The 144,179-nt window shown below is 42.8% G+C and overlaps 2 protein-coding genes across 3 annotated transcripts; one reads left to right on the top strand and one right to left on the bottom strand.

The window, feature by feature from the left end:
- Window positions 1-23,994: 23,994 nt before the first annotated feature.
- On the bottom strand, window positions 23,995-98,109 carry matn4 (matrilin 4). 2 transcript variants are annotated; one of them, XM_072556215.1, is made up of 13 exons: window positions 97,727-98,109; window positions 60,249-60,404; window positions 54,605-55,174; window positions 53,246-53,368; window positions 50,127-50,249; window positions 48,591-48,713; window positions 46,718-46,840; window positions 45,270-45,392; window positions 40,507-40,629; window positions 34,483-34,896; window positions 31,005-31,157; window positions 28,962-29,064; window positions 23,995-24,096 (listed from the first exon to the last, which is right to left on the bottom strand). In XM_072556215.1, the coding sequence occupies exons 2-13, from the start codon at window positions 60,355-60,357 to the stop codon at window positions 24,033-24,035; spliced, it is 2,151 nt and encodes a 716-aa protein (XP_072412316.1). In that variant the 5' UTR covers window positions 60,358-60,404; window positions 97,727-98,109; the 3' UTR covers window positions 23,995-24,032. The 2 variants fall into 2 exon arrangements, with proteins under 2 accessions (XP_072412316.1, XP_072412317.1); XM_072556216.1 differs by lacking the exon at window positions 45,270-45,392.
- rbpjl (recombination signal binding protein for immunoglobulin kappa J region-like) lies at window positions 66,979-141,483 on the top strand. The gene is made up of 13 exons (XM_072556037.1): window positions 66,979-67,066; window positions 72,759-72,929; window positions 97,677-97,830; window positions 111,562-111,687; window positions 112,787-112,857; window positions 120,873-120,988; window positions 125,725-125,899; window positions 127,474-127,611; window positions 130,859-130,968; window positions 132,783-132,923; window positions 133,334-133,489; window positions 137,991-138,094; window positions 140,887-141,483. The coding sequence occupies exons 1-13, from the start codon at window positions 66,979-66,981 to the stop codon at window positions 141,158-141,160; spliced, it is 1,824 nt and encodes a 607-aa protein (XP_072412138.1). The 3' UTR covers window positions 141,161-141,483.
- Window positions 141,484-144,179: the final 2,696 nt, after the last annotated feature.

Below are 144,179 nucleotides of genomic sequence, written 5' to 3'. Positions count from 1 at the left end.
GTCCTTCAAACCACAGGGCAATGCTGTGTGAGCAAAACAGTGAAGGGGAGGGTAGGGACTAAATCAAAATAGAGTTGGAGGGAGAAATGATGCACTCCACTCCCTGCGGCGCCCACCTCTCCCTGAACGACTCCAGGGTGTCGGTGGACACCGCGTGCTCCTTCTCCAAGGACACCCGGGTCTCCTGGTTATATTTTCTTTTTTTTTCTTTTTTCTTTCTTTTTTTTGGGAGGGTAGGGACACATATACTCCTGTGTATTTTTTTTTCCTTTAACCCCCACACTACCACCTAACTGTGGTAGTGCTTATTTGGTTCCTGTGTTTATATTGGTCAGTTGGGGTTTCCTGATTGGCCCAGGTTAACAACCCCAATCAAGGATCTCATAGTCAATGAGATCCACCTGTTTCCAATCACTACAGAAAGATTCCAAGGTGCTAATGTCCGGTTCATTGGGAATGACAAAGAATTCTACACCCAGCATGATCTGCACTTGTGATTTGGGTCCAACTGAAAAATATTTTTGATTGTGTCGGTCAGTATTTCACTGTCAGTCATTCCTGCAGCTCTAAGAGCCCTCATTTGAAAGTATTCCACTTTGATTTGACTGTGAGATCTACCACAGAGATATTTCATGGAGCAATTCACAACTTTATTACAAATTACAAAATGTGTGTTATCAGTAGAGGGCACTGCCACTCCTCCAACCAAGTTAGCAAGGGGAAGTTGCCACTAAAATGTGAGCATTTCCAAAGTGCCACAATTCTCCTTTTCAGGACGTATGTATGTACATGGACAACAACTCGCATGTACATAGTGCTTTTCCCCATTGTAAATGATCCTGTCCAGATACTTCACAGGAGACCTGTCAAACAAAATTTGATATTGAGCCACATGAGAAGAAAATATAGGAGGAGACGCAGAGCTTGGTCAAAAGGGTAAGTTTTAAAGAGAGTCTTGAAGGAGGAGAGAGAGGATGGAGAAGGAGGGAAACTCCTAGACAAGTGGAAAATGGAAGCGTACAGAAGGTCCAGGCAGCTAAGAACAGAACAGGCCCTTGAGGAATATCAGGAGAGTAGGACCAGTCTTAAACAAGGAATCAAGCGGGCTAAAATAACTTTAGTGAACAGAGTTAAGGAGAATCCCAAGGCCTTTTATTCATATATAAGAAGCAAGAGGGTAACTCGAGAAAGGGTGAGTCCACTAAAGAATAAGGAAGGAAGGTTGTGTGTTGAATCTGAGAAAATGAGTGAAATTCTGAATGATTACTTTGCATCACTGTTCACTGAGGAGAGGGACATGTTGAATGTTGAGATTTGAGATAGACGTTTGTTTACTCTGGATCACGCTGACATAAGGAGGGAAGATATGTATTGGGTAGGCTAAAGGATATTAAGGTGGACAAATCCCCAGGACCGATGGGATCTATCCCAGGTTCCTGAGGGAGCCGAGAGAGGAAATAATTGGGGCCCTGACAGATATCTTTGTAGCATCCTTAATCACAGGTGAAATGCCAGAGGACCGGAGGGTTGCCAATATTGTCCCCCTGTACAAGAAGGGTAGTAAGGATACCCCAGATAACTACAGACCAGTGAGCCTGATGTCAGTGGTGGCAAAGTTGCTGGAGAAGGTACTGAGGGATAAAATCTATTTACATTTGGAAAGAAATGGGCTTATCAGTGATAAGCAACATGGTTTTGTGCGGGGGAGATCGTGCCTTACCAACTTAATAGAGTTATTTGAGGAAGTGACCAAGTTGATAGATGAAGGAAGGGTTGTAGATGCTATATATATAGATTTTAGTAAGGCGTTTGATAAGGTTCCCTATGGTAAACTATTGGAGAAAGTGAGGTCACATGGTATGCAGGGTGTTCTAGCTGGGTGGATAAAGAACAGGTTGACCAACATGAGACAGAGAGTAGTAATTGAAGGGAGTTTCTCAAAATGGAGAAAGGTGACCAGTGGTGTTCCACAGGGATTAGGGCTGGGGCCACTGTTGTTTGTGATATACATACATGATCTGGAAGAGGGCATTGGTCTGATCAGTAAGTTTGCAGATGACACAAAGATTGGTGGAGTAACAGAAAGCATAGGGGACTGTCAAAGAATACAGGAGGATATAGATAGACTGGAGAGTTGGATGGAGAAGTGGCAGATAAAGTTCAATCCAGACAAATGTGAGGTGATGCATTTTGCGATGTCTAATTCTAGAGCGAACAATACTGTAAACAGAAGAGCCTTGGGAAATGCTGATGAATAAAGACATTTGGGAATTCAGGTCCATTGTACCCTGAAGGTGGCTGCACAGGTAGATAGAGTGGTCAAGAAGGTATATGGTATACTTGCCTTCATCGGATGGGGTATCGAGTAAAAGAGCTGGCAAGTCATGTTAAAATTGTACAAGACATTGATTCAGCTGCATTTAGAATACTGTATACAGTTCTGATCGCCACATTACCAAAAGGATGTGGGCGCTTTGGAGAGGGTGCAGAGAAGGTTTACGAGAATGTTGCCTGGTATGGAAGGTGTTAGCTATGTAGAGAGGTTGAGTAGATTAGGATTGGTTTCATTAGAAAAAAGGAGATTGAGGGGGGACCTGATTGAGGTCTACAAAATCATGTAGGGTAAAAACAAGGTGGATAGAGATAAGCTTTTTCCCAAGGTGAGGCATTCAACAATGAGAGTCGCGCGTTCAAAGTGAGAGGTGAAAAGTTTAAGGGGGATACACGCGGAAAGTACTTTACACAGAGGGTGGATGGTGCCTAGAACACATTGCCAGCAGAGGTAGTAGAGGCAGGCACGGTGGATTCATTTAAGGTGTGACTGGAAGATGCATGAGTAGGTGGGGAGCAGAGGTATACAGGTCCTTAGGAATTGGGCGATGGGTTTAGACAGTGAATTTGGATTGGCTCAAGCTTCGAGGGTTGAAGGGCTTGTTCCTGGGCTGTAAATTTCCTTTGTTCTTAGTTCTTTGAATCGGTTGTGTGAAACCAACCTGGTTCACCTTTAGGGAGTGAAATCTGCCATCCTTACCTGGAATGAATGATGCAGAATTAGCGCCTTATAAACAAACCAATATAATCTCCTTGCTTTTGTACTCTTTGTCTATGTTAATAAAGCCTTGGATATTTTATGCTTTACCAATTTCTCACTCAACCTCTCCTGCCATATTTAACATCTAGAAACCACATATACCACAGTCTGTCTGCTCCTACAACCTCTTTAGAGTTGTACCCTTTACTTTATATTATGTCTTCTGTTCTTCCTGTCAAAATGTATCACCTCATAGTTCTCCTCATTAAACTCATCTGCCACCTACCTGCCCACTCTTGTCAACTTGTCAATGTCATGTTGAAGTTCTACACTGTCCTTCTTATAACAGACTAACACTTCTAAATTTCATACCTTTAACAAGATGTGAAGGAATTTTTTTTTATGTAGCAAGCGATTTGGACCTGGAAAGCACAGCATTAGAGCGTAAGAGAGAAAAATTCCACAGTGGGTTTTCAAAAGGAGATTGGATAATCACCTGTAGAGAAAAGATTGGATGAACAGGGGCAAAGGGAATGGGATTTATTCTGTCAGAGAGTAGGCACAGACATTGGGACAAATGGCCTTCTTCTATGCTGTAAGCATTCTTTGATTTCATTCCATTAATGTCATCTGAGTGACTGTATTAGTATGCGCATTCAATGCCCATCTATAATTGCCCTTAAGAAGTTGGTGGTGAGGTGTCTTCATGAATACAAATGATTAGCTTGTCAGGTCACTTCCTCGGGCAGATTAGAGTCAACCACAATGTTGTTGGATCTAAAGTCATATTTAGATATTTCTGACAGCAAGCCATATCAAAATGGACAGTAAGAGCTTCTTTAAATATATAAAACTTAAGCGAGACCAAGTAAATATCGGCCCTTTGGAGAATGAGACCGGGGAAATAATAGTGGGAAACCAGGAAATAGCAGAGGACTTGAATAAGTACTTTGCATCAACTTCACTGTATAAGACACTAACAGATCACAAACTTATTAAAGTAATCAACAGGAGAAAGTGGAACAGGGGAGAAGGAAATAAATATACTAACTATCATTGGAGAAAACGTGCTAATGGATCTAAAGGACATCAGGTCTCCTAAAGCTGATAGGATTGCATCCTAGGATATTAAAGAAAGTTGCTATAGAGGTAATGGATGTAGTGGTAATAATCTTTCAAGAATTCTTAGATGCTGGAAAAGTCCCAAATGTCTGGAAAATTAATAATGTGACACCATTATTCAAAAAGGGCCGGGGCGAAAAGCAGGTAACTATAGGCCAATTAGGTTAACATCTATCATTGAGAAAATGTTAAGAGTCTATTATAAAGAATGTAGTACCAGAACATTTAGAAATACATATTATAATCAGACAGAGTCAGCATGGCTTCATGAAGTGAAAATCATGCCTGAGAAATTTGTTAGAATGCTTTGAGGAAGTAGCAAACTGTATAGATAAAGGAGAAACAAGTATATATATATAATATATATATATATATATATATGGAGTTTGAAAAAGGTGTTCAAAATGGTACTGTGCTTAAGACTACTTAATAAGATTAGAGCCACTGGTAGTATATTAGATAGAGGATTGGCCGAGTAATCAAAGACAAAGAATTAGGATAAGGGGATCATTTTCAGAATGGTAACCTGTAAGTAGCAGCGTGCCACAGGGATTTGTGCTGGAGCCGCAACTATTTACAATATATATTATAACTTGCATGAGGAAAGTGAATGTACCGTTGCCAAGTTTGCAGATGATACAAAAATAGGTGGGAAGGTGAGCGGTGAGGATGACAGAAAGAGTCTTCAGAAGGATATAGACAGATTAAGTGAGTGGGCAAAAACTTGGCAGATAGAGCATAATGTGGGAAACTGTGAGATCATGCACTTTGGCAGGAGGAATAGCAGAAATGAATGCTATTTAAGTGAAAAAAGACTACAGAAAACTGAAGAACAGAGGGATCGGGGAGCCCTTGTGAATAAATCACAAAAAGCTAGCGTACAAATTCAACAGGTAACAGGGAAAGCAAATGGAATGTTGGCCTTTATTTCAAAGGGAATGGAATAGGAGGGTTTCACACAAACTATACAAGGCACTAGTCAGCCCACAGCTGGAATACTGCGAGCAGTTTTTGGCCCCTTATCTAAGGGAGGATATACTTGCATTGGAGGCAGTCATTCTGTCCATTTTGATATGGCTTGCTGTCAGAAATACCCAAATGTGACTGTAGATCCAACAGTCCAGGCTGTAACCGAGTTTGGAGGGACTGTGTTATGAAGGATAAGTTAAGTAGATTCAGCCTGTACAGGTGTTTAGTAGAGCGAGAGGTGACCTTATTGAAACACATAAGATTCTTATGGGACTTGATGTGACAGATACAGAGATATTATTGCTCCTTGTGTGAGAGTTTAGGACCAGAGCACACAATCTCAGAATAAGGGTTTGCATATTAAGATAGAGATGAGGAGGAATTTCTTATCTCAGAGAGTTGTGTACTCCTGGAATTCTTTACCACACATGGCTATAGAGGCTGGGTCATTAGGTATATTCAAAGCTGAGATTGACAGATTTTCAGGGAATCAAGAATTATGGGGAAAAGGCAGGAGAGTGGTGTTGTGGGTTATCAGGTCAGCCATGATCTCTTTGAATGGCAGATCAGGCTTGGTGGGCTGAATGGCCTACTTCTGCTGCTACATCTTATGATCAGAAGATATAACATAGGGTCATTTGCTAAGGAGCAGCAGTGTGCAGACCGCAGAAATTCACAGCACCTTGTAAACCCATGACCACTTCCATCTAGGAGGCTAAGGGCAGCAGACACATGGAAACACAACCACCTGCAAGTTCCAGTCTAAGCCACTCACCATCCTCAGTTGGAAATAATTTGCAATACCTTCATCGTCACTGGTTCAAAAACAGTGGCCGAAAGGCATTGTGGGCCTGCCTACAGCACATGGTTTGAAGTGGTTTAAGAAGGCAGCTCACCACCACCTTCTCAAGGGCAGCTAGGAACAGGCAATAAATGATGGCCCAGTCAGTGAAGCACATGTCCCACAACTGAAAACAAGGATGTATCAAAAAGCAGAAGTAGCTTGTTTGAAACAATGTTCAGCACCATTTGCGACTTCTTAGATACTGAAACAATCTGCATATGCAGCAAGAACAGAACAATATTCAGGTTTGGGCTGAATTGCAATATGTAACTGCCAGGTAATGACTATCTCCAACAAAAGAGAGTCTAACCATCTTCTTGACATTCAAGGACATTAACATCACTGAATCCCCTCCTATCAATATCCTGGGGGTTACCAATGACTAGAAACTGAACTGAACCAGCCACATGAATACAGTTGATGTAACAGAAGATCAGAAATCTGCAGTGAGTAACTCATGCCTGACTCTCCAGAACCCGTCCAACATCTAAAACGCACAGATCAGAAGTATGATGGAATACACTTCACTTGCTTGGAGAGGTGAAGCTCCAACAATACTCAAAATACTCAACTGTATGTTGGAGTAAGCATTCCAACAGATTGGTACCCCATCCATACCTTCAACATTCACTCCCTGCATCTTTAATACATAGTGGCAGCAGTGTAATGCAGAAGATGCACTGCAACAGCACAGCCAGCTCCTTCGAGTGTTCCTACACCTGACGGATTGTAACAGTTCAAGAAAGTGGCTCAAATCTACCAATTCAAGACGAATTGACCCATCCAGGGACACCATGAACAAATAAACACAAGATTTAAGACTGACTATTGTATTGGGTAGTTAAAGTCAATAGAATATCTACATTTCAAGGGAAGTTGATTGACCAATAGTATTGCTGCTAGGCTTTTAATCCAGAGACCCAGCTAATGTTCTGGGTAACTGTGATTCAAATCCTGCTGTGGCAGATGGTGGAATTTGAATCCAGTAAAAATCTGGAATTGAGGGTCTAATGGTGACTAGGAGACTATTGATGATTGTCAAAGAGAAAGCCCATCTGGTTCACTAATGGCCTTTAGGGAAGGAAAGCTGACATCCTTACCTGGTCGGGCCTCCATGTAACTCCAGGTCCGCAGCAATGTGGTTGACTCTTAACTGCCCTTGAGACAATGGGGGACAATGGGCCACAGCCCTTGAATTAATTTTAAAAACTTTAAAAAAGAAACAAGATTAAAAATGAAGGGGAAAGGCATAGATGGAGTTAGATGGAAAGGAGTCGAATAAGGCTAGCATCAGAATTGAATGTTTTGGCCGAATGGCCTGTGTTTTATTTTTCCTGCTATCAGCCACATTTATCCAAATGACACGGGACATGAGTTCATTGTCATAGAGATTAGGACATTCCTACTCATCCTGGCTCTCCACAGAAATAAACTTTATTTTTAAATACTTGCACCTCGTCTGGTGTCCTCCGATGGTCATTTACAGGATCCTCATCCCATGGATTAAACTGCATGAAAATCCAGTATTCCCAAATTCAACAAGGCCTGATGCCTGTTCAGGGCAAATCAATTTCTGACATAGATCCTACAAGTTGTTTCTTAAAGGTCTATTACCAGCTTGTCGGAGGTTGGAATGTGAAGTGAAAGATGGGCCCTGTAAATTTGGTGTGCATATGGAATGAGCTACCAAGTCATTGAGTCATACAGCATGGAAACAGCATACTTCAGTCCAAACAGTTCATGCCAACCATAATCCCAAAGTAAATCTGTCCCAACTGCCTGCACTTGGCCCATATCCTTCCAAACTTGGGGCATGGATAGGATAAATAGACAAAGTCTTTTCCCTGGGGTCAGGGAGTCCAGAACTAAAAGGCATAGGTTTAGGGTGAGAGGGGAAAGATATAAAAGAGATCTAAGGGGCAACTTTTTCATGCAGGGGGTGTTACATGTATGGAATGAGCTGCCAGAGGATGTGGTGGAGGCTGGTACAATTGCAACATTTAATAGGAAGGGTTTGGAGGGATATGGGCTGGGCACTGGCAGGTGGGACTAGATTGGGTTGGGATATCTGGTCGGCATGGACGGGTTGGACCGAAGGGTCTGTTTCCATGCTGTACATCTCTATGACTCTATATTCATGTCATGGAGTCATAGAGCTGTACAACATGGAAGCAGACCCTTTGGTCCAAATCGTCCATGCTGACCCGATATCCTGAGCACTTGGTCTATATCCCTCTAAACTCTTCCTGTTCATATACCCATCCAGATGCCCTTTAAATGTTATAATTGTACCAGCCTCCACCACTTTCTCTGGCAGCTCATTCCATACATGCACCACCCTCTGTGTGAAAAAGTTGCCTTTTAGGTCTCTTGTAAATCTTTCCCCTCTCACTTTAAACCAATGCCCTCTAGTTTTGGACTCCCCTTCCCAGAGGAAAAGACCTTGGCTATTCACCCTATCCATGCCCCTCCTGATTATACAAATGTCTTTTAAATGTTGTAACTGTACCTGTATCCACCACTTCCTCTGGAAGTTCATTTCACACACAAACCACTGTGTAAAATAATTGCCCCTCATGTCTTTTTTTATAACTTTCTCCTCTCACCTTAAAAATATGCCCCTTAATTTTGAACTTCCTTACCCTAGGGAAAAGAAATTTGTTCAGTCACCTTATCTATGCCCCTTATGGTTTTATAATTCTCTGTAAGGTTACCTCCCAACCTCCTTCTCTCCAATGAAAAAAGCCCCAGCCTATCCAACCTCTCCTTATAACTCAAATCCTTCATTCCCAGCACCATCTTGGTAAGTCTTTTCTGAACTCTCTTCAGCTTAATATCCTTCCTATAACAGGGCGACCAGACGAAGTGGTAGAGTGTGTACAATTACATCATTTAAAAGACATTTAGGCAGGTACATGGATTGGGAAGATTTAGAGGGATATCGGCCAAATACAGACAAATCAATCTAATTCAGTTGAGGAAACTTGGTTGGCATGGGTGAGTTGGGCCGAAAGGCGTGTTTCCGTGCTGTATGACTCTGTAATTTTAAATTGGACTTTTTTTGCACCTATTTCCTCCCTGGATAACCCTTGTTTGATTTTACTCCTCTAACCTCTTGGCAATGTAACCATGACTGGAGTGTGAAGTGAAAGATAGCCTCTATAAATTTGGTGTGCATATGGAATAAGGTCCAGAGTCATCGAGTCACACAGCACAGAAACAGACCATTTGGTCCAAATAGATCATGCCAACTGTAATCCCAAACTAAACCCCTCCCACTATAATTCAATGTGACTGGATCACTGGTCCAAGCCGTGTGTGAGAAAGCAATTAGAGTCATACAGTCATAGAGATGTACAGCATGGAAACAGACCCTTCGGTCCAACCCGTCCATGCCGACCAGATATCCCAACCCAATCTAGTCCCACCTACCAGCACCCGGCCCATGTCCCTCCAAACCATTCCTATTCATATACCCATCCAAATGCCTTTTAAATGTTACAATTGTACTAGCCTCCACCACTTCCTCTGGCAGCTCATTCCATACATGTACCACCCTCTGCGTGAAAATATTGCCTCTTAGGTTTCTTTTATATCTTTCCCCTCTCACCCTAAACCTATGCCCTCTATTTCTGGACTCCCCCACCTCAGGGAAAAGACTTTGTTTATTTATCCTATCCATGTCCCTCATGATTTTATGAACCTTTATAAGGTCACCCCTCAGCCTCTGACGCTCCAGGGAAAACAGCCCCAGCCTGTTCAGCCTCTCCCTATAGCTCAAATCCTCCAATCGTGGTAACATCCTTGTAAATCTTTCCTTTCAAGTATCACAACATCTTTCCGATAGGAAGGAGACCAGAATTGCACGCAATATTCCAACAGTGGCCTAACCAATGTCCTGTATAGCCACAACATGACCTCCCCACTCCTGTACTCAATATCCTGACCATACCAAACATCTTCTTCACTGTCCTATCTACCTGTGACTCCACTTTCAAGGAGCTATGAACCTACACTCCAAGGTCTCTGTTCAGCAACACTCCCTAGGACCTTACCATTAAGTGTATAACTCCTGCTAAGATTTGCTTTCCCAAAATGCAACACCTCACATTTATCTGAATTAAACTTCATCTGCCACTTCTTAACCCATTGGCCCATCTGATCAAAATCCCGTTGTAATCTGAGGTAAACCTTCTTCGCTGTCCACTACGCCTCCAATTTTGTTGTCATCTGCAAACTTAAATTGTTTTATTACAATGTATAAAATGCACACTTCAACTCACACTGGGGAAATCAGTTCCACCTTGAGATGCTTGCCAAACCACCAAGAAAAGTGAAAACTTTGCAAAACTTTGGCCACTTGACATAACAGAGGAGGATGAGTTTTACAAGGCAGAGCATAAAATGGAGATAAATGTTGCTGTGGAAAGCTCCATCTGACTGCCAGATTCATTGAGAAAGAGTCACTCACAACAAGGGCGTTCACTGTTCTCCAGTCCTGGCATTTCTCAGGCTGGCAAGCGAGAGGGAATGCCTGGGAGGAAGGGTTGCCAAAGTTGCTCGAACATTCCTAGAAGTTTCATCTTCCCAATGAAAGATTCTTGACTGTCAGTTGGCAGCGAGTGTTTTCACAAGCAGGAAACAAAAGTGCTTTAAGAAAATTTGATGAAAATACACAGCGGGAAAATACACTGGAGGTGGTGCTCAGATATTGATGTGCACTTGCTGCTGCCACTTGTATCTGACATGGATTGTGAAATGCATCATCTTGACACGAGTGGTGACCTCTGCAAGAGCCAGATGTAGCTGAATGTGTCCTATCATAATGTCACAAAGACCAGTCGGCTGATCAGATGGAGGAGGTTGTTTGCAGGCAAAGGGACATCTGGTAAGTGGGAGGCTTTCTAAAGTGCGTTAATGAGGGTTCAGTGTCAGCATGTTCCTGTTAGAGTGAAGGGTAAGTTGGCAGGAGAATGATGAGAATAATTGAGGCACTGGGCAAGGAAAAGAATATGCCAATATATAGGAGCTGGCATCAAGTGAATTCCTTAAGGAGTATAGAGGGTGTCGGATTACTATTAACAGAGGAATCAGGAAGGCTAAAAAGTGACAGGAGATGGCTTAGGCAAATAGGTAAAGGAGTATCCGAAGGGATTCTATAAATACATGAAGGGCAGAAAAGTAACTAGGGAAAGAATAGAGACTCTTAAATATCAACAAATTTGTCTATGAGCAGAGCCACAAGAGATGGGCGAGATCTGGAACGCATATTCCTGTCAATATTTACTGTCAAGAAAGGCATGGATGCCAGGGAACCTGGGTATAAATAGTAGTATCTTGACAAGAGTCCACATTACAGAAGAGAAGGTGCTGGAATTTTTAAAATGCCTTAAAAGGTAGGTAAATCCCCAGGACCTGATGAAGTGTATCCTAGGACTTTGTTGAAGGCAAGGGAGGAAATTACGAAGCCCCTAGTGGAGATCTTTGTATCATTGACATCCACAGGTGAAGTGTCCGAAGATTGGAGGGTGGCTAAAGTGGTGCCACTTTTTAAGAAAGGCTGCAGGGTGAGCCTAATGTCTGTGTTTGAGGGGATTCTGAGAGACAGGATCTATAGGCTTATGGAGAGGCAAGGACTCATTTGGGATGGTCAGCATGGCTTTGTGCATGGGAAATCGTTTCTCATGAATTTAATTGAGTTTTTTGAGGGGGTGATCAATAAAGTAGATGAAGGCAGCGCAGTAGAAGTCGTCTACATGCACTTTAGCAAGGCCTCTGACAAGGTACTGCATGGTGGGTTGTTAAGTAAAGTTAAATCTCAAGGGATCAAAGGAGAGTTGGCCAATTGGATACAAAATTGGCTTGAAGGTAGAAGACTAGAGGGCTGTTTTTCAAACTGGAGGCCTGGGACCAATGGTGAGCCATGGACATTGGTGCTGGGTCCACTGTTATTCGTCATTTATATAAATGACTTGAATGTGAATTTAGGAGGTGTGGTTAGTAAGTTTGTAGGTGACACCAGGATTGGTGGTACAGTGGACAGTGAAGAGAATTATTGGGGAATACAGCGAGATCTTGATCAACTGGGCCAGTGGATTGAGGAATAGCAGATGGAGTTTAATTTAGGTAAATGCAAGGTGTTGCATGTTGGTAGGTCAAACCAGGGCAGAACATACACAATCAATGGGAGGGCCCTGGGGAGTGTTATAGAACAAAGAGATCTAGGGTTATAGATCTATAGTTCCTTAAAAGTGGAGTCACAGGTAGACAGGGCAGTGAAGAAAGCTTTTGGCATGCTTGCTTTCACCGGTCAGAGTATTGAGTATCGGAGTTGGGACGTCTTGCTGCATCTGTAAAAGACATTGGACTGTGTGCAGTTCTGGTCACCCTACTATAATAAGGATGTTATTATACTAGAAAGATTTACTAGTATGCTACCTGGACTGGAAGGTCTGGGTTATAAGGAGAGGCTGGATAGGCTAGAACCTTTTTCCCTGGAGTGTGGTGGATTGAAGGAGACTTATAGAGGTTTATAAAATCACGGGGACAAAGATAAGGTAGATAGCCAACAGCCTCTCCCCATGGTAGAGGAGTCTAAAACCAGAGAACGTAGGTTTAAGGTGAGAGAGAGAGATACAAAAGGGTCAAGAGGAGCAATTTTCTTCGCACAGAGGGAGGTGTGTGTCTGCAATGGACTGTCAGAGGTAGTGGTGGAGGTAGTGATTTCATTTAAGAAACATTTGGACAGGTAGGTGGATCAGATAGGTATGGAGGGATATGGACCCAATGCTGGCAAATGGGACTACTTTAAATTGTGAAAACTGGTCAGCATGGGCAAGTTAGGCTGAAGGGCCTGCTTCCATGTTGTAAACCTCTATGACACCGCCCCCATTTTCCAGGGTTAGTCTAAGTAAGTCCAATTTGCAAGTCACTCTCAACTGAGCTGCAAGATTGACCCTCTAGCTAACATTAACCAAAGGGCCAGGCTCCCAGCATTCAAGGAAAGCAGTTTGGAAATGGGGTTTGCTGTTGTGAAGTGTCCAAAGATGTGCTTTTGAAGGTGCTGTGGTACAAGTTAGCAAGTAGGTGTTGCTGTATCATCTCAGATGGGTCTGAGGAGTTGGTGACCTGTCCATCTAAAACGTGGAGCAGCTGCTGGCGTAGCGATAGCATTGCTGGGCTCGTAACGCCGAACCCGAGGCTAATATTGTAAGGGTGTGGGGTCAAATCCCACTGTGGTACAGTCATTGTGAAACTTGAATGGAATTCAGGAACTGGGAAGAACTAACCTAACAGGGATCATTTTCTAAAAAACAACAATCTGATTCTTTAATACTCTCCACTAAGGAAATTTGTCATCCTCACTTGGTCTCACCTATACCTGACTCATAACTGCCCTCTGGGCAACAAATGCTGAACTTGTCAGTGATGTCCACATTTTATGAATGAATTAAGGAGATAGAGAAGAGGCAAACTCTGCAGATATGCTCTACTAATCTGAAGCCTGATTTATCCCTGTTCCTTCTCAGTGACCAGAGCGCGCCCAATAACCCAGTGTGCATTTTCACTCCCTTTCTTCTCCAGACTGCCCCATTCATGTCTTTTGTTCTTTAACGAGCTGTATGCTCTACTGACAAGTCCAGCATTTATCACCCATTCCCCAGTTGCTGTTGTAGGCAGTTCAGAGTCAATTACACAGATGTGGCCCTAGAGTCACAAGCCAGGCCAGGCAAGGATGACTGATTTTCTTCGTTTTAGTGAACCAACTGGGTTTTTAATGACATTTTGATGGTTGTCATTAATTACTTAGATGAGGTTGCATTTCAGGTTCTTTTAGTCAGTTGCCAGAATTAATTTGATTTGATTTGAATTCCACCAACCAATGTGGTCAGAATTGGAGCCGTATTTGCAGACCATTAACTTGGGGCTCTGAATAACCAGCCCGATGGCATTACCATTATATCACCATCATTCCCACTCCTTGCCCTTCACCTGAGACTCTGTAGCATGTGTGTCCTCACCCTCCAGTGAACTGACACAGCAATTTTTTTTTACCTCTTGAATGGAGTCCTCTTATACCCAGAAGCTGCTGACCCTTCTCTAACCTAGACTCCTGTATAGGCAGTGCAATAACTGAGTGGCTGGCAGAGGGCTTGGGGGGTGGGGGGTGGGGGGATGGTGGGAGCTGCGACTGTCAGGTCAAGTGACAGTCCATCTTTATCAATTTGCCTTGTTACTCTCTCTCCTTCTCTTGCTTGGTCTCTTTCCCGTTAGGCTCCTTGGTCATAGTGGGGAAAGTTAGCATGAGGGAAGTGGGGTGAGGATGCAAAGCAGGAGATTCAATCCCACAGGTCCTGCAGCTTGTTGATCATTCCAGAGAAAAGGACAAGATTGAGCTGGACAGTGAGAGAGAGGGGAATTTGGACAGTAACTTACCAACATTTGAATATTCTTGTGAGGGGAGGACAGATGCCATGGGCTCTATTGCAGTTGACCCCCAGTACATAATAGGTAGAGTTTTACTATTCACTAACAAGTGTGGCATGGTGGCTCAGTGGTTAGTATTACTTCCTCAGAGCACCAGGGATCTGGGTTTGACTCCAGCCTCTGGTAACTATCTGCATGGAGTTTGCATGTTCTCTGCGTGGATCCCTTTTGGGTCCTCTGGTTTCCTCCCACTGTGCAGGATAGGTGGATTGGCCATACTAAATGGCCCTTAGTGTGTCCAGGGATGTGCAGGATTATAGGTGTGGGCTTGATGGGATAAATGGCCTACTTCCCCACTGTATAGATTCAATGATTGTTGTACTTGCTATAATTACACAGGGCTTTTGTGTGACCACATCTGGCGTAAAGTGCAGTTTCTTTCCTCATTGTACAGGCTTGCAATGATTCAGCTAATCGGAGAAGGAGCCTGTCCTAGGAGGAGAGACTGAGCAAATTGCCCCAATATTCTCTGGGATTTATGACGGGTCAATCTGTTTGAGGAATACAAGATTGTTGAGTGACTGGTGGGATAGCCTCAGAGATTATTTCCACTGGTCAGGGAATCGAAAACACAGAGGCACAGTCCAAGGATAAGAGGAATTTAGGATCATTTAGGACTGAGATTCAGGAGAAATTACTCCACTCAAAGTGTTTTGAAATGTTGGGATTGATGGTCGTGTTGCTTCATCTTTGACTAACTTTTAAGGTTGGGATAGACAAACCTTTGGACTTTCAAGGACTAAAGGGACAAAGGGAGGAAGCGGGAAAGTGGACTTGAAGTTGAGATCAGCCATGATTGCGTTCAATGGCAGAAGGTGGTCAATGGGCCACATAATTGGGGTGTCTGGAACCAGGGAGCACATTTTCAAAATCAGGAGCATGCCAGTTACCTTCGAGATTTCTTCAGCAGTTCATGAAATTATCTACCACAGAGGGCTGTGGAGACTCAGAGATTGGATAGAACATGAGATTGATAGGTTTTCTGATTACCAATGGTGTACAAGGTTATGGGAATGGGTGAGTAAAAGGCACTGAAGTGTTTGGTCAGCCCCGATCATATTGAACAGCAGGGCAGGTTTGATGGGCTGAATGGTCAATGCTTGTTCCTTTGTCCCTACTCTAGTTCCTATTTCATGTGTGCTAACTTCTCTAAAATTGGCCAAGGACTCTTTGACCAGTGACTGGAAATTGAAAGTGAGCTTGTAGGGAATTTAACAATTTTAGTCTCTGTGCCAGTGGTCGTTTACTCCCCACACCTCTCCCTCCCCACCCCCCCACCCCCCCACCCCTATCTTCAGCATATAACCCAACATTTTCCCTGCTACAATCAGCTCTGAAGTTGGGTCACTGGACCTGAAATGTTAACTCTGTTTCTCTTTCCCCAGATGTTTCCCAGAACTGCTGAGCTTTTCTAGCAATTTCTGTGGGAAAAAAAATTCTTCCTTAGTTATTTTTTGAACTGTGGAAGAAGATTCGTCTTGCTATAACTTATCTGAATCTAGATTTGATACCAAGGCACACTCTTTGCAATCTCTTAATTTGAAGTCACTTCACTCAATTGTCTGATAATTAAATTTTGCTTTTGCAAAAAGTCACTTTGAATTGTTAGCAGTTATCCGTCTGCAAAAAAAATGGTAACAAATTGTGCTTGCATAAAATATGTTCTGGTTTGTTACATGTGCGTTGATACATTATCTTTAAGTCTGACAGTTCTGGAACGATATTCATGCATTGGTGTGATTTGATATTCTAAATACCCAATTTAACAGGATTGTCCTATCTTTTGGCATTTTTGCTCCGTGCCTTACTCCCCTTCCTTTCTGCCAGTACAGAATGAGTCGATAATGCTCCTCATAGTGAGTCATGGTGGGTAACAAACCGTGGTGAATAATGCAGTTGAGCCCAATATTTTCACTGTCAAAGGCTCATAAATGCAGGAAGGTATATGCACAGACACTCATACATTCACACAGAAAATCTCAACAGAGATATACTCACACTCATTTATACTTAGACACACACACATATATACTCACACACTGAGACACGTACAGACACTCACACATTCACACAGGAGCCCTCACATAAAGGCACACTCATACTCATGTATACTTAGACACACACAGACACATACAGACACTCACACATTCACATCGACTCTCTGACACAGAGGCACAAACATTCACATAGACTTAGACATACATACACACGCACACACATATACTCACACTGAGACACATATAGACTCACAAAGACACAGAACTTTTCAGATGACAATAACAACTTATATTCATAACATTTGCACCACTCAAAGGCCAGACAATGACCATTTCCAAAAAAAGAGAAGCTAACCACCCTTGATATTCAATGGCGTTGCCATCACTGAATCACCTTCTATCAACATTCTGGGGTCACCATTGACCAGAAACTTAATTGAATTCATTGAGTAACAGAGTCCTACAGCACGGAGACAGGCCCTTTGGCTCAAACTGGTCCATGCCGACCAAAATGTCCATCCACAGAATGATAAGAGCAGGTCAGAGGTTAGGAATACTGCGGCGAGTAACTCACCTCCTCTCTCCCCAAAGTCTGTCCACCATCTACAAGGTACAAGTCAAGAGTGTGATGGAATACTCCCCACTTGCCTGGATGGGTGGAACTTCTACAATACTAAAGAAACTTGACACATTCCAGAACAAAGCAGCCCACTTGATTGGCACCACATCCACGCCCTCCACTATTGTCGCTCAGTAGCAGCAATGTGTACTATCTACAGAAATTCACCAAAGATCCCTAGACAACACCTTCCAAATCTTCCATCTAGAAGGACAAGGGTAGCAGATACACAAGGACACCACCATTTGCAGGTTACCCTGCAAGCCACTCAACACGCTGACTTGGAAACATATCATTCCTTCTGTGTTGTTGGGTCAAAATCTTGGAATTCTCTCCCTACAGGAGAGTGGAGGTCAAAATAGAAAGTATGATTGGTCCTACTCACAGTGCATGGAATTCTCTCCCTAGAGGAGAGTGGAGGTCAAAATAGAAAGTATGATTGGTCCTACTCACAGTGCATGGAATTCTCTCCCTAGGAGAATTGCGGATCTACCTACAGCAATAGTTCAAGAAGGCAGCCTCCCACCATCTTCTCAAGGACAACTAGGAATGGGTAATAAATACTGACCAGCCAGTGATGCCCATGTCCCACGGGTGAATAAAACAGAATTATAAAGCAACTTACCTATAATGAAACATTCCAAGGTTTCAACAGGAAAATTGTAAAGCAAACTAAATCACAGAGAATCTCGATAATTTGAGGAGTGACAGTCAGATTTCCACTCCACTCATTTTTAAAATTTCAGTTAGGACTGAGATTCTCACATCTACCTGGACTTGCTTTTCATTCATGAATGGGATGTGGGTGTCCTGCCTAAACCAGCACTTATTGCCCATTGCTAATTTTCCAGAAGGCTGTTGTGAGTCAAATATATTGCTGTGGGCCTGAAGTCACATGGAGACCAGACCAGGTAAGGATGTCTTTGAAGTGAAATATAAACCAGATACCAGGATGATTAAGTTTGATACTCTGAGCAGATTACCAAACCCACACAAAGTTCAAAATATTCTTCTTGATCTATAGTGTGATGCTCCAGACTGCAAAATTGAAGATTGATCTGCTAAACATTACCCAGAGCCAGAGTGAACAATTGCAATCAAAAACTGCCAATGATAAGCAATGATAAGATTTGCAAAAGGTCATTATCCAGGGATAGCCCGGCAGTATTAAACAAGTACCTGAGAAAATCTGTTCAGTTTGGCCATACAATGACAAATGTAATTTATCACAATAAGACATTTTTAATTCAAACCAGTTCTTAAACCAAAAGCATTATGCCATAATATTATGACCATGTTATACCAGGGACATGTGGGTATTGAACACACAATATGTTTATCATGGAAATGACCAGGGATAAATCAGGATATACAATGATTTGTGAATGCATGCGAGATGGGCCAAACATACCACATCCACATGTTCCATCTACTCCATGGAAAGTAGAAATGGTTCTACTCTCAGTGCATAGGCAAGAAGGCAGTCTTGTGATGGATCACTTTTGTAAATTCCTCATTGTTTGACAACTAAGCAACACAACAAACCTGCTTTTTGCTGACAAGATGAGGGTTACTTACAGTTTATTCAGTATCCCAAACTAGATAGCGTCAGACAATGGATCACAAACACTAGCAAACAGTTTCAAGAAATGTACTTAGTCCAGAGTGGCCCCCTACATACTGTCATCCCACATTCATGCTCAAACAGTCAAGCAGAATCTATGATCGATGATCAATGATAAATTAGTGATTATTATGCATTGAGCAACGAAGCAAGATTTTTGCATTTTTAAACAATCCAACGGGAAAAGGATTACCCTGGAGATAGTGAGGACTGCAGATTCCCATGTCCCACGGGTGAATAAAACAGAATTATAAAGCAACTTACCCATAATGAAACATTCCAAGGTTTCAACAGGAAAATTGTAAAGCAAACTATATCACGGAGAATCTCGATAATTTGAGGAGTGACAGTCAGATTTCCACTCCACTCGATAAAGTGTGGAGCTGGAAAAGGCAGCGTAGGCCAAACAACATCAGAGGAGCAGGGGAGTCGACATTTTGGATCGGGATCTGATGAAGAGTCCTGCCGAAATGTCGATTCTCCTGCTCCTCCGATGCTGTTTGACCTGTGGTGCTTTTCGAAAAGGATTATCCTCTCCAGCATAGCTTACTCAGGGAGCCAGTGTCAACAACCATGGCCAGCATCCAATTCATTAACCGTCCGAGACCTTGGATCATAGGATAGAGGAGAATGAAAGACAAATATGACAAGTGTGCAACTGGAGAGCTCCCAAAACTCCACACTGGTAAGAATGCAAGTCTGAAATCCAAATCCAACTACTGATATACGAGAAAAGAGTTCTAAAGTATGCAACCAGTCCAGATCATTATTGATTGCGGGGCTATATCGCAAAGCAACAAATTCACTCAGATCAAGGTACAACACAAAGCATGTGAGTAGGATTGCTTTGACATTGATAAAAATCACACAACTCCAGGTTTTAGTCCAACAGGTTTAATTGGAAGCACTAGCTTTTGGAGCACCGCTCCTTCATCAGGTGATTGTGGAGGACACAGTTGTAAGGCACAGAATTTATAGCAAACATTTAGTGTGATGTAACTGAAATTATACGCTGAAAAAATCTTGATTGTTTGTGGAGTCTTTCATCTGTTGGAATACCATGATAATTTCACTTCTTTCATGCGTAAATCAAAAAACTTTTTTTTATATCAGTTGCATTATCAGGCTAACTGTAACAATTGGTGTTAGCGAGACAATATGTTACACCAATTGTTACAGTTAACCTGAGAATGCAACTTTTAAAAAAAAGTTTTGTGATTTACACATGAAAGAAGTGAAACTCTCATGGTATTCGAACAGGTGAAAGACTCAACAGACAATGTATTTTTCAGCGTATAATTTCAGTTACATCACACTGTAAACTTTTGCTATAATTCTGTGCCTTACAACTGTGTCCTCCACAACCACTCGATGAAGGAGCGTCGCTCCGAAAGCTAGTGTGCTTCCAATTAAACCTGTTGGACTATAACCTGGTGTTGTGTGATTTTTAGCTTTGTGCACCCCAGTCCAACACCGGCATCTCCAAATTTTGACATTGATGATTGTTCTCACTCAGATCAGTACACAATCAGCAGCAAGACAACCAAAATTGTTAAACAAGCGCAATAAAGGGCAACACATATCTCTTCAAACAGTTATGTAATCACTGGATCAGGGTGAATTGTCAAATCTCTAAAGTGTTATTTGAGGTTTGAAATATCAGTTAGTCAATTTCACCTCTGTGAATAATGTTCAAATTGACAAACGTGGCTATGTACTATCTGGGATAAATTTTTATCTGTGCGAGAAAGAGGGGGATCTTGTATTATGTTTCATGATAAGTACGTTAGTACACAGTTATGAGGTATGCTCATGGCATCATCCCTGACTCATAGCACATGACCTTTGGGTATAAAGATCTCACATTACCTCTTCTGTGGGACCATTTGGAGTATTACATCCTCTGAAATGAATGTCCCTCTGTTATAACCTAATGGCTAACATTAGCTCAGGCACTCATGATCACTGAAGAGTATGATGTTGATAGAAATAGCTAGTTGTAATAATGTCAGTCAAATTCTTCAATACCACAATATCAATGCTCAGTTTTTTACGTTAGGGAAGGTGACATATGTTTTGCATTATCAAGTAAAAAACACCCTGCTGAAGACAAACAGTTACTTGAACAGAAGGCAAAGTTTGGTGAGCACTGGGAGAAATAGCAGAGTTTTGGATGGCCTCAAGTCTATAGAGGGTCAAATATGGCAGACCAGCCAGGAATGTGTTGAATCAATTGAGGTTAGAGATAATGAAGGTATGAATGAGGTTTCATTGAGATACATGAAATTGATTGATATTCGGGAAGACAAAATAATTGGTAGTGTTATGTGCATGATGTCAGAGATCAGCGTTGGATCCAATGTGACATGAAGATGTGAACAGACTGGCTTAATTGCAGACTGTTGACTGTAAGTCAGTAGCTGAGGATCAGAGTTTGGAGTGGGACTGAAAACAATGGCTTCAAACTTCTCAATAATTAATTGGTGATCATTTTAGCTGATCCAATGTTGGCTGTAATCTGATTGGCAGTTAATTCAGCAAGAATGGAGGAGTTGGGTAAAGTGCTGGTGAGGTAGGGTTGAGTGTCACGAGAGAATATGTGAAAACTGACACTAATTTCAGATAGTGTCACCAAAGGGCAGTATGTAGATGAGAAATGGGAGAAATGCTTGGGACGGGGATAACACCAGAGGTGAAAGTCACACTTATGGTCATAGTAACACACACACACGTACACACAGACACACACACACGTACACAGAAACACATATGCACACAAACTCTGGTTGACTTTTTCTGCTTTGACGCCTTACATCCAATGTAACCACTGAAAACCTCTTTGAAAATTATTTTCTCTGTGGGGGAAGAACACAAATTCCTACAAATAATTTCTGACAAAGACTCCAACTCAAACTTGAGCTGGTAACCAACGAGATTGTCAATGGGACAAAACATTTGTTTTGTTTATTGCACAGTTTTTTTATTTAATGAAATAGATTGTCTTTATTAACCATGAAAAGTTATAGTTAAGTCCTATCATAGATTTCTGTGTTTTTCGTTTATTCCTGACACAGGAACCTGCTGTACATCTTATATTGCATTTGACAGGGGCAATTTTAACATTGGCTGATGGAGTAGATAGTTTTAATCAACCTGCTCAGAGTTGGTAATGATGTACCTCAGAAGCAGGGACACTCCCACTGCATTACAAGAGCCCTCAGAAATTTGTCTCAATTCAACAGGACACACTACAGCAATAAACCATCTTGACCAATGGTGTAAAAAAGATCAAAGGCCAATTATCCAATTGTTCTATCTGAGGTTGTCAGTGGGAATAAGAATTTAGTGTGGCACATAATGGGTGGGCAATTCAATATATGTTTTGATATCTCACACACTGCCAATGTTAAAATAACCCCACTCCCCCTATGTGTCCAACAGACCAAACACAGACACTCGTTGTAAAATGATGGTAACTATGTGTCTGAAAACTATGACAAAAACAGAAAATGCACAGTAAGCCTGTCAGCTATCCTGAGAAAAGAAAACAGGAATAGCTGGTGTTTCAGATATAAACCCTTCATCTGTTTACAACTTTGGTTTCTCTATCCAAGGGAGGATATACTGCACTTGCCTTAGAGGGTGTGCAATGAAAGGCCAGTGGACTGATTCCTGATCAGGAGGTTGCCCTATGAGAAGGCAATTTAGCAGAAGTGGAGAAGTTGTGAGAGGTGATAGTGAGGTAGAACCGGGTGTTACCAGCATACATATGAAAACTGACTAGGCCTATAATACCAAGAATTTAGAAGAACGAGAGGTAATCACATTGAAGCACATAAAATTCTTAAGGGTGATGTCAGCGTGGGATCTGCGGAGGATGCTTCCCTCAGCTGGGAAGTTTAGATTAGATTAGATTAGATTACTTACAGCGTGGAAACAGGCCCTTCGGCCCAACAAGTCCACACCGACCTGCTGAAGCGCAACCCACCCAAACCCATTCCCTTACATTTACTTTGCACCGAACACTATGGGCAATTTAGCATAGCCAATTCACCTAACCTGCACATTTTTGGACTGTGGGAGGAAACCAGAGCACCCGGAGGAAACCCACGCAGACACGGGGAGAATGTGCAAACTCCACACAGTCAGTCACCTGAGGCGGGAATTGAACCCGGGTCTCTGGCGCTGTGAGGCAGCAGTGCTAGCTAGTAGAGGCAGCATAGCATTGAGTCACAGTTTCAGATTAAGGAAGTTGATGTTTCTGGACTGAGATGTGGAGAATTTTCTTTCTCAAGAGATTGGCGAATCTTTAATATTCTTCACCCCCCGAAAGCGGTGGATGCTTAGTCATTGAGCATTTTGAAGACTGAGATCAGTAGATGTTTGGATAATAAGGTAATTAATTGAGAATAGAGTGGCAAAGTGGATTACATACAGATTAGATATAATCTTATTTTGAGGCAGAACAGGCTTGAGTAACTGGATAACTTTCTCATACTCCTATTTTGTTATTTTTATTCACACTGAGTTTTTAAATCACATTAAAGGTGCTATAGAAATGCACATTGTTGATGCTGAGTGAAACTTCAAGAGAGAGCTGGGGGCAGAGATCAAATCATGTAACACTGGGTCTATAGCTGTCATTCTCTAAAGCAGGTTGGAGAAGAATTTTAGCAGCATTTCTTCCTCGTTATTCACTATGGGTTTTCACTCTGTTTCACGTTTGGCTTAATTTAGGAGTTTGCGAGGTTGGGATGGGGCTGATGGATGAGAATTGTCTAGGTCCAAGGCACTGTTGTGGGGCAGGGTTATCTGTTCTTTCACTGTCTCTCAGTTTGATTAGCCTCTTACCAGTTGTTTCCAGTGAGAAGCTGATCAGGTCTCCCATGCATTTTCAGGTTTGTTTTCCACCAGTCCTTCCTTTCACTCTACAGCGCCCTGAATACAAGTTGGTTGACAACACCTACTATGTATTTCCATTACCCTCCATCAATGGTTCACTGTTGCCTGCACTGACCTGCTGAACTTTAATACTTCCTTTTAAATAATGTGCAGTTTTAGACACCTATATTTTTAAACAAAATATTGGGAGTTCTTACTGCATGCGCAAGTTTAATATAAAAAGTGGAAAGATATACATCTTGTAAATGATCTTATAAAAATGGTCTTTTGCTGTTAAATCGCTCAAAGCAGTGGAAAATCGCGTCGTAAATGAATATCTTCTTTTATAAAAAAAACACCCAGAAAATGAGACAATAACACAAAAAGCTAAATTAACTTTAGTGACGCAGGAACACTTCGGATGGTGCAATGATGGTGGTGAGTTTTATTTTCACATTTTATTTCACTGCCTTTGGCAACCTGTTTTCCAAATCATCCAACCTTCCTGTCATCTGGGCCAGTGTCTCAGGTCAAGGAAGATCCCATGTCGTCATCAGGAACAAAACTGAATGGTAACCACAGACAATAATGGTAAGTAATGCACAGCACAGGATCAGGCCATTCAGCCCATCTAGTCCATTATTTCATGGGATGTGGGATTCACTGGGAGGGTCAACATTCATTGCTGGTCCCTAAATCGCCCTTGATCTGGTTGGTTTGTTTGGCCATTTCAGAGGGCTATTAAGATCCAATCACATTGCTGTGAGTTTTGAGTCACAGGTAAACCAGGCTAGCTAAGGACAGCAGATTTTCTTCCCTACAAAGGTTTGATGACAGTTTCACAGTCTTAATCCATGATAATGGATCATTGGCCCAGTAACATAGCCACTATGCTATTGCTCCCAGAGTTAAAATTATTGGTCTGTTAAATTATTATAAGGTAACTTGTGATCATTGGCTTCTAATGGATTAGAAACACTCGCCGTCTAGCTTCCAAAATACAAGCTTTTTAGGTTTTTACATGGTGTGGATGTGGCTACTGTTACTTGGAATTTTAGTTTAGGTTTGTCATAATCTCTTCATTATCTAACATGGTCTCCTTCTCTATACCCACTCTGCACTGAAGACTCCTCACTTTATCTCATATCCTAATTCCTTCATACCCGGAGTACTTCTAACCTATACTGAAGTCTACAGTTGGTGATATCATTCTGTGATTTGACAGCACTTGAGAAACAGAGTGGGATAATAATTACATGAACAACTAAAGGAAGAAAAACAATTGTGCTTATTGTTGATCTGCACATAATAATAATAGAAGCAATATAAGTTCCTTTCCAGGGACCTGATCTCTGTACATAAGAGGAAAATATTAAGGTTTGCATCTTTTTTGAATTACCAAAAGCTTGGGGAGTTTGCGTTCCCCATTGCAAAACCTTGTCCATTCAATGTTGACTTGCCAACCAATAAACCAGCACTCACTACTCCTGTGGCATAAATTGTGGACTTTTGAAATTTGGCATTCTTGCATTTGTCCTGATTACACCGGAATGAAAAGCTTTGGTAGCATGGACAGAATTCTATGTCCTGGTTTGCAGTTGATTGTTGGGAGGGAGGGAGTGTAGGGGAGTGGGTGGGTTGGCATTGAGGGTAACAGGGGAACTGGAAATTTCCTTGGATGGCCTTCCCTTCAGCCTTCCATCCATCTCAGCATCTCCTCAATTTTATAGTGGGACAGGCGAGGTCCTAGCCAGCCCATGGACCTCTTGTAGCCTTTTAATAAACACTCAAGACCATTTCCCACCCACCCACCCTCAATTATCAGGCTGGCAGGAGGAGATCAGTGACTGGGAAGGTGAATGGGCAAAGGCCACAAATTGACCCATCCCTACCCCCTTGAACTCTTCATCAAAACCCTCATGGGTCATCCACCCTTCTCACACTTACCTAATAGAGCTGTAGAGTTATAAACCATGGAAACAAACCCTTCAGCCCAATATATTCATGCCAACCAAGTTTCCCAAACTAAACTACTCCCACTTGCCTGTGTTTGGCCTATATCTCTCTAAACCTTTCCTATTCATGTACATGTATGAATGTCTTTTAAATATTGTAACTGTACCTGTATCTACTACTTCCTCTGACAGTTCATTCCACATACCAACCACCCTGTTTGAAAAGGTTGCTCCTCAGATCCCTTTTAAATCTTTTTCCTCTCACCTTAAAAACATAGCCTCTATCTTTGAACTCCCCTACTCTAGGGAAAAGAACATGTCTATGCCCCTCATGATTTTTAAAATCTCTGTAAGGAAACCTCTCAGCCTCCTAAGCTCCAGTGAAAAGGTTCCAGCCTATCCAAACTCTCCTTATACTCAACTGCTCCAATCCCAGCAATATCCTTGTGAATCTCTGCTGAACCCTCTCCAAGTTAATTATATCCTTCCTATAGCAAGGTGACCAGAACAATACACAGCACTAAAAGTGGCTTCACCAACATCCTGTACAACCGCAACATGGCGTCCAACTCAGTGGTCTGAACAATGAAGGCAAGAGTGCTAAGCACCTTCTTCCCCACCCTGTCAATCTGTGATGCAACTTTCAAAGAGCTATGTACCTGAACTCCTAGGTCTGTCTGTTTGACAACACTTTCCAAGGCCCTACCATTAACTGTATAAGCCTTGTCCATGTCCGTCTTAACAAAATGCACCACCTCACATTTATCCAAATTAAACTCCATCTGCCATTCCTCAGCCCATTGGCCCAAGTGATCCCTTTGTAATCTTAGACAACCTTCTTCACTGTCGACTATAGCACCAATTTTGGTGTCATCCACAAACTTTCTAACCATGCTTATAAAATTCTCATCCAAGTTGTTTATATAAATGATAAACAACAGTGGACCCCACACCAATTCTTGCTGAACGCTACTGATCACAGGCATCCCGCCTGAAAAACAACCCACCATCAACACTACCCTCTGTCTCCTACCATCAAGCCAATTTTGTATCCAGTTGGCAAACTTTCTTTGAGTGATCTAATTTAACTAACTAGTCTGTCATGCAGAACCTTGTCAAATGCTAAAGTCCATGAAAACAACATCTACCTACTTTGCCTTCATGCATCTTTGAGTTTTTTGAGGACATGACCAATCAAATTTGTGAGACACAATTTCCCATGCACAAAGCCATACTAAATATCCCTAATCAATCCTTGCTTTTCCAAATGCATGTAAATCCAATCTCATAGAATCCCTTCAACAACTTACCCACCATTGATATGAGATTCACAGGTCTATCATTCCAGCCTCCTCCTTACAGCCTTCCTTAAATAAAGGCACAATGTTAGCCACCCTCCAGTTTTCCAGCACCTCATCCATGGCTGTTGATGATCTCTGCTAGAGGCCCCACAATTTCTTCTATAGATTCCCACAATATCCTGGGATACACTTGCCCCAGAGATTTATCCAGCTTTATGTTTTTTCAGACCTCCAGTACCCCCTCTTCTGTATTGTGAACTGATTTCAAGACAGCAACAATTATTTTCTGAGTTCCCTAGTCTCTATGTCTTTCTCCATTGTAAATATTGATCCAAAATATTCATTTCTCCCATCTCCTATGGTTGCACTAATCCTAGGCTCCTAGGACTTAGACTCTCTGGAGGACTGCTTGTATTCCTAGATCTGTCCACTGTAGCCTCAAGTACTGATGGGAATAGGGAGATGTAGCTTTCTGAGGTGGGAGGGTCCTGAGTGAGGAGATGGTGGGGAACCAAACCACCAGTCAATCATTCCAAAAAAAGAGAAGCCCTCCCTCCTAAAACTCCTGCAATGTCTTTCTTTTCAACAACATTCAACTCCTAAATCTGAAGTTTGTTGACCCTTTCAGGCATTTCAAACCTATACGAGCTATTGCTTAACTCACCCCTTCTTGAACTGGTTCATTCCTTTTCCAGCACTGTCAATGTTCATTATATCCCACACCATGGCTTCTTCACCTTGCAGTCTCAGTTATAAAATACAAAAATAGCACATTTCACTTGTGTGAGGGATCTGTCTCTCAATATCTTGTAAAGAGTCAGAGAGTCATAGAGATGTACAGCATGGAAACAGACCCTTCAGTCCAACCTGTCCATGCCGACCAGATATTCCCACCCAATCTAGTCCCACCTGTCACACCCGGCCCATATCCCTCCAAACCCTTCCTATTCATATACCCATCTAAATGCCTCTTAAATGTTGCAATTGTACCAGCCTCCACCACTTCCTCTGGCAGCTCATTCCATACACGTACCACCCACTGCATGAAAAAGTTGCCCCTCAGGTCTCTTTTATATCTTTCCCCTCTCATCCTAACCCTATGCCCTCTAGTTCTGGACACCCCAACCCCAGAAAAAAGACTTTGCCTATTTACCCTATCCATGCCCCTCATAATTTTGTAAACCTCTACACCGCTCCAGAGAAAACAGCCCCAGCCTGTTCAGCCTCTCCCTATGGCTCAAATCCTCCAACCCTGGCAACATCCTTGTAAATCTTTTCTGAACCCTTTCAAGTTTCACAACATCTTTCTGATAGGAAGGAGACCAGAATTGCATGCAATATTCCAACAGTGGCCTAACCAATGTCCTGTACAGCCACAACATGACCTCCCAACTCCTGTACTCAATACTCTGACCAATAGAGGAAAGCATAACAAGCACCTTCTTCACTATCCTATCTACCTATGGCTCCACTTTCAAGGAGCTATGAATCTGCACTCCAAGGTCTCTTTTTTCAGCAACACTCCCTAGGACCTTAACATTAAGTGTAGAAGTCCTGCAAAGATTTGCTTTCCCAAAATACAGCACCTCACATTTATCTGAATTAAACTTCATCTGCCACTTCTCAGCCCATTGGCCCATCTGGTCCAGATCCTGTTGTAATCTGAGGTAACCCTCTTCGCTGTCCACTACACCTCCAATTTTGGTGTCACCTGCAAACTTACTAACTGTACTTCTTATGCTCGCATCCAAATCATTTATGTAAATGACAAAAAGTAGAGGACCCAGCACTCCTTGTGGTACTCCACTGGTCACAGACCTCCAGTCTGAAAAACAACCCTCCATCACCACCCTCTGTCTTCTACCTTTGAGCCAGTTCTATATCCAAATGGCTAGTTCTCCCTGTGTTCCATGAGATCTAACCTTGCTAATCAGTCTCCTATGGGGAACCTTGTCGAACACCTTACTGAAGTCCATATAGATCACATCTACCACTCTGCCTCATCAATCCTCTTTGTATCTTAACATTAACTTCACTGCGTTGTTAGTTGGCCAGATATCTAGAATGCCATATGCGATGGCAACAATGGGAATTGAAAAGCAGCGCTCACTCCATGGAGAAAAGGATATGTTTTTGAGAGAATTCTTCTAACAATGATAATGTGTCCTGTTGGAATGCTACAAGGGTTTCACAAGCACATGGATCTTTAATCGTCTCCTGTCCAGTCACTTCCTCTGAAAGAAAAAAGAATTACCTTTATATAGAATCTTTACCACAACTTCACTTTGTCCCAAAGTGCTTGCCACCGATGATGTTCCGTTTGAAGTTGGAGCTAATGTGGTTGTGAAGTTGAGCACAGCAAGATCCCACAATCAGCACAGCTGTATAATATGTTTGCATGTTGCTGGTCAAAGGATTATTACTTGTCATGATCTGGGGGTTTCCATTATTCTTCGAATGGGATTTCTTATGTGCACTAAAGACAGCAGACATTCTAAAGATGTTTAAACAAATAAGTGCAACAGGCAGACTCACAAATCTGTTGTACTCATTCATTGAGATTGAATTGGTAAACTTTTATCCTTTTCGGGGTTTGAGTTGGGTTGACAAAGCACAGTCAACACTGGGAGCTGAGCTCCACTTGAACGTATAATTCAGCAGGATAAATTTATGGTCTTATTGCACCAAAGTTGTGCGTTGACATGAGCACAATGGGTAAACTTGTCCTCTTCCTGTGAAACTCCATGGTATAAATCTTCCCAGTTACTGAATGAAGTTCTCTACAGTGTGGAGACAGGCCCTTCGGCCCAACAAGTCCACACTGGCCCTCCGAAGAGTAACCCACCCAGACCCATTCCCCAAACCTATATTTCCCCCTGATTAATGCACCTGACATTGTGAGCAATTTAGCGTGGCCAATTCAACTGACCTGCACATCTTTGGATTGTGGGAGAAAACCGGAGCACCCAGAGAAAACCCACGCAGACATGGGTGGAACATGCAAATTCCACACAGACAGTCACCCGAGGCTGAAATCAAACCCAGGTCCCTGGTGCTGTGAGGCAGCAGTGCTAACCACTGAGCCACCGTGCCGCCCCCTCACTTATTGGTTTGGACTATATTCACTGGAATTTAGAAGGATACAGGGAGATCTCATTGAAACCTAAAAATATTCTAACAGGGCTAGACAAGATTAACACAGGAAGGATGTTCCCAATGACTAGGGAATCCAGAACCAGTGGTTGACAGTTTGAGGATACAGGGTGGGCCGTTTAGGACTGAGATGAGGAGAAATATGTCCATGCAGAGAGTAGGAAGCCTGTGGAATTTACTGGTACTGAAAGTGGTTGAGGCCAAAACATTGACTGTTTTCAAGAAGGAATTAGATCTGAGGCTAAAGGGATCAAAGAGTATGAAGAGAAGGCAGGAACAGGGGGCTGAGTTGGATGATCTGCCGTGACCATATTGAATGAGGGAGCAGGCTTGAATGGCCTACTCCTGTTTCTTGTTTCTATCTAAGAATTTCCTCACTGCAGGTACTGCAGCTCTGCCATTGTAACTTTACTGCCGGTGTGATATTAATCCCATCCTTGCTGTAGTTCTGTCAGCAGTTACTGTGACATATAGAAACAGCTTGATTAAAGTTGCCAGTCTTGGTTTCCAGGTTCAGAGAGAGTGAAGGGGTAGGGAATAAAACGAAAACTGAAGGGCACATAGGACTAATTGTCTAGCAATGTTTCAGTGACAATTCAGTAATTAACAAAGTGAAAAAGGCAATAGAATACTCAAGTATTTTCCTGCCTTCCATTTTAACCATGAACAGGAATCCCAATTTATACAAAAGCAGAAAGTGCTGGAGAAACTCCGCAGATTTGGGCAACATCTGTGGAGGGAGAAACAGGGTTAGCATTTGAGTCTGCTATGACTTTTCAAAGTTAAATGTGATTTGTGATGCTAACTTTGTTTCTTTCTCCACAGATGAGGCCTGATCTGCTGAGTTTCTCCAGCACTTTCTACTCTTATTTCAGGTTACCAACACCCGCAGACCTTCTTTTGTTTCTGAGGTACACAAAGATGTCACAGGCAGGAAGAGATTAACTGATCCATCAAGTCAAAGATTTAAAGCTTTACCTATTTAGTTATTGAAATAAACAAAAAGGCCACAGAGACATACCCTCACAAATGTTCACTTTTAGGTTCTCAGCGATTTGATCGATGATGCTGAAGTCTGAAGCATAGAAGAAATGTTGATCAACTGGTTCAGATGCAATTTCTCGCAATTCGTCTTCCACTGCCTTACCGACACCAACAGCGTACATAGTGATCCCTGCAAGGGTGAATAGCAATAAGGAACATACCATTCATTAACCACAGGCAAAGGGGCCTAGGCAACAAAGCTCATTAGATGTCCAATGAGAGTGAGTCTATATGTTTGTAAGTGTCTCTCTCTTTAAGTCTATATATTATCCTTTTATAGGATGTGGGTGCCACTGGCAATATTTATTGCTCATCCCTAAGTAGCCCAGGACTGAGGTCAGATAGAATTCACAAGAACATAGGGACTAGGAGCAGGGGTAGACCATCTGGCCCTTTGAGCCTGCTCCCCCATTCAATAAAATCATGGCTGATCTTTTCGTGAACTCAGCTCCATTTACCCGCCTTCTCACCATAACCCTCACCATAAATATCTCTCACCATGACCCTCACCATAAATATCTCTCACCATATCCCTACCACAAATATCGCTCACCATAACCCTCAATTCCTTTACTGTTCAAAAATCTATCTGCCCTTAACTTAAAAACATTCAATAAGATAGCCTCAACTGCTTCCCTGGGCAGGGCATCCCACTGATTCAAAACCATTTGGGCGAAAAAGTTCCTCCTCAATTCAGTCCTAAATCTGCTCCCCTTTATTTTGGGTTTATGCCCCCAGTTCTATTTCACTTACCCGTGGAAACAACCTCCCTGCTACTATCTTCTCTAAACTCTTCACAATTTTATAAGATCCCCCCCCCTCACTCTTTTAAGTTCTAATAAGTATAGACCCAATCTACTACAATCTCTCCTCGTAACCCAACTTTCTCAACTCTGGAATCAACATAGTCAACCTCCTCTGTATCACTTTCACTGCCAGTACATCCTTTCTCAAGGAAGAGACCAAAACTGTACACACTACAACAGCTGTGGCCTCACTAGCACCCTTTACAGCTGCAGCATTACCTCCTTGTTTAAACGCCATCCCTCTAGCAATGAAGGACAATATTCCATTAGCTTTCTTAACTACCTGCTGCTCCTGTAAACCAATGCTTTGTGATTTATGCACAAGGACACCCAGGTCCCTCTGCACAGCAGCATACTGCAATTTTTCACCATTTAAATAAAAATCTATTTTGCAGTTATTAATACCAAAATGGATGACCTTACATTTACCAACATTGTACTCCATCTGCCAGATCCTTGTCTACTCACTTAACCTATTTTTATCCCTCTGCAGATTTTCGGTGTCCTCTGCACACTTTGCTCTACCACTTATCTTAGTGTCATCTGCAAACTTTGACACACTACATTTGGTTCCCATCTCTGTAAATTGTAAACAATTGCAGTTCCAACACTGATCCCTGAGGTACACCTTGAGCCATTGATTGACACCAGAAGACATTAATTTATCCTCAGTTTTTGTTTACTATTAGTTAACCAATCCTTTCCCCATGCTAATACATTACCCATAATTTCATGCACTTTTAGCTTACGCAGCAATTCCCCAAATCTAAAATAAAATGCAACCATTAACTCTGTCACTGGCCACTTCATTAATGACCCTGAGGATGAAATCTATCAGGACCCAAGCACTTGTCAACTCACAGCTCCAACAATTTGTTCAGTCCCACTTCTTTGGTGACTGTAATTTTCCTGAACTTGCCTCTCAATTTCCTCTTTTTGACTTATTGTTGCTGATGGGGTGTTACTCATGTTATCTATTGTGAAGACTGATGCAAAATCCTTGTTCTGTTCATCTGCCAATTTCTTATTTCCAATAATAATAATACCCCAAAATCAGATTCTATTGAACTACCATGAATTTTGATAACTCTTCCCTTTTTGGAGATACAGTATATCTTACCATCAGTTGGTATATTTCTAGCTGGCCTTTTCTCATATTCTAATTTTTCCTTGTTAACATTTTATTCAATCCTTGTTTTTATCATATATTCTGTCCAAACTTTAGATCTGCCACCCTAGATAAGAGCAGTAAAATTCATGCAATTATTATTTATTCTTTCATGGGATGAGGGTGTCACTGGCTAAGCCAACATTTATTGTCCATCCCTAATTGCCCAGAGGGCAATTAAGAGTCAACCACATTGCTGTGGGTCTGGAGTCACATATAAACCAGACCAGGTAAGGAGGGCAGAATCCTTCCCGAAAGGACTTGAGTGAAGCAGATGGGTTTTTCTTGACAATCAATAATGGATTCAAGATCATCGTTAGATTGTTAATTCCAGCTTTTCTTTCTTTAAATTCAAATTGCACCATGTACAATGGGGGCTTTAAACCTGGGGTTCCAAGAACATTACCTGGGTCTCTGGATTAACAACCCAGCAATAATACCACCAAGCAATCGCCTCCCCCATTTATGCATGAATCTAAAATACTAGCTGGAAGTGAACTTCTCGATTTTATTCTAAAGTTGGCCTTCTGTTTTAATAACCTCTGACATGACTTGACAGTCCTGAACCCTTCACCCAGCATGTGAAGTCAATAAAAAGGGCATGCTGCAATGTCCTAATGTTCTATTGGTTCTTGTCCAAGAAATAAGTTTGGTGGTTGCAATATCATTGCAGTGAATCTCAGAATAGAAGAACAAAGAAACAGGAATGGGCCATTCAGCCCATTAAGACATTCTGGACCCAAATGCCATGCTTCCACACTATCCCCACATCTCTTGATGTTGTTAGTAATGACAAATCTATCATTCTTTGTCTTGTCACAGGAAGTTTAATTTTAACGCTATGGCCACAAGTTGAAGATAACTTGCCTTTTTCATTTACAAAAATATGTTTCCCTGGCTTTGGGATTTAGATCCAGGGGATAGAGTCTCAGAACAAAAGACAAGGACTGAAATGAGGCAGAATTTCTTCCCTGCCAAAGGCTGAATCTTTAGAATTCTCTACCCCAGAGGCTGATGGAAGCTCAATCATTAAGTAAATTCAAAATGGGATAGGTGTGGTCTGATCGTTTTTGATTGGGCAATACAGCTGGCTTCACCACTGTAAATGTAGATGATCCTGTGTGTTATGGGTTGGAACTCGCACCAGAGACTTGAGGGTCTCAAATTGTGGTTGGAGTTCTCAGTGCATTTCCAAGGGAGTGTTGCACTGCCACAGGTACCATTGTTCAGATGGATAATGGCGCCAAAACCTCACCTACCCTCTCAGATGAGTGAAAAGATCCTGTACAGTACCCTGGACATGGATCTAATGGATCTTCAAACTCCAGGGCAATGAATTCACTGGTTTTGGTTTGAGTAGTATCCAGAAGGTTTTTGGGGAGAGGATAAGCTGACAAAATTTGTTACAAGTGACGAATGGAAAAGATCCTCATTTGTAATTAGACCCTTTTCCAGATGGACAAGCTCCTGCTGCATCTTACCAGCGTCTTTGGCCTTTTTGGCCCACTCAGAGATGCTGTCTTGAGAACGGCCATCGGTGAACACAACGCCTACCCTGGGCTGGCTCTGAGATCCAGGTCTGGCACCTCCTGCTTCAGTGAAGACGTTCTCCACCATGTGTTTGAGAGCGAGTCCAGTCATGGTGCCCTTCTCCATGTACACCACATTGTTCACTGCTTTCTTCAAAGCCGCAGTGGTCGTGTGTGTGCCCAGTGGAATCTCAGTGCGCACCTGGCTGGAATACTGCACCAAGGCAACCCGGGTGCCCTGGCTGGAGATATCCAAGGCATCCACAATGTTGTTCACAAACTTCTTCACCAGTTCAAAGTTCTCAGGTCGTACACTCTTGGACCCATCGATGACAAAGGCCAGGTCAATGTTTGCCTTGCTGCATCCTATTAAAAATTAAACAATTGTGTTAATGTTAAGAAATGGTTAGGGAGTAGAGAAAGGGATCACCTGAAAGACTCAATAGTTAGAGCACCACCAAGTGTAATCAGAGGGCCTGGTTGGTGCTCAGTTGTTAGGTCTCTCTGGACAAAGGTAAGAATGTGGTGGATTCATGAAGTGTGAATTTGGCTTCAGCTCCTGATCTTTGGTTGGCGAAAATATAATTTCAAACAGGATGGGGGGAAATACTTGTCTTTGTGGCCAAGATAAATTGTCAAAGGATACTGATGTTCTTCACAGACTTGACTAACATACACCTCGCTGTTGTGCCATCAGCTGTGGCTCAGTGGCATGGCCCTCAGTATCGCTCAAGTCCTGTTCAAGAGACCTGAGCACAGACTCAATGCTGGCACCTCAGTGTGGTGAGGTTCTGTAGAACTGTCAGAGGTATCCACTTTCGGATGAGACATCAAACCAAAGCTGTGTTACATGGGCACTATTTTGAGGTGTTTTAATCAATTTGTTCAGAGATGTTATTACACTCCTCTGGGGAAAGGGGGACTTGAACCCAGGTCTTTTGGCTCAAAGGTAGGGACACCACCACTGTACAACAAGAGTCTTAAGCACTACATCTAAGCAGAGAAATTGTCATGGTCAATGATAATCCCTTAATTCCATCACTAAAACCAAATTATCTGCTTATATTCGGATTGTTCTGTCTAGGATCTTGTGGTGCATCAGTTGGCTGTCATGTTTCCCACATTACATTAGTGACTACATTTCAAGGGTACAGCTTTGGCTGGAAAGCAATTTGGGACATGACAGAGGCCATTAATGAAAGTCCTTTCTTTCATCAAAAGGAATGGGCTGATGACAAGGTAGGTCAATAATGAATGTGTGATCTGCTCTGCTCCTTGCTGCCCTCTGGGCTAGATATGAGAATTTATGTCCATTGCATATTGTCAGGATCTTCCTTCCTTCAGACAGTTCATTGACAATTGCCCATTTCAATGGATGCAGAATACGCACATGGGCATGCTCCCTTAATAAGTGAAAGATACCATTGGGAAATTGGCTAAGATCAAAATTGGCATACCCTCCTCCGATGATTCATTGGAATCTGTGTTTGATGAATAATCAGAGAGATCTTTGTGCAGAAAGGGTGATTGTCAGTAAGAATCTTTGGTGGTCATCTGGTAGAGTACCTACTGCTGGTCAGAGCCTATAGGATCAAGTGGCTGCTAGGACATGTCAGGCAAAAGTGAGGACTGCAGATGCTGGAAATCAGAGTCTAGATTAGAGTGGTGCTGGAAAAGCACAGCAGGTCAGGCAGCATCCAAGGAGCAGGAAAATCAATTTTTCGGGCGAAAGTCCTTCATCAGAAATGAACAGCATTCCTGCACCACTCTAAGCTAGGACATGTTAGTCTTGGAAGGAGTGATAGAGGTTCAAAAAATCATGAGGTGTATTGATAGGGTGAATAGCCAAGGTCTTTTCTCTAGAGTGGGAAAGTCCAAAACTAGAGGGCACGGCTTTAAGGTGAGAGGGGAAAGATTTAAAAAGGACCTAAGGGGTAAATTGTTCACACAGAGGGTGGTGCGTGAATGGAATGAGCTGCCAGAGGAAGCAGTGGAGGCTGGTACAATTACAACATTTAAAAGGCATCTGGATGGGTACCTGAATAGGAAGGGTTTACAGGAATATGGGCCAAGTGCTGGCAAATGGGTCTAGGTCAGATTGGGATGCCTGGTCAGTATTGATGAGGTAGACCATCTTGAAACGCAAAAATGTGGATAAATCCACAGGACCTGGTCAGGTGTACCCAGAGCTCTGTGGGAAGCGAGGGAAGTAATTGCTGGGCCTCTTGCTGAGATATTTGTATCATCGCTAGTCACAGGTGAGGTGCCGGAAGACTGGAGGTTGGCTAACGTGGTGCCACTGTTTAGGAAAAAAATCAACAAGGTAAAAACAATGACTGCAGATACTGGAAACCAGGTACTGGAAAAGCATAGCAGCTCAGGCAGCATCCGAGAAGCAGTAAAATTGACGTCTCGGGCAAAAGCCCTTCATCAGGAATACAGGCAGAGAGCCTGAAGGGGTGGAGAGATAAATGAGAGAAGGGTGGGGGTGGGGAGAAAGTAGCATAGAGTACAATAGATGAGTGGGGAAGGGGATGAAGGTGATAGGTCAGGGGGGAGGGAGGGGGAAGGTAGCAAAGAGTACAATGGGTGGATGGGGGGGGCGATGAAGATGATAGGTCAGAGAGAAGGGTGGAGTGGATAGGTGGAAAAGAAGATAGGCATGTAGGACAAGTCATGGGGACAGTGCTGAGCTGGAAGTTTGGAACTGGGGTGAGGTGGGGGAAAGGGAAATAAGGAAACTGTTGAAGTCCACATTGATGCCCTGGGGTTGAAGTGTTCCGAGGCAGAAGATGAGGCGTTCTTCCTCCAGGCGTTGGGTGGTGAGGGAGCGGTGGTGAAGGAGGCCCAGGGCCTCCATGTCCTTGGCAGAATGGGAGGGGGAGCTGAAATATTGGGCTACAGGGCGGTGTGGTTGATTGGTGCGGGTGTCCCAGAGATGTTCCCTAAAGCGCTCTGTTAGGAGGCGTCCAGTCTCCCCAATGTAGAGGAGACCGCATCGGGAGCAACGGATACAATAAATGATATTGGTGGATGTGTAGGTAAAACCTTGATGGATGTGAAAGGCTCCTTTAGGGCCTTGGATGGAGGTGAGGGAGGAGGTGTGTGCGCAGGTTTTACAATTCCTGCGGTAGCAGGGGAAGGTACAAGGACGGGAGGGTGGGTTGTTGGGGGCGTGGACCTGACCAGGTAGTCATGGAGGGAACGGTCTTTGGGGAAGGCAGAAAGGGGTGGGGAGGGATATATATCCCTGGTGGTGGGGTCCGTTTGGAAGTGGCGGAAATGTCGGCAGATGGTTTGGTTTATGCGAAGGTTGGTAGGGTGGAAGGCTCCTTTGCGGGGGGGGGTCTGTCCTTGTTACGGGGATGGTAAGGACAAGCCAGGGAACGATAGACCAGTGAGCCTGACGTCGGTGGTGGGCAAGTTGTTGGAGGGACAGGATGTACATGGATTTGGAAAGGCAAGGTCTGATTTGGGATAGTCAACATGGCTTTGTGCATGGGAAATCATGTCTCACAAACTTGATTGAGTTTTTTGAAGAAGTAACAAAGAGGATAAATGAGGGCAGAGTGGTAGATGTGATCTATATGGACTTCAATAAGGCGTTCAACAAGGTTCCCCATGGGAGACTAATTAGCAAGGTTAGATCTCATGGAATACAGGGAGAACTCGCCATTTGGATACAGAACTGGCTCAAAGGTAGAAGACAGAGGGTGGTGGTGGAGGGTTGTTTTTCAGACTGGAGGCCTGTGACCAGTGGAATGTCACAAGGATTAGTGCTGGATCCACTACTTTTCATCATTTATATAATGATTTGGTTGAGAGCATAAGAGATATAGTTAGTAAATTTGTAGATGACACCAAAATTGAAGGTGTAGTGGACAGTGAAGAAGGTTACCTCAGACTACAATGGGACCTTGATCAGATGGGCCAATGGGCTGAGAAGTGGCAGATGGAGTTTAATTTAGATAAATGTGAGGTGCTGCATTTTGGGAAAGCAAATCTTAGCAGGATGTATACACTTAGTGGTAAGGTCCTAGGGAGTGTTGCTGAACAAAGAGACCTTGGAGTGCAGGTTCATAGCTCCTTGAATGTGGAGTCGCAGGTAGATAGGACAGTGAAGGCGGCGTTTGGTATGCTTACCTTTATTGGTCAGAGTATTGAGTACAGGAGTTGGGAGGTCATGTTGTGGCTGTACAAGAGAATGGTTAGGCCACTTTTGGAATATTGCGTGCAATTCTGGTCTCCTTCCTATTGGAAGGATGTTGTGAAATTTGAAAGGGTTCAGAAAAGATTTGCAAGGATGTTATCAGGGTTGGAGGATTTGAGATATAGGGAGAGGTTGAATAGGCTAGGGCTGTTTTTCCTGGAGCGTCGGAGGCTGAGGGGTGACCTTATAGAGGTCTATAAAATCATGAGGGATATGGATAGGATAAATAGACAAGGTCTTTTCCCTGGGGTGGGAGAGTCTGGGCAGTTTTCTGTGGAGCTTTGGATACTGAGGGGTGACCCTATAGAGGTTTTGTAAAATCATGAGGGGTATGGATAGGGTGAATAGCCAAGGTTTTTTTCAGTGTTGGGGAATCCAGAAGTGGAGGGCATAGGTTTAGGGTGAGAGGAGAAAGATAAAAAAGACACCTTAGGGGCAACTTTTTCATGCAGAGGGTGGTGTGTGTATGGAATGAGCTGCCAGAAGAAGTGGTGGAGGCTCATACAATTGCAACATTTAAAAGGCATCTGGATGAGTAATGAATAGGAAGGGTTTGGAGGGATATGGGTCGGGTGCTGGCAGGTGGGATTAGATTGGGTTGGGATATCTGGTCGGTATGGGTGGGTTGGACCAAAGGGTCTGTTTCCATGCTGTACATTTCTACGACTTGATGAGTTCTCATGAGGTGAATCGACAGGTTAGTTAATCTGCAAATCCTTCCATCTCTTCCACTGTTCTCCAAAAGGAAAAACATGTGTGTGTGTGAAAATAGACTTACCATTAGAAAACTGTGTCCAATGATGAAAGGATCGAGAATGAAGATTAAGGTAATCGGTAAAAAATGCAATGGAGACTTTTTCATGCAGTGAGTGGTTAGGATCTGGAGTGTGCTGCTTGAGATGGTGTTGGAGACCAGTTCAGTCAATGCTTTCAAGAGGTGTTGGGTTATTATCAGTTAAGGGAGAAACAACACGGTTACAGAGAGAAGACCAGGGAACAGTTTTCCCTCTAATTTTCTTTCCGCTGTGTGGGCCTCTGAAATCCATACAACTTCCAGAAGTGGAAATCAATTCTGTGAGCAGTGTACCAACACTGATCACTACGTGGAGAACTCTGGAGCAGTTACTTGCAGGCAGTGCCACTTGCTTCATTGGTCTTTCATGTGCAACCTTCTTTTACCCCAATCAGGGAGAAAGGGTTTCAGTAACAGACCACTTTGCCTGGACTAGGGAAGATGACAGGCTACAGACCTGAAACATTAGCCCTGTTTCTCTCTCTTCACAGTCACTGTTTGACCTATTGAGCATTTACAGTATTTTCTGTACATTTTCTGTACCGTTAATTAAGTTGAAAATGTTATAGAGAGTTTTAAGAGAGCTGTACAAAAGTAGAGAAGTTTAGACAGGGCAGACAGGAGAGAACGTGTTGCTACTAGCAGGGACTTGGAATTGGGAAACATAGACTTCCATGCTGGGATGAGATAATGAGAAGCTTCGTTGATGCAGTGAGCTGTGATTTTGGATTTGGTGGGAGCAGATTCAATATTAATTTCTAAAAGGGAACTGGATTTATGTCTGTGAAGTAAAAGTGTGCAGGGCTTTTGGAAAAGAATAGGTAGAGTGGATCTAATTGAATAGCTGTTTCACATAACCAGCATAGACATGAACAGCTTCCTGCTGGGAACTCTTATGTTCACAGTCCAGCAGACCACACTGAAAACAGATTCTAGTGGAGACCAAATGGGTGCAGACAGGAATAGAACTCACTATTACAGGTCTTCCCATCCTCGTTCAGTTGCCTTCCCGGGGGGCAGATGCAGAAGTATGACCCGGGAGTGCTGACACACTTGAATTCACAGCCATGTTCCACAGTGTTGCACATATCGACAACTGCAATGCAAGAGAATGCTTGCTTTAAGAAATTATATTATTGACTTATCACTATTTTGCCAGGAGTCTGAATGGGATTATTATCATTCCACTGGCCCAGGAGCACTCATGACATGGCTTATGGGAGTCATTTTTATTTAAACTGTGACCTCACCTGACCTGTTGCTCCAAGTAATCTCTTCTACATTCACGGAACATAAACATTACTAATATGGCCAGGATTGATTGTCCACCTCTAATTACCTGTGAGAAGGTGGTGGTGGTTTGTCTTCTTCACGTACTGCCACTAGCAGGGGGCTTAGTAATTGGGAACATAAATTTACGTGCTGGGGTAAGATGATGAGAAGCTTCATTGATGGTGCGCCCCAACAGTGTCTACACTCACACTCTGTAGCAGTTGAATATATCTGAGTGGCTTGGAAGGCCATTTCAGAGGGCAGTTAAGAGTTAACAACTTTGCAATGCCATGGGCAGGCCAGCAGATTTGTTCCCACATGGCATTAGTGAACCTAATTGGTATTTACAACAATCCAATAGCTTCATGACCATTAATAATTAACTTGCAATTTATTTTTAATGTTTTAAAGTTTAAATTAAGTTTCCTAATGCCTCCAGTTCTCTAAATTACTAGCCCAGCGATGTTGTCATCATCACCCATCAGCTGCTATGGGATGTCATCATAATGAGGCTTGTCACTATTTCCCACTCCCTTCTCTCTCTCTCTCTCTCTCTCTCTCTCTCACACACACACACACACACACACACACACACACACACTTCCTTTTTCCTTTCTTACATTATTGCAAATTGCAATGCCTCCGTAATAGAGAGAAACTATCAAGCAGTTAAAGAGTGCAGCTTTGTTTCTGAAGATTGCTAGTAAATGATTTTATATGGTCCTTTCTCTGTATATAATGTACAAAGGGGAAATGTGTTACCACTTACCGTGGCAAAATACACTGTTACATGGATGTCGTAGCTTTTCTTAAAACCCATTCATGGGATGAGGGCGCCTCTGGCTCGGCCAGCATTAATTGCCGATCCCTAACTGCTCAGAGGGCAGTTAAGTGTGAACCACATTGCTGTGGGTCTGGAGTCACATGTAGGCCAGACCAAGTAAGGATAGCAATTTCCTCCCTTAAGGGACATGAGTGAACCAGATGGGTTTTTCTGACAACTGACAATGGATTCATGGTCAATGTTAGCATCTTAATTCCAGATATTTTTTATTGAATTCAAATTCCACCATCTGCCATGGTCTGGCTGGAGCGAGGGACAGAGTTGGTGGTGGGTCCAATATTCTTTCCAGGAATCAGCAGCATTCACAGATCTGACCAACATGTACTGTTGTACTGTCAGCTGCGGTTCAGGATGTAGTACTCTCTCCTCAGGTTATAGGTTCATGTTCTACTGAAGAGACCTGAGTACACAATGGCTGGGCAGGAATCTCTCCTACTCTTGCTGCCTGCCCTTGGTGACCGTCAGAAGGATCTTCAGAATGATGCTCAACCCATTTGGCCACATTATGAATGCATCAAATCTTGGAATCAGACTCGAATCCAAGGCCTCTGTCTCAGAGACAGGGTTCCTACCCACAAGACTGCCTCACAAGCAGTGATGAGAGCAAGTTTAACCCCATGTCAGCCTCCGGGGTTGATGTGAGAATTACAAATTAATCTCCTGGACAATGCTAGATACAGAGCATTTTATAATTATTTGGATTAGAGTAATATGCAAGGTATAGGGGAGAAAGCAAGAGATTAGCGATGGGTAATGATACTCATTTAATGAGCTGGTGCAGGCACAATGGATTGAATGGCCTTATTCTGCATCAAACATCTCTGTGATTCTGTGTTCCAAGTAGTACACTGGAGAATTTTAAAGAAAAGATTTAAAATGGGATTTGTTTTCATTTTATTTGGAAGCTTTTCAAGGCTGCTTTGCAACAGTCAAGCATTAGCCACGATGTGGAGGTGCTGCTGTTGGGTTGGAGTGGACAAAGTTAACAATCACACAACGCCAGGTTACAGTCCAATGCAGGATGAACAGACCATTTGCTATCAAACTGGTGTATCTGACAAGGTGATTTATTTGATAACCAATAATGGGTCACAGTTTGGGGGCTGCAGTAGTGGCAGTAGGTCATGTCATCAGTTGGATAGTACAATCGCTGAGCCAGCACACACACACAACAGCCTCTTTCTGTCTTGTATCATTCTGGTATTCTATGTGTCTACTACAGTGCATATAGACTTGTTGTCATTAGCTGATTACTGGTGTAACATAGAAACATAGAAAATCGGAGCAGGAGTAGGCCATTCAGCCCTTTGAGCCTGCTCCCCCATTCAATATGATCATGGGATGATCATCCAACTCAGTCCCCTCCTCCTGCCTTATCCTCATACTCTTTGATCCCATTCGAACTCAGATCTAATTCTCTCTTGAAAACAGTCAATGTTTTGGCCTCCACCACTTTCAGTGACAGTAAATTTCACAGGCTCCCCACTCTGTGGGTGAAGATATTTCTCCTTATCTCAGTCCTAAATGGCCCACCTCGTATCCTCAAACTGTGACCCCCTGGTCCCCTGTTACTGCTTTCTCACTAAACCCATGATTCCTTTAGCTTGAGGAACCATATCTAACTTTTTGAAAACTTTTAAAGTTTTGGTCTTAACTACTTTCTGTGCCCCATTTCCTGGGGTGCCTACCAGTCACAGATCCGGAGTACCACATGCTTCATCTTCAAAGCCATTTGGGTGTGGATGTAGCAATGCAAGAAAGACAAGCAATTAGGCAAAACTACCCTCATCACAGACTGCTGCCTGGGATCTGGTAATGACCACCCTGCCCAAGCACAAGAGCAAACTCAAAAGGGTCTTCCAACCTACCTGCCCTCCTCCCCATTGGGAGTTCAAATATTAGGAATGTGGGGCTAAAGTGCAATCCACAAATTGAAATGCATCCCATCTAAATGGAAAGTTAAAGATGGGCCAAAGTCTTTTACAACATACATCAATATGGATCCCTCTTTCTATTGTTACTCCATGACCAACAAGTTCAGCAATTTGGCTCTGTGACAACAGTCTCGTCACAGAGGCTGAAACGCTGGGTTTAAGCACCACTCTGAGACCGTTTAACCTGGGCTGTCACCCTTAATACCATCTAGAGGAAGTGCTGCACACTGTCACAGGTACCACCTTTCAGATGGGACAAGTAACTGAGATCCCATCTGCCCTTTTAGCTGATGTAACATAACTCGCGGCGTTATTGTAAAGTAGAGCATGGGGAGTTCTCCCTGATTGTCCATGTCATTACTTAAATAGATATCTGGTTATATAATCTACTTGTGGGATCTTGCTGTGCACAAAATGGTAGTTCCTTTCCCCTACGTTACAAAGTAACTCAAAGCACTTCTGTAGCATTTCATGGACTGTGAGTGCTGTGGGACATCTTACAGGTCACCACGTAAATCAAAGTTCTTTTACATCTTCCTTCAGCTTCTACAAGTAACATTCACACCTAACCAATATCAAGTCTTGGGTTGACAAGTGGCAAGTAACATTCACACCACACAAGTCTCAGGCAATGACTATCTCCCATAAGATGGACTCTAACCACTGCCCTTGACAGTTAATGGTGTTACTGTCACTAAATCCTCTATTATCATCATCCTGGGTTACCACTGACCAGAAACTCAACTGGACTTGCCATTGAAAATACTGTAGTTATAAGAACAGGTCAGAGTCTAGGAATACTGCGATGAGTAACTCACTCCCTGATTTCCACAGCCTGTTCACCGTCTACAAGGCACAAGTCAGGAGTGTGATGGAATACTCCTCACTTGTCTGGATGCATGCTGCTCCAACAACACTCAGAAAGCTCAACACCATCCAGGACAAAGCAACCCGCTTCATTGTCACCGAATCCACAAGCAACGTCTGCCTCCATCATTGACACTCAGTAACGGCAGTCAGTACTAACTGCAAGATGTACAGCAGAAGTTTGCCAAAAAATTCTTAGGACAAACCCACAACCACTTCCATCCACAAGGACAAGGGCAGCAGATACATGGGAACACCATACCCGCAAATTTCCCTCCAAGCCACTCACCATTCTGACTTGGAAATATGTTCCTTCATTGTCACTGGGTCAAAAAGTCCTGGAATTCCCACTCTAAGGGCATTGTGGATGTACTGACAGGACATAGACTGCAGTGGTTCAAGAAGGGAGTGCACCACCACTTTCACAAGGGCAACTAGGGACCGGAAATAAATGCTGACCCAGCCAGTGACACCCATGTCCCACATGGGAACAAAAAACAACATTGTACGTTGATCAAAAGGGAATTAGATAAATATTGAAGGATAAAGTTTGCTGTGAGTAAAAAAATGGTTGGTGTGGATTTAATTGGATAGTCCAATCAAGGAGCCAGCACAGTCAAAGCGACCTCCAAACTGTCCTGTATTATCCTAGTATTTATTTCTTTCTCTTTTGATGAGTGCTCCTGAATCTTCTTCAATTGACCAAAATAGTTCAGGACAGATGGACAGGTTAAAAAGAAAAGATCCAAGGAAAACCAGAGAGGTGTTTCAAATTTGGGAATGACTTCTGTTACCATCAGTCCTCTTGCTTGCGTTTACCTTTACATGTTTTCCCATCATCGTGCAGTTCAAATCCATCCCGGCACGTGCAATAATATCCATTCAGAATGCTGACACATTCATGTTGGCAGCTGTGGTTCCCAAACGAACAATAGTTCACCACTGTAGAGAAAGGTCCCACACGTTTTAACTTCAGTACTATGATCTGTCTATAGATGAGCTCCCATTGGTGGCAAGCAGACTTGAGGGGCTGAATGGCCTGTTCCTATCATTCTAAGTAGAGTTGGAATGATCCTGGTCCATTAAATCAACATGCACTGGTGTGTTTAAAAAGAAATTGGATATAAGGATGTTCAAAGTCAATGCCAGGCATTGTTCAAGTGGCAGTAAAGGATTGCTTTTCTGAGATTGCGAATGTCAATGACCTTAAGACCATTAGGCATAGGAGCAGAAATTAGGCCATTCTGCCCATCGAGTCTGTTCTGCCATTCAATCATGGCTGATAGGTTTTTCATGCCCATTTTCATGCTTTCTCCCTGTAACCTTTGATCCCCTTGGCAATCAAGAACTTATATATCTATGTTTCAAATTTACTTAATCTCCTGGTCTCCACAGCCTTCTGTGTCAATGAATTCCATAGATTCACCACTCTCTGGCTAAAGACGTTTCTCCTTATCGCCATTCTAAAGGGTCGTCCCTTTACTGTAAGGCTGTGCCCTCGGGTCCTGGTCTCTCTTGCCAATGGAAACATCTTCCCAACATCCACTCTGTCCAGTCCATTCAGTAAGTTTTAATCAGATTCCCCGCTCATTCTTCTCAACTCCATTGAGTATAGTTCCAGGGTCCTCAAACGTTCCTCATTTGTTAAGCCTTTCATTCCTGGGGTCATTCTCATGCACCTCCTCTGCACCCGTGCCAGGACTGATACATCTTTCCTGAGGGATGGGGCCCAAATTGCTCTCAGTACTCTAAATGTGGTCTGACCAGAGCCTTATATAGCCTCAGAAGTATATCCCTGCTTTTATATTTAAGAAATTTATATTTAACGTGCTTATAAAGAAACCTGCCCTCTGCTTTAGGATCTGCATTAGCTGTTGTGGCGATAGCCACTTTCGTGAAGTGTGTTGGGGAAATTTAATGGCATTGTCAATGCACATTGTTGTGGAAGTTCTGGAGGATGAGACTTTGCACTTACTACCAGGAATTATATAAATGGGATTTACGTGAACAGCTGGATCCTAAAGAGATGTTATCTGTCACATTAAAGTTGGCTTCTTCAGCTCCCCTCTAAGGCTAATAGATCAACCAGTTTGTCCTAGGACTCTCCATCCCCAGAGGAGAATGGTAGAGTCTAGCCTTGCCGGCAAATGCCACCAGTTGCCTGAGAGAGTTTGACCTGCACCCGACTTGCCTTCTGCTTCAAGCATCAGATTAAATTGCAGCAAAAGACCCCAACAATTACAGAGAAGTGAGGGTTCAGTACTTACTGCTACAGGTCTTCTTGTCCTGATTGAGGGTGTACCCCGGTTGGCATCGGCACTTATATGACCCAGGGGTGCTCACGCAGATGTGCTCACAGCCATGATCTCCCAGGGCACAGAGGTCGACAGCTAGAGAGGAAGATTGCAATTTGCTCAGGCAGCATCACAAAAGGGGCACAGTCAAAGATTCACAAGACAGTATTGTGTGTGAGGCAGCTGTCAGTTCAAGTTTCAATGTACAGAATCTTGGCTGACGATCCCATTGCAGTACTGAGGGAGTGCTGCACAGACCGAGGTCCCTGTCTCTCTGATGGGACATTCTCCTGCTTATTGCTTTCCCATGGATGGAAAATATCCCCAGGGTCATAATGTGAAGGGAGAGCAGGGCTGACTATGATATCCTGGCTGATCATTATCTCTCCCTCAACATCACAAAAACAGATAAGCTGGTCATTGCTGTTTGTGGGATCTTGCGGGTTGCTAACTGGTTGGCTGCTGCATTTCAACAGTTACGACGTCAAAAGTACTGAATTGACGATAAAGCTCCTGTAAAGTCACACCTTTCTTTCATATTTCTTTTTCAAAGTAGCCACGATGGGGAGGTGCTGGTTGGGCTGGGATGGATAAGGTCAGGTGTCACACAACACCAGTTTATAGCCCAACAGGTTCATCCGAAATCACAAGCTTTCGGAGTGCTGCTCTTTTGCCTGATGCAGGGCAGCGGTCCGAAAACTTGTGATTTCAAATAAACCTGTTGGACTATAACCTGGTGATGTGTGACTTCTGACCTTTTCAAAGTAGCTCCTGAAAACCTTTATCTTTGGTGTTGAGTATTTGGTCACCTGTTCTAAATCTCCTGCAAAGTATTGAGAGGATTACTAAATTTAAGTTGCTATATAGATGCAAGTTGTCACTGCTGTACACCATTGAATTTAAGACTGAAGATTGTAGGCTCAAACTCCATTCCAAGACAAAAATCTCGACTGACCCTCCAGGTCAGAGGGGAGTGCTGAACTGTCAGAGGTGCCCCTTTCAGATGAGATGTTAGGTCCTAGTTTCAACCTCATTGGTTTACATCATCTTTATGGGAGAGATGACAAAGATTTGTGTGACTTAGAATAATTTTAGGATTTGTAAATGCAGAGAGTGACATTGAAGATCACGTGAATTGACTTAAAAGCCTCAATAGATGACAGAAATGAAGAGTTTGACTGAGAAGGAGAGGCTGGATAGGCTGGGACCATTTTTTTACTGGAACATAGGAGATTGAGGGGTGACCTTACAGAGGTTTATAAAATCATGAGGGATACAGGTAAAATGAATTGCAGATGTCTTTTCCCTAGGATGGGGAATTTCAAGACAAGGGGGCATATTTTCAAGGTGAAGGGAGAAAGATTTTTAAAAAAGACACAAGGGACAATTTCTTCTCCACAGAGAATGGTTCATGTGTAGAATGAACTTCCAGAGGAACTGGTGGATGCGGGTACAGTTACAATGTTTAAAATATATTTAGGTAAGACATCCATAGGAAAGATTTGGAGGGATATGGGCCAAGTGCAGGCAGTTGGGACTAGTTTAGTTTGAGATATTGGGTCGGCATGGAGTGATTGGACCAAAGGGTCTGCTTCCATGTTGTATGACTCTGACTCTATGAAAGGGAAAATTGTCATTGGCCAATGAAGCCTGTTGATGTACCTGCCCAATTTACCTGTAATAACCACTGGAGAATTGAAGCCAAAGAGGAGACAGGCCTGGGGTCAGCAGGAAGCGCTTGCCAACTTGCAAAAATAGATGGTAGCCCTTCCAGTTTTAAGTAATTTTCAACTTACAAGGCAATAATTGTGGGTGAGACTGATATTACTGAGCAATGAATACTAACCTGAGCAAGTCTTCTTGTCCTGATTGAGAGTGTAGCCAGATCGACAGCGGCAGCGATAGGACCCAGGTGTGCTTACACAGATATGTTCACAGCCATGAGCTCCCAGGGCACAGAGGTTGACAGCTAAAGGATAAAAGGACTGATAGTTTAGAATATGTTGTTGTTGTGCCACCATAGTCTTACCAGACCATAGGGGCTGCTCTCTCATTAGAGGGAAGCAACTGGTGGTGATTTAACCTGAGGGCTACCAAACCTCAGGTGATGGAAGAGATTGAGAAGCAGAATCCTTCATTGCAACCTCAAATCGATGATGGGAATTGAATCCACGCTGTGGTGTAGCACTGCTCTGTAAACCAATGGTCCAGCCAACTGAGCTAAACCAATTCACTTGTGGCATGGGCAGGTAGCACTTACTTTCTGTGTGTAACTTTTCATCTCACTGGTTTCTTTAAAGGATTTCAAAAGGAAATTTGATGGGCATCAAATGGAAATAAACTTGCCTGGTGATGAGTAGGGGGGTCTAATCTAAAGACTGCCAGTATTGAATCAATGGGTCAAATGGCCTCCTTCTGTTCCATAATGACTCTACTGATTTGGGCAGGAAGACTCCAGAGCTTTTCAGGAACATCAGGTGAGATCCAAATGCAGCACTTTAACTTCCTACAGATCTAGTCTTGGCAGAATGGAATGTGCTGGGGTTAGGGGTGCGTTGGCGTGTGGGGTGAGGGGGAATGATTTGTGCATAACTGGGTTCCAGATTGAACAGAGCCATTTGAACCCTGGGCTGAGTTCAAACAAACCTTATTTTAGCCGTTGTTATGATCTTACAGAGAAGATGGAAATACCCTTGAAGTGCAATTAAGGTCTATTTAACTGGCATGATAATAAGCTATTTAAAACCCCAGCCCTATTCAAAGCCTTTAGTTGAGAAAAATCCAGAGTTCAGACCCGACGTCAGAATAGTTTCTTCAGAGGAACCACGTTTTTCTGGTTCACTTCGGGGAACCAGCTACCTCAGCAGGAGTTTTTCTACTCTGTGAAGCTTCCAAACCAGGAGAAGTTTGCGACAAAATCTTCAAGTTGTTAAAATACATTTAGGATGTTAGAATTGTAAAAGGGTTATGCCATCGGAATGGAATCATAAAATTGACTTGACAGTTCAAGAAAAAGAAACTGGACAGCTTCAGTTAAGTAAAGCTGAAACAGGAGAGCTATTTATCTAGGGTTGAGTAACAGTAATGGAATGGTGTCAGAAAACAGGTTGAAACTTTGTTTTAAAGCATGTGGTGCGATCTTTCTAACTGAATTAAATAAAGCTTGATTTCTTTGTATCATTTGTTTTGGGTGATAAACTTACATTCTGTCGTTTAAAGAACATTTGCAACCTCATGTGAAAATGCCTCAGTGTTTAAAAAATGAAATATATAATCTATCAAGCTATGTTTCATTATGCGATCTCACTTGTCCCACATTATCTTCAGCTGGAATCAAAACAGGACGCACAGTATTAAGAACGGATAGGATTGAAGTACTAACCACTACAAGTCTTCTTGTCTGGGTTCAGTCTGAAGCCCTCACGGCAACTGCACTTGTATGAACCTGGAGAGCTGATGCATATCTGCTCACAGTCATGGTCTCCATGGGAACAGAGGTCAATAGCTATGGAGGAATACACAGTCACTGGTCAGAACAACCTAGAAGTTTCTACCACTGTCCTGTCTTTTTACTCCCACCATTATGATTTTTATTTTAATCACTGCTTTTTCCAAGCCTGTCCCACAAACAGGACAGGACACTACAGACAACTCAGCCTTGGACTAGACGTTGGCTCAGGATTTCTTGCCTTTGTGATTTCTATCTGCCTCAGACACGTAGTGAAGGAGGCTGCAATCATGGGTTGGATTCTCTCAGGACTCAGGATCAATGTCAAAATGTCTGGCTGAAGCTTTCAGTATCCTTTCAGTGCTTCCTTTGAATACCATGTGAGTGTGTCCTACACTCAAGTTGTTCATGGAAGATTGTAAAAAGTGGAGCCGCAGGTAGACAGGATAGACAAGGCGGCATTTGGTATGCTTACCTTCATTGGTTAGTGCATTGAGTATGAGCTTTGGGAGGCCATGTTGTGGCAGTACAGGACATTGGTTAGGCCACTTTTAAAATACTGCGTGCACTTCTGGTCTTCCTGCTATAGGAAAGATGTTGTGAAACTTGAAAGGGCTCAGAAAAGATCAACAAGAATGTTGCCAGGGTTGGAGGGTTTGAGCTACAGGGAGAAGCTGAATATCATAGAATCCCTACAATGTGGCAACAAGCCATTTGGCCCAACAAGTCCATACCGACCCACCAAAGAGTATCCCACCCAGACCCATTCCCCTACCCTATTACTCTACATTTCCCTCTAATGAATGAATAAGTTGGGTTTTTTTCCCCGGAGCATCAGAGGCTGTGGAGTGACTTTACAAAGGTTTATAAATCTTAAGGGGCACGGACAGGATCAATAGCCCAGGGTCTTTTACCCAGGGTAGCGAAGTCCAAAACTCGAGGGCATAGGTTTAAGATTGAGAGAGGAAAGATTTAAAAAGGAACTTTGGGGCAACCTTTTCACACAGAGGGTAGTACGTGTATGGAATGAGCTGCCAGAGGAAGTGCTGGAGGCTGGTACAATTACAACATTTAAAAGTACTTGAACAAGTACTTCTCTTCAGTATTTACGAACGAGAGGGACTGTATTGTTGAAGAGGAGAGTGTGAAACGGACTGATAAGCTAGAAGAGATATCTGTTAGGAAGGAAGATGTGTTGGACATTTTGAACAACTTGAGGATAGACAAGTCCCCCGGGCCTGACGGGATATATCCTAGGATTATGTGGGAAGCAAGAGAGGAAATTGCAGTACCGTTGGCAATGATCTTCTCGTCTTCACTGGCAACGGGGGTGGTACCAGGGGACTGGAGAGTAGCGAATGTTGTGCCCCTGTTCAAAAAAGGGAATAGGGATAACCCCGGGAATTACAGGCCAGTTAGTCTTACTTCTGTGGTAGGCAAAGTAATGGAAAGGGTACTGAGGGATAGGATTTACGAGTATCTGGAACGGCACTGCTTGATTAGGGACAGCCAGCACGGATTTGTGAAGGGTAGGTCTTGCCTTACAAGTCTTATTGAATTCTTCGAGGAGGTGACCAAGCATGTGGATGAGGGTAGAGCAGTGGATGTAGTGTACATGGATTTTAGTAAGGCATTTGATAAGGTTCCCCATGGTAGGCTTATGCGGAAAGTCAGGAGGCATGGGATAGAGGGAAATTTGGCCAATTGGATAGAAAACTGGCTAACCGGTCGAAGTCAGAGAGTGGTGGTAGATGGTAAATATTCAGCATGGAGTCCAGTTACAAGTGGAGTTCCGCAGGGATCAGTTCTGGGCCCTCTGCTGTTTGTAATTTTTATTAATGACTTAGATGAGGGAGTCGAAGGGTGGGTCAGTAAATTTGCAGATGATACAAAGATAGGTGGAGTTGTGGACAGTGAGGAGGGCTGTTGTCGGCTGCAGAGGGACTTAGATATGATGCAGAGCTGGGCTGAGGAGTGGCAGATGGAGTTCAACCCTGCCAAGTGTGAAGTTGTCCATTTTGGAAGAACAAATAAGAATGCGGAATACAGGGTTAATGGTAGGGTTCTTGGTCAGGTGGAGGAACAGAGGGATCTTGGGGTCTATGTACATAGATCTTTGAAGGTTGCCACTCAGGTGGATAGAGTTTGTAAGAAGGCCTATGGAGTATTATCGTTCATTAGCAGAGGGATTGAATTCAAGAGTCGTGAGGTGATGTTGCAGCTGTACAGGACTTTGGTTAGGCCACATTTGGAGTACTGTGTGCAGTTCTGGTCGCCTCACTTTAGGAAAGATGTGGAAGCTTTGGAGAGGGTGCAGAGAAGATTTACCAGGATGTTGCCTGGAATGGAGAGTAGGTCATACGAGGATAGGTTGAGAGTTCTCGGCCTTTTCTCGTTGGAACGGCGAAGGATGAGGGGTGACTTGATAGAGGTTTATAAGATGATCAGAGGAATAGATAGAGTAGACAGTCAGAAACTTTTTCCCCGGGTACAACAGAGTGTTACAAGGGGACATAAATTTAAGGTGAAGGGTGGAAGGTATAGGGGAGATGTCAGGGGTGGGTTCTTCACCCAGAGAGTGGTGGGGGCATGGAATGCGCTGCCCGTGGGAGTGGTAGAGTCAGATTCATTGGCGACCTTTAAGCGGCATTTGGATAGGTACATGGATGGGTGCTTAATCTAGGATAGAAGTTCGGCACAACATCGTGGGCCGAAGGGCCTGTTCTGTGCTGTATTGTTCTATGTTCTATGTTCTATGTTCTATGTATTTGGATGTGTATTAATAGGAGGGGTTTAGAGGGGAATGGGCCAAGTGCTGGCAAATGGGATTAGATCTGTTTAGGATATCTGGTCGGCATGGATGGGTTGGCCAAAGGGTCTGTTTCCGTGCAGCATTCTGGCTCCAAGAACTTCACATCGTGGTTACTGCAGTTACAGTTTAATGTGGATTCCATGGGATTCCATGCCTTTCATTTCTGTTACTTGCTGACAGCTGAAGATGCATTTTATAATCAGTTTACAAGCCCTTGAGATAAAATATCGCCAGCGTATACCTGTGCATGTCTTCTTGTCTGGGTTCAGCACATAGCCCTCACGGCAAGCACAGTGGAAGGACTCAGGAGTGGTGACACAGATATGCTCACAACCATGACTCTCACTAGCACACAGATCCTGAGCTGGAAGGAAAAAGATACAAATCGAAATTGAATTTGGGGTACTAGAAATGCTGAAGGTTCATGTGTTTTGTGCAAGGTAACACATGACTATGGGTCTCAAGCAGATTGGTATGTATTATATAATAATGAACAATGTTCCCCTAATTTATTTTCATCCTGTGCAGACTACTTGCAAATTCTGTGCATCATACATTTAAATGGAAGTCAACATCTCACATTGGAGCATGACCGAGTGTGAGCAGGGTTTCGCAGTGGTTGTATCCCACAAAACCTATCGGGAATCTTGAGGTGAATAAAGGACTTGAGTTCTTATGGATTGATTAATACACAGGTATTAGACAGGTGTAACTGCTGGTCATTATAGAGCAAAATATCTTAAACAAGGGCAGCAGGTACATGGCAACACCACCAGCTGCAAGTTCTCCTCCAAGCCACTCACCATCTGACTTGCAAATATATCGTCGTTCCTTCAGCGAGGCTGGGTCAAGATCCTGGAATTCCCTCCCTAATGGCATTGTGGTTAAATTTGCACCACATGGTATGCAGCAGTTTAGGAAGGCAGCTAACCATCACCTTCACAAGGGCAACTAGAGACAGGCAATAAATGCAAGCCCAGCCAGCAATCCCCACATTTCAGAAGTGAATTTTAAAAAAATAACCTGTCAAATACAGGTTAATATAGAGCTAGGGTTTTGCTGAAACAAGAACACGTTTTTTCAAAGTTTGAGAGAATTCTGTATGGTAACTCTACCTACCAACCAATCAATGCTCATCTATTGCGCAGTACAGATATTCTTTTCCCTTCACATTGCAAATTGGCCTGATTGGTACAAAATGTAAAGCTTTGACAAGCTGTATCTTTTTTCAGCATTATTTGAGTTCTGGACAATCAAACAACTGTCGATGCAGCTAGGGATCAATGAGATGTCAGTGATTTAAGGTAAATGGCACAAGAAGAATTGGCAACATAAGGGAAAACCTTTTTATGATCTCAGTTGGTAAGGGACTGGAAAGCAGTGCCTGGTGGATGAAGGTACAATCATGGCAAGGGGAACAATTTACAGGGAAATGAGACTCACAGAACTGCTCTTTCAGAGAGGGGACATATAACAAAAGCTCCTAACTTTCTACTGCAAAGGGACATGTAATGGCTTGGCGTCCCTCACTGTGACAAAGAGTTCTCAAGATGAGAAACATGAATTAGAACACTTCCCCTTTGGTCATTTTATTACTTACAACACAACTTGTCCTTGAAGGTCTTAGCGAACTGATCAATCAAGTCAAAGTTCTCAACCAGGAAGACATGTTCCTCATGTGGCAAGGAGGCCATGGCTCTGAGGGAGGAGATCTCTGCTCTCTGCACCCCGACGGCATAGATCTCAATACCAGACTCCCGAGCTTCCGCTGCTACCTCTGTCACCCGGTCCTGGGGCATCCCATCTGTTATAATGATAGCAACTCTTGGGATTTTCTGTGCCAGGGGTCGGGCACCCTGTTCCTCCGTGAATGCAACGTTCATGGCATACTGGATGGCTAAGCCAGTCATTGTTCCCTGAGCCAGTGGGATCACCTCTTTGACACTCTTGATCATGTCAGCTTTCTTCTGGAAGGTTTTGAAGGAGAAAACATTCTGGATCTGGCTGGAGTACTGGATCAAAGCAACCCTGCCAGCAGCAGGTCCCACATTCAAGAAATTGATCATGTCGATCACAAAGTTCCTCATCAGCTCGAACTCAAACGGGCGGACACTCCTGGAGCTGTCAATAATAAACAACAGATCCATGGGACCTGTTGTGCACTTTTTACCTGAAATGAAAGACAAGGTTTGTTGCAGCAAACTGGGATGACAGTCATTTGAAGTGCATTATTCATTATTTAATTATTTATTCGGATTCTGGAATCTATTGACTTGGACGTCTATGTTCTGGCATACCTCAGCTTCCGTACAGAGATACCCTAGACCTAGAACTATAACCTTTGACCCTTGACCAGCCCAAGGGCTCAGGCAGAGGTCTCATTGCTAGGCATCGGAACCATCGGGGGCACAATCTGGGGCACCAACCACATCAGGAAGAGGAGAATCCAGAACAGAGGTAAAGGTTGGAGAATGTGGAGTGTGTTGGAAAGGACACACACGATTCTGAATCTTCTTCTCTCAGGAACAAAAGCAGAGTCACCTGCCCTCCTGGTCGGCTTTACAAATTTAAAAATTGAAAGTAATGAGTTTGCTAATGTTTGTGGGCTTCTGCAACACGGATCTCAAGATGGTTTTCACATGTGAATGGACCTTGTCCCACAAGACACATCTGCAATGACCTTGTCTCAAGTCCCTGTGAATGCTCTGTGTTTTCCTCAGTTCCCTCCTCGTTATATATGTGGTGATGTTTAGGGTACACATAGGCCTCTAACTTAAACAGGCTATTCTCAAGTCTTCAGCACTTAGTCTATCCAGGGCTTAGCCTGCTTTTAACAGGAGTAGGTTGCAGATATCATTTCACACTGCTAGAGTGGGTAGGGAACTTGACCCTGGTTCTCCTGGCTCAAAAGCTAGGGACACTACCATTGTACCACAAGACCCATGAGGAGTATGTTGAAATGGCTATCCATTTTCTGGGCCAGTTGTTTCCTTTGCTATTAGATAAGGGAAATATTGAATAAACAGACCATTAAGGTCAGACCTATGCACTATCAGGAAAGGAGGGGTGGAAAATTATAAATGGTCAGATAACCTTCTTTCATATTTTAGTTGTTTTTTTAATGAATTATTTATTTAGCTTTCCTACTGATTTACTCTAACATCAAACCTTTGTATCTCACTTGACAGCCAATTAGTAAATCTCATCCATTCTAAATTGGCCAATGTGTATCCACTGAAAAATTAACAATGAGGTGATTGTAAAAGATTCTAAAGCATTTCTTTAAAGATCAAGAGAATTCTTCCATCTGTCCTGGCTAAATTTATCCTATCACTAAAAACGGATTATCTAATTGTCACATTGCTGCCAGTGGGAGTTTCCTGTGTGCAAATTGACTGCTATGTTCCCCTACATTACTAAAGTAAGTCACTGATTATGATGTGTCTGGGGGCCCCCAAAGTCAATGAGACCATAAGATACAGAAGCAGAATTAGTCCATTCAAGGTAAAAACAATGACTGCAGATGCTGAAAATCAAATACTGGATTAGTGGTGCTGGAAGAGCACAGCAGTTCAGGCAGCATCCAGCGAGCAGCGAAATCAACGTTTCGGGCAAAAGCCCTTCATCAGGAATAAAGGCAGTGAGCCTGCAGCATGGAGAGATAAGCTAGAGGAGGGTGGGGGTGGGGAGAGAGTAGCATAGAGTACAATGGGTGAGTGGGGGAGGAGATGAAGGTGATAGGTCAAAGAGAAGAGGGTGGAGTGGATAGGTGGAAAAGAAGATAGGCAGGTCGGACAAGTCAAGGAGACAGTAAGTGAGCTGGAAGTTTGAAACTAGGATGAGGTGGGGGAAGGGGAAATGAGGAAGCTGTTGAAGTCCACATTGATGCCCTGGGGTTGAAGTGTTCCGAGGCGGAAGATGAGGCGTTCTTCCTCCAGGGTCACCTGCACATCCACCAATATAATTTATTGTATCCGTTGCTCCCAATGTGGTCTCCTCTACATTGGGGAGACTGGGCGCCTCCTAGCAGAGCGCTTTAGGGAACATCTCCGAGACACCCGCACCAATCAACCAAACCGCCCCGTGGCCCAACATTTCAACTCCCCCTCCCACTCTGCCGAGGACATGGAGGTCCTGGGCCTCTTTCACCGCCGCTCCCTCACCACTAGACGCCTGGAGGAAGAACGCCTCATCTTCCGCCTCGGAACACTTCAACCCCAGGGCATCAATGTGGACTTCAACAGCTTCCTCATTTCCCCTTCCCCCACCTCATCCTAGTTTCAAACTTCCAGCTCACTTACTGTCTCCTTGACTTGTCCGACCTGCCTATCTTCTTTTCCACCTATCCACTCCACCCTCTTCTCTTTGACCTATCACCTTCATCTCCTCCCCCACTCACCCATTGTACTCTATGCTACTCTCTCCCCACCCCCACCCTCCTCTAGCTTATCTCTCCATGCTGCAGGCTCACTGCCTTTATTCCTGATGAAGGGCTTTTGCCCGAAACGTTGATTTCGCTGCTCGCTGGATGCTGCCTGAACTGCTGTGCTCTTCCAGCACTACTAATCCAGTATTAGTCCATTCAGCCCATCGAGTCTGCTCCACCATTCAATCATGGTTTATATGTTTTCCAACCCCATTCTTCTGCCTTCTCCCAGTAATCCTTGATCCCCTTACCAACCAAGAACCTATCATGGCACGGTGGTTCAGTGGTTAGCACTGCTACCTCATAGTGCTAGGGTCCCAGGTTCGATTCCAGCCTTGAGTGACTGGCTGTGTGGAGTTTGCACATTCTCCCCGTGTCTGTGTGGGTTTGCTCTGGTTTCCTCCCACAATCCAAAGATGTGCAGATTAGGTGAATTGGCCATGGTAAATTGTCCATAGTGTTAGGTGGGGGAGTTACTCTTCGGAGGGTTGTTGTTGGGCTGAAGGGCCTGTTTCCACACTGTAGGGAATCTAATCTAACCTATTTATCTGTCTTAAGTACACTCGATGATTTGGATATTTAGTTCCCAGTCCTGATCACTTTGCGGCCACACCTCTGTGGTACCTCCAACATCATACATGCGAATTTCAATCTGGGCTGCAAGCTGATTTACCTCATTTCATATAGTACATACATTTAAGGACAAGACCCTCATCCTGTGTTGACTGCCCCTCTTCTCATAGTTGTCCCCTTATCTGCTGTACCTGAAGTTACATTCCTGATCCTTTCCATACTTACTGTCTTATTACTTGGTTTGGAAACTTTAATAACCTCTGATAAGCCATCCCCTGAGTCACACAAAGTCTTTTTTGCAAAAAAAGAAGCTCTACTAAGTTTTTATTACAGTATATGAAGGCTGTTTTGGGGGAAACCAATAATCACTCATTCTTGTTGCTCCAAATTGTTCCTGCAAAGATATTTAAGAGTTATTGTCACCAACTGGTTAATTTTGCATAAATTGCCGAGGCAGCACAATTGGTGTGTCTTTCCTCACATCCAACTCCACCTCTTCCCTGATGGATCCTGGGATAGTGAGCAGAAGGAAGAGTTTCAACCACTTTCATCTCCACACCCCTGTGTAGCCTTGCAACATCAGGTTATTTGGGAATGTTTCCGATTATAAATGTGTGCTATAATGTGTAATTTTAGAAATTCTTTCCCGACAAAGTCATAAGTTTTATATCATAGCCCAAATCTTTAACTTATTATGATTAATTTAAATTAGGAATGTAACACAAATTCCTAAATATTATCTTACTTCCAATATCTTGGAAATCACAAATTTAGTTACAGCAAATGATTAGGAAGGCAAATTCAAAGCAAATGGAATATAAGAGTAACCAATTGTTATGACAGGTGTATTAATGAGACCTTGTCTAGAATACTGTGTACAATTTTGGTTTGATAATGTAAGAAAGAAGATAATTGCATTATAAGCAGTTTCGAGGAGGTTCACTTGAATGTTTCCAAGGATGAAGGGCTCCACTTAAGGGAAAGATTGGATGCATATCTATTATACTTTAGAAGAATGAGAGGTAATCTTATTGAAACATGTAAAATCCTCAGAGGATCTAAAAAGTGGAAGCTAAGCAGATGTTTTGTCGTGTGGGAGGTACTACAATTAAGAGTTTAAAATTAAGGACTCCCACATTTAAGGCAGTGACGAGGAGAAACCTTCTATCTGAGGGTCATTACTTTGGAACTCTCTTTGCCAAAGAGCAAAGGAGGCAGGTTTCATGAAAGAGTTATAAGCTCTTGAATGGCCAAGGAGTGAAAAGGCATTAGGGGGTGGCAAAGCTCCTCTAGTGATTGGAGGCAGTGTTGGCATTGTCAGCAGCACCTCCTGGTGACTGATGTGAGAATCACAGGCCGACCGAGACTTCAGCCCTTGGCTAGGCCTGGGGGGTCTGCATTGGTGGCCCCAAACACCTTTATGGAGATAAGACTTAGACTTTAATATTTGAATATTTTTCTTACTTTTTGGTTTTCTTTTATTTCTGTTGTTTTTAATATTCTGGCTTTGTAATCAAAATGGTGCTGGAGAATGGGACTTTGCACATTTTTCACTGTACTCATGCTTTCTTATACTTGAAATATATGTGACAATAAAATCTAATTCTGATTCTAATTCTAATGGAAATAGATTTGAACCACAATCAGATGGCAGAGCAGAATTGACTGACTCCTTTTCCTAATTCATATGTGTGCAAGTCTTGTTAGCTAATATATCTTATGACATGCAATATAAAGCAAAACAAGGGACCATTTTGAATGTTGCTTCACAAAAACATTTGTACTTCAACATGGGGAAACATATATTTTTTAATGTTGGAGGTTTGAAATTCCTACCATTTTCTCTCTAATCCTCAGTTGTAACTCTTTCCCAGGCAGTGAGAAAAGAGGTAGTTAGAGAGTCCTTAAAATGTTTCAGTTAAACTCAGAATCATATCAATATGATTCTGAAATGCCAGAGGATTATTTTGTCAACATGTCCATATTTCTTTGCTTTCCAGCTATCCCTCTCATTTCAGCCAAAAAGCAGCTAAATGAGATGAATTGACTATGGATTCCTCAACTCCTGGCACAATCCATTGACATGTTGACACTAACAGTTTGCAGCAAATGCCTGATCTCTCCTAAAAATAGGACTAATAAAATGATGTCCAGTCTACAAGTGAATCGGTTAAGGCCTTCATTGTTTTACGTGACGTATTGGTCATCCATATTGTGTCTCTTATCTCCCAATAGTTTTCCTTACCTTCCTTTCTGTCCCTTATCTTGATTTGTCTTCTTTTGGCTGCTTGAATCCCATCCATCAAGAGAACTTCTATTATCAGGAGTAAACCAATTGCCAGAGGCAACTTCATCTTTCAAACTGAGGTGTGTGATTGACTGAGAAACAGAGACAAGGCGTCTGATGAGAGAGAATGAAGAACATTTAGCAACACCAACGACTGGAGCACATTTATCATTCCTTATGTCTGCCATTGTTTCTTACTCTCTGAGGGTATTGATGATAATGATGACAGCAAGTGACACGCAAAAAAGGGCGCAGCTAGAGGATGAAGGGAGAAAATGTACAGGTTTAAAGCAAGGGCTCAACTAATCCAGTTTTGTTTTAGCTAATTGTTAGAATATGGCCAGCACTGACAAAGTCTGTCCCTTAGTTGCCTCCGCAGGAAGTGGTGTTGTCCCTTCTCTTTGAATCATTAGGTGTTCAGGGATGAAGTTATTCTTTGTAAGGTTTTCTAACAACTGCTGGCTAGGCCACTTCAGAGGATAGTTAAGAGTCAACTACGTTAGTGTGGGACCTAACTCACATGTAAAGGTAATAGGTTTCCTTAAACAGACACTGAAAATTGCTGCAGAAACTCAGCAGGTCTGGCAGCATCAGTGGAGAGAGAAACAGAGTTAATGTTTCAAGTCTGGAATGACTCTTTTGTTCTGAAGAAGAGTCATATCGGACTCAAAATGTTAACTCTGTTTCTCTCTCTACAGATGCTGCCAAACCTGATGAGTTTCTGCAACAACTTTCTGTGTTTGTTTCAGGTTTCAAGCATTCATAGCATTTATTTTTATTCCAATAGGTTTCCTTCTCTAAGACACCAGTGAACCAATTACTTAACCAATTGAGCACCCTCGTGGTCACTTAACTCAGCAGGGTTTTAAAAGAAATTACAGATATTTTATATCTTGATTTCAAATTCTCAAAAGACTTACTTTAGCTTTGAACTTACATTCTCTGAATTATGTGCCTAGATCTCTGAATTCCAACTCAGTAACATAGCCTGTGTGCAAACCAGAAAGTATTGAACGTACAGGTGAGTTGACTCACATGTAGCACAGAAGATGGGCACTCAGCCTAATATGATGACACTTTGAAAGATCTTGGAGGATTGCAAGGAGGAGGCTACAGAACTAGGCAGAGGGAAGGACTCAAAAATAAGGGTAAGAATTCTAAAATTAAGGTGTCATTGAACTAGATGCCTTATAGGTCAGTACAGTGGGTACATGGGTAATAGGTCTTGGCAGGAGTTAGGAAGCAGTGTTTTAGTTGAGTTCGATTTTATTAAGTGTGGAGTCTGCCAGGAGAATAATTTGGTCCTATATTACACAGCTCTAACACAGTGGCTTTGTATCCATCAATTATTACATTGACTATACTAATTTGCTTTAACATTTGGTGTTCGATTGGACTCTATTTTATATTAATAATCCAGATTTTGGACGACAGGGGATAATTTCAAAGTTTATGGATAGTACAAAACTTGGAAGATTGTAAGCTGTGAGGATAGTGTAGACCTCCAAAAGGACATTGACAAGCTTGGTGGACTGGGAAGATAGGTGGCAGATGTAGTTCAGTACAGATAAGTGTAAGACAATGTATTTTGACAGGAATAGAAAATTGGGGGTATTATTTGAAAGCACCTGAAGTTATCAGTGGGACCTGACGCATAGATCATTGGACATGACAAGGCAGATACAGTTACAAGTAAAGCATAGAGAATCCTGGGATTGCTAATAAAGGCATAGAGTGTGAGAGCAAAAAAGTTATGCTGAATGTAAGGTTATACGTATTGGGTACAGTTCTGGGTGCCACACTCTCAGAAGGATGTGAATATATTCATGAGAATGCAGAAGAGATTGATAACATTGGCTCCAGAATTGAGAAACTCCAGGGATAAAGATGGAATGGAGAGGTTGGGATTGTTCTTCTTGGAGAGAAGAACACTAAGAGGAAATCTGATAAGAACCTTTCGAAATGGTGAGAGGTCAGGACCTGGAAGTGAAGGACTAACTGTTCCCGTCCATGGAAGTTTCAAGGTTGAGTGTATTAGACGATTATTTGGATAGAAACAATGGAGAGTGATATGGGGAAAGGCAGGAGAATAGGTATAAGCCATAATGCTCATTTGGTGAGCTGGTGTAGACTCAATGGGCCAAATAGCCTTCTTCTGTAGCATCACACTCTAACTCTATCAATCTGAGCAGATCAAAAGTCAATGGGGCAAGCAATGTAACATTTTGCATGGTAACATTTTGCAATAGGAGAAAGTGAGGACTGCAGATGGTGGAGATCAGAGCTGAAAATGTGTTGCTGGAAAAGCGCAGCAGGTCAGGCAGCATCAAAGGAGGAGGAGAATCGACGTTTCAGGCATGAGCCCTTCTTCAGGAATTTTGCAATAGCCAATCTCCAGAATGGAGGCAGAATCATTAGTTCACAGTATTTAGTCAGTGATTTGGAATTATTTGTTCAGTAACAGGTGAAGATGAACAAATCAAGACAAAATTTTGCCTGCATACCTGAATAATACTGAATCTGAGAAAGTTAAAAATCACACAACACCAGGTTATAGTCCAACAGGTTTAATTGGAGCACTCCGAAAGCTAGTGTTTCTAATTAAACCTGTTGGACTAGAACCTGGTGTTGTGTGATTTTTAACTTTGTACACCCCAGTCCAACACCGGCACCTCCAAATCTGAGAAACAAATTAAAAGACAAACCCCTTGTGTGGGAGTCCTTTCCTCACACAGTTTTATCTTGTTGCTTTTCCGATCAGGACTGCCAAACCAGTTCTGACTAATTCTAAGATGAAGAGAAGATTTATACTGAGGTTTAATCTGTACATTTTGGATTAGATTAATGCTGTCCAGACCTTGTTTCCCATCTAAAGATATGACAACTCGGCCAAGATATATTAGTGAAACATTCTGCTTTTCTCCATTGTACGTGAAGTGCAGACAAAACAGAGTGAGGCCAATGCATTTTTGATATCCAACACTTTGTTGAATATTAAATGGAGAATTTATCTTGCAAACGTTTCGTCCCCTGTCTAGGTGACATCCTCAGTGCTTGGGAGCCTCCTGTGAAGCGCTTCTGTGCTGTTTCCTCTGGCATTTATAGTGGCCTGTCTCTGCCGCTTCCGGTTGTCAGTTTGAGCTGTCCGCTGTAGTGGCCGGTATATTGGGTCCAGGTCGATGTGTTTGTTGATAGAGTCTGTGGATGAGTGCCATGCCTCTAGGAATTCCCTGGCTGTTCTCTGTTTGGCTTGCCCTATAATGGTAGTGTTGTCCCAGTCGAATTCATGTTGCTTGTCGTCTGTGTGTGTGGCTACTAAGGAAAGCTGGTCGTGTCGTTTCGTGGCTAGTTGGTGTTCGTGTATACGGATCGTTAACTGTCTTCCTGTTTGTCCGATGTAGTGTTTTGTGCAGTCCTTGCATGGGATTTTGTACACTACATTAGTTTTGCTCATGTTGGGTATCGGGTCCTTCGTTCTGGTGAGTTGTTGTCTGAGAGTGGCTGTTGGTTTGTGTGCTGTTATGAGTCCTAGTGGTCGCAGTAGTCTGGCTGTCAGTTCAGAAATGCTCCTGATGTATGGTAGTGTGGCTAGTCCTTTGGATTGCGGCATGTCCTCGTTCCGTTGTCTCTCCCTTAGGCATCTGTTGATGAAATTGCGAGGGTATCCGTTTTTGGCGAATACTTTGTATAGGTGTTCCTCTTCCTCTTTTTGTAGTTCTGGTGTGCAAGACAAATTTCCAGCTCGGCGAACAGAACCACAACAACGAGCACCTGAGCTACAAATCTTCTCCCAAACATTAAATGGAGAAGTTCAGAAGTAAGCCTGTGGTGTGGAACTCCAACCCTGATTGGATACATTCACACTGAGCATACCCTTGATTATATTGTGTGGGAACATCACCGTGCAAAATGAAATAGATGCAGAAAAGATCCAGCAGTTCAAAACTGTGCATTCACAAAGTGTGTGGGTCATCAGCAGCAGAGTTATATTCAACCAGTAATCTTCCAGCCTAATTCAGCCGCCCCATCAACTCTATCAGAATCATCAAGCTAAGCCAGGGACTTCAACTGACAATCTTCTGGTTCAAGGTAAAAACAATGACTGCAGATGCTGAAAACCAAATACTGGATTAGTGGTGCTGGAAGAGCACAGCAGTTCAGGCAGCATCCAACGAGCAGCGAAATCGACGTTTCGGGCAAAAGCCCTTCAGGCTTTTGCCCGAAACATCGATATCGCTGCTCGTTGGATGCTGCCTGAACTGCTGTGCTCTTCCAGCACCACTAATCCAATCTTCTGGTTCAGACTATCCACTGAGATACAGGTAGAAAATGAGACCTGTTGAGTGTACCAATCATCTTCTGCTGTTTTGTGCATTTACTGGGAACCAGTTTTCTCCCGTCCTCAGTTGACTACCTTTGAAGTAATCTGTCCCATATACAAACTGAGTCCCTTTCACTTTGTCACAATGTTTGCCATATATATTAGAGGCAATTTTTCATCTATTCACTTATTTGTTTGACTGCTTTTTGAAGTTGTCGTTGGAAGAGTAATTTTCATTAAATGTTACCATCAGCTCACATAATAAATGACTGATTAATTATCCTGTTGTCTCTTTTACAATAGCCTGTTAGTTGAATTATAAATCTAGATATTAAATGGTTTTAACTCCTTTTACATTATTGGTGGAAGCTTGCCTGTGCTTTTTTCTTTCTGGCTGATGTCTGTCAAGGTCACGACAAACTAGAGTTGATCTTATGTCAAATTCCACTCACACAAGAGGCTGTACCAAGGTGCTTGATAAAAGGAGAAAAGGATGCTTGGTTTAGGCATATGCTGATCTTTGATTGGAAGCTGAAATCAGTCAGGATTTCAGTGCTATCATTGCAAATCTAAATGCAAGTCAGATTTGGGAATGGGATCTAATGGCAATAGTTGTAAGGGACAGTTCAACCTCACTAACTCTCACAATGCCTTTTCTCCAATGGCCAGCTCAGTGGGACTTCTCTCACTTGGTTCTTCTAAGCTTACCAGCTAGTCCTGTAATGCCTTGCAATGACGTTTCTTCCTATTTCTGCACCGTTATCTCCAAGTGTACCCCAATAATCTATCCTTGCAACCCACCTTGTCCCTATCCACTATTGTCCCTCAGCAACATTATCCAGAAATCCATGTCAGATACCTGCCAATGACACTCACTTCGATCTTTTCAGTGTCTCTCACGACTGTTTCTCTTGTTTCCTGGCACCCACTATAGGGTGAAGAACAACTTTCTCCAGTTGAAGATAGAGAAGGTCAAGGTCATTAATTTTCAGACCTCACCACAAACTCTTGTTAGCGTGCTTCTGATTCTCTCCATCTCCCTCACCACTGGCTCAAGGTGAATTTGTTTATCAACTCTGTGTCCAAAGTGACCCTGAGTTGTGTTGTTGAACCCAAATGGCTCTATCACAAGTCCATCTGCTTCCTATCCAGTGGAGTCATTCATCTCTGCTCTGATGAAGAGTCACCTGGATTCGAAACATTAGCTTGCTGTCTCTCCATGGATGCAGCCTGACTCGCTGTGATCTCCAGAATTTGTTGCTTTCAGTCATTCACCTCCAATATTGTTTCTCCCGCTGATCCCAGACCCATGGCTTTGTCACCTCCACATCCACTCATTCAAATGATCTTTTGGTCAACCTTCTATCCTCCAGCTTACTGTAAACTTCATGTGATCCTGCTGCCTATAACCTACGCTGCACCAAGTCCTCCTGAAGGTGACAGGGCAGGTTGAATGAGATGACCAAGGCTTATATTTGCCTTTATTAGCCACAGCACAGAATAGAAGAGTAGGGAGATTATGTTGGAGCTGTGACAAACACCGTCTGGGCCATGTACATAGAAGATTTACCAAGCTATTGTCCAGGTTGGAGAATTTTAGTTATAAGGAAAGATTAGATTAATGAGGGTTATTTTCTTTGGAACAGAGGAGGCGGAGGGGATGCCTAATTGGGTGAATAAAACAGTGAGAGCTCTAGATTGAACCTCCCTAATCATTCTCTTCCCGTTCCTCTTGGCTAAGGAGTTCATGATCAGGCGGTATAGATTTAGGGTCAAAGCTATGACAGTAAAAAAGGATTCAAAAGGGATTTTTTTTTCACTAGAGGGTAGTGAGAATCTGGAGCTCAATGCCTGAAAGACAATAGATGAAGAAACCCTCACCCCATTTAAAAATGATATTGACTTGAGCATGGAAAAGTATGTCCCTGAGGAGGTGGTAAATGGGATTAGAGAGGCAGGTTTCTCATTGGCCAGCCATGGAGACGATGGGCCAAATGGCCAACTCTGTGCTGTAAATTTCTAAGGTTCCCATTTCAGTCAGCCATCATGATTCGTGAGTCCCCTATATTCAGCTACCCAGCAACTCTCCGTGTACACATTCTTCAATCTGAAGGTATTGACATATATAGAAGCTGCCTCATGTTCCCTTCATTCAGGACGGCACTGACACACACCTCCTGCAGTATCCTAAATGAGGTGATGTTCCTTTTAGAGCAGATCAGACAGTAATTTCAGACAGTGCAGATGGTATTTCAAAGCCCACCCTACAATGTAAACAGGACAAATTCCTCGCTCCGGGAGACCTAGTATGCTGTAGGAGCAGTCAAAGTGGACGTCGACTGCAGTTCAGTGTAAAGTATGTAAGCCATGGGTTCAACTCCCATTCCAGAGATTGAAAATAAAGCTCATGCTGACACTCCTAGTGTCAAACTGAGGGTGTGCTGCACTGTCAGCGGTACCGTTTTTCAGATGAGATATTAATCTAAGAGACTACAATGTTGAAGGACAAGGCAGTTCTTCATGATGGCCTGGCCTACATTCTTCTCTCAACCACAATCACCTGAAAGAACAACATAGAAAATGGTGGAATCGTTCAATACTTTTGGCAGGTGAAAATGAGGACTGCAGATGCTGGAGATTAGGGTCAAGTGTGTGGTGCTGGAAAAGCAGGTCAGGCAGCATCTGTGGAGCAGGAGAGCCGATGTTTCGGGCAAAAGCCCTTCATCAGGACTTGCCCAAAACGTTGACTCTCCTGCTCCTCAAATGCTGCCTGACATGCTGTGCTTTTCTAGCACCACACTCTCAATACATTTGGCAGTTTGCTGAGTACTTCCAGTACCTTCTGTTCTCATTTCAGATTTAGCATTAGAAGTATTTTTTTCATGCTAAAGGAAGATAATTATGACATTGCAGCATTTAAATTTGCTCTTGGCAATTCCTACAACAATAGTGACACTTCAATTTTATTTCAACAATAGCAAAGTATTTTGGGATGCTCTGAAATACTGTAAAGATTTGCTACTCATTCAGGCTAATTAATGCTTTCGTTGGCTGGACATTCACTTCTGTGGGCACCAAAAATACTTTTTAATCTCGGTCTCATTAATTTTGTGCTCAAATCCCTGGCTCTGTGCTGACTACTACAGTTACATCTGTTCTGAAGAAGAATTCTATTAGACTTAAAACATTAACTCTCTCCACAGATGCTGCCAGGTCTGCTGTGCTTCTCTGGTCCTTTTTAGCTCTATTTCAGATTTCCAGCATTTGCAGTATTTTTCCTTTATCTCCATTATCTGTCTCTGGCAGCAATTATCATCCCGATGATTTGATTTGGAAAGGCAAGATGCAGGGTAAGGTATCCACTATATCTTAAGACCAGAATATGCACCAACACAAAGGTGCCTTGAATCTCATGCCTTTAGTTTTCCTGTTAAAGGTTTTTATTTGTGCTTTAGCTAAATAGGTAGTACAGGACCAGAGAGTTACAACCTGAAGTAACACTATCCCTTTAACCAGAGAACAGTGGCCCAAGTTTCATTGTAAGGCTGTTATCATGTTCTGCTTCCAGATGGTGATTAGAAACTATTCAGCGAAATTATCACCTTGTAAAATGTCTCCTAGCAAACCTGCTGCCTTTCCCAGTTACTTATTAACCAATGCATAACATGTTTGGAGAAGTCAGTCATAAGCAACTATTATATTTCATGCTGGATTTCCCATCTCCGGTGTAGGAGGATGTTGGAGGTCGGATTGGTGTGGGAAACCAGTCAATCAGATCAACTCTGCCATGCATCTGACCCCACCTGTCTGGGTGGTGCTGGCTTTAACAGAGAGGGCCTATCACTGGACATTCCACTGCAGCAACAGGAGGGAGACGGTAATAGCAAAGGGTGGGAAGACTTGGGGGGAATGCATGGATGGAAGCCTCTCCCTGCACAGCCCCGAAGAAAGGTTTAGCAAAAGAAAGATCAGCCGTGGTAACCCATCACTGGTGAGGTGCCACGCATTGGGCCCTCTCAGTCCATGACTGTGCTTCCTCTCCTTCTGATTGCAATGTCACACCACAACCTCTGTCGTTACCTGGGACAAGTGCATATCATTGAGTTACAGATCAGCCATGGAGGACAGGAAGAAATCTTGCCTTTGATTCAGACAGCTGAGGGTGAAACTACAAACCAGAGACCTGAACACAAAATTTGGGTGTTCATTCTTGCAGAGTACAGAGGGAGTGCTGCACTGCCAGAAGTGAGTATTTTTCTTAAGATGAGATTGAAGTACTGTCATCTCTTTTAAGTGGACAGAAAAGTTCCTATTTGGTATAACATACAGAGTAGCAGGGATTTTGTTTTGCTGTTCTTACTGAAATTTACCTGGGGAAATCGCTTTAGCTCAATTGGTTGGTTGGTTTGCAGTGTAGTGTACTACCAACAGCATGGGTTCAATTCCCATCACTGGTTTGAGGTTCCCATGAAGAACTCTCCTTCTCAACCTCTTCCCTTGCCTGAGGTCTGGTGGCCCTCAGGTTAAATCACCAGCAGTCACTTCTCTTTAATGAGAGAGCAGCCCCTATGGTCTGGTAATCCATCATCTGATACCTTAAACAGATTGTCTAGCCATGATCACAGAAATTTAAGCTATTTGGATAGGTACAAAAATAGGAAAGGTTTAGAGGGATATGGGCCAAGCACAGGCAAGTGGGAGTAGTTTAGTTTGGGAAACTTGGTCGACATGGACTGGTTGGACTGAAGGGTACGTTTCCATGCTGTACGACTCTATAAGCAACGGTTACAGTACAAGAGAATGCCATTCAGCCCACCCCATCTGCACTGGTAAACACAATGATGCTGTTTGTGGAATCTTTCTCTGAATACATTACCGATCACATATCCTACAAGTCAACAGTGATTACTTTCATAAATTGCTTCATTGGCTGTAATGTGCTTTGGGACGTCCTGAGGGTGTGCAGGGTGTTATATAAATATAAACTCTAACGTGACTCCAGTACAGAGGACTGAAGGTTTCACTGAAGAAGCCTATTGTTCAGTGTCCCAAAGCTTCAGGTTCGTCAATTCCCTGGTAATAAAAACTATTGAAGGGCTTTTGAACAGCTCTTCAGAGATGTTTGAAATAATCTAACCTTTGCGTCAGGCTTCCTGTACAGTCTCTGAAACTTGTGTCAGAAGTTTGCCATACAAAGGGAGCTCTTGTTGTCCACCCTCCGCTCACAATCAGTTTGCTTTCTCCACTCTGCACTCTAACTTTTAACAGATTCATCTCAAATGTCATTGGGGCAGATTACACGACAGTGAGTTGAATTAACCCTTGAGCCACCTGTCATAGAACTGAAAACACATAACAGAGAGACCCCTTTAACTCTTCCCTGGAAGGACAAGCTAGATCCTGTATCTATCCAACTAACTCTGTTGAATAGGGACAATTAAAATGTAAACATTGATTATTTAGTTGTCAGACTTGACTAGAGGACAGTTAGGGATGATTGACGTGTTTATATTGATTAAAAGAAGTTGATACAAAGGACAGAATTCCTGCTAAACCTTTATAAAACTCTCATTTCTGTCTCTAGAAGATTTGGGTACAAGCCCTACCTGCCCCAGAGATGTACCATGACATTTCTGAACAGTTTGGTTAAAAATATCTAAAACTCTAGTTAGGCCTCAATGGATCATTTTGTCCAATTCTGGGCACCATAAAGGCATTAGATATTAATTGTGCAAATTAAGGTTAAGTGTATACAAGTGAGACATAATCATTAGACAACTACTTGAGTACATATAACGAGACATTAAAAGCTTATCACTAGTCACTACTGTTGAATTAGTTAACTGAATTATTAGTTCTTGACTGGTTAATTAGAATAGTGTAAAGGAACAATTTGTAGCAACTGAAACACATCATTGCCCCCAGCAACACCATCTTGTTTCAACATCTTCCTTTTAAAAAGTGTTGTTTTCCCTACGGTGTCCCTTTAAAAGGCTGGTTATTTATTAACCTGCTGATTTGATGCTGAATAGAGAACATTCCTCTGTGATGGTGAAAACCATGGGGACTGGAACAACTCAAGTCCCCAAACACAACTGAATTATGATCAGTTTCCTTTAAAAGTTTGTTTTTGTTGCAATCTGTCTTAAAAGAGGTGCTTGGTTTTTAAGGTTTTGAAAGAGACCTGACAGATTGGAAGAGAGAGCACATATGATCCACTGGTATCACTTGAAGTTTCTGTAGTGGGCAGCTCAAGGGGAAAAACACATCATTTTCCTCCTACTCCTCCCCCCCCCAGAAAATTTCATTTAATAAAATTTCCTTCAAAGCTTTGTTAGCAGTCCTTCTTTTGTTAACTTAATTTGTTGATTTGATTTACTCTTATTTTGATTATGCAAAGCATAAAGAAATATGCACCGTATGTAACACTGGCGGCATTTAAACAATAAGAGATAGGAATGGGAGTTGGCCATTCCTCATATCCTCGTTCCTGGTAACCCTGGATTTACCAACTGATCAGGAATCTAGTTCAGCCTTAAATATACACTAGGATCTGCCCCCACAGCTCCCTGTGGCAAGGAGTTCCAGAGTCTCAATCCTCAGAAGAAATTCCTCCTTGTCACCATCTTAAATTGATGCCCCTCTATTCTGAGACTGTGCCCTCTGATTCTAGACTGTCCCATGAGAGAAAACAGCCTCTCAGCATTTACCCTGTCAAGTCCCTTAAGAATCCTGAATGTCAATGAGATCACCCCTCATTCTTCCAAACTTCGGCGAGTAGAGTTCCAACCTGTTTAGCTTTTGCCCACAAGACCTGCATACTGGGGAGGTGTAGAGTTAGGCAGGGTGCATTGGTAATGTTTCATGTTATGAATAAATCTATCTATAATGGAGCAAAGAATGATTCTCCTTCACCAAACTGGCTGTCAGAAGTTCTGGAGGTGCAGCAAAGATTTACTGGAATGTTCTCAGGGATGAGGGAATGCAGGGATATGGACAGACTAGAGAAGCTGTGCTTTTTTCCTCAGGAGTATTTAAATTATGCTAGGTTCAGCAAGAATGAATAAAACTTTCTTCTCCCCCACGCCCCACAGAGATCACAGGTTCAAAAGTGATTTGCCGACATTATCACATCAAGGGGACATGAGGTGCCACCAGATATTTAACCAAGAAGATGATCATAAAAACACAATGAGTTTATTGACACCTTTCAGGAAGGAGTTCTCCAGCATCTGTAGTCCTCACTTTCTCCTCATCATCTTTACCTAGTCTGGTCTACATGTGAATTCCGGTCTCCATCACAGCACTGGGTTAAAGGCAGAATCTTACCTGTCAAGTTAGGATAGTCTCCGAGGGTGGGACCAGGAGTAGGTTAGGACAGGGCATTGAGTGAGTGAGCTGAGGAAGTCCCTGTTCTACCATTCCTTTGATCAAGGGTTGATGATGGTGGAGTAGGCAAGTAAGTGGAATTGTGGCCACGACCAGATCAGCTATGAATTTACTGAACACGGGCAGAGCAGACTCAAGGGTACGAATAGTCTCACTTCTGATGTTCTTATGTTCTCTGGCTGACCTTGCTCGGGATGGAAGTTGGAGGGAATACCTACCTGGTTGCAGTGAGCAGATAGTTTACAATATGCAAGTGCTCGCTTGTGGGTCGTTGGAGGATGCTGTGGAGGGCAGGCATATTAGAAGGCAACACCAGTATATTCTTGATGGTGTCTGTCCAGGCCCTATAATTACCCCCTAGTGGGGTAGGAGGCCACACCCACAGCCAATGACCTCTGTTCTAGGTATCTAGCAACAGTGGCCACAGTTTATAACAATAAAACAGAGGTTCTCAGAGAGCACCTGATGCATGGAGACACTTCTAACATTCATCTACTCAAGCTGTGGGCTCCATCTTCACCGCATAGGAAACATCAGTTCATAGGTTCCGATTCTGAATAACTGGAGCATCTCATCGCGAGGTTCCTCGTCTCTTCTTAAGTTTCCCCTCTCCTGGCTCTCTCTCTTTGCCAGGTTCCCTCTCCGTCTCCCTTTGACAAACTCCTTTACTCTCTCTTCCCCCCCCCCGGCTTTCTCTTTGCTAAGTTCTCTCTTTACTAAGTTCCCTGTCTTTGTTAAATCCGCTTCCTTGTTGACAGATCATGGGAGGGGAAGAGGGCGTGAGAACCAGCCGCGTGTTGAGCAGATTAGACCACAGGGAGAAAGTGCCGGGTTCTCAGAGAGAGAGGAGCGGGAGCGAACGCACCGAGCCCCGGGCACAATGTCCAGGGATCCTCCGCTGGCCGCGCACCAGAGCCGGACCCACTGCAGTAAGTAGCCGGGGCTAGAGACCAGGTCCTACACACTACATTACCCCCCCCCCCGAGGGAGGGGGTGGGTTTAAAGTCAGAAAGACACTGAGTGCAATGTATACAACAGCCCACGGACATTCCACAATGGTAATTTCACCTGAAACTGATCATTCCAACTTCCCAATGACACTTGCAATCTGTAACTGATTGGATTGGCAGTTTTACTGCAGATTTCGCCAATGCTTGTTTGGTTGGTCACTATTTCACAAAGAATTTAATTGACTGTAAAACGCTCCAGGGCGTTTAGAATCTCCACCGTGTGGAAGAAGGCCATTCGGCCCATCGAGTGCACGCCGACCCTCCGAAAAACATCCCACCCAGACCTATCCTGTAAACCTGCACTTCCCATGGTTAATCCACCTAGCCGGCACACCCCTGGATACTATGGGCAATTCCGCATGGCCAATCCACCCTATCCTGTACATCTTTGGACTGTGGGAGGAAACCAGAGCACCCAGAGGAAACCCACGCAGACACAGGGAGAATGTGCAAACTCCACATGCCCAGTTGCTCGAGGGTGGAATTGAACCTGGGTACCTGGTGCTGTGAGCCACCATACCACCCAATTTATTGACTAACTCAATCAAATAAAAGAATTGTCCTCTGCTGAATGTTGCAAACAGAAAAATTCCAAGCTTCAGGTCTGTGTTGAGGGAACCTCTAAATGTTTGGAGAAGCCTCCCCCAATGCACTGTGCGTATAAGTTACAGACTAAGGCCTTTCTTCCTTGGTGATATCCCAAAAGTCTGTTAACATATAGAGCCCCTGGTAGCTTAGATCATAGAATCCCTACAGTGTGAAAACAGGCCCTTCGGCCCAACAAGTCCACACCAACTCTCCAAAGAGTAACCTGTTCCCCTACCCTATATTTACCCCTGACTAATGCACCTAACCTACACATCCCTGAACACTACGGGCAAATTTAGCATAGCCAATTTACCTGCCCTGCACATCTTTGGACTGTGGGAGGAAACCCCATGCAGACACAGGGACAATGTGTAGGCTCCACACAGACAATCATTTGAGGGTGGAATTGAAACAGGGACCCTGGCACTGTCAGGCAGCAGAGCTAACCACTGACCCACCATGTAGCTTGTGTTGTATTGTAAATAATTTTGCTGATGTTTGGTAAATTTTCAAGTTTTGCATTTGGATGGAGGTACCTTAGAGTGCAAAACTCTAGGAAAATGTTTTTTTTTGTATTTCTATAATGTTGGACTTGAACTCTTGTAATGTACTTATACATAATTTATGGATATAATATTTTTGCAAATAAAATCAACAGAGGCACTTAAATACTGTGAGATATAAAAGATAACTCCTAAATTTTATAACAAGCTCCAACTTAAAAACAACATTAACAAGCTGCAACTGTGTGCCCTTTATTACGATGCTCTTGTGTTCCAAATGCATTACACTGAGAATGGAACAGAAGTTGGTGCAGAGATCAGGCACAATGGAATTGAATGGTGATGTAGTTCAGTGGGCCGAATGGTCTACCACCACTCCAATTTTGTTTGTTCTCATGCAGTCCAAACTTGCTGATAGAGATAGAATAATCCCCTTGCAGACATCCCCCTGAGGTTGTCAAAGGCACTATATAATTGCAGTTTCATCCTTTAAAGACAGGAGTTGAAGCAGAGATTGAAATAATGGATTACTTATTGGAGGCCAGGATTGTTTTAATCATTGTGACTTTAAGTTCTGGCATTCCCTGTCTTTCACTTTCTGCCTCTCTCTTAGCCTCAAAAATACTCAATAAAAGCTAACCCCTTTGACCAAGTATTTGGTTGTTTGACTTGATATCTCCTTCTGTAGGTTATTGAGAAAATTTTTATTGATAATGCTCTCTTTGAGCTTCTTCAACCTAGGAGAAGTTTTATTCCAACATTGTTGTTATATAGCTAAAATGAAAAGCTTAAGAACATTGGCTGGTGATTTTTCGCATCCCCAAAGTTGGTGAGGAAGATCAGATAATTGAGGATGGGGGGTTGGGGGGGGGTTAGTCCTGGAGAGGTACTTGTCTCTTTCCTGCCACCTCAGCAATTACTAGGAAGGTCCCTGGGTGACCAGATACCAGCTTTTAAGTGGTCAATTAATGTCCACTGATAGTCCATAACACAGCAATGACCTAATGAGCTGCCTTCTTGGCAGATAAGAAAAATGGTGGTCTTTCCAAAATGATAACTGCGGCAACCTGTCTGATGGGATTGTGAAATGGGGACATATTTCCCCAAACCTGGGGGCAACTGGGATAGGGTGTGGCCACTGAAAGCCATTGAGCTACCCTTGCTCCTGACATTATGAACTCCCCCAGCAACCCCCCGTCACCCCGACACAAACAAATCTCTTCATTGTTGCAACTCATTTTGGCCACACTCCCTGGGTGTCCAGCAATGCTGTTTATTAGCTAGCAGCCTTGGGCAAGGTGGAACCTCAGTGGAGATGCTCCTGGTTGAATGTAAAGCTCACTGTTAAGTACCTAATTGTTGCTTGATCTGGCAAGCTTTCTCATTGGGAAGTTTATTGTCTCTGAAATCGCCTTCCCCAACTCAGAGCATTAATTATTGTCCAGTGGAGAAACACAATACATGAATTGTGTGGAAAATGTCATCGAAATACTGAACTCTATGTTGATTGATGAATGGGTAACAGGGCATAAACTCAGAATTAGAATAAAAACATAAAGCAAGTATTTAGATGCATTGTTTGCCCCGTTTAATTAGCTCGTGACTGATCCGTGTCTCGTTTCCATTTTTCCGCCTTTGCTTCTTGTAACCCTTTCAAAAAACAGTATTCAAAACTCTATTTTTTTGAAAGCTCTCATTGTATTGTTTGAGGATAGGAATTCAGATTTCTTTTAGACTTTGTGTGATAAATCCCGAATGGCTAACAACATAAAACTGGATGGGATTGTGAGGAGGATGCAAGGAGGCTTCAAGGCGATTCAAACAATTTGAAGGTGCAGGTAAATGCATAGCAGATGCAGAATGATGTTGTTAAACGTGAAGTATATTTTGTTGTAAATTCAGAAAAAACAGACAAATATGTAGATTATATCTGGTGGAAAATGTGGATGTATGATATAAGAACTGCAGACAACATAGAATCCCTACTGTGAGGAAAAGGCCATTCGGCCCAACAAGTCCACACAGACCCTCCGAAGAATATCCAACTCTCCTACCATATTACTCTACACTTGCCCTGACTAATGCCCCTAGCCTACACATCCTTAAATACTACGGGCAATTTAGAATGGCCAATTCACCTAACCTGCATATCTTTGGACCGTAGGAGGGAACCAGAGCACCCAGAAGAAACCCATGCAGACATGGGGAGAATGTGCAAACTCCACAGAAACAGTCACCACTGAGCCACAGTGCCACCCTATGAAACACACAGGAGCAGAAATTGCTAGAGAAACTCAGCAGATCTGGCTACGTCTGTGGAGAAAGAAACAGTTAGTGTTTCAAGTCTCATGACCCTTCTTCAGAACCCCCTTCTGTTTTGAACAAAGGTCACTGGAGTCAAAATGTTGATTCTGTTTTCCCTCCACAGATGCTGCCCCAATCTGCCGAGCATCCCCAGCAGTTTTGCAGTTCTCTGTTTTATTTTGATGTACAAAGGGATATGGGCATCTTTGTAAAGCAGCCAAAGAAAAGTGAATATGGAAGTGCAGTAACGATATAGGAATACAAATGATAAACTGGGTATCATTACAAGAGGACTTGAGTTCAGAACTAGGGATTCCATACTGCAGTTACGCAGGGCTTTGGTAAGACCACAGCTGGAATATTGTGTGTGGTTTTGGTCTCTCTACCTAAGAAAGGACAAACTTTCGTAGAATGTGTGCAGTGGATGTTTGGGATGGCTGGACTGTCCTTGAGAACAGATTGGTTCGACAGGGCCTGTATTAATAAGAGTTTGGAAGAATGAGAGGGGATTTGATTGAAATTTATAACATTCTAACAGAGCTGGACAGAATGGATGTTTTCCCTGGTTGGCAAGTCAAGATTCTGAAGTCACAATCTCAGGACGTAGGGTAAGCCATTTAGGATTGAGAAGAGGAGAAATTTCTTCACTACAGGAGACTGTGGAGGCCACATTACTGGATAGATTCAAGAAAGAGTTCAATATGCTTTAGATTTTAAAGCAGAAAGGGTATTCCGAGAAAGCTGGAATATGACATTGAGATAAGGATCAGCCATGATCATATTGAATGGCAGAACAGGCTTGAAAGGCCAAATGGTCTCCTCCTGCTCCTAATATCTATGTTTCTATGAATGGCATAATGTTCAAGACTACAGGTCAAATGCTGGAAAGTGAGATTAGTGCAGGTAAGTCAGTGTAGGCTCAATGGGCCAAAGGGCCTCTTCTCTATTGTATGACTTAATGACTCGAATAGCATTGAAAGCAAGGCTTTTCAAACTCTCATACTCATGAAGGTCAAACAAGGCAAACTTACTAAACAAGAAATATAAACTAAACATGAAATTGAGCTGACGTATCTGGGTTTCAGGAGGTTGCATTATCAAAGCTTGGGGCCTCATGTGGTTTTACCCTGTTAAATCCTCTTGGCAGAGAGTGGGACAGAGGGCTTCAGATGTCCATTGGTCCAATATATGACAACTGCATTTAGTCAAGTAGTTAATGGTTGGGTGAAGGGAGTAAGGATTAGGTGCCATGACAGAATCTACATTTGTTCCTTGGAAATGCAGATGATAACAAACATTCCATTTGGAATGTTGCCTGGCTGAAGAATTTCAGTTATGATAAGAGATTGGACATACTGGGGCTGTTTTCCTTTAGGTAGAGGAGATTGAGAAGAGACATGATTGAGATGTATAAAATTATGAGGGACATAGATAGGGTAGACAGGAAGGAATGCCTCCCTTGTTGGTGGGATCAATGACCACAGGACATAGATTTTGGTCAAGGGGCAGAAGGTTTAGAGGGAGATGTGTGCAAAAGCTAATTCACCCAGAGGATGTTAGGAATCTGGAACTCACTTCCTGTAAGGATGATAGAGGCAGAAACCCTCAACATTTAGGAAGTATTGAGACATGTGCTGCCAAGGCATACAAGGTTAGAGCCAAGTGCTGGAAAATGGGATTAGAATACTTAGGTGGTTTGTTTTTGACTGACGTAGATGTGATGGACTGAAGGGCCTTTTTCTGTAGATCTCTGTGACACTGACTCCAATGTTGACCAGGAGACTGAAGATAACTTTCCTGCTATTCTTCAAAATCATTTACATCCACTTGGGCAGGCATTAGATCTTCTCTAGGATTTAACATCTTAACCAAACATTGGTGCCTCTGACAGTGAAAGCCTCCCTCAATACTGCACTGGAGTGTAAGCTTTAAGTTGAACTCGGAGCTGTGGGTCTTTCAGTTAAGAGTGCTACCTGCTAAGCTACACGACTGCTATTTGCTTTACATATCTTTTTTCGGGTCATCGGACACATGTTCTCGCCACCCCTTGGGTAAAGAAATTTCTCTTGAATTCGTTATCGTATTTAGTTGTGACTGTCCTTGCATGAGTGACTGTCATGACTCTGCTTTTGGTTTTGGATTTCCTCAGAAGTGGAAACATCTTCCACACTACCCTATTTGTAATCTTAAAAACCTTGATTAGATGCCCTTCACCATCTCTAATCTGGAGAAAAAAAAACCCAGCTACTTCATTCATTCCCAATGTTCCTAGCCTTTTGTTTATGATAGGATTGGGGGTGGCATGGTGGCTCAGTGGTTAGCACTGCTGCCTCACAGCACCAGAGACCTGGGTTCCAGCCTCAGACTGTTTGTGTGGGTTTCCTCTGGGTGCTCCAGTTTCCTCCCATAATCTGAAGATGTGCAGTTTAGGTGAACTGGCCATGCTAAATTGCCCATAGTGTTCAGGGATGTGTAGGCTCGGTGCATTAGGCAGGGGTAAATGTAGAGTAATCAGAATGGGTTTGGGTGAGATACTCTTCAGAGGGTCAGTGTGGACTTGTTGGGCCAAAGGGCCTGTTTCTACACTGTAGGGATTCTATTGTGTACCCTCTATCCTTTTAAGTTTTTGTTAGAAATCTTTTTATTCTACACAAGACAGTTTCAAACACTTTTGGTTTGATAATGGTTAATCTCTTTCTGTCATAGGTGAATTATTAGCTTTATTTTAATAACTAAGAATTGTAACCTTTGGGCTCTGTGACATAGTCCTGATCTAAATTATGTTTATGCATTGTACTAGCATCGATTCGAACCAGACAGGCAGTGTACAACTGTAAAACCTGTAGGAGTTATTTGAATTAGAAGCATTCTTGTGAGGGAGTTGAATTTTTGAGCACCAAAACCCTACTTGGGTACAAAAAAAGAAATTGCTGGGAAGACTCAGCAGGTCTGGCAGCATCTAGGGACAGAAAGCAGAGTTAATGTTTAGGTCCTGTGACCCTTCAGAACATTTCTGAAGAAACGGCCCCCATTCTGAGCTACTAGATTAGATTCCCTACAGTGTGGAAACAGGCCTTTTGGCCCAACAAGTCCACACTGACCCTCTGAAGAGTAACCCACTCAGACTCATTTCCCTGCATTTACTCCCGACTAATGCACCTAACACTATTGGCAAATTAGCATGTTTTATTGACCTGGCCTACACATCTTTTGGAACGTGGGAGGAAACCGGAGCACCCGGAGGAAACCCATGCAGATGTGGGGAGAATGTGCAAACTCCGCACAGACAGTCGCCTGAGGTCAGAATCGACCCCAGGTCCCTGGTGCTGTGAGGCAGCAGTGCTAACCACTGAGCCGCTGTGCCGCTATTGATTCTCCCAGGCTGACCTCTACCATTCCATTGTCTGCTTGATTGCTGTTCTCTCTCTCTCTCTCTCTCTCTGGGCTCCATTTCCACCTACCGTTTACTCCCCGTCCTCCTCCCTCTCAAACCAACTTCTTCCTCGCTACGGTCAGTTCTGAAGAAGGGTCACTGGACCTGAAACGCTAACTCTGTTTTCTCTCCTCAGATTTTTTTCCAGCAATTTCTGGTTTGTTTCTGATTTCCAGCATCCACGGTTCTTTTTTTAAAAATCTATTTGTTTAGTGTCCTACTCAGGTGTTGTCCTAACTTACTTGTTGTAACCAATCATCCTGGCTTAAAGATAAAAGATAAAAGAGCAAAAATAAAATGATTCTTACATCAAACAGTCCAGGGATATATGAAGTGCATGAGATTATTATATTTACTCTGCGCACTCAATGTAGATAAGTGGATACTTAATGGTGTAGCATTTGCAGTATTGACAAGGGAGATTATGAATTATACATTACCAAATGGAAAACTGGTGTGCAATGTTCTTTTGTAACAGAAAGGTATATACACAATGAAGTAACTTTAATAGAATAACACAATTGCTTCACTTATTTATCTTTATAGACTTCTTGGAAGTTCAGATGAGACCCCACCAGAAAGTTGTTTAAAAATGGGTTTTTGCTGCTGTCTCTGTCCCTGCTAAAATGCTTTCACAAATATATTGATGGCACCCAATCCTACCGTAATGCTGCAATGTTGCCATCAAGTATCATGTTTCTTACCTGGCATCCAGGGATGAGCAGAAATCTGTTCCAGTGAAATATTTGAAAAACTGAGGTTGTGGGCCTGGATTTCTGCCCAGCCGGATTGTCCGGGACCTCTTTAAGCCTGTTCTGGTAGTTCTCACTGGTGCAGAATTAGGGCACAAGGAAGCAACCTGCATGTGTCACTCCCTAACTCTTACTGGCTCCATTGTTGGCGGCGGGGGGGGGGGGGGGGGGGGGGGGGGGGGGGGGGGAGGAAGGAGGGGGGAGAGGAAGGTGGGGGGGGGGAGGGGGGGTGGTGGAAGGGAGGTCGGGAGTGGGCAATTTAATGCAATCTGCCCAGGGACAGGTCCTTTCCCATAAAGCAGGAGAAAGTGAGGACACTCTCAGAGTCGAGACTGCGGTGCCAGAAAAGCACAGCAGGTCAGGCAGCATCCGAGGAGCAGGAGAATCAACGTTTCGGGCATTAGTGCTTCATCAGGAATCCTTTCGATTCTCCTGCTCCTCGGATGCTGCCGGACTGGCTGTGCTCTTTCTCATAAAGCTCCAATTTCTTCTTGTTTTCAATTTCAAGTTGCCTATCGTCATCATTCTCTTTCCGTTTTTTAGTCTACATCTTCTGTTCTTTGTTCAGTCAACTCCTACACCATGTTCTTAAGCCAGCCCAACTTTGGTTGTTTTTTGGTAATATTTATTGATGGGCTTTCCTTCTTTACCATTCTGAAATCTTGTCATTGCTCTTTTAATCTCCCCAACTGGAAACATAGAAAATAAGTGCAGGAGTAGGCCATTCAGCCCTTGAAGCCTGTTTCCCCCATTCAATATGATCACAGCTGATCATCCAACTTAGTCTCCTGTTCCTGCTTTCTCCCCATACCCTTTGATCCCTTTGGCCCCAAGAACTACATCCTAACTCCTTCTTGAAAATATTCAATGTTTTAGTCTCAACTGTTTTCTGTTGAAAAGAATTCCACAGGCTCACCACTCTCTGGGTGAAGACATTTCTCCTTATCTCAGTCCTAAATGGCCCACCCTGTATCCTTAGACTGTGACCCCCTGGTTCTGAACATACCAGTCATTGGGTTCCACTCTATCCTTCACCATAACCACAGTACACAACTTTCTAGTCTTTGGATCTTTTTTCAAAGATCATGTTTCAGCTTTGGACATTGGAAAACCCAGATCATTGTCTTGATAGTTCCATTTTTTTTTCTTGACAATTCCCAAGCTGAGCAATTCTTTATCGTTTTAATATTGGGATTATTTTACTTTCTTTGTTTATTTTGGTTCATTAATCTTGGTGTCTAATTTCATTTCTGAAGATTACGTTTATGAAGCATTGGCAACCACTCACGAACAAGTTTAATTGTGCACCTAGGAAATTCCATGTCGCTGGTCATGAGTCCTGCATGTCCTCATGTGGTTGATGATCTCAATCTCAGAGTTGCACCTCCAACTACTCCTTGGCTGGTGTTTCCTGAGTTGTGTGTGCCCCATATTCCTCATGTTAAATGCCATGGATTAATCATTTGTGTTTAAACCTTTTTGCCAAGTTTAGATTTTAATTGTAACGCTCCTCTTTTAGGATAAAGTCTTCAAGTGGACTCAACTGGTCAGATATAAATATATACAGATAATGTGTGAATGATATCAGTTGGAGGTGGGTGGGGGGGGGGGGGGTTGGAGTGGAGGAATGAAATGATCTTGTTACAACTGTACACATCTGGAGGACTGTACACCGTTTTGTTTGTCACTTTTACAAAAGGCTCAAAAGGCCTCAGAGGCACATCAGGGAAGGATCAGTGAATTGTTCCCTGGGGAATGAAGTTCTACGATTAGAGATTGAGCAAACTAGAATCATAAAGTCCTGTGGAAGCAGGCCATTCAGCCCATAACAGAAGAGCATCCCACTTAGACCCACTCCCCAACTGGAGACCACCAATGCCTCCAGGTTCCCCTCCAGGTAACACAGTGCCCTGTCTTGGCTATAGTTTGACTGCTCCTTCACCACCGTTGATCTCCTTACATATCGGCAATGTAGGAACGTCTCCACCGTCCTGCCCATGACAGTTCAAGTCCTGCTATTATCCTCTTACGTTGGGCAATAATGCCATCTTGTCTGTGATGGCCATATCCTGAGAATAAAGATTAATGCTTTTTGCTGCATTTATAGGATCTGATAATTCTTAGCATATGATTTGGGGGCCCCTACATGGGGCCTTCAATGAATGATGCTTCAAGCGAATACACATGTGTTTTTTATAGGTTATCATAGAATCCCTACAATGTGGGAAGCAGGCCATTCGGCCCATTCACCCTCCAAAGTGGGTCCCACCTCGAACCAACCCAATCTACGTAACGCTGCATTTCCCATGGCCAATCAACCTAACCTGCGTTGTGGGAGGAAACTGGAGCACCCAGAGGAAACCCATACAAACTCTGCACTGATAACACCCAACTCTGGAATTGAATCCAGGTCCCTGGCACTGTAAGGCAGCAGTGCTAACCACTGAACCATGAGGCCACCCCATTGTCTGGAGCTATACAAAACGACCTGGAATATGGACCTGGACCTGGTAAGGTAACATAGTTTAGTCAACCTATTCAAAATTGTCATTCATTTTGAGAAGATTAACATTTCCATGTAAATAGTGAATCAAGGAATATTATAGACTATTTCTCCCCCTATATCAGAAACAGATTTCTAAAACATTAAAATGCATGAGGAAGAAATCATTTTGGCATTGGCAGTCGCTGAACATTTCCTTTCATGCAACAAATCTCTAAGAAATAAAGAGGAAAAGTTTTGGATTTTGGAAACTGGGTCTGTAGCTTTCTAAATACCGTGTACATCACCAACCTCATCTTTAATAATCAGTAGCAACAATGAGAGATTCCTCAGTTAAAGGACAAAGGAGCAAGCTTGTGACTTTTTTTTAGTTTGCAATATTTTATTGGAGAAAATGAAACAGAATTTAAGTAATTTTCATTTTGTTTTTGACACTAAAATAGAATAACAACCTTTATACGATAAAAACAATTTATTGAAGATGTTGTTGATCTGAAATAAAAGCAGAAAGTGCAGGAAATATCATATGTTTGGCAACATGGGTGGAGAGAGAAACAGAGTTAGGTTTCAAGTGGGACATGATTCATTTTCAGAGCTCCCAAGTTGAGAAGTCCTGAAGAAGATTCATACTGGACTTAAAATGTTAAATCTATTTCTCTCTTCATAGATGCTGTTGAGTCTCTCCAGTGTTTAAAGGTAGTTCAATTCGAGACATCAGTTGAATAATTTACATACGTAACATTGGAATGATTATCCTTTTAATGCAGGATGCTCCTTTTGCTGTTATACTCCCAGATCAATTGCAGAACTTGATAAAAATTGGAACAAGAAAAGTTTGCTCAGTTGTTAGTGTGAGAGTTATAGAGATGTGCAGCACAGAAGCAGACCCTTCAGTCCAACACATCCACGCCAACTAGATATCTTAAATTAATCTAGTCCATTTGCTGGCATTTGGCCCATATCTCTCTCAACCCTTCGTATGCATGTACTCATCCAGATGCCCATTAAATGTTGTAATTGTACCAGCCTCCATCACTTCCTCTGGCAGCTCATTCCATACACGCACCACCCTCTACATGAAAAGGTTGCCCATTAGATCCCTTTTAAATCTTTCCTCTCTCACCCTAAACCTATGCCCTCTAGTTCTGGATTCCCTAACACTGGAAAAAACCTTGGCTATTCAACCTATCCATACTCCTCGTGATTTTATAAACCTCTATATGGGCACCCCTCAGCACCCAAAGCTCCATAGAAAACTGCCCCAGTCTATTCAGCCTCTCACAATAGATCAAACCTTCCAGCCCTGGCAACATCCTTATAAATCTTTTTGGCACTCTTTCAAGTTTAATCAAGATGGAGGACAGGAGAAAATTGTGGCTGCAAGAGTTCCTTCTTTTTGAGGCATTTTCAGCGTTGGAGCTGACTTCCTCGAATTCTGGAAGCACTAATTACTGCTTTATAAGCTGTTGCATTGTTTTTGAACTTTGGGGAAAAATAAAATCAAAATGACGGCTCTTTAAAAAGGAGGAAGACAAACAAAGGACAGTGACCACACGGGTAGTGAGTCAAAAGGAGAAAGAAACCTACACTTCTGTCTGACCCAGCAGTGAACCTGCTCAACTACTGCCTTTCTGAATATTGGAGTTTGTTCTAAAAGAAATAAACCAGCAGCAAAATTTATAGCTGACCTATGTGTGGGAGCTCATAGGAGGGGAGCAGCTCAGTGACTTTTTAAAGTGTAACCTTTTTCTTCTGTGAATCTACAATAGTGAGTAGAGCGGGTTTTTTTTATTATATGTTATTATTTAGATTTGTCTCTTGATTAAACTTTAAAAATATAAAATCATAGGTCGTCAGTTAGTCTGGAGTGGAGTTTTTAGAGCAGTGAGACTGTGCTATTTTCTGGGTCTGTAGATTGTTAAAGTGCAAAAATGTGCTTCCCGTTGGAGTGGGAGATTAGGGACAGTTTCCATGTTTGCAGGAAATGTGTTTGGTTGCGAATCTTACTGGATTGTACGGATCGGTTGGGGCAGCAGTTGGAGCCAATGAGGAATTTACAGGAGCTAGAGAGTGTGATGCAGGGAGGGAGATAAACCAAAGATACAGTCAAGTTGATGAGTGACCTACAGTAAAGGTAAGGGAGGGAAGCAGGTGGTGCAGGAGTCTCCTGTGGCTATCCCTATTTCAAACATGTATGCTGTTCTGGAAAATATAGGGGTGCTGGACCCTCAGGTGAATGTAACAATGACAGCCAAGTTCCTGATACCAAGATCGGCTCAAATGGAATGAGGGGTATGCCAGGTTCCAAGCGATCGATTGTAATAGGAGACTTTCTAGTCCAAGGCACAGACAGACATTTCTGTGGCTGACAACAAGCAATCAGAATGGTGTGTTGCCTCCTTGGAGTCATGATCTAAGATATCTCAGAGAGGGTGCAGAATATTCTCAAAGGGGATCATTGTACGCAATGGAACTAACAACATAGGAAGTGAAAAGGACAAGATTCTGAAGAGAGAACATAGGAAGTCAGGCAAGAATTTAAAAAAGAGTCTTTGAGAGTAGTAATATCTGGATTACTCCTGGTACTACATGAGTTGGGGAGGGTAGGAATAGGAGGATATAGTGGATGAATGCCTGGCTGAGGAGCTGGTGCAGGAGAGAAGGATTCACATTTTTGGATCATTGGAATGTCTCCTGGGATAAAAGTGACCTGTATAAGAAGGATGGATTGCACTTGTGTTGGAAGGGGGGGTAATATATTATCAGGGAGATTTGCTAGAGATGCTCAGGAAGCTTTTAAACTAGTAAAGGTTGGGGGCGAGGGGAGATGGAGGGGTGACTCCACTTTCAAGGAACATAGAACATAGAAAAATACAGTGCAGTACAGGCCCTTTGGCCCTCGATGTTGCGCCGATCCAAGCCCACCTAACCTACACTAGCCCACTATCCTCCATATGCCTATCCAATGCCCGTTTAAATGCCCATAAAGAGGGAGAGTCCACCACTGCTACTGGCAGGGCATTCCATGAACTCACGACTCACTGAGTAATGAATCTACCCCTAACATCTGTCCTATACCTACCACCCCTTAATTTAAAGCTATGCCCCCTCGTAATAGCTGACTCCATATGCGGAAAAAGGTTCTCATGGTCAACCCTATCTAAACCCCTAATCATTTTGTACACCTCTATCAAGTCACCCCTAAACCTTCTTTTCTCCAATAAAAACAGCCCCAAGTGCCTCAGCCTTTCCTCATACGATCTTCCTACCATACCAGGCAACATCCTGGTAAACCTCCTCTGCACCCGTTCCAGTGCCTCCACATCCTTCCTATAGTATGGCGACCAAAACTGCACACAATACTCCAGATGCGGCCGCACCAGAGTCTTATACAACTGCAACATGACCTCAGGACTCCGGAACTCAATTCCTCTACCAATAAAAGCCAGTACACCATATGCCTTCTTCACAACACTATTTACCTGGGTGGCAACTTTCAGAGATCTGTGTACATGGACACCAAGATCCCTCTGCTCATCCACACTACCAAGTATCTAACCATTAGCCCAGTACCCCATCTTCTTGTTACTCTTACCAAAGTGAATCACTTCACACTTACCTACATTGAACTCCATTTGCCACCTTTCTGCCCAGCTCTGCAGCTTATCTATATCCCGCTGTAATCTGCCACATCCTTCCTCACTGTCAACAACTCCACCGACTTTTGTATCATCCGCAAACTTGCTCACCCAACCTTCTAGCCCCTCCTCCAGGTCATTTATAAAAATGACAAACAGCAATGGTCCCAAAACAGATCCTTGTGGAACACCGCTAGTAACTGCACTCCAAGATGAACCTTTACCATCAACTACTACCCTCTGTCTTCTTCCAGCCAGCCAATTCCTAATCCAAACCTCCAATTCACCCTCAATGCCATACCTCTGTATTTTTTGCAGTAGCCTATCATGGGGGAACTATGAACCCACATCCCAAATCTTTTTGTTCACCAAAACTGCCCAGCACCCTACCATTTAAGTGTACAAATTCTGCCTTGATTTGCCTTTCCAAAATGCAGCATCTCATATTTATTTAAATTAAACTCCATCCGCTGCTCCTTGGTTCATGTCCATCTGATCAAGATCCCGTTGTACTCTGAGGTAACCTTCTTTGCTGTCCACTACACCTCCAATTTTGGTGTCATCTGCAAACTTACTAACCATTTCTCTTATATTCACATCTAAATCATTTATGTAAATGACAAAAAGCAGTGGACCCAGCATTGATCCTTGCAGCACACCACTGCTCACAGGCCTCCAGTTGAAAAACAATCCATCACCACCACCCTCTGTCTCCTACCTTCAAACCAATTTTGTATCAAAATGGCTTGCTTTCCCTGGATTCCATGTGATCTAACCTTGTTAACCAGTCCACCATGCAAACCTTGTGGAATGCCTTGCTGACATCCATATGGACAATGTCCACTGCTCTGCCTTCATCAATCTTCTTTGTCACTTGTTCAAAAAACTCAATCAAGTTAGTGAGATGCTATTTCCCATGCACGAAGCTATGCTGCTTATCCCTAATCCATCATTTCCTTTCCAAATACACGTAAATCCTGTCTCTAAGAGTCCCCTCCAACAAGTTACCCACTTCTGATGTCAGACTTACCAGTCTATAGTTCCCTGGCTTGTCCTTACCACCTCTCTTAAAAAGTGGCACAATGGTTGGCCACCCTCCAGTCTTCTGGCACCTCACCTGTGGCTATCGATGATACAAATATCTCAGCAAGGGATCCAGCGATCACTTCCCTAGCTTCCCAGTGTTCTGGAATAGATCTGATCAGGTCCTGGGGATTTATCCACCTTTCTGCTTTTTATGACATCCAGCACCTCTTCCTCTGTAATGTGGATACTTTTCAAGCTATCACTATTCATTTTTCCACGTTCCCTAGCTTCCATATCCTTCTCCATAGTAAATACTGATGCGAGATACTTGTTTACCATCTCATGCAGTTCCACACATAGGCAGCCTTATGGATCTTTAAGGGGCCCTATTCTCTTGCTTGATACTCTTTTGCTCTTAATATGTTTTGCCCTTGGTAGATTCTCCTTTACCCTATTTGCCTAAGTTATCTCATGTCCCGTTTTTTGACTGCCTGATTTCCCTCTCAGATATTCCCTTATACTCCGAGGGATTCACTTGATCTCAGTTGTCAATACCTCCCATAAGGTCCTCCTTTTTCTTGACCACTGCCTCAATTTCTCTAGTCATCCAGCATTCCCTACACCTATCAGCTTCGTTCTTCACCCTAACAGAAACATACTACCTCTGAACTCCTATTATCTCATTCTTAAAGGCCTCCCACTTTCCATCAAAATTGACCTTACTCCAATTTAGAACTTTAACTTTTAGATCAGGTGTATCTTTCTCCACAACTATTTTAAAATTAACAGAATTATGATCGCTGACCCCAAAGTGTTCCCCACTGACACCTCAATCACTTGTTTTTCCTTATTCCCCAGCAGAAGGTCAGGTTTTGCTCTTTCTCTAGTAGGTACATCCGCAATATGAATATGAAATTTTTCTTGTACATACTTAACAAATTCCTCTCCATCCAAGCCCTTAACATTATGGCAGTCCCAGTCTGTTTGGAAACTTAAATCCTCTACCATTACAACTATATCATTCTTAAAGATATCTGAGATCACAGTGCTGTTAATATAAGATGACAAATATTGGCTTAACATAGCTTGCACAGGACTGTTACTGTACAAATAGCACTTTAGCCCACAGAAAACTATTTTCACACCAAAACCCGTTAACACTTGTCATTTTAACCCATGTGGAGAAACACTTCAAATAATTGCATGTGACTGCTATAAATGATCATATAGCAAAGACATCTGGATCTCATCTCACAGAGGTCTTACTGTTACAGCTCTATGTTACCTAAAGTGAGCCAACTTTTCCCTTGATCAATAACAATATACACTATCACTTCTTGCAATGTAAAACATCCCAAGGAGCCACATGTGGGAACTAATGGACAAAATCTGACACCTAGTCACAAAAGGAGATATTAGGACAGATGAATGAGGGAGGTTTTAAAGAATAGAGAGATAGGCTTACAGGGAATTTTAGGGAAGGAATTCTAGAGCTCGGCGGTTGAAGGCAAAGTGGGTTGGAAGATGTAAAAGGGAGGGGTAAGAGCCTAGAGAGTGGAGAAAAGCAGAGATCTTGGAGGATTGTAGAGTGGAAGAGGCTTTGAGTGGAGATGGTGGCATAGTGGTAATGTCACTGGACTGATGATCCAGAACCCTAAGCTAATCTTCTGGGGAAATGGTTTTGAATCCTGCCTTGGTGAAATTTGAATTCAATAATAATGGTAACCATGGAGCCACTGTTGACTGTTATATAGACATACAGCACAGAAGCAGAGCCTTCGGTCCAATTTGTCCATGCCAACAAGACATCTCAATCTGATCCAGTCCCATTATGGTCCATATGCCTCTAACCCCTTCCTATTCATGTTCCAATTCAGATGCCTTTTAAATATTGTAAGTGTATCTCCTCCACCACTTCCTCTGGCAGCTCTTCTAAGCATGCACCACTCTCTGTATAAAAATGTTACTCCTCAGGTCCTTAATAAATCTTTTTCCTCTCACATTAAAACTATGCACTCTAGTTTTGGACTCCCCAACCCTGGGGAAAAGACCTTGACTATTCACACTATCCATGCCGCTCATGATTTTATAACCTCCATAAGGTCACCCTTCAACCTTCAATATTCCAGCCTGTTCAGCCACTCCTTAGAACTCAAACCCTCCAGTTCTGGCAGCATCCTTGTAAATCTTTTATGCACCCTCTCAAGTTTAGCAACATCCTTCCTAGTAGGATCAAACAATCACCCGGTTCAGTGATGTGAAATCTGCCATCCTTATCTGCTCTGGCCCCCATGTGACTCCAGACCCACAGCAATATGGTTGACTCTTAACTGCTCTCTGGGCAATTAGGGCAATAAAAGCTGGCCCAGTCAGCAATGTTCACATTCTATGACGAAACTTTAAAAAAATGGGTAGAGAGTGGTTGAGATTTTTAAAAATGGAGGTGTTTCTGAACTGAGAGCTAGAGACAGTCAGCTGCATTCTAACTACCAAGATTCACTTGAAAAAAAACAAATGGGATTACAACTGTTTCACATTGCTCCTCAAACCCCTGTGCTGATATTTCTTTGCATTTCTGATCTGACACGATGCTCTACAAGTACCTGACACAAATCTAAAATCACCAAAAAAACAGGCAACTTGACAGAGTCCACGTGTGAAATCAGTTGCAGCCTCCTAATATACTCAACATGAACACGATGTTCCCACTGAAATTTCATCTTTTTGTGTTCTTATGCCATATTTGAAACCTGTTTGAAAGATATCATGTGCCTTCTATAAGTTGTACGCTCTCTCTGCCCCTATCGAACCAGTAGAAATTCAACTCCAAATTGAAGTATTGCTTGAATACTCCACAAAAAAAATCCTAACCCACCAGCCCTCAAAACAAACGGTTAAATACCCCTTCCTTAGTTCTTCAGCTGCCGTTTGGGATGCCAAGGTGGTGGCACATTTCTCAGGTACAGATTTCAGATATTTAATATCTTATACAGAATTCACATGAAAGGATATAATTCCCTAAGCATGATTCCAACTCAACACGTAGAGCCTCAGTACGGTCACAACTGAACAACATGATCTTCAGGTACTAGTGAAATTTGGTGTACGTGATCTATATGGACTTCAGTAAGGCATTCGACAAGGTTCCCCATGGGAGACTGGTTAGCAAGGTTAGATCTCGTGGAGTACAGGGAGAACTAGCCATTTGGATACAGAACTGGCTCAAAGGTAGAAGACAGAGGGTGGTGGTGGAGGGCTGTTTTTCAGACTGGAGGCCTGTGACCAGTGGAGTGCCACAAGGATCGGTCCTGGGTCCACTACTTTTTGTCATTTTTATAAATGATTTAGATGTGAACATAGGAGGTATAATTAGTAAGTTTGCAGATGACACCAAAATTGGAAGTGGAGTGGACAGCGAAGAAGGTTATCTCAGATTACAATGGGATCTTGATCAGATGGGCCAGTGGGCTAATGGCAGATGGAGTTTAACTTAGGTTTTGCATTGTGGGAAAGCAAATCTTAGCAGGACTTATACAGTTAATGGTAAAGTCCTAGAGAGTGTTGCTGAACAAAGAGACTTTGGAGTGCAGTTTCATAACTCCTTGGAGGTAGAATCGCAGGTAGATAGGATAGTGAATAAGGCGTTTGGTATGCTTTCCTTTATTGGTCAGAGTATTGAGTACAGGAGTTGGGAGGTCATGTTGCAGCTGTACTGGATGTTGGTTAAGCCACTTTTGGAATATTGCATGCAATTCTGGTCTCATTCCTATCGGAAGGATATTGTGAAACTTGAAAAAGTTCAGAAAAGATTTCCAAGGATGTTGCTAGGGTTGCAGGATTTGAGCTATTAGGAGAGGCTGAACAGGCTGGGGCTGTTTTCCCTGGAGTGTCGGAGGCTGAGGGGTGACCTCACTGAGATTTATAAAATCATGAGGGGCATAGTTAGGATAAATAGGCAAAGTCTCTTCCCTGGGGTGAGAGAGTCCAGAAGTAGAGGGCATAGGTTTAGGGTGAGAGGGGAAAGATATAAAAGAGACCTAAGGGGCAACTTTTTCACGCAGAGGGTGGTACGTGTTTTAATGAGCTGCTAGAGGAAGTGGTGGAGGCTGTACAATTGAACATTTAAAAGGTATCTGGTAAGTGGAATTAGATTAGGTTGGGATATCTGGTCAGTATAGACAAGTTGGACTGAAGGATCTGTTTCCGTGCTGTACATCACTCTGACTCGATTAGATTAGATTACTTACAGTGCGGAAACAGGCCCTTCGGCCCAACAAGTCCACACCGCCCCACCGAAGCGCAACCCACCCATACCCCTACATCTACCCCTTACCTAACGCTACGGACAATTTAGCATGGCCAATTCACCTGCCCTGCAAATCTTTGGACTGTGGGAGGAAACTGGAGCACCCGGAGGAAACCCACGCAGACACTGGGAGAATGTGCAATGTGCAAACTCCACACAGTCAGTCGCCTGAGGTGGGAATTGAACCCGGATCTCTGGCGCTGTGAGGCAGCAGTGCTAACCACTGTGCCACCGTGCCGCCCAATAACACTATGACACTATGACTATTATTATATTTGGATTTTATATACTTTGTACATAATAAAATATTTATATATGCATCAAAGTGTCTAACATAACTGATGATGTTATACACTGGAGTAAAGAGAAGGAAATTAATGAAAGACTTGGAATGGTCCACAAAACCAGATATCTCAACGTGTTTCATAGCCAATTAAGAGCTTTTGAAGTGTTGTAATCTAGGAATCATAACTGTTAATTTCCACACAGCAAGCTCCCACAGGCAGGAACACACACAGCTACATAATCAGTTTTCACAATATTTTTACATTAATACAGAATTAATATGGGCCAGATTACCAGATGGTGTGGGCCTTGGTTTAACATCTCACAGAAAGCCTAGCACTGTGGACAGTGCTGCACCTGTTCGCACTGCACAGGAGTGTTAGCCTTGAATCCCAGGCCAGGCTCTGGGTTAGGATTTTCTGGCACGTAGGCAACTCTGTTACCAATGGAGCTGCAGTTGTCATCTCATCTTGTTGAATATTGACCATGCATAACTGGTAGAAATTAGATCTGGATGCACTGAGCCATCCATCTGGATACCTTGAACTACAGAAACAATGCATTCAATAGCAGTGATAACCCAAGACTTTTTAATTAATGAATGCACATAGTGAACAAATTAATTCTGATGTCAGTCTCTCTATGAATCCAAATGCTGACATGAGTGATCTTTGATTTCTTTGGCTTTGCTGTCTCCCTTTTATTGTTTTAAAACAAAATAATTTATTCTATTTCATACCAAGTGGAAGGAACTAGCTTTTGTTCCTGCCTCTTGAGTCACTGCTGAGGCTCTAATATTCCCAGTGTGAGTACTGAGGGAGTGCTGCATGCTCAGAGGCATTGGTTTATAGATTTGATGTTAAATTGAGGCCCATCTGTCTGCTTTATTGTAAATGGTTCCATACTGCTCTTTTGAAGAATGGAAGGGGAGACGATCCCCGTATCCTTCCTAACAATATCTCTCAATCAACATCAATAAAACAGATCATCTGCTCATAATCCCATTGTTATTTATGAGAGCTTGCTGTTATGAGAACTGGCAATTGCATTTCCTATTTTAACAACAGAGACTGACCTTCCATAAGGTAGACATTGCATATAGGGACATCCTGAGTTTGTGAGAGGCATTGTGTAACCAGAAATCTTTCTTAGTTTGGTTGTTTTCACTGGCAATAACATTCAAATAAATATTCCTCTATGTGCAATTCTCAGTTTGCAGGTACCACATTAACCTGTAGCCCATTCGCATTCCATATATTGTAGGTGTGTAGAAGGGGAACAGAGGGCTACTGGCTCTGGCTGGTGGGACCCCTGTCTCCAAATACACAACCTTACACAATCTGCTAACTAGAAGAGATGGTGGCGCAGTGATAATGTCACTGGAATAGGAAGTCAGTGGCCTGGGCTAATGCCTCAGGGGCACCAGTTTATATACTACCAAGCAGCTGATGATATTTCAATCTGAAATTGAAACCCAGTCCCAGAAATGGTGACCACGAAATGACCATTGATTGTTGTAAAAATCCATCTGGTTCACTATTGTCCTTAAGGGCTGGAAATCTACTATCGCCACCGGTCTGGCCTACATGTGACTCTAGACCCAGAGCAATGTAGTTGACTCATAACAGCCCTCTGAGATGGCCTAGCAACGTGCCTTAGTTCAAGAAAGTGGCTTTCTTAATGGGTAGCAAATACTGGTCAGGCCATGAAAGAATTAAAATAACAAACACCATCTTGGTGAAGGAATGACTTTGTTTCAGAGTTCACGTTCTTTGTCATTAATCACTGGACACCAGTTTTGTGGACAACCTATTCTGTTATTAATAGAGAAACAGAGTACAAAATCAAGGGGACTACACTAAACTTTCACAACTCACAAATTAGATCCCAGCTGAAGTATTGAGTTCATCGTATGGCGGGAAAGAATATGAAGGTTTACCCGAAAAGTTGGAGGAATGGGAGTGTTTACTTACACAAAGTGACTAGCGAAACTGGTGTGTGTTCTCCCTTGAGCACGGAAAATGGAACAAGATTTAATAGATATGTTCAAAACGAAGTTGACTGAGCAAATAAGAAGAACCATTTTTTCATGGTAAGGGAGTTCCTAACCAGAGGACACAGATCAATGGTAATTAATGAAAAAACCTGAGACCAAAAGTTATATATTTTTAAAATGCAGTGAATAGTTGGGATGTGGAATGTGTTGTCTGAAAGGGCAGTGAAAGCCAATTGAATAGGAACTTTCAAAAGAAAATTGTGTAAAAAATAATTGAAAAGGAAAAGAATGTGAGGCTATGGAGAAATAAGAGAGAGGGACTAATCTTTAAAAAAAAATCATCAAATGAGTTCTGAATGTTGCTAGATCAGTATTTATTGCCCATCCCTAATTTCTCCTGAGAAGGTGCTAGGGACCACCTTTGTGAACAACTGCAGTCCATTTGGCATAGGTACACCCACAGTGATATTGAGGAGGGAGATCTGGGATTTCGACTTAGACACCAAGAAGGAATGACAAATTAGTTCCAAGTCAATCAGGATAGCACTTTTTCAAAGGACTGGACAGGCACAATGGAACAGATGACTTGTACCACACCATGATGTGATGTGGTAACTCAAATATGCCTTTTTAAATTATTAGATAAGATAGGGAGTGGCCTTTGAAGAGTAACAATGACTCAGTATTTGCCAGGGAGCAGTTTTAACATGAAAAATGCACCATTTAGATATTGAGTTGAGCAAAAACTTAAACCAATCAGTCCTCCTCTTGAGTAAAATATTTTAAACAGGTGTGTTCATTCTGAAGTTTGAATGCAGTGTGCAGCCTGAAAACAGTTTGAGGTGAATGACAGCTTTGTGATTATATCTGAAGTACAATTAAAGTTAGCTAGGCAGAAGTGGGTACTGCAGATGCTGGAGATTAGAGTCAAGGTTAGAGTGGTGCTGGTCTTTTGTCCAAAACATCAATTTTCCTGCTCCTCGGATGCTGCCTGACCTGCTGTGCTTTTCCAGCACCACTCTAATCTTGACAACTAAAGTCAGTACAACTAAAGGCTGGAACAACTCTGAAATTGTAGCAAAGGTTTTCCACATGAATACTATAACCTTGAAGGTTTCCTGCTTTATTTACAAAATTAATATGAAATTGGAATGTCTGAGGATAAAGGAAGAGCCTATTGTAAGAGCAGAACAAGTATCCCAAGTCATACCTGAATTGAAATGTTTTTAAAATGGATTGTGATGGAATTTGACGGTGCCCACCAGTTTAAAGCTCCACTGAGCATTGAAATTTATGAAGCACTGGAGACTATTCAGCCCAATAGTCTAATTTTGTTTTTAAAGTTATGTTTGTGTTCCAGACAGTTCCATCCTTCCCTCTCTAGGAAATAATTTCTCTCCATCTACCCCGTGTCAAATCCTTTAATTGCTCACTTAGCTCACCCCACTTGTGTGTCTTTTATGCTCAAATGAATTGGTCAGACCACATTTGGATTATTGTGTTCATGCCTGGACACCTTAGTTAAGGAAGGGTGGGGTGCCATGGTGGCTCAGTGGTTAGCACTGATGCCTCACAGCGCCAGGGCCCTGGGTTCAATTCCAACCTCAGATGACTGTCTGTGTGGAGTTTTCACATTCTCCAGTGTCTGTGTGGGTTTCCTCTGGGTGCTCCGGTTTCCTCCCACAGTCCAAAGATGTGCAGGTCAGGTGAATTGGCCATGCTAAGTTGTCTATGGAAATGAAGGCTAGATGGATTAGCCATGGGAATTGCAGGGATATGGGGTGGGGTGGGGGGAGGCATGTGTAGCGGGATGCTCTTTGAAGGGTCATTCTGGACTTAATGGGATGAATGGTCTGCTTCCACACTACAGCGATTCTACAAAGGATGTTAAAGTCCTGAAGGAAGTACAAGGGAGATTTATGAGAATGATACCAGGGATGAAGGATTTTAGGTTAGCACTGATGCCTCACAGTGCCAGAGACCTGGGTTCAATTCCCGACTCAGGCGACTGACTGTGTGGAGTTTGCACATTCTCCCCGTGTCTGCATGGGTTTCCTCCAGGTGCTCCGGTTTCCTCCCACAGTCCAAAGATGTGCAGTTCAGGTGAATTGGCCATGGTAAATTGCCCAGAGTGTTAGGTAAAGGGGTAAATGTATGGGAATGGGTGGGTTACGCTTTGGCGGAGCGGTGTGGACTTGTTGGGCCAAAGGGCCTGTTTCCACACTGTAAGTAATCTAATCTAATCTAATCTAATATAAGGAAAGATTATAGAAATTGGGTTTATTGTCTTTGGAGCAGAGAAGATTAACAGTTGATCTTACTGATGTGTTCAGAATAATGAATAATTTTGGCAGAGTAAAGAAAGATATTCCGTTTTCACTAGCTGGTATGTTTGTAACTAGGGGTCACAATTTCAAGATTGTCAGCGAGAGAATTAGGAATGAGATGGGGAGAAACTTCTTCACTCAGAGAGTTGTTAGGATTTGGAATGGACTGCCTAGGGGAGTGGTGGAGGTGAATTCCATTTGAGGTTTCAAGAGAGAACTGGATATGTATTTGAAAGGGATAAATGTAGAGGGCTATGGCGAGAATGGGACCAGTTGGGTAGCTCTTTCAAGTGCTGGTACAGGTATAATGGGTCGAATGGTCTCCTGTAAAGTAAAATTCTGACTCAATTAATTCAAAATTCATCCAGATAATCAACCCTTTTAAAAACCCCTGCATCATTCCAGGAATATTATATTCCTGTGCTTTCCATTATTTAGCATTTGCAAACATAGGACATGTGTTCAGCTATGTCTTGAGATACCCTGAGAACAGTATGTACAATAATAAGCAACCCATTGCAAAGTTGCAAGAAGGTCCGTTAATTTATATATTCCTACAAAGCAAATACTAATTATAAACAAAGTAAATGCTGAAAAAGAATATCCAGCTCTTCAGTCTCTCCGACACAGAGACCCAAGGGAGGGAAACAGAGCTCACTCTCTGAGTTCATTCACAATTATTTTGTATGCTGTTGTTTGAGATCCCACTACATTATCCTGAACTGCATTACTCTAAACCGATTGCTTTCTCCAACAGGAGCAGTGCCCAGAGGTGCGACTTGCTCAAGAATCTTTTAAGTCTATTTTTATCTGTGTACATCACTTTCCTTTCAGGCAAATAGAACGTATTCAAATCTAAGGCAGTCCCTTTTGGAATAAGTGGCTTTTTCGTTCTCGCTGTAAATTGTCTCTCTGTGCCCAGCCCCGGAACAATCATGCTCAGAGAAGAATGAAGTACTTATCAGAAATAAACTCTCGCTCACTCCCCATCCTCTTTCCACTTAGCCCTGGTCCGAGATGCTTCAGTACCTACCCCAGCGGGAGCACACACTCACCTGATCCGGGCTGGGAGCGCTGAAAGGCGGCACAGGATCCCGATCGAACCGCTGGGAGAGACGGATGGCGATAGAAACTTCTTCCGGGCAGACTTGTGGCAGAGGTAAGATAATTCTATTATTTTTAAAAAACTATATATGTATTTTAAAAAAAGACCACGAGTGTTTGCTTCAATTAATTAAAAAAAACACAGACACACATTCCCGGAGATATTCTCCAGTTAGTAACCTCTGGGATTCCAATGAATGAATGGATATCAGATGCAAAATTTCAGGAAGAATATACGAGGTTAAAACTCCTCTCTTTCTGCCTGACCTACTCAAATAAATCTGCGGGTGGGGTTCTTGTCCCGGAGTAGAAGGGTAGGAATGTTGGGCAGATTTTTAATACATTGCCTCAGCCAGGGGTAAGTTAGCCCCTCCTTCTGGAATGCTCCATAGGGTCAGGGATCAGAGCAGTTTGGATGAATGTCCCATTGAAAACCCACTGGGCGAACGTTAGACACTGTCTAGGATTTCTTGCAGAGAGTCAGCGACACAGAAAGCTGGCTGCAGAGCTGAAATTCATTGGCAGGAATTATTCTGAAACTGTAAAGCCGATACTGAAACAAAATAGATAGATTTTCTGTACCACATTATTGGTCAAGGGAATTCCTCTGAGAATTGTGGTTCTGTCAATGGAGTCCATTTATTGCCGATTTGGGAAAACTAACAAACATTTTTTTGTTGTGCACTAAAATTTAAATGTCGACTTTTCAGAGCAGAATTAACCTTGTAAGCTCCACTCCATACCTGTATATATTTTGGAAGGTTATCGTGTTGTCAGGAGATAGATACTGCAAAAACCAAGGACCCAAGCAACAATTTAGCGCTCATACATTAGCTTGCTATCTCACCATGGATGAGTTGAAAAATGTGGTGCTGGAAAAACACAACAGGCCAGGCAGCATTCGAGGAGCAGGAGAATCGATGTTTCGGGCATGAGGAAGAGCTGTCTGACCCGCGTCCAGCATTTGTTGTTTTCAATTCAGCAATAGTGCTGAAGACTTATGCTCTAGAACTAACCCTGCCCGTAGACAAGCTATTTCAGTACAGCTACAACACTGGCTATGGGTTTGGTCAGTTCATTTAGCAGAACTTGTGACACAGTGATGTGGGTTCAATTCCTGCACCAGCTGAGGCTACCATGAAAGACTCTCTTTAACCTCTCCCCTCACAGTGGCACGGTGACCCTCAGGTTAAACCACCACCAGTTGTCTCTCTCCAGTGAGAGAGCAGCCCTGTAGTCTGGTAAGACTATGGCAACTTTACCTTTACAATGATGGCATCTATCTGACAATGGGAAAACATTTACAGGTATGTTCTGTTCACAAAAAAGCAAGATGAAACTAATCTGGCCAATTACCACTCTATCAGTCTACTCTCGATAATCAGTGATGGAAGATCTTGCAAACAGTGGGATGAAGTAGTACTTAGAGAGTAATAATCTGCTCACAAACAAAAAACAGAAATTGCTGGAGAAATCTAATAGGTCTGTGGGTTGAAATGTCTACTGATTTTCTACAGATGCTGTCCGATCTGCTGAGTTTTTCCAACAGTTTTTATTTGCATCTGCAGTTCTTTAATAATTCTTTAAAAGTTTGCCCAGTTTGGGTTCTGCAAGGATTATTTGGCCTCAGCTCACCTCACAGCCTTAACCGAAACATGTGCACAAGAGCTCATATGAATTGAAAGTGACTCCCAATTAATGTCAAGGCAGCATTTAACTGAATGTGGCTTTGGGGGTGCTTGCAAAGTGAAAGTGAATGGAAAAAGTGGGGAAATCATTGTTTGTTGGACTCATACCTGGCACAAGGGAAGATGTTTGTGATTGTTGGAGATCAATCATCTCAGTCCCAGGACATCACTGCAAGGGTTCCAAGATCCTGTGAATTAACTTTTAAAGAATTTCAGGAATATTATTCTGCTTTCATAAAAATATTTGAAGTATTATTATTCCTTGCCCAATCTTGGTGTTACCAAAGTAAAAATTATTTCATAGTTTTTTTCAGTATGATGGAATCAAATTAATACTTTTGAAAAATGAAATAAGCTCAGAAAAACACACAGGATGGGAAAACATCAAATGCCAATTGTGAGAGCAGCACAGTAAATAAGACAGGAAGAGTGTTCTAGCTGTTTTTGAATACAGTAGGGTGTTCCCTCAGTGTGTTTATAAAATTACAAGCAGATAGTGGAGAGAGAACTGATGCCATTGTCAGGGGTCCTGGGAAAACAGACCAATCTGGAGCACTGGTCCAGAAGTCTCAACCCACTAACATCTCCCCCTCGCCCTACATAGATCTTCCATCACTTACAGTAGACAGCCATCTTCCCCATCCCCTCCATCTGCAACCACTACCTCCAACTTGGAAAATCACTCTTAGGTGGAATCCTTTCTCTGGGAATGGTGAATATTTGAAGTAAAAGAAAGACATCTCGGTCTTTGAGATGATTTTCTCCAGCTGAGGTGAAAGTTAGTCTTAGAGATGCTGACTGGCCTGTGTTCTTTTCTGTTTTTGATCTGCTTTAGTTGGGAAGGAGTGTTGAAGCCACCAGAAGTTGACTGGTAATTAACATATTCCTGGTGAAGGGCTTTTGCTTGAAACGTCGATTTTCCTGCTCCTTGGATGCTTCCCAACCAGCTGTGCTTTTCCAGCACCACTCTAATCTAGACTCTGATTTCCAGCATCTGCAGTCCTCACTTTTGCCTGGTAATTAACATAAGAGACTTACAACTCAGACGACAAGCACTCTCCCACCATGGTCTGCAATGATGTTCCATGTTATCATTGCTGGGTTAGGACCAGTAAATGACCATAAGAAGCTGTCATTTTGTTTGAAGAACCCATCTGTTCATTAATGGGAAAGAGATAGGCTGTCTCACACTTGATTAGATTACATGGGATTCTCGGCCCTTGCTATATAGTTGACCTTTAATATTCTGAGGACAGTGAGGGATGGGCTTTATTTGCTGCTACTTTATTTGAAGTTATCCACAGTCCAAGAATGAATTTCTATTTTTATTCATTCATTAAATTTGGGCATTATTAGCTGGGCTAGCACTTAGTGTTCATTGTAAGTTATGCTTGAGGACATGATGGTGAGCTTTTCTCTTGAAGTGCTGCAGTCCAGTTGGTGTAGGTAGACCCAAAATACTGGCGGGGAGGGAGTTTCAGGATTTTGAACCGGTGACCACCAGAAGGGGAGTGGCTTGGAAGGGAGCTTGCAGATGGGCTGTTCCCATGTCCTCTGGTTGGTAGTGTTTATGAGCTTGGAAGGTACTGTCAAAAGAGTTATCTGTTGTGCATTGTGTAGTTGGTGTACATTGCTGCTACTGGTGTTGGTGGCAGAGGAGGTGGGTGTTTGCCGATGTGCCACTGAAGTGGACTGCCTTGCCCTGGATGGTGTCAAGCTTCTTGCCTACTGTTAGTGCTGCACTCATCCAGGCAAACAGGGAGTATCCATTATACTCCTGACTTGTATTTTGTGTGGTGCAACTATTGGCCTTTGGTGTTTAAGACAGATCTCCCCACTGCCTTGCTCGAAATGGGATATTCTGAATCTGAAAGGGCTGGCTGAACAATGTGATGTCTAAACTGTCACCATGATTTGGGATCCTACTCTGTAGATCAGGAAACTGAAAAGTTGAGTTTTCCATTTGAACTTGCTAGTCTCTGACTTTCCATTTGCTGTCTTTAATCGTCATGAAAATATGCGTAGGCAAGTGGAGAAGCAAAAGTCAATCACTACCATGAAATATGAATTGATGGTTTATAAAATGCCTGAAGGTATATATCCTTATCCATTTAAATTACTTTTTAAGGCAGCTAAACAGATTAAGTCTGAATTAATTCACTTGAGGTATTGAGCTGTCCCTGACATTTATTAAATTTACAAAGCACTTTGAAACAACATCTAATGTAAGTCTAATATGGAATTCAAATGAAGGCTTTTTTTTATAAAGCCTCACATGTACTTAGATCATCATAATATATCAATAAAAATGTGATAAAAAGCCTTTTGGTTATCATATGTGAATCACAGAATAAATGAAGAATTGTTGCTATCTGATAAAGCAGGAACATTAGAACATAGATTGTAGAACACTACAGCACAGTACAGGCCGTTCGGCCCTTGATGTCGTGCCGACCTGTGGAGCCAATCTGAAGCTCATCTATCCTACACTATTCCATTTTCATTCAATGACCATTTAAGTGCCCTTAAAGTTAGCGAGATACTAATTTAATAAATATTGTTTTATTGATATTTCTGTCTGTGAGTGAGAATGCCAGGAAGTGTTAGTCTGAATATTAAACTACTTTAAAGCACAAAAAGAGACCATTCAGCCCATTTGTGCTAGCTCTTTGAGCTATCTGATTAGTTTTACTTCCCTTGCTCTTTCCCCATGATCATGTATTTTTTTCCTGTTTAAGCTTTTATCCAATTCTCTATTCAAATTTACTATTGAATCTTCCATTAAGAAAAATAACTCACTGTATGAAAAATAGCTCTTCATTTCAGCTCTGGGTCTGTATTGTCAATTTATCCATGCCTTTTAATCCCTGACTAGCTGGTAGAAACAGGATATATATTTCACCATTTATAATGTTCCACAGTTTCTTGGGTCAGCTGGAATTAAGTAGCATCAACTTGAATTAGTTTTTAAAAAAAATTGTTCATGTAGTTGTTGCATAATTTATTGGTCCATCCCTAATTGCCTTAAGAGAGATTAAGAATCGATCGCATTTCTCTGGATCTGGAGTTGCAGGTAGTCCAGATCCATGTATGAATGGTAGATTTCCTTCCCTAAAGGGCATTAGTGAACCAGTGGGGTTTTTATGAACATGGTCACCCTTAGACCTCACTTTTCCTTCTATATTTTTATTGAATTCAATTCGATTCAAATATCACTATTTGCCATTCGAACTTATGTCCCAAGAACATTAAGTTGGGTTCTGGATTGTTACACTGTCACGTTTAATTTAGGAGAAGATGATTTGCAGAGATGTAGAAGGATAAAATGGGGACATATCATGGTATGGCCTGAAGTTCAACTCAATAAGGCTTTGCGTTTGGGACTAAAACGACTGCTTTACCCTTCCCTGAGCTCACGTGGGGAAAAAGCCATCTCTGATGACAAGGCAATATGTGCAGCTTTGGCAGTATCACACACATTTAATAAATAAATAAGAGTTACAAAAATGACCAGGGGACCTGAAGATAATGATGCAATGTTGTGGGCTTTTTCTTTGTTTGGGTGAAGGGGTGTCATTCATCAGAACCTAGAAAAATCTGGGGTGCATCAAGAATTCTTATTAGGTTAGATTAGATTACTTACAGTGTGGAAACAGGCCCTTCGGCCCAACAAGTCCACACCAACCCGCCAAAGCGCAACCCATCCCCCTACGTTTACCCCTTCACCTAACACTACAGGCAACTTAGCACGGTCAATTCACCTAACCTGCAGGTTTTTTGGATTGTGGGAGGAAACTGCAGCATCTGGAGGAAACCCATGCAGACACGGGGAGAATGTGCAAACTCCACACAGAGAGTCGCCTGAGGCGGGAATTGAATCCGGGTCTCTGGCGCTGTGAGGTAGCAGTGCTAACCACTATGCCACCGTGCCGCCCATAAATTCTTAGGGAACTCTGATAAAACATGGAGAATATTAGCAAAGTTGAAATGAAGTAGCACAAGATGTTGAGAGCAAGTTTGCAATTTCTTTAAGAACCTGTGGACTGTAGAAAGGATAATGAGATTGATTGGATAGCTGATTAATCACTGTGGCCTACATCGTTCTGTGTGATTCTATATCGCTAATCAAGGAACTTTGTAGTTTTGCGATATTTGAAAATGATGATTACTTTTAGGAGACAGATCGTGAGACCTTACACAGTGGGGAATGGAGGTGGGAGAAGGTTAGGTTTGTACATTGCAACTTGGAGATAAAAAGGAGCAAGGAACTTCAGCGGCAAACAATAATGGCTTTATAGAACATCTTTTATTGCAGACTGGTCTTATGGGACTTGAAAAAAATGATTCAAACATGTCACATTGAACCAAAGAAGGAAATCTTATAGGAGAGTGACTTAAAGCTTGGTGCAAGTGACAAGGTTTAGTGCAGAATCCTAAATGAGCAGAGAGAGAGAGAGAGGCTCGGTGCACAGAGTTGAGCTGAAATGTGCAGGTGTTAATGGAGCGATGTAGAGAACTGGGGGATGCTTGAGAAGCCAGTGTTGAATGAACACAGTGTTCTTGGAGAGTTGTAAGCCCATCGTAGTATCAACAAAATAGAGACAAGAAACATTGGCGCAGACAGTGAGTTGTACGTTCCCACATATACTGTCAACATTAGCTGCTGTACTTGAGACTGTCTTATGATCAGTGCTTCAGAGCCCAACACTGAAGTCTGGAGTCACTCCTCTGATTGAGATCATATAACAAACTAAATCATCTGAAACCCTAAATACAGCTTATTTCAGGAGTGACTCACAGTGATAACACTGCTACACTTTTGAAGCCTGGGACGATGTATAAATAATTCTTAAGCAGTTTCAAATAATCTGGCGCCCACTGTACAGACATAAAACCCACAGTTACTGGGTTTCTGTCTTTTGGTATTGAGGCAGTCAACATGAACCCTGTTGAAGTTATTAATTTCAGCCTATATGTTAATATCATATTTATAAAGAGATAGTCTTTGTATTAATTTAGTGACTTACCACTGCATGCCTGTGTGTACCCCTTCCATGTGTTTTTATTAATCCCTACATAGAGTCCGCACTGATCCTCCAAATAGCATCCCACCCAGATCCACCTTATCCCTGTAACCCTGCACTCCCCAAAGCTAACCCACCTAACCTATACAATGGGCAATTTAGCATGGCCAGTCTACATAACCTACTCATCTTTGGACCGTGGGAGGAAACCCACACAGACTCGGGGAGAATGTGCAAACTTCACATACATAATCACCCGAGGGTGGAATCAAACCTGGGTCCCTGGTGCTGTGAGGCACCAGCACTAACCACTGAGCCATTGTGCTGCCCCATGCTGATGCCTTACAGATGATGGTGATTCAGTTGCTGTGCTCAGCCAGAAGTGAAGGCTAGTGAGGTTGGACTCAGCTCTGTTTTCATGAATGTGTGGAATAACTATCCTACGCTGATTACTGTTTCTTCATAGTCCCATTTCAACCCCATTCTTTATCTCTATCCATTCTATAAAGATTGTTTTTCTCAATTTATATTCCTCCAAAATATAAACTGGGAAAAATGGAAATTTGGACTCTGTATTGCAAAGAATGTTCAAAGTATATTGTTTTTTGTTCACACTGAAAGGTCTCATAATTCTTGGAGAATTTGGATTTGAAACTTTAGTCAATCTTGTTGGCTCCAATACTGGCTTAAAAAGCTATTCAGCAACAACAGTGAATTGGTTTTCAGTTGCAGGCTATCACAGACCTGAGAAGATAGTTGCACTCAGACTGACAAAATCCAGAAGACCAACACAGGTCCCTGTCTCTCTCCCTCTGTGTGTGGAAGAAAACTGGCACTCAAGGTCTCTGAAAAGCAAGATATCGAATTCAAGCAAAGACCTAAGTCTAACTGACCGGCTACTGACTTGAGAAAATTCTATGGTTGACAACGAAGTGATATGATCATCAAAAAGAACTGTGAGGAAGTCACCTCATTCCACATTTATGATTTGGTCTCTTGATTCACAGAATTTGTTCCTTCTTGCTTATGTTTTCTCTTCTAGATACATTTCCAGAACTGTTGCCTTATCTGTCCTGTTTGTGAATGAATACATCTGTGGTTGGGTTTCAAGAGGATATAGGTTAAATTTTCATGGTCCTACTTAATAATCCATTTTGTTACATGTTAAAGGATAACTTTGTCTTTAACTGTTATTTTTGTTGATGAAAACCTTGTTTGCAGCCAAAGTCAAGCGAGTAACCATCTTAATGACTCAAATGATCATTTATACATGTGTGACGGTGTGTTGAATAGTGGGGCTTGGTTACCCAGTGAACTCCTCCCATCAGGGTCACGGAAATTCCCAATCACAACTTGTTGCCTCTCCTCAGCTCTATCCTAACCCAATCATTATTTTATTCTGAATTGAATTGAATTGAATTTATTGTCACATGTACCGTGGCACAGTGAAAGGCTTTGTCTTGCGAGCAATACAGGCAGATCACAGAGTTAAGTAACATAGATAGTAAATAATAGGTAAACAGCAGCAAAAACAAAAACACAGGTACAGGTAAATGTTAAGAGTTTGTGAGTCCATTCAGTATTCCAACAACAGTAGGGTAGAAACTGTTACAAAACCGGCTAGTGCACATGTTTGGGCTTCTGTACCTTCTCCCCGATGGTAGAGGTTGTAGAAAAACATTGCCAGGGTGGGATGGATCTTTGAGAATGCTGGCAGCCTTTCCTTGACAGCGGGCCTGGTCGATGGATTCTACAGATGGGAGGTTGACCTTTGTAATTGTCCAAGTCAAGTTCACCACTCTCTGTAACCGTCTCTGATCTTGAATGATACAGTTGCCATACCAGGTAATGATACATCCAGACAGAATGCTTCTCGATGGCGCACCTATAAAAGTTGGCAAGGGTATTCGCCGTCATGACAAATTTCCTCAGCTGCCTGAGGAAGAAGAGACGTTATTAGGCCTTTGTAACCAGTGCATTCACATGAAGTGTACAAGAAAGCTTGTTGTGGATGACCACTCCCATCAACATACTCCACTTGTTCCACCTCTGTGCTGTTAATGTGCAGCGGGGGCATGAGTAACATACTGCCGAAAATCAAAAATTAGTTCCTTGGTTTTTCTGGCATTGAGAGCTAGGTTGTTCTCAGTGCACCATTTTTCCATGTCTTCCACCTCCCGTGTAGTCTGTTTCGTCGCCATCTGAGATTCGACTGACTATGGTGGTGTCATCAGCGAACCTGTTAATGGCATTAGTCTGGTATTTGGCGATGCAGTCATGGGTATACAGTAAGTACAATAGGGGGCTGAGTATGCACCTCTGGGGGGATTCAGTGTTGAGTGTCAGTGAGGATGAAATATTGTCCCCAATCTTCCCTGATTGTGGCCTGTGGGTCAGGAAACTGAGGATCCAGTTGCAGAGAGTGGGGCTTAGTCCAAGATCACTACGTTTAGTAATCAATCTTGAGGGGATAATAGTGTTAAAGCTTGAACGTAGTCAGTGAGTAGGATTCTTACGTACTGCCCTTGGTGTCAAGGTGTTCTAGGGAGGAGTGAAGGGCAAGTGATGTGGCAAGTGATATTCCTACTGGAATTCTCAATTCCATGGCTGCCCAGTCTCAATCCCAATGTCTACTGATGATATTTTCATCAGTTGGGCACACTATCGCCCTCAAAGGGCTTAGGTTCAGATTGCACTTCAGTGATTTAGGTTAAAAAAAATCAAGGCTGACACTCCACTCTGGAACCAAGTCAGTAATGAACAGATCCTCCAAATCAGGCATTAAAAGGAGTCTCTGACTGCCCTTTTAGCTGAACATTGCAGAGCTCATGGCATTATTTTCAGAGACTAATTTACAATTTAGCAGAATGAAAGATGACTTTATTGAAACATCCAGGATTATTACAGAACTTAACCAGGGTAGATGTGGAAAGATTGTTTCCCCTTTTGGGAGAGCCTAGAGCCAGTGGGCATCATTTCAGAGGAGGCCATTGCAGATTTAAGATAGACTTGAGGAGGAATTTATTCTCTGAAGGCAGCAAATCTATGGAATCCTTTATCAACAAGGGCTGTCAAGGCTGCGTCATTAAGTAGATTCAAGGCCGAGATGGACAGATTTTTAATCAGTGAGTGAATCAAGAATTATGAGGAAAAACCAGGAATGCGGAGTTGAGGATTATCAGGTCAGCCGCGATCTCATTGAATGACCGAGCAGTCACAATGGGCTGAATGGCCCACTTCTGCTCCTGTATCTTATGATCTTATGAGTAGGCAAATTCTCCCAGAACTCCCTCGATCAACAGCTTAAAAAAAAAACCACCATTAACACTGAAAGAGCTGTGCATGCTATAAATCAGAAACAAAGCAGAACTTGCTGGAAATGCTCAGCAGGTCTGACAGCATCAGTGAAGAGAAATCAGAGTTAATGTTTCATGTCCGGTGACCCTTTGTCTTTTCTGGGGAAGGGTCACTGGATATGAAACATTAACTCTGATTTCTCTTCACTGATGCTACCAGAAGTTTCTTTTCTTGCAACTTCTGTCTTTGTTTCTACTGCTGACATGTTGCTGTGCACAAATTGTCTGTTTATTTCCTACATTACAATAATGGCTACAATTCAAATGTATGTCATTGACTGTAAAATACATTGGGATGAAGATGAGGTGAAAATGCAGTCTAATTTTCAAAGTTTATGAGGACTCAGTTGCCGTCAGCATGGCAATAAACACAGCTTTCTCCAATGTTGTCCACAACCAATGAATAAATAAGAGAATAGTACATCACTGACCATTCCCACTGCTGGCCTAAAATCCTTCCTTGTTCCTAACCATCCTCAATTCTCACTCCCTGTCACAATCTCCTGTCAGTGAAAGTGCTATATGTGAGTCAGTATCAGACCCCAGGGTAAAGTTAAATCCTAGCCCATAGTTGAAGAGACCATTAACATTCACTGACAAGGCTTAATGCATGAAGATTAGCTGCTTGGATCATTCAAGAGTGATGGTGAGTCACAAACAGTCTTGGAACTCACCGAATATGAAATAAATGGCATACTGTAAATTAAGCAAAACAAACAGTTTTCCAAATCCAGTGATCATGAAAGTCTTAACTGCCTGTTTGAAAGGCCTCCATTTTAATTCTCTATGGACAGACCTCACAATCACAGTCCATATACAGTGAGTTGTTATAATCTGGTCTATATTGCAGGAAGCAGTTTGAATTATAACTTCTAAATGGAAGTTGGATAAATACTCGAAAAAGAAAAATGCATTGGCATGGATATTGGGAAAGAGTAAGCAAGTGAAACTAATTGGAGAGTTCTTTGAATGAGCTGGCACTGTCATGACACTGACATTTTTTACAAACCCACCGACTCCCACAGCTACCTGGATTAAACCTCTTCCCACCCTACCTCCAGCAGCCTCCGCCGTATCTGCTCCCAGGAGGACCAGTTCCACCACAGAACACACCAGATGGCCTCCTCCTTTAGAGACTGCAATTTCCCTTCCCACGTGGTGAAAGATGCCCTCCAACACATCTCATCCACATCCCGCACCTCCGCCCTCAGACCCCACCCCTCCAACCGTACAAGGACAGAACGCCCCTGGTGCTCACCTTCCACCCTACCAACCTTCGCATAAACCAAATCATCCGCCAACATTTCCGCCACCTCCAAACAGACCCCACTACCAGGGATATATTTCCCTCCCCACCCCTTTCCGCCTTCCGCAAAGACCGTTCCCTCTGTGATTACCTGGTCAGGTCCACGCCCCCCTACAACCCACCCTCCATCCTGGCACTTTCCCCTGCCACCGCAGGAACTGTAAAACCTGCGCAAACACCTCCTCCCTCACCTCTATCAAAGGCCCTAAAGGAGCCTTCCACATCTATCAAAGTTTTACTTGCACATCCACTAATATCATTTATTGTATCCGTTGCTCCCGATGTGGTCTCCTCTACATTGGGGAGACTGGGCGCCTCCTAGCAGAGCGCTTTAGGGAACATCTCCGGGACTCTGGCACCAATCAACCAAACCGCCCCGTGGCCCAACATTTCAATTCCCCCTCCCACTCTGCCGAGGACATGGAGGTCCTGGGCCTCCTTCACCGCCGCTCCCTCACCACCAGACGCCTGGAGGAGGAATGCCTCATCTTCCGCCTCGGAACGCTTCAACTCCAGGGCATCAATGTGGACTTGAACAGTTTCCTCATTTCCCCTTCCCCCACCTCACCCTAGTTCCAAACTTCAAGCTCAGTAACTGTCCCCATGACTTGTCCGGACTTGTCCTACCTGCCTATCTTCTTTTCCACCTATCCACTCCACCCTCTCCTCCTTGACCTATCACCTTCATCCCCTTCCCCACTCACCCATTGTACTCTGTGCTACTTTCTCCCCACCCTCACCCTCCTCTAGCTTATCTCTCCATGCTTCAGGCTCACTGCCTTTATTCCTGATGAAGGGCTTTTGCCTGAAACGTCGATTTCGAAGCTCCTTGGATGCTGCCTGAACTGCTGTGCTCTTCCAGCACCACTAATCCAGATCTGGTTTCCAGCATCTGCAGTCATTGTTTTTACCACTGTCATGATGGGTTGAATGGCCTCCTCGTGTATTGTAACATTCTATGATATGATGTGATGGTTTTGAACTGGGGTGGACAAAGTCGGAAATCACACGACACGAGGTTATAGTCCAGCAGGTTTATTTGAAATCACAAGCTTTCAGAAAGCAGCCCCTTCATCAGGTGAAGTGAGACTGCACTTTACGAAGTGGCAGCACTCTGAAAGCTTGTGATTTCAAATACACCTGTTGGCATATAACCTGGTGTTATGTGGCTTTTGATGATATGGTTATAGTTTAATAAAGTAACAGTTTGGAATGGTTCAAGCTCACACTTGGGAGGATCTGACAATATGGCCCAGTCCGTTAATAGTATGCTTGTTGGATTAGTGTCAGGAATGACGTCAGACTCAAATTATCAAATGGGTTGCTGTTCCAGAACTTGGTCTTGCTTTCATCAAACTGACAGCCTGTGACACTCAACTGAGAACTGACAGAAGGAGCTGGACCCTTGGTACTGGAATGCTTTCTTATTCAGATAGATTTCCTTTACAAGAGCTCAGATGCATTACTTACTTTTTATTTCGCAACAATGCAAATAGCCCCAAGAGCAACGAATGATTCTGTGTCGTGGATAATCATCCTAATCTCTGGGTTATATCTGAATGAACTGCATATGATAGTTTAACCCTGGCTTTACATTACGAGATTACTCACACAACTTAAAATGTGGAGATGCAGATGTAGGACTGGGATGGACAAAGTCAAAAATCTCATGAACCAGGTTATAGTTCAACGGGTTTATTTGAAATCACTAGCTTTCAGAGAGCTGCTCCTTCCTCAGGTGAAGTATTGGACTTTAACCTGGTGTTGTGTGACTTCTGACAAAACTTAAAAGAAATGAGTACGCAGGAAAAAAAAGATCAGGGCTGACTTCTCTGACCTCAAAGAATAACTATCTTCTAACTTCAAGGGTCAAGAAATGTGGGCTGTGGGCAGTTACAATGAGACTCTGTTCCTTTTACACTGTGAGATTTTACAGTGCTGGAGAGCACTTGGAGCCTGCATCTAAGTTAAAGATGACTACATTGGAACTGGTGCCAATGACTGCCTCCTGGCCCATTCTGCTCTGTGTCTGTACTTGATTTAACCCCGCTGTTTGATCCTTTTGGGACTTTGCTGTACATTTGCACTGTGCAGTTGTTCACTTCCCCCACTTGCAGTAAGCAAGAGAAAACTTTGGAAACAAACCTTTAGAGAACGGGGGTGTTATCTTAACCCACAATGAGTGAAAAGCTCTTCAAATGCTATGGGACTGCCGGACCAATAGACCTCCTTATTCCTTTCCTCATGGTATCTGACCTTCATTCAGCTAGCAACCCCCTGCTTGTTGCAACATTCCCAGGAATGGGGCTTCAGCAAAACAATGATTGGATAATACTGCCATTCACAAATTATGAACGCAGAGATCTGTGACATCAAACATCATCTTTAAGCCATCATTCCATTCCCCTGTAGGTCTGGCTCTGACCAGCTCAGTATGACTCGTGACACTTTCCGCCAATACCTGCAACAACGCCCTGACCAAACGGTGCTGATTCTACACGCGAAGGTTGCTCAGAAATCATATGGAAACGAAAAGAGGTAAGAAACCAAAGCCAATCATTTATGTATCACTTTAACTTTATACAGAAGTATTTATGGTCTACATCACAGCTCGCAGAGATACTCATTTTCTGTGCCTTTAATTCCATAGATATAGCCATCACTGCAATGGCTTACAGAGTGATTTGTAAATTCCTAATGGGATGACAAGATTTTCTTGTGGGGAAAGGTTGAGCAGATTGGAGTTGAGCAGAATGAGAAGTGAGCTTTGTGAAACACGTAAGATTTTGCTGAGGAGAGGGGCAGGGCTTGACAGGGCTGATGCTGAGGGGATGTGCCCCAAGAGAGGGGAATATAGAACAAGGGACCACAGTTTAAAGATAAGTGATCTCCCATTAAGATAGATGAGGAAGAATTTTGTTCTCTTGTGGAGGGTTGTGAGTATTTAAAATTCTCTTTTCATAGAGAGCAGTGGCAGCTGACTCAATGCCTCCTCTTGAGTGAATTCAATGGCATAGTGGTAATGCCACTGGACTAGAACCCTAGGCTAATGTTCGAGGACGCAGGTCCAAATCCCCCCATGGCAGATGGTGAAATTGAATTTAACAGAAGTCTGGAATAAAAAACTAACCTTACAGTGACATGTTGATTGTAAAATCATATCGGGTTCACTAAAGTCCTTTTGGGAAAGAATACCCCACCCTTACCTAGTCTGAATCACATGTGACGCTATCACATGTGCTTCAATCTTCACTATCCTCTGTGCAATTAGGGATGGGCAGTAATTACTGGTCCAGCTCCCATGAATGTTTCTAAATTAATATTCAATGTTATTTGACAAAGGAGTGTATGTGGGGCTCAAAGGGATGGATGGTGCAACAGTGCTTTGCACCAACCATGATCTGGTTGAATGGTAGAGCAGGCTGAAGGAGTAAAATCCTGTTCCTATTTGGTGTGATGGAGGTTTCCCGTAATCAAGTATTAAAGAGAGACATTCTTAGGGCTAGTGTTAACTGGAACCAGAGCCTTCCTGTGGGAACTGGTGCGTGTGGAAGAAAAATTCATTCAACTGATACCAGCAACCAACATCAATCTATTCATGTGACTAACAAATTTTTTTCTTTGAAATTCCGTTCAGGTTTTTCTGTCCACCACCATCTGTCTATCTAACTGGTCCAGGATGGAGACTCAAACATGAGCAACTGAAATGTAAGGCAGTCTTAACATTAACCAGATATTTACTTAGCAATGACTGTGTTTGTATAGGATCTGTTTTTCAATATCTGCATGCAATGGCTAGACTGACAGGCGTGGAGGTATAGTAGCAAAGTGGTTATGTTACTGGACATTAATCCAGAGACCTGGATGAATGAACCAGAGGCTTAATCCAAACAAGGTAACAAGGCATAGATTTAATGGCTATCCCTAATTGCCCAAAGGGTGGATAAGAATTAATTGCATTGCTGAGAATCTGGAGTCACAGATTTCTGAAAGGATGTCAGTCAACCAGATGGGATTTAATGACAACCAATAATGGATGTGGAGGCCATCAGGAGTGCTCATGGGTTGGGAGGGTCAGAGCCAGGGTCAACCTGCCTAATCAAATAAGCTAATTTGTTTTGATTCCAGATTTTCATTGAATTCCATTTGCTAGGATGGGATTTGAACCCATGTCCCCAGAACATTATCTTGGGGTCTGGACTACTCATCCAGTGAAATTATGACAATGCCACCCCTTAATAATTTGTCCTGTTGATGAATACGCTGACCTTTCACTTTCAGATTGACAGGACAAAGGTTCCTTAGTTGTTTGGTTGCAAGAGTCAGATAGCTGTTGAGTTGGGAATAGCCTTAATCAAGTTGCTGAAGAGCATGGGATCACTGTATAATGGTGTCCATAATGTGGCACAACATTGGGTATTTCACAACTAGATGCAAAGTGTGCCAAAGTTGAACTACTATCTTGGTGCAATAGGCACTGTCCATTTGTGGGGGAAAGTGAGGACTGCAGATGCTGGAAATCAGAGTTCAAAAGTGTGGCGCTGGAAAAGCACAGCAGGTCAGGCAGCATCTGAGGAGCAGGAGAGTTGACATTTTGGGCATAAACCCTTCATCAGGAATGGGTTTATGCCCAAAATGTTGACTCTCCTGCTCCTCGGATGCTGCCTGACCTGCTGTGCTTTTCCAGTGCCACACTTTTCAACACCATCCACTTGTACCCTATTGTCAAGTCAGACTGCTGAGTTTGTCTCCCTGCAGTTGTTAACTTGATTTTGGATTGTTTGATAGGAACACCTGCAATGAGATAAACATTTATAGAATTCACAGCCCTGTGACAGGCCATTCAGCCTAATAAGTCTGTGCTGATGTTTATCCTTCATGTGAATCTCATTGACTCTACCTCAGTTGACTCTATCAACATGACCTTGTATTCTATCCCCCCTTGAGTGTGAACCTACCTTCCCTCAGAGATATTCCCCTCATTTGCATTTAGGCCATTGTCTGGGTAAAGAAGGTTTTCCTGAATCCCTGTCAATATTGGTGAACCACAAAAACAATGTACCAAGTAGAAACACCCTCTCATCAAAGGATTAAAAACGTGTCAGACCGCTTTCCCTCTGAAACATTACATTTCCGTATAGGATAAAGAGCACATTGCCATAATCCCCATAGGGCTGCTCTTTCATTAGAAAGAGAGATGACTGATGGAGAGTTTAATCCGAGGGTCATCATGCCTCGGGTGAAGGGAAAGATTGAGAAGGTACAACCGTCACGGTAACCTCATCCGGAGCAGGAATTGAACCCACGCTATCAGTGTCTCTCTGCATCGGCAACCAGCCAACCGAGCTAGCCAACCATCTTTGACATAGAAGCTGGTGTTGGTTTAAACTTTTGTAAACAGCTATCCTGAAAACAGCTGGCACAGAGTTTGAGCTTTCTGATGGTGCAGTAGTACAAGTTATCTTGATCCGGTTTCGACAAACCCGCTGTCTGACCGCATCATTGCAGTTCAACCTGGAAACATGGGAATCAGCACTGGCCAAACATATCGGTTATTCCAGCAAAACTGTGATCCGATCCGAATATTCCTCTGCATTCTGATCACTTTCCCGGTTATTGCCAATGTACAAATTCCCAACCTGAGCATGAAATGCTCCTGAGTTATCAATTTGTCGCAAATCCACGTCTACAAGATATCAGCTGTCTGCCAAGCTCAACCTACAGGCAATGGGATGATTTAGAATGCTAATGGATATTGTTAGCTTTATAGATATAGAGTCATCAGCCCAGAAGAGGCCCTTCAGCCCATAGAGTCTGCTATGACCCATTTACACTAGTCCTAATTTCCAGCACTGGACCCCATTTCCCATGTACATCCAAGTACTTTTTAAAGGTTGTGAATATTATCTGCTTCACCTTCCACCCCGGCAGTACATTCTAGACCTTCATGACCCTCTCGGTGGAAAACATTTCCTGAAATCCTCTAAAGCTCCTGCCCTTCATCTTAAACTGGTTGATTTGAACTTTTCCTCTGTATGAATTGCTAGATAGACTCGATGCCAAGGTTTTAAGCTAAGAATGAGAGAAGTCCTGATTTGAAATCACCCTGGCTAAAGCATAACAGTTGTTGGCTAACAGCAAGGTATCTAATCCTGTAATTAGAACTGGCCTTGTCGGGATCTGTAGCTAGAGGTAAATGAGAGATAGCAGGAGGGGTAAGATTTTGGAATACCAGACAGAAGAATACTCCCTTTGTTGATGAGAGATTTAAATCCTTTACTTTTGCTCATACTTACACTTCCTGGCCAGTAACTTATCAGAGATAGAATTAAATCAAACATCAAACTAATAAGTTACAAAAAAACCCCTAAAGAATGAATATCGTGCTTTGTAATTTCAAGATCATATGTCCCAAAGAGACACAGTGTTTGTTTGTATGCTAGGGGTGTTACATGAGTGATGGTGCACTTAATCTTTCGATTGCTGAACGTGGAGGTTTGTGTAGTTTCTGATGTGTGCCTTGGGGTCCTTAAGGTCTATGCAGACAATTGGACACCTCACTGTAAGGGTATTGCTGTTGGGGAATTATAATTTTTGTAAAAATTATTAGAATGAATTTTATTTTTGAAATGGAAAAGAATTCAATATTTCAGTCACAATCAAAACTTGCTATTGCTGTATAGCGTGAGTTAGGTGCAAGTGACATGTCCTTCTATATTCCTCTCGCGGCACGCTTAAAACCAAAGCTCACTTGATGTTGACATTTTAGTTTCTCAAGCCAACACGCTCAGAGTGAAAACTGCAGTTCATGCGAACTTGTTTAATTTATTTATTTGCTATGGATTCATGCTGAGCTGGCGAAGAAAGACGGAGAATCTACAAATTCAGTGAATCCAGAACATCATCTCAAAAGGTGAGGGTGGAAGGCTGATTGGTAGCTGAAAATTATCTGGGATCTGACTCACAGTCTGGGCGGTGTGATAATAATGTGTTACACTTCACTCAGGGAGTCCAAGTGTACGTGGCAAAATGCTGTGTGTTCTATTCTGGAATAATAGATAGCAACTGCACTTCAGAAATTCACCAAGACTCCTAAGAGAGCACCTTCCAAACCCATGACCACTTCCATCTAGAAAGATGAGGGCATGGGAACACCACTGTCAGCAAGTTCACCTTCAGGCCACTCTCCATCCTGACTTTGAAATATATCTCCATTCCCCCATTGTTGTCAATGGATTTCCCTTCCTAAGGGCATTGTGGGTGAACCTTCAATACATAGACTGCAGCAGTTCAAGAAGGCAACTCACCACTATTTTGCCAAGGGCAACAAATCAAGGGCAATAAGTGCAGGCCAGTAAGGCCCACCATACCACAAACAAATAAATCAAAATACTGACTAAAAAGCCTTCAATTTCTTTTCTTCCTATGGTTGACCAGGAATTTTACCCATTCTTACCACTTGCATGTATTGGAAGGATTTGCAGCTTGATACTTGACAGGTTTTGCCACATTGCACATGTGCCTTCCTTAGCCACCCAGTCCTGGAGTGGGACTCAAACCCAGAACCCCTAGCTCAGAGGTGGGTACACTACTTGCTGCACCATCAGACTCCCTTCAATTGTATAGGTCCCTCTTTAAATAAAAGTTCAAAAGGCTCATCCCTGTTCCAGCCGCTGTCCATTGAAATGTCCATTCAAACATCTTTCAGGAGTGAAATGAGGAAATACTTTTTCATCAAAAGGCTAGTGGAAGTTTGGAACAGTCTCTGAATGTTACCATGAAAAATGCTGTAGATATTAATGATGTTTTCAATTAGTTTAGAGAGATTTTTGATGGCTCATGATTATCAAGAGATGTGGATGCAAGGCAGGGAACTGGAGTTGAGAGTTGAGAGACAGACCAACCATGGTAAATTGATGGAATAGTCTTGAGGGGCTGAATGGCCTCATCTTGTTTCTAGGACTAGAAACTGGCCAGCAAATCGTGAGTTCATTGTACTACCAGAGAAGAGATGTCTGTGGTGTCTTTTAGAGTTATCTTAAATTCTGAGCAGTGCTAAGGCCAGACTTGCACTAAATGTACAAGCTGGCAATGCATTTATGTAAATAAGAGTTAAACCCAAAGCTTTAAGAGGGTGTTGATAACTGCTTTTACAATGACGTTATTTTTGGATAGTTGTTATAGCAGTAGACATTTTTCCTACATTACATCCATGCTGGTGCAAGTGTCTGTTTTAGGAACATGAATTTAGCTCCAAACTGTTTCAGAGTGTATTCAGATGTTGATGAATGCATTGGAGGCTCTTACAAAACTTTCTGGATAAAATCAGGAAAGTTAATATCCTGCTAAGTTCCATCAAGAGTCAGGCTCTCCTTTATAATGTCAGGTTATTTTCTGCGGGAAGAGTAATTACATTTTACTTAACGATTACTGAGTATCGTTCATGGTTTTGCTGTTTGCTTTACTCAAGGGTGGGTGTGAAGTGAGCAACGTTTATCAAAATTATCAACGTTTATCAAATTGACAATGTCATCTTGAAAAATATGGAAGTAAACAAGCTTACAGTCCTCATGGCCCTGTGGATTCAATATTTGAATCAATGTTGTGATAAAGAGTGGATGAAACAGACAAGAGCCTTGTGAAGAAACACTTAAAGAAGGATCTTATGCTGTTTTGGTGCAATGGGTAGTGTCCAGCCCCTGATCTCAAAGTTCTGGGTTCAAGTTCCACTCCAGAAGCTTGGGGAAGGTGGCTAAACATTACAAGTATCAATTTGTAAATCCTTCCAGCAGAAGCCAGTGGAAGGTGATACGTGTGGGAACAATTCTTGGTCAGCCAAGGGATGGAAAGCACATTAGAACGATTGCTACCTATGGCTTCAGACAGCAACATGTGAGTTGAGTGTTTCAGCATCGAGCTGGGCTCCCCGATTGAACTCTAACACAACATCACTGTCACCTAGACTGTTAGCTCCAAATTAAACAGTTCCACCCTCAAACAGTGCTGCTCAGTCTAGAATAGGGTTGCTGTAAAAATCTCTGTGCTCCAATGCTTTAAGATGTCACTTGCTCAGCAGTGCCTTCCAATGGATTTCCCATTTTCTTGCCATCATCCCTCGCCACAGCCACAGCCCACTTTTGTAACAACTGAAGGCTGCTGTAGAAATGATTTTCGAACTATTCATTGGCAACTTGCCAGTTAAATTGAGGTGAGTCTTGACCCTGAAGATTCAGTATCCTTTGATCGGTGGCTATGGTGGCTATTTATCAAATCTTCTAGTTCTTTGGTCACTGTCACTAGCTTTAACCTAAAGCCCCATGTGCTCCCAAGGCTGTTGCCTTGCCATGATCTTTCTGGAATTGTAGGTGAAGCAACTGGTTGACCACCTGGAATATTGTCTCAAACCAAGTTGTGTTGGGAAGATGACAGAATGTTCTAGAAATCCCTGGGGTTAACTGCACCACTTTCAGTGTATCAATAGACAATAGGTGCAGGAGTAGGCCATTCAGCCCTTCGAGCCTGCACCACCATTCAGTATGATCATGGCTGATCATCCTTAATCAGTATCCTGTTCCTGCCTTATCTCCATCACCCTTGATTCCACTGTCCTTGAGAGCTCTATCCAACTCTTTCTTAAAATGAATCCAGAGACTGGGCCTCCATTGCCCTCTGAGGCAGAGCATTCCACACAACCACTACTCTCTGGGTGAAGAATTTTCTCCTCATCTCTGTCCTAAATGGTCATACGGGGTATTTTTAAGCTGTGTCCTCTGGTTTGGCATGTTTCCTGCCTCCAGAGTGTCCAACCCTTTAATAATCTTATATGTCTCAATCAGATCCCCTTCAGTCTTCTAAACTCAAGGGTATACAAGCCCAGTCACTCCAGTCTTTCAGCGTAAGGTAGTCCTGCCATTTCAGGAATTGACCTCGTAAGCCTACGCTGCACTCCCTCAATAGCCAGAATGTCTTTTCTCAAATTTGAAGACCAGAACTGCACACAATACTCCAGGTGTGGTCTCACCAGGGCCCTGTACAGCTGCAGAAGAACCTCTTTGCTTCTATACTCAATCCCTCTTGTTATGAAGGCCAGCATGCTATTAGCCTTCTTCACTACGTGCTGCACCTGCATGCTTACCTTCATTGACTGGTGGACAAGAACACCCAGATCTCTCTGTACTGCTCTTTTACCTAAGTTGATTCCGTTTAGGTAGTAATCTGCCTTCCTGTTCTTGCCACCAAAGTGGATAACCATACATTTATCCACATTAAACTGCATCTGCCATGCATCTGACCACTCACCTAACCTGTCCAGGTCACCCTGTAATCTCCTAACATCCTCCTCACATTCCACCCTGCCACCTAGCTTAGTATCATCAGCAAATTTGCTAATGTTATTACTAATACCATCTTCTATATCATTAATATATATTGTAAAAAGCTGCGGTCCCAGCACTGATCCCTGCGGTACCCCACTGGTCACTGCCTGCCATTCCAAAATGGAGCCGTTTATCACTACTCTTTGTTTCCTGTCAGCCAACCAACTTTCAATCCAAGTTAGTACTTTGCCCCTATTACCATGCGCCCTAATTTTGCTCACTAACCTCCTATGTGGGACTTTATCAAAAGCTTTCTGAAAGTCCAGGTACACTACATCTACTGGATCTCCCTCATCCATCTTCAGAGTTACATCCTCAAAAAATTCCAGAAGATTAGACAAGCATGATTTCCCCTTCATAAATCCATGCTGACTCTGACCTATCCTGTTACTACTATCCAGATGTGTTGTAATTTCATCCTTTATAATAGACTCCAGCATCTTTCCCACCACTGAGGTCAGACTAACTGGTCTATAATTTCCTGTTTTCTCTCTCCCACCTTTCTTAAAAAGTGGTACAACATTAGCCACCCTCCAATCTGCAGGAACTGATCCCGAATCTATCGATCTCTGGAAAATAATCACCAATGCAGCCATGATTTCTCGAGCCACCTCCTTGAGTACTCTTATACCCTGGTATAAGGCCCCAGGGACTTATCAACCTTCAGACCTAACAGTCTCTCCAACACCAGTTCCTGGCAAATATAAATTCCCTTAAGTTCAGGTCCTTCAGCCACTGTTACCTCAGGGAGATTTCTTGTGTCTTCCCCAGTGAACGCAGATCTGAAGTACCAATTCAATTTTTCTGCTATTTCTTTGTTCCCCGTAATATATTCCCCTGTTTCTGTCTTCAAGGGCCCAATTTTAGTCTTAACCGTTTTTTTGCCTTTCACATACCTAAAAAAGCTTTTACTATCCTCCTTTATATTTTTGGCCAGTTTACCTTCATACCTCATTTTTTCTCTGCGTATTTCCTTCTTAGTAATCCTCTGTTGTTCTTTAAAAGCTTCCCAGTCCTTCGTTTTCCCACTTATCTTTGCTATGTTATAGTTTTTCTCTTTTAACTTTATGTGTTTCTTAACTTCCCTCTTCAGCCACGGCCACCCATGCCTCCTCCTAGGATCTTTCTTCCTTTTTGGAATGAACTGATCCTGCATCTTCTGCATTATACACAGAAATATCTGCCATTGTTCCTCCACTGTCATCACAGTTGCACCAGTACGTGTGTGTGTCTGTGGGGGGGGGGGGGGGGGGGGAGGGATGAGGTTTGAGGGTAGAGTTTTTTCTGGACTATCTCATCTTGGTTGAGGTGGCCACAACAATTTACCAACATCAATATTTGTTTCAGTGTGTGGTCTCAACGAATCCAGCTGTAGACTCTGTGGGTACATGGGGTTAGATGGCATTACCAACAGTCAAGAAGCTGCAATGAAGATCAACTTTGAAGAACAGCCCGACTCCAAGGTACCATTGGAATCTTTAATGGTTGTGTCTTAAAATCATCGGATGTGGCCTTCGATCCCTTTGGGATGTGCTTTTTTCTGGAGGTTATGCTGCACAGAAACAGGTCATTTAGCCCAATCACAGAATCCCTACAGCATGGAAGCAAGTCATTTAGCCCATCCAAAGAGCATCCCACCCATACCCATAACCTACCCTATCCCGGTAACCCTGCAGTTCTCTTAGTCCACCTGACTGGTACATCTCTGGACACTATGGGCAATTTAGCATGGCCAATCCACCTAACTTGTACATCTTTGGATAGTGGGAAGAAATCAGAGCACCCAGAGGAAACCCATGTCGACACAGGGAGAATGTGCAAACTCAACACAGACAGTCGTTTGATGGTGGAATCAATCCCAAATCCCTGACATTGTGAGGAGGCAGTGCCAGCCACTGAGCCACCGTGCCACCCTCAGTCCATGCTGGAGTTTGTGCTCCTCTCCAGCTTCCTGCTATCTTTCCTTATCTTACTCTACAACTGTATCCTCTATTCCCTTCATCTTCCTCCTACACTTTCAGACAACATATGGCATTCTTGTAGCGTTGTTAACATAATGAAATGCACCAAGGTGTTTCAGAGGCATGTTAGTCTGAAACACATAAAGAAATGCTTGGCAGATGACCAAAAGGGGGGCCAAAACATAGCTTTTACGGAAAAGAGAGAGAATTTGAAAGGTGGAGAAGTTTACTCAGGGCTTTACAGGAAAGTTAGTGGTGGGCCAGTTCTATGGTTTGTAGCGCAACTCTCTGATAGTACAGCCACCCATGGAGATATGGGGAATTCCAGAGATACATAAAGGACCAGGATTTGAGGACTGTAGTTATTTCCGATATTTTAGGGCTGAAACAGATACAGAGATAAGGAGGGACACAGCCTTGAAGCAACTTAAAAACAAAGATGAGAAATTCAACTTTTTAAATTTTTCTGATAAATGTCCAGTAATACTAAAGATAAACATATTTAGTCTTATCCTATACTTCGAAGCAAAAATAAACCTTCTAAAGATCAAACAGTTAAAATAGTATAAGATTGATGTGAATGTGTTAATCAGTCTTTTACAAACACACACATCAGCAACAGCAACCATTTGGTGAATGAATGCAGGTCAATTTGGAAATCTGAAATAAAAACAAAGAAATTGAAATGTTTAGCAGGTCTGTTATTAATTGTGGAGAGAGATCAGGTCAATAATCTTTCATCTGAAACATTAATTATGTTTCACTCTCCACAGTTGCTGCCTGACCCTCTGAGTAATTTCAACACTCTTCGTCTTTTGAAAAACTGAAAGGACTGTGGATGCTGTAAATTGGAAACAAAAATAGAAATTGCTGGAAAAACTCAGTAGGTCTGGTAGCGTCTGTGGAGAGAAATCAGAGTTAATGTTTCAGGTCACGTGACCCTTCCTCAGGACTCTCTTTTTTGTTGGATTTCCAGCCTCCACACTATTTTGCCTTTTTTTGCTATCAGTTGTCAATCTGGAGATGCCAGAATCTCAGTGGTGAAGGTTGAGTTGTTGGGTTGTGATAATCCAAGACACAAGAGGGTGGCAGGGGCAGGGGGGATTGTAACTTAGCAAGTTTTGAGAAGATTTGTGGCTTAGGCTGAGATTCTGGATGTAGGTTTGCTCGCTGAGCTGGAAGGTTCATTTCCAGATGTTTCGTCACCCTACTAGGTAACATCTTCAGTGGGCTTCAGGTGAAGCACTGCTTATAAGTCCTGCTTTCTATTTATATGTTTGAGTTTCTTTGGGTTAGTGACGTCACTAACACATAGATAGAAAGCAGGACTTATCAGCAGTGCTTCGCCTGAGGCCCACTGAAGATGTTACCTAGAAGGGTGATGAAACATCTGGAAATGAACCTTCCAGCTCAGCGAGCAAACCTACATCTGGAATTGTAACTCCTTGGGTACTCTCAGCTTGGCCACCAGATGGTGTCCTGTTGGAGAGGTCAAGCATCCTACCTTCCAAAGGGAATCAGTGACTCCCTTGGACTGTAGGATGCTTTTGGTATTACTGTCATAATGGAGATCACTGAGGCATTGGTCAGTCTGAATAAAAGTGGCCTCAGAGAGTCCACAATGAAAGCGTAAAGTGGGGAGGAAATGGAGATTCAAAACAATAGTTCCAACCAATACGATAAAGGTTCCCAGTGATTATTTTCTGGATTGAATTCACTTCCTATATCATAGAATAAAGGTAATAATCACTGAACGCCCACCGTATTTGAATGAGCTGTGCAATTAGTCTCTTTATCCTCACCACCTTGAAATTGTTTCTCCCCTCCCCCTGTTTCACATTCCCTTTTCAAAGGATGTTTCCCACTCTTCATACAGCACATTCCAGATTACAATAATCTCTTTATTTAATTAATTCCGGATCAGTCTCTCTTGGTGTATTGTGATACGCCTCTGGAACAAAGGGAACTTGAGCCCAGGCCTCCAGGCTCAGAAGTAGGAACATTACCACTATACCACAAGAGCCCCAGATTACATTGGTCGCTGAGTAAAATAAACTTTTCTCACTTGCTGACTGGTTCCTTGGCCAATCAGTCTGAATCTGTGTCCTCTGGTTACTGACTCACCTGCCAGTGGATACAATTCCTCCTTATGTCCCTTCATGATTATAAATGTCTTTATCAAGTCTCCCCTAAAGCATACTGTTGTAAGATGAGCATTGTGATCTTCCCGAACCCTAACCCTCATTCCTGATCCCATCCTGGTCAATCTACTCTGCACCCTCTCGAAAGTTATTATCCCGCTGAAATTCTAACGCCCAGAATTAGATTAGATTCCCTACAGTATAGAAGCAGGCCCTTCGGCCCAACCAGTTCACATCGATCCTCTGAAGAGTAACCCACCCAGACCCATTTTCCTCTGACTAATGCACCTAACACTATGTGTAATTTAGCACGGCCAATTCACCTGACCTGCACATCTCTGGACTATGGAAGGAAACGTGACTCTTCTGGCTGTGGTTCCCCATACTTTTCTTTCTGTTAGATTCTAATCCTTAATCAATAAAGTAGTCAAATCATGACTGCATATAGACTGCAGCAGTTCAAGAAGGCAGCTCACCATCACTTTCCTGGGCAATTAGGAATGCGCCCAGCCATCAATGCCTATAACCCATCAATGAATGAAAGAATACTTCTCAAAGAATTCCAATCTGAAAATTATGATTGAATCTGCTCCCATCACTCCAGAGCATTCCACATCACAACAATGCACTGCATTAAACCAATCTTCACTTCCACTTTGGCTCTTTTGCTAATCACCTTAACTCTCTGCAACTTACCAATTTTCTTGTCATTAAAAACTGTTCCCCTTTATTACTGTGTCAAACTCCTTCATGTTTCTGAATGCCTCGATGAGCTGTCACCTCAACCTTCTCTGCTCTAAGGGAAATGTTTTCTTCTCTCCATGTAATTGAAGCTCCTCATGCCTTGTACAATTCTGGCAAACCTTCCATCGGGCGGAAGATTCAAAAGTTTAAAAACATGTACCAAAAGATTCAAGAACAGCTTCTTCCCCACTGTTATTAGACATAGAGTTATAACAGCATGGAAACATACCTTCAATCCAATTTATCGTTGTCGGTCAGATTTCCCAAATTAATCAATAAAGACTTCAGTTACACAAAGAAACTGTAAGTTAATATTGGTCTCCTTAGAGAGGAGAGTGTTTAGGAGATTTATCAGGGATTCAAAGATTACAAAGGGTTTCAATAGACTAAGTGTCAGGAGTCAGGGGTCAGGAGAGTCAGTTTCCTGAGAACACACATTTAAAATGATTGGCAATGAACCAGAGGATAGGTGAGGAGATTGAGTTGCTATGAGCGAAATGTGTTGCCTGATAGAAGCAGATCAGGTCATAATATTGTGACGACGCTGCTTCCTTAACAAGGCTATGCAGTCCTTGGCTTTTTTGTCAGAGAGGTTCATAAACAACACAGACTCCGAAAAGTTTGGGGGTTGAAGGGTTTTAGTGCTGATTTGATAATAACTAACAGATAATGTCTCAGGCAGAGGCTTTCAAGTTTTAAAATAAACACTCGTACAATAAAAGGGGTGTGGCCAGTTCTCCTAGTTTAGCGTTGCTCTGATTTGGTTTGGTTTCATCAGGTAATGTGACCCATCCAGATATCTTTTAAATGCTGTAACTGTATCAGCCACCGCCACTTCCACTAGTAGCTTGTTCCATACACCCACCACCTTCTGCGTGAAAAGCTGCATCATGGGTCCCAGTTAAACTTTTCCCCACCTCTCACCTTAAATCTATGCCCTCTAATTTTGGACTCCTCTATCCTGGGAAAAAGGCCTTGGCTATTCAACCTATGCATGCCTCTCATGGTCTTATAAACCTCTATAAGGTCACCCCTCAGCCCCAGCCTATTCAGCCTCTCCCTATAGCTCAGACCCTCCAACTCTGGCAACACCCTTGTAAATCTTTCCTGCACCCTGTAAGTTTCTAAACAGACCTCTCGCATATTCGGGTTGACCTTTTCCGCACCTCCTCTATAGCTGTATTGCTAAATTCTACATTCTGTTCCATTACTCTGATGTACTTATGTAAGGTATGATTTGTCGGTTAGTATGCAAACTATACTTTTCACTTTTTCAGTACATGTGACAATAATAAATCAAACCAAATCTTTAAAATTATACACTTGAGTTTTGTGGATTTTGTTTACCTACAGAAATTCGGTTGTGCTAAAGCGCTGTACATATCTGACGCTGACAAACGCAAACACTTTCGGATTGTTTTCAGTCTCTTCCTTGGAACTGGCCAAGAGGTTGGCACCTTCTACAGTAAATTCATCAAGGTTATTTCAAAGCCATCCCAGAAGAAGCACTCTATTAAGAATGCAGACTGTAAGTATCACTGGGTAAGTGGTCAGTTAGAAAGTGAAATTAAAACAGAAAAGTTCTTGAGAAACTCAGAATTTCAAAAGACGTTTTGATAAGTAAATAAATGGGAAATTTAGTTTGGGAAAATGGACTGAACTAGCGTGGACTAGTTGGACCAAAAAATCTATTTCCATGCTGTGTGACTCTCAGACTATGAGATCTGGCAACATCTGGGGAGAGAGAAACAGAGTTAATGTTTTGAGTCCAGTATTACTGTGTTCTTCACAGCAGCAGACTAGGAATTAGAAAGTTCTCTCATGGAGATGGGACTGGGTGAGCGGCTGAGTCAAAAGATCACAAGGTCCTATCCAGCTCCGGGATCCTGAGTCCAAAAGTGATGCTGACATTTCAACGGATCACTAATAGACTGTCATACTGTTGGGGTGCAAGCTGTTGGACGAGTTGGCTGCATCAAGTCCAAACATCCAACTGCCTTTTCAGGTAGATGTAAAAAATCCCACGTTACTACCTTGTAGAACAAACGGAAAGTTTTCCCCACTGACCTGACCGATATTTAACACTCAGACAAAACCACTTTTTAAAAAAACTTCATTATCGTTTCTGTGAGCTCACTGTGCACAAACTGACTCCTGTCTTTATTCATAGGAGTGACAACATGAAGAAAAGTGCTAGAGAAATCCCAGTTTCTTTTTTGTACATAATTTAATTAACCTATTCAGATACAGTAGGACACACCTCTGGGGCAGGTGAAACTTGAACCTAGACCTCCTGAATCTGAGGTAGGGACACTGCCAGTTTACCGCAAGAGTTTCCCTTTTTTTTGTAAGTCACAGATAATTAAATCACCTCCAAATCTTTGCACCGCAATTATCTTAAAACAAGGAGGCAACATCCCTAGTATTTAGTTAATTGAAGCCTCATCAATTCTGAATCCCCAACAGTTAGCTGCTTATTTTATTTTTAAGTTATTTAAATAAGTACAGATTCAATGAGCTGAATGGTTTCCTTATTGTGTCATTCCGTGACCTCTCCAAAACCCCTTCACCCTGAATGCCTGTCACCTTGGGGTCTAGTCAGTGGTGAGATGAGAAATGTTGATTTTTGAGGTATATTCTATATTTTGAAAAGGGGCTATTCCCTCAGTACCCCATTGGAGTGTCAGCCCAAATCTCGACAGTGAGACTTGAAATCGTCATGTTCAATTCTTCAGTGCTCAATTTGAGAGAGTCTGGTTACTCTTGATGCTCACTACACTTGAATGGTTAAGCCTGGGTGTGGACTCAGGGGAAAGTGAACAAAGTGGGAAAAGAGCCAGAAATTCCAACTAGAAGCGTGGAGTAGACATGTTAAAGTGCTGTGAACAAAACCGTGGTACATATTTATACAAGCTACTGTCACCTCGGTATAGCTCTGAGATAAAGAATATATAAGAGAACCCATTCAGATGTGAATGTGCTGCCCCAATCTCTGTGAAACACTGTACTCAAAGGCACCTCCTTCTAATTGTTCAGGGTGTGTTATTGGGATGCAGTCTCTTCCATTCACAAGGTATTCACTGTTTAATCGTCTGTGCCCAGTATGTATCCCTTCAGGCTCCAAGGTGGCTTTGTTCAATCGTCTGCGATCTCAAACAGTCAGTACACGGTACCTGTGTGTGGAAGGAGAGGAGTTCATTGCTAGTGCCAGGCAATGGGCAGCATTCACTCTGCATCTGGGTAAGAGTTCACCATGAATCACATCAGCCTTTGCAAGGGGATACTTCTGATAGGAAATAATAGTCAATTTTGCTGCATACCACTGTAACTTCACGAACCATTATGACAAGCTTTCATTAAATCACTGGTTCAATTTCCACTCCGTTCTGGGGCACCATGATTTAGGAAGGATGTGAAGGCTTTGGAAAGGTCACAGAGTGTTGCAGGACCTCTGGTATACTCAGGCCCCGCAAGGCTCTGACACACTGTTGTAGTTGCCCAGGGCTGTATATGACAAAATGGCTGTTAGGGGTTTTCTTTTTAACTGACACAGCCAATCAAAGGAAATTTTAGCTGATGTAGCATTTTATATTGCTCAAATCATGGCCTTCACAGCCAGACAACAAAATGCCTCTGAGCCTTAGTTAGCTGGGACTAGAATGTAGACAGTAAGACTCTGATAAGGCAGCTTAGATGAAAACCTTCTGATTTGAGATTTCTGATTTTAATATGAAATAGAAAGGGAAAGCTTGACCAACCTGAAATGAGGTTTTTAAATTAACTATAATTACATATTAGAATAGACACAGATTCATACAAGAATAGAGGTTTACAATTTATTAGATATTGGGGAATTAAATTTCTGAAGGCAGTTAGCCTTGGATGCAGAGATAACCTTGAAGACACTGCTTTTTCCATCAGCAAGAAGAATAGAGCAGCAAAAAGGTATAGACATGGTGACTTTGTAAGAGTACTGAGAGACAAATAATATGGCAAGGTGGGGCGGGGGGTTCAGAAACAATGTTGAAATAGGGTCACTGTGGCCGAGAGAATAAACAACTGCTGCTTCACAGGTCGGATAAGAGGGAAGCTGTTCCTGAAACTGTTAGCTTTGTCACAGAATCATAGTATTAGGTTTAACTAGGCATAACTTTATAAGTAACTTTATTTTAGAGCTGATATTACAAATAAGAGAACAATTGGTGGAAATTAACATCCCTTTTCATCTTCTGTATTAAGATCAGCAATGGATATGAATTGCATGATCGAATTTGAAAAGTCATTGGTAACAAGCAAGAGTACGATGTGGCTGGAAAATGTATAGGAAGAGACAGAACAATTAGTGTTAGAATGTGGTCAATAATCATAGGAGCCCAAGGACAGGTGATAGGGGGCCTGGCAAATTTCATGAGCTGATGGGAGGACCTAAGGTGGACCATAATGTTGACCATCATTGATCGTGTATTCACAGGATTGGATGTGTAGGTCAGATGGGTGGTGGCAAGCACTGATGTCAATGTTGCATATAACCATTGTAAAGCGGTATGTGTAAATATCCTGTTCTTTACTGGGAAAGGTAGAGTGTCACTGACCTCTCCACCGATCTGACCTGTAATTAAAAAGGCAATTGGGCCCCATGTGAAAGACCAGTTTGGAGCAGTCTCTGACCTCTCCCACACACGTGGTTAAGGAGCTCCAAATAAAGATTGATTTGTAAACTGAACACTGGGCAGAAACTCCTTTTTAACATACATCTCCACCACTCACTGGCCGAGCTGTTTAATAACACTTGCAGGAACACAGCTGACACTGGGGCCTGTGATCCCTTCCCATACACCCATAGTACTGCACTGAGCCACTGGAAGGAGACAGTGTTAGGAAGGTGCTCAGGTTGACCTCCAATGTATTGTCAATGTCTTGGGCAGAGCACATCTGTGCAGTTGGCCTTGAAGGGAGGGAGAAACTCATTGCCCCAACTCTGACCTGTTTTTCCCCTTTTGGAGAGGGGATGAGGGAGTTTGGGGTGTGGGGAGGGGATGGGTTGCCATCCACGGTTTGAAAACGAATGGCCTCCAACTCCTCCTCATGCACAGACCACGGTGATGTCTGACAACAGAGCCCAGCCTCCGATTGTCTGGAATCCCTTTGATATTGGATCAAAGCCCCACCCTGCCAAGACCGTGGGCCCCTCAGCGGCAATGACCACTCCATGTTTAAAAGTAAAGAGATCCTGCCCACATATCTGGTCAAGATGAAATTTGGGACATGGAATATCAGGGCACCATGTTGCCCCATATGTTACAAAGTCTGCAGAATAAGCATTGGACTCACGTGAACTCAGAACCTCTTGACCCTGAGTGAAAATGAGTCACCGTCTGGCCTAAGGGACTGCCTCAGGAAAGGAAAAGATCAAAAGACTTCAATTACACAAAGAAACTGTAAGCTAATATTGGTCTCCTTGGAGAGGAGAGTGTTAGGGAGATTTATTAGGGATTCAAAGATTACAAAGGGTTCCGATAGACTAAGTGTCAGGAGTCAGGGGTCAGGAGGGTCAGTTTCCTGAGAACACACATTTAAAATGATTGGCAATGAACCAGAGGATAGGTGAGGAGATTGAGTTGCTATGAGCGAAATGTGTTGCCTGATAGAAGCAGATCCAGTCATAATATTGTGACGAAGCTGCTTCCTTAACAAGGATATGCAGTCCTTGGCTTTTTTGACAGAGAGGTTCATAAACAACACAGACTCCGAAAAGTTTGGGGGTTGAAGGGTTTTAGTGCTGATTTGATAATAAACTAACAGATAATGTCTCAGGCAGAGGCTTTCAAATTTTTAAATAAACACTCGTACAATAAAAGGGGTGTAGCCAGTTCTCCCAGTTTAGCGTTGCTCTGATTTGGTTTGGTTTCAGCAGGTAGTGTGAAGAAAGGCTGTTGGACCCACAGAGCAGGTCCTCTCTCTGTGACTTCTATCCTATAAGAACCTGTGTTTGATTTAACCTTTTGTGCCATGGGATGTTTATGGTATTTGGTAGAGCATCATTAAGTTGCGATGATCTGTTGGGTTTTTGGATAGGTTGAGTTATTTGGTATTCTGTTTTAGTTTGTATTTCATTCAGTAATCTTGTAAATAAATTCTGTTTTGTTTAAAACTAAATGGTTTGACCAGCTGATTCTCTCCTGGAATATCTGCGATACACCTGCTTAAAACAACCAGCAAAGTTAGGGTCAGGGCTACCTTCCTGAAATGTCTTGAGGGCATCTGGCCTGGTCCATAACAATTTCCAAGTTGAAGAGTGGAAACAAAATAATGGAAGAAAGATGGTGGGAGTTGTTGGCAGGATGAAGTGGAGACCTCTTTAAAGAGCTGGAACAGATACAGTAGGCTGAATGCTCGAACATTCCCTGAAATAATTTCTGGGGAGCAGGCAGAGCTTCTTACTGTGCCACCTTTATGCCCATCCCTAACGCTCTTGTTTCCTCAGCAGAGAACGACCAATGTCCAAGAGGTGAATTCTGTCCTGGGGATGGATACATCCGATATGGATCAGCTGTCAAATTAGTATGCACTACATCAGGAGTGTCCTTACCAAGCATGGTATGACCCACATCAGGTGGCCTTTGCCTAGAGTGAAGTCCAGTTATCCTCACTATTGCTGCTTATTTTGCCCTCTTCTAGTTTAACTTATCGTCTCACATGAGAGTGTCTGATCAAGAATTGTTAAACTATGACATGCGTCACTATCTTGATCAAAACACACTTTTCATGAGAAGATTATTCAAGTCCAATGAGGCTGATCCCTAATAGCCCAGGGGACAAAGAGTCAACCACATTTCTGTGGGTCTAAGTCATAATGTAGGCCAGACCAGGTAAGGATGGCAGTTTCCTTCCCCAAAGGACAGATGGGTGTTTCCAACAATTGGCAATGGTTAAATGGTCATCATTAGACTCTTAATTCCAGACATTTTAAATTGACTTCAAATTCCACCATTTGCCATTCCACCATTCAAATTGTGGCCCCAGCACTGTCATTAATTTTGCCAACTAATAAATGAACCAATTATCTTTATTCTCTGCTTCCTGTTAGCTAGCTAATCTTTTATCTATTACTGGATTAGTGGTGCTGGAAGAGCTCAGCAGTTCAGGCAGCATCCAACGAGCAGCGAATATCTATGTCAGTATATTACTCCCAACACCAAGAGCTTTTATTTTGCATAGTAACCTTTTGATGTGGCACCTTATTAAATGGCTTTTGAAAATCTAAGTATAGCACACCGTGGGCGGCACAGTGGCACAGTGGTTAGCACTGCTGCCTCACAGCGCCAGAGACCCAGGCTCAATTCCTGCCTCAGGCGACTCTCTGTGTGGAGTTTGCACATTCTCCCCATGTCTGCGTGGGTTTCCTCCGGGTGCTCCGGTTTCCTCCCACAGTCCAAAAATGTGCAGGTTAGGTGAATTGGCCATGCTAAATTGCCCGTAGTGTTAGATGAAGGGGTAAATGTAGGGGAGTGGGTCTGGGTGGGTTACGCTTCGGCGGGTCGGTGTGGACTTGTTGGGCCGAAGGGCCTGTTTCCACACTGTAAGTAATCTAATCTAATCTAATATCACATCCAATGATTCCCTTTCATCTGCCATGCATGATATTTATTCAAAGAATTCGTTAGACATGACTTTTGTTGAATCATATAATCCGTACAGTGTGGGAGCAGGCTATTCGGCCCATTGAAACCACACCAAACCCTTTGAAGAGCATCCCACCCAGACCCACCCCAAGCCCCACCTTCGCATGAGTCGATGAGACAGAGGAGCAGAAATTAGGCCGTTCAGCCCATCAAGTCTGCTCTGCCATTCAATCATGGCTGATAGGTTTCTAAACCATATTCTCCAACTTTCTACCAGTAGCCCTTGATTCCCTTGACAATCAGGAACCTATCGATCTCCGTCTTAAATATATTCAATGACCTGGCTTCCACAGCCTTCTGTGGCAGTGAATTCCATAGATTCCCCACTCTCTGACTGAAGTAGCTTCTCCTTATCTCTGTTCTAAAAGGTCTTTCCTTTACTCTAAGGCTGTGCCCCCATGTCCTAGTCTCTCCCACCTTGGCTAATTCACCTAGCCAGCACACCTCTGATTAGCTGATGGGTTGCCATGGAGACAGCAACAGGGAAGTATAGGCTCTCCAAGCTCCCTTTTGTTTGTAGTGAAAATTGTTGTGATTATTAGATATTTGGCATTCTTGTGTTTGTCCACAAGTCAAAAAGCTTTGGCAACATAGCTCTCCCTTCATCAGTATTTATGGAAATGGTAGATATTGTTACCTCCTTGATCTAAAAACTGGTGTATACGCACCATACCAGTGTGGTGCTGGAAAAGCATAATTTGTATCTCACTGTGTTAATTGTGTGGCCAGATCATTCGGAAGGTGAATAAGCAGTATGCAGTGCTGGATGTGGATGAACCTGTCTCTCAACTTCACAAATGTGCCTTTCACATCAAGGACACCAACAGGATGTATCTGTGTCTCTCCAATGAGAACATCATACAGTTCCAGGTAATGTCACCAGGACTTTCCGTTCCTGTATCTAGGGGAATTAGACTATTTGAAGGCTCTGGGTGAAGAATTGGTTGGCCAACTTCTTTTTAATTCTTTGGTGGGAAGTGGGTGTCATTGGCAAGGTCAGCAATTGTTGCCCATCCCAAACTGCCCTTGCACTGAGTGACCTGCTCAGCCATTTCAGAGGGTGGTTAAGAGTCAGTCACATTGCTCTGGTCCTGGAGTCACATGTAGACTAGGCCGGGTGAGGATGGAAGATTTCTTTCCCAAAAGGACTTTAGTGAACGCGATAGGTTTTTACAACAATTGAAAATGGTTTCACTAGCATACTGAGGATATTTCAGCAAGTGCTGTCCAATTGTGGGATGAAGAACTCCAAACTGATGCTTTCTTCTGACCCTTCAAAGGCGACCCCTTGTTCTAAGGATGTCAATAAGGAAGTACTGAATGATGGTGCATGCTGGACAATCATTGGCACCGAGACTGTAGAATACACATTTAGTGAGAGCTTGGCACAGCTTCACATGCCTGTCACTCCGATTCCCATCATCAGCAGCCTTGAGGTAAGAGCTTCGTAGTAATGTCAGAGAATGTCTGATGGTATTTAACACTTTGTCCTGTCCCTTCATTTAGATATTTAAACTGGGAAACCAGTTCAAGGGTCAATGTCAATGTTGCAGAAGTAGAAGGAGTGCGCTGGCGAAACACAGCAGTTCTGGCACCATCTATAGAGAGGGAAACAAATATTAATGTTTTGAGTATGACACGACTTCTTCAGAGTTAAAATTTCACCATCTGCAGTGATGTGATTCAAGTCAATCTTCTCAGGCATTAGATTGAGTTTCTGAACTTCCAGTCGAAAGTGAGCACTGCAGATGCTGGAGATTAGAGTCGAGAGTGTGGGGCTGGAAAAGCGCAGCAGGTCAGGTAGCGTCTGAGGAGCAGGAAAATCAATGTTTCAGGCAAACGCCCTTCATCGGGACTTCTAGTCCAGTGACATTACCACAATGTTACCACTCCCCCAATTTGAGATGAACCCATTCTAAATAGCCAGCGGAAACTCCTTCCTTTTTGCAAGATTTTTCAGCGATATTGTAAATAGTGAGCTTTACATACCACGTAAGGTCTAAGAAAGAAGCACTAGATAGAGTACTGTCCAATGGATAGAGCTTAATTGACACTTCTCTGAGCCTGAGGGATGGTTTCTTTTTGTCAGAAAGAAAGAACTTGGGGTTGAGACCCAAGTGGAAAGAGTTTGCTGTCTCTTTCCAGTTCCACTAGTCCAAGGGTCACAACATAAATTTTATTGTTTCACCCAATTCCTAAAATTGACTATCATATGTTTTCACTATAATAAACTTTGAATAAAATGATCTATCCACTAGGTTTTGTTAATAATCATCAAACCTATTAGTTTATTATAAAACAAAATTTATTCCATAACAATGTAGCATTGATTAACACACACAGCTTGTATGAAAATATAAATGGTTACTCTCTAAATATCCCAAAATATGCATACAACACCATGCATACATTAGGCAAAAGAAAACAAAAGAACACATTTCTTCTTCCACAGATTCAGTTAAAAACACTTTGATATTTGGTCCATCTCCCTGAACACCTTTGCTTAATAAGAAAATTATCTCGGATTTTAAATTAACAACTTTTTTTTTATTCATTCATGGAATGAGGGCATCACTGGCCTGGCCAGCATTTATTGCCCATCCCTAATAGCCCAGAGGGCTGGTAAGAATCAACCACATTGCTGTGGGTCTGGAGTCACATGTAGGCCAGACCAGGTAAGGATGACAAGTTTCCTTCCCTAAAGGACATGAGCTGAACCAGATGGGTTTTGCCTTTGAATTGGCAATGGATTCATGGTCATCCATAGAGTCTTATTCCAGATTATTATTGAATTTAAATTCCACCATCTAACATGCTGGGGTTCAGACCTAGGTCTCCAACACGTTACCTGGGTCACTGGGTGAATAGTCTAGCGAAAATACCACTACGCCATCACCTGTCTCAACTCATCCAACATCCACTGCTGTTGTGGAAGAGAGTTCCAAACATCTGCTACCTTTTGTATGTAGAAGTGCTTCCTAATATCTCTCCTGAATGGTCTGGCCCCAATTCCCAGCCTATGCCCCTAGTTCTAGAATACCTAATCAGTGCAAATTGTTTATTTTTATCTAACCTGTCTTTTCCTGTTAATATCTTGAAGAGTTTGATCAGATTGTCCTTTAACCCTCTAAATTCTAGAGAACATAAGCCTAATTTATATAATGTGTCTTCATAACGTAACCCCTGAAATCCAGTTATCATTCTTGTAAACCTGTGTTGTGCCCTCTCCAAGGCCAATATATCCTTCCTAAGGTGTGGTGCCCAGATCTGCTTACACTACTCCAAGTGGGGGTCTAACAATGGTTTTATGTAACTGCAGTCTAGCTTCTGCGTTCTTGTACTTCAGGTGTCTCGATATAAAGGCCAACATTTCATTAGATTTCAGTGCACACGTGATGCCATATACTCTTAACCTCTCTCTCCATCAGCACCGCCTCATGCTGTCTCAAAGCTGCACTGCCCCCAGTTCCATTTCATCCTTCAGCTCGTTCTAACAATAAACGTCTCCTTTTCAGGCATTATGGAACGTAAGATGCAACAACTCAGAGATACCCTTGCCCCTCTGGAACCTTCTTCCCCTCCCCTCCTCTCTGACTCCATCCCCTCTCCTAATCCCACTTCCTGCTGTGTATTTATTATCCCTATTGACTTTCCGCTGTCTGATGCTGAACGTTCTGTACTCAGTAAAAGTCTGTTTTATCCCCCTGCACTCCCACCTTAATGAATTTTGGGCACGACATGACATATCAAGGGTCACTGGACTCAAAACTTTAACTCTGTGGCTCTCTCCACAGATGCTGCCAGACCTGCTGAGTGTCTCCAGCAATTTCTGTTTTTGTTACAGATTTCCAGCATCTGTGGTTTTGTGTTATCTATGGACATTCCCCTGTCCACTACCTTACTCGCCTTTGCAACAATTCCTTGCGGTTTGTCAGGCATGACCTACCTGTAGAAACTAGTAGAAAGCAGGAAACACCAGCAGTGCTTTAACCGGAAGCTCACTGAAGATATTACCTAGTATGGTGACGAAATATCTAAAAATGAACCTTCCAGCTCAGCGAGCAAACCTACATTCATTACCTGTCATGAGTCCATGCTGGCTCTACCTGATTAATAGGAAATTTTCAAGATGTTCAGTTACCTCCCCCTTGATCACAGACCGTGGCAAATTCACCGCCACAGATGTTATGATAACTGGTCAGTAGTTCTCTGCTTTTCCTCTTTTGCCCTTCTTAAAAAGTGGAGAGACATGTGCAATTTTTCAATACAAAAGGACGACTCCTGTATCTTTACAGTCAATGAAGTATTTTACCAAGTGTAGTCACTGTGGTAGTGTTGGAAATGCACGGCCAATGTTCACACACAGGTCCTGCACACAGTAATGAGATAATCATCAAGATCATCTGTTTTTCAGTGATGTTGGCTAAAGGTCAAGCCTGAGAGAGGACACTAGATAAAAGTTCCTTTGGTTATAATAGTGCCATGGCATCTTTAATGCTCCTCCATGAAGGCTAACAAGATCTTGGTTTGATAGTTCACTTGAAATCTTTGAGGGGAAAGTGAGGACTGCAGATGCTGGAGATCAGAGGTGAAAATGTGTTGCTGGAAAAGCGCAGCAGGTCAGGCAGCATCCAATTGAATTGACGTTTCGGGCATAAGCCCTTCTTCAGGAATGAGGAAAGTGTGTCCAGCAGGCTAACATAAAAGGTAGGGAGGAGGGACTTGGGGGAGGGGCGTTGGAAATGCGATAGGTGGAAGGAGGTCAAGGTGAGGGTGATAGGCCAGAGTGGGGTGGGGGCGGAGAGGTCAGGAAGAAGATTGCAGGTTAGGAAGGCGGTGCTGAGTTTGAGGGATTTGACTGGAGGGGGGGAGGGGAAATGAGGAAACTGGAGAAATCTGAGTTCATTCCTTGTGGTTGGAGGGTTCCTAGGTGGAAGATGAGGCGCTCTTCCTCTAACCGTCGTGTTGCCATGGTCTGGCAATGGAGGAGTCCAAGGACCTGCATGTCCTTGGTGGAGTGGGAGGGGGAGTTGAAGTGTTGAGCCACGGGGTGGTTGGGTTGGTTGGTCCGGGTGTCCCAGAGGTGTTCTCTGAAACGTTGCGCAAGTAGGCGGCCTGTCTCCCCAATATAGAGGAAGCCACATTGGGTGCAGCGGATGCAGTAAATGATGTGTGTGGAGGTGCAGGTGAATTTGTGGCAGATATGGAAGTATCCCTTGGGGCCTTGGAGGGAAGTAAGGGGGGAGGTGTGGGTGGCAAGTTTTGCATTTCTTGCGGTTGCAGGGGAAAGTGCTGGGAGTGGAGGTTGGGTTGGTGGGGGGTGTGGACCTGACAAGGGAGTCACGGAGGGAGTGGTCTTTTCGGAACGCTGACAGGGGAGGGGAAGGAAATATATCCCTGGTGGTGGGGTCCGTTTGGAGGTGGCTGAAATGACGGCAGATGATACACTGTATATGAAGGTTGGTGGGGTGGTAGGTGAGGACCAGTGGGGTTCTGTCCTGGTGGCGATTGGAGGGGCGGGGCTCAAGGGCGGAGGAGCGGGAAGTGGAGGAGATGTGATGTAGGGCATTGGCGATCACGTCTGGGGGGAAATTGTGATCTTTGAAGAAGGAGGCCATCTGGGTTGTTCGGTATTGGAACTGGTCCTCCTGGGAGCAGATGCGGCGGAGACGAAGGAATTGGGAATATGGGATGGCGTTTTTACGGGGGGCAGTGTGGAATATGGGATGTCGATTCTCCTGTTCCTTGGATGCTGCCTGACCTGCTGCGCTTTTCCAGCAACACAGTTTTAGCACTTGAAATCTTTGTCTTCTTGGTCATGTGGTTGAAAGAGAATGAGCTCACTGCAAGATCCTGATGTTTGTGCCTGACTGACCCCTTATAACCTTGTAGGCTATGTTTCAATTCCAATTACAGTTTCTTCTCTCTTTTCCCAAGCTGAATGGAGGAGGTGATGTAGCAATGTTAGAAGTACAAGGAGAGAACTTCAGCCCAAATTTGAAAGTGTGGTTTGGTGATGTGGAGGCAGAAACTATGTACAGGTAAGACCTGTAGTAGACATTAGACTTGTACCTATAGACATCTTGAGCTGACTGTACTGAACCGAATGTTTTTAGAACCCAAATTCTTTCATGTTCATTGAGTCGTACAACACCACTCAGTCTATCATGTCTGTGCTACATTTCTGCTTCAGAAAAATTGCATTAGAATTAGCTCAGAGAAAGTTCTCTTGACTTATTCCTGGGATGACAATCTCCATTAGAAGAATGAGAGGTGAGCTTATTGAAACATGAGATCGGGATGCTGAGAGGATGTTTCCATTTATGGGACAGTCTAGAATGAGGGGACACAAATTAGAGATCTCCTGGTGAAGACCGACATGAGGAGATCTTTTTCTTTCAAAGGATCACTAGTCTGCAGAATTATGTTCCCCAAAGAGCAATTGGAGGCAGGGTCATTGAATATTTCAATGGATTCCACTTTGACATATAGTGATAGATAGAAAAGAAGAGTTACAAAAGAGAGAGTTACATTCGGATCATCCATGAACTTATCAAACAGTAGAGCAAGCTTATGCATCAAATGCTCCTAATTCATTTGATATGCTCTGCAAGAAACTTCCTCCATACTGTTGCCCATATTGTCTGCATAACCTTCTATTCCTTTCTCCCTGCTGAGTTTTTATAGCTTCTCCTGAAGTGCAACTGTTTGATTCAGTTCCCTGAATTCCCCATTCTAACCACTCCATTTGGAAAGAAATTTCACCTGATCTCTCTGTTATATTTATGGGCTGTAGTTTCTTTTTAATTTAACCCATTTTTCTAATCAACCTGTTCAGAGACGTTATTACATACCTCTGAGGCAGTGGACTTGAAGCCAGGTCTAGGGGTAGGGACTCTACTTCTGAACCACAAGAGCCCCCTGGACTGTAGTTTTGGACTCTCTGACAAGTGAAAACACCTATGTGTGAAATTGGTTTGAAGCAGGCTTATAGCAAATTAGAAACCAATTTTTGACTGCACCCAATCATTCCATTACAGATAATAGATTAAAGCTCAAACTATTTTTGAGATTAGTTTCCTAGGCTTCATTGTATATATTCTATAAATACAATACAATATATAAGATTAGATTACTTACTGTGTGGAAACAGGCCCTTCGGCCCAACAAGTCCACACCGACCCTCCGAAGAGCAACCCACCCAGACTCATTCCCCTACATTTACCCCTTCACCTAACACTACGGGCAATTTAGCATGGCCAATTCACCTGACCTGCACATTTTTGGACTGTGAGAGGAAACCAGAGCACCTGGGGGAAACCCATGCAGACACAGGAAGAATGTGCAAACTCCACACAGGCAGTTGCCTGAGGCGGAAATTGAACCTGGGTCTCTGGCGCTGTAAGGCAGCAGTGCCAACCACTGTGCCACCGTGCCGCCCAAATATTATAATATGTTAGGATTAGAACTAAAGTGTTGTGTTAAAGTGTTCCAGTAGGAAACATTTCACAGCCACATTTAAGAATCATGTAATGTGTAACTGAACCAGTAGTACCCCTGCCTGTTACAGTCTGAATTGGGACCTCTTCAGTATAAGCAGCCCGTGAGTATTAAACTAGTTAGAGTTCTCACTTCTTCAAGCTTGATGGCTTGATTCAAACATCAAACACACAACATGACATCCATGTTGCTGGTTTTTAACTTGATTTGAAATGAAAAACATCAGCAATCATTTCCAAACTCATGGTTAGTAAAGTTAGTGAAACATCAGCTGACTCACTTTGAGCCCAATTGGTACTGCTAGCCTCTGTCAAACCATTTCATGAATTTAAATCATTGCCTCAATATGTACGTATGTGAACTTTATATGATCTGTGTATACACAACATATAGTCATATCATAGAATCACTACAATGTGGAAGCAGGCCATTTGCCCTGTCGAGTCCATACTGACCCTCAAAAGAGCATCTCACACAGGTCCATCCCCTTACCTATAACCCTGCATTTTCCCTGGCATACCTATCTAGCCTGCACATCCCTGGATACATGGAGCAATTTAGCATGGCCAATCCATCTAAGCTGTACAACGTTGGACTGTGGGAGGAAACCCACACCGACAGGGGAGAATGTGAAAACTCCACACAGTCACCCAAGGGTAGAGTCAGATCCAGGTCCTGCTGCTGTGAGGCAGCAGTGCTAACCACCGAGCCACCAACCTCCCTGCACATATGCATGCACATCCACTTGCAGAAACACTGACATTTGGCATGGGGTTTGTAGAATATTGATTTATTTTCATTCATGGGGTGTGGGTATTGCTAGTGAGGTCAGCATTTTTTGTCCATCCTAATTGCCCTTCAAGGCAGTCAACCACATTATGCTAGATTTGGAGTCACTTGTAGGCCAGACTGGATAACAATGATAGATTTCCCTTGCTAAAGGAGATTATTGACCCAGATGGGTTTTTATGTCAATCGCTGAAGGTTGCATGGTCCCCATTAGTGAGACATTAAATTCCATTTCCTCAAAATACTGAATTTAAATTCCTCTAGCTGCCCTGTCCCCAGAGGATTAGTCTGAGCCTTTTGATTACTGTTCTGGTGACAGTAGCACAATGTCACTATCTTCTCTAAAAATGAATGATCTCTAAAGTTCTTAACTGGAAAATAGGAGAAGATTAAACATTTGAAGTAATCACCTGAGACCCTGGAAAGAGTTTAACAGAAGAGGTTTAACAAGGCATGTGTTATCTGAGGAATGGGGGCTATAGTAAGCCAGAAATGGGAATTGGGAGAGCTGGATTCTCATCTATCCGATGTCTTTCCTTGACAGAAATCCCAAATCGGTGATCTGTGTGGTGCCTGATATCTGTGCATACAGCAGTGAATGGCGTTGGCTCCGACAGCCTGTCACGGTTCCCCTCTCTCTGATAAGAAGTGACGGAATCATCTTCTCCAGCACCTTCACTTTCACCTACACCCCAGAACAAGGCTGCCTTCCCAGGCAGGCAGTGGTCCGAGAGATCCCAGAGGAATCTGACAACTTCCTGAACACCATCCATCAGGAGTTCACTCGCACCAATTTCCACCTCTTCATGCAGAGTTAAGAGCCTGCGAAACACCAGTCATCTACCGCCCACGTGCTAATACCCACCAGGATCCATTCACTTCTGTGAATGCTGATTTACAAAGGCTCCCGGTTTAGCTACCCTAGATTTAAACATTCTCATCATTGTTTGGTTTTTAATCTGGAGCCTTGTGACTCCAATCTCTCCTCATTCACCTTCACTTTTCCAGGTTACAGTGGGAATAACCAGCTTTCAGTGGGGGAAACTCAAGGGAAGCAATCAAATCAATGAATTCTTATGAAACAAATGCAATTTATAATTGATATGTAAATTTTTGTGAGAAATAAATTCTGATTTTATTACCCTCTTGATCAGGGTCGATTGACTTTGACTGCTGATTGATCTAGGCTAGCCCTCACTCAAACGGACAGGAGTATCATGTCTCGACACCTCCCTTCCCCTTTCCACACCCACGCAGTCTCCTGGAAGTAGAATTCCCATCATGCTCAGTTTATTGCTGAAGGTTTCATCACGTGACCCTGTGTGTCTCTATCCACCCTGCACCCTCCTTGCTTGCCTAAATAGGCATTTCTAAATTTGTACAAAAACAGAAATCGCTGGAAAACCTCAGCAGGTCCAGTGACCCTTCTTCAGACGTCTGCTTTCTCTCCACAGATGCTGCCAGACCTGCTGAGCTTTTCCAGCAATTTCTGTTTTTGTTTCTGATTTACAACATCTGCTGTAGTGAGAGGATTCGCCTACAGGAGCAGGAATGTTTTGCTGGAATTGTACAGGGCCTTGATGAGATCACACCTGGAATCTTGGGTGCAGTTTGGTATCCTTACCTGAGAAGGATGTTCTGGTTATGGAGAAAATGCAATGAAGGTTTATCAGACTGATTCCTAGGAAGGCAGGAATGATGTATGAAGATTGTTTAGGACAATATTGACTGGAGTGAGGAAGAATGTTGAGTGGGGGGTGATCCCTTTGAAACCTATAAAATTATCAGAAGACCCGACATGGTAAATGTAGGATAAATGTTCCCAGTGACCAGGCAGTCTAGAGCTAGAAGTCACATTCTAAGTTTAAACCATTTAAGATTCAGACAAGGAGAACTTTTTTCACCCAGAGAGTGGTGAGCCTGTGGAATTCGCTGCCACAGAAAGCAGTTGAGGTCAAAACATGATGTGTTTTTAAGAAAGAGTATAACTCCTAGGGCTGAAGGGGTCAAAGGGAGAAAACAGAAACAGAGGAATGAGTTGGATAATCAGCCATGATCATAATGAATGATAGAACAGGCACAAAGGGCCAAAAGGCCTAACTCTGCTTCTATTTTTTTGTTTCTTTGATCCAAGTGTCTTTGACAAGACCGGCATCTTATTTCCCATAATTATTTGTTCTTGAGAAAGTACAACTGAGTGTCTTGCTATTTCAGAGGGTAGTTAAGAGTAAACCACATTGCTGTGGGTCTGGAGTCATATATAAAGAAAGGAAAGGTTTGCATTCATATAGCACTACTGGTCATCTCTAAGATCTTTAGCCAATGAAGTACTTTTGAAGTTTTGTCATTGTTGTAATAGGGGAAGCACAGAAGATGCACAGTAAGTTCAAACCCATAGAAATGTGACGATTCTGTTCTGCCCCCACAAGTGTTTTCCTTTCAGAGTATTTATCCAATATCGTCTTGAAAGTTGCTGTTCAATTTGCTTCCACCTCTCTTTTAGGCAGCGTACTGTGGATCATAACTAGTTGCATAGTCTCTGGTTGGGTTTTGATTTGGAGCACAGACACATGGTTCCAGGGATCAGCTTGATTAGTTCGAACTATAAAGGGGAGATTTTTTCTCTCCATCCACAGGACTATCCATGAATATTGGCCGCTGGTGTCCTGTCAGCTGTGATTTCACACGGCTGTTCTGTACAAGTGAGGGGCCTCGCTTGTGACACCGTTCTATAAATGTGCGAATTGACCTCCAGGAACATCCCGAAAGTCTACCAACACCTCAATTATGAAAACGTAACAGGGAAACGGTTGTAATTTTCCAGAACTGGGCCAGATAACCTGTGGGAAGTGGAGTCAAAACCAACAGAATCTCGATATGTAGAAACAAATTTTTAAACTTCCGGTGTCAGGGTGAGAGAGAATGGTGTTCTGGGCCCCACAAGGAAAGCTTTAGCTTGTGCCCTACCCAGGACCTCCCACGCCTCCTGTCTGTTCACCCCATCCCCAGCCAACCAATCACTAAGCCCTTTTTATAATCCTCTGCCCACTGGTTACTAATGTCACCCTAACACCAACCTGATCTCATGCTGTTGAGGGGAGTCCACTTTGGTGCCTCGGGATCTAATGGGGCCTACAATAACAGACTAAGACCCACTATCAGTTTTATTTCACTTTTAGCCATACCACAATCATCGGACAATGAGCATCAGATTAATACCAGAATGGGGATTCTATGTTCTTCCTGTCTCAATGTTCTGTCAGAGAAAACACATAAGATGTTAATGAGAAACAGACCTGTCTCCTCATATACATTCGAAGGAAAATGGTCCCATTGTCTTTAAGGGAAGTTTTAGTAACAATAGTTTGCATTTATATAGCATCTTTAAGTTAGAACAACCTCCCGAGATTTGCAGGAGCGATTACCAAGCAAAAACTAACACTGAACCACAGAAGGAAATGTGAGACAGGTGACTGAAAAGTTGATCCAGGATATAAATGTTTAAGGATGAGTACTGTAGAGTAGGAGGGTGGAGGTGTGTGGCGGTCAGCGAGAGAATTCTAGAGCCTGGGGCCCAGGCAGCTGATGGCACAGCCCCCAATGGTGAAGCCATGAAAATCAGGCATAGGCAATAAGCCAGAATCTGATGATTGTGGAGATATTTGCACAGAGATGATCACATTTTGGAACAAAAGTTCAGCATTTGGAGGAACCTCTCAACAGGTGTAACCTCTTTGCTGTTGACCTTGCTCATGACTGTCCAGCACATCTCCATTTCATCATGGCTCTCAGTTTACTGAGTACGCGATGCAGACTAACTGGCTCATTCTGCTATAA

This window comes from Chiloscyllium punctatum, chromosome 37 (assembly GCF_047496795.1).
Source record: "Chiloscyllium punctatum isolate Juve2018m chromosome 37, sChiPun1.3, whole genome shotgun sequence".
NCBI classification, from domain to species: domain Eukaryota; kingdom Metazoa; phylum Chordata; class Chondrichthyes; order Orectolobiformes; family Hemiscylliidae; genus Chiloscyllium; species Chiloscyllium punctatum.
Note: the sequence above shows the minus strand (reverse complement) of the source record. Positions and strands in the feature narration are given on the sequence as shown.

Excerpts from the sequence above, each read along its gene's own strand:
- rbpjl (XM_072556037.1), top strand. The coding sequence starts at position 66,979 with ATGGGTTCAACTCCCATTCCAGAGATTGAAAATAAAGCTCATGCTGAC. Across the intron at positions 97,831-111,561 it reads CGGGCAGACTTGTGGCAGAG|GTCTGGCTCTGACCAGCTCA; the intron begins GTAAGATAATTC and ends ATTCCCCTGTAG. Across the intron at positions 120,989-125,724 it reads AAGAACAGCCCGACTCCAAG|AAATTCGGTTGTGCTAAAGC; the intron begins GTACCATTGGAA and ends GTTTACCTACAG.
- matn4 (XM_072556215.1), bottom strand. The coding sequence starts at position 60,357 with ATGAAGTTGCCTCTGGCAATTGGTTTACTCCTGATAATAGAAGTTCTC. Across the intron at positions 50,250-53,245 it reads AGACAAGAAGACATGCACAG|CTATTGACCTCTGTTCCCAT; the intron begins GTATACGCTGGC and ends ATTCCTCCATAG. Across the intron at positions 45,393-46,717 it reads GGACAAGAAGACCTGTAGCA|TGGTGAACTATTGTTCGTTT; the intron begins GTAAGTACTGAA and ends CTTTCTCTACAG.